The sequence below is a fragment of the Petaurus breviceps genome, unplaced genomic scaffold (assembly GCF_028583685.1).
Source record: "Petaurus breviceps papuanus isolate PSGF00001 unplaced genomic scaffold, PetGlider_PUasm1.0 224, whole genome shotgun sequence".
NCBI classification, from domain to species: domain Eukaryota; kingdom Metazoa; phylum Chordata; class Mammalia; order Diprotodontia; family Petauridae; genus Petaurus; species Petaurus breviceps.
In genome coordinates this window covers 12,420,711-12,564,889 of record NW_027185887.1, presented here as the reverse complement: position 1 = coordinate 12,564,889, position 144,179 = coordinate 12,420,711, and the positions used below count along the sequence as shown (strand labels likewise).

Below are 144,179 nucleotides of genomic sequence, written 5' to 3'. Positions count from 1 at the left end.
TTGACTTCCCGTTGCCTCAGTTTCTTCATATATAAAATGAGGCTAAAAATAGCACCTACCTCGCAGTGTTGCTGTGGGAACAAAATAAAATAATTACCGTACAAGTGCTAGGGACAGCATACAGCACATAGTAAGCACTATAGAAACATTAGCCATCATCATTATCACTATTATCAAAAACACAGGTAAATCTTTTTTTATTCCATTAGCATTTAGAAAAGAAAAGGGGAAATATACCTTTTCTAAAAAATGGATTATCATTTTGATGAAATCACAGCATACTCAAAACTTACCAATTTGCTTAATTTCTAACAAGGCTATGGTGGAGCAAAAGAAAAAAAAGGAAAAAAAGCTTCATTGAATTTTTAAAAATATAAATATTACTTTAAAAAAACCATTTTGGAGGGAAAATGAAATATTTCTGAATTATTTTCCCTCTTGAAGATGTGAAATACTCAGATGATTTTAATGGGATTTCATGACCTTGTCTAATAATAACAATGGCTAACATTTATGGAGTGTTTACTATGTGTCAGACACTGTGCTAAACACTTCACAATTAGTATCTCATTAGATCCCTACCATAACCCTGAGAGATAGGTTCTATTATTATTACCATTTTAGAAAAGAGGAAACTGAGGCAAACAGAGGTTAAGTGACTTGCCCAGGATCATAAGGCCAGTAAATGTGAGAGGTCAAATATGAACTCAGATCTTCCTGACCCCAGACCCAGAGCTCTCTCCAATGTAACACCTAGATGCAACAATACATATACATATACAACAACAATAAAAACAAATAATAGAAAAGCTCTATACTGGTGAATTGCACTAAGCATATTAAGATCACAATGCCTAAATTGAATAAATATCAGGTATTTTAGAACTAAAAGAATTAAAGAATACATGACCTAATTTTTAATAAGACACACACGAAGATGGCCTTGCAGAACCTCAAGAAGGGTAAGCAGGTGATGTCTCAAATATATGCAAGGTCTTACACCTGCCCATTAGACATGTGGTGTTTAATTAGTCATGAGCGATCATTTTGTGGTTGTTGTTGGGCTGTGACACAAATGGGAAAAAGTCTTTTTAGCCCCTTTTTATCAGTGGTGCCCCAAAGCCAAAGCAGGTGTCTGTGGGATTAGACATAATTACAAAGAGAAAGAGAGAGAGGAAGGAGAGAGAGAAGATAACAGTCCCCAGTGGAGCTGGAATTTGAGAGCTGGGAGCAGGTGCAGCAAGAAGCCCCATGTATCCAACTCATTTACTCTGAGATGTCATGCAAAGGCCCCAATATTAGTCTTTTCAAATGGGAGTGATGCTGGCAGCATGCAGCCCCTCAGCACAAAGAACAGCCCCATTTGTGCAATGCCAGGCTGGCAGCCCACAGCACCATGGTGACCAGGGCAACCTGGTCCTGCTGCCCTCCTCCATGCCTTTGTCAATTGGTAGTAATAGGCAACAGAGTGTTGCTTCTTACCATTGTGCTGACAAGCACATAACAACCCCCCTTTCAGCTTAGCCTCATGAATTAAAAATTACTGTATTACGTGGGAAGAGAGCCTTAGGAGAAAAAGGTACCACAACTAAAATTTTATATTTTAAAACTGTTCCCTCAGTTTTTTTTTTTTAAATTAAGATTGGCCTCCTTGGTTAATGTGTTTCCACAGCAAAAATAATAGTCATCAGACTTGGGGACAAATGTTATCATCTCTTATAAAAAACACTTTGTTTTCTATACATGAAAGGATTAATCCATGGTTGGACTAGGGATGGGTGGGGATACAGATTATTCTGACAGAAGTATAGACAGTGACACACACACACACACACACACACACACACACACACACATACCCCTGCCCCTCTCTCTCTCTCTCTGTCCCTGTCTGTCTCTCTGTCTCTGTCTCTCTCTGTGTGTCTCTGTCTGTCTGTCTCTCCCTCTTTGTCTATTTGCATCTGACTGCCTTTCTCCCTCTCTCCCATTTCTCCCTTTTCTCCATTCCCCTCCATCTTTCCCCTACTTCCAACAGCAAAGACACCTGGACTGTACAAAAGGTCCCTAGACTCTAGAAATCTCATCCATCCACTGAGTACATGAGATTTTGCCCTGTGCCAGTCAATCTGACATTGCCTTGATTCTGATTTCTGTTACTGCTACTTCCTGTAGCTTATAAAATCAAGCCATTGATTTATTTAGTGTTCTTATCATTGTCTAGTGGCTACAGAATTGGACAAAGAACTTAGAAGATAAGCCTAGATGTTCTATTAGGCCCCACCCAGCCCAAATACATTTTAAATCTATGATTTTGAGTTGAGGCGATGTCATTGACTTTGCCTTGTGACCTAGGGCTTTCTGGATTCAACAAATGAAATACCATAATGAGGTCTCCAAATAAGATTCTGATGAGTCTTAAATAAAAGTATCCCTAGAACTCAGGCAGAAAAAGGAAGCTGTTTTTTTAAAGAAAGCTAAGACATTCTTTCTGACCTTGAAGAAAAGTCCAAATGTCAAGATTTCAATTTAGGAAGCTAAAGAAGGAGAGTACAGATATCTAGCCCACCCCTACCACCAACATGTCCCAAAGTACCTTTGGTACTTATAACTGAATATCAAAGTGTGATAAGAATTTCTGAAAGGAGAAAAATGTCTTCCTACTCTTTTTTCTCTCCTAGCCTGTCAACCAGGATTCACAAAAAGTATGATCTGTTATTTTTGATGTGCTAGGTTATAGAATGACTTTTTTGAACTATGCCTCTCATCACAGATTTACATGGTGGTACAGAGGCACATATTGCCTTCCAACACAGAATACTAGAATGTATTAGCAAAATGAGGAGATGCTAAGTTTTCCTCCATATTGTATGGTCCCTCATTGCTCCTAAACCCAAGGATACTTCAGGAGCAATACCAAATGTTAATCTATTACTTTCTTTACAGGGTCAGGAGGTTCATTCTCTCAGAACATCTGATAAAGTCAATTCAGTGACCCACTTTCTTTTCATGTTTGTCTAAGGCATATACAACATTGTAGGAATAATTATATATATATATATATATGTGTGTGTGTGTGTGTGTGTATGTGTGTGTGTGTGTGTATGTGTGTGTTTGCTTTTTTGGAGGGGGGAAGGTAGGGCAATTGGGATTCAGTGAATTGCCCAACATCACACAGCTAGTTTTTCTGTTAAGTGTCTGAAGCCGGATTGTTTTCTATACATGAACCCAGGTCCTCCTGACTCCAGGGCCAGCACTCTAATCACTGCACCACCTAGCCACTACCTATTGCAGGAATAATAGTAATAATAATAATACCTAGTATTAAGATAATGCTTGAGGTTTGCAATGTGCTTCATCACTATTATTTCACTTTATCCTTATAAAAAGGTACTCTCGAGGTAAGTGGTGCAATCAACCTTTTACAAATGAAAAAGTGAGACTGAGAAAAGTTAAATAACTTAACAGGGGTCCCACAGCTAACAAGTATCTGAAGCAAGATTCAAAACGAAGTCTTCCTGACTCCAGATTTATCACTCTATCCACAGTACTATCTATCTGTCTCACTTTAAAGAAGAAAGTAACTATCATGGAAAGCCCTTCTCCAACTTCCTCTTGCTGAGAATTATGTTGTATCTCTTTATAATTTTGGTACAGACATGATTTAATTGGTATAGAAAAGACTAAGTGAGAGAACCCTCTCTACCAATGCTGATCAACAATTTCTCTATTATTTAGTCTTAGAGACTTTCTTAGAGACACTGAGAAATTATGGGATTTTACTGTGGTCAAACTGCCAGTATGTGTCAGCAGTAAGAATAAAAGTTGGGTCTTCCAAACTCCTGAGACCAGATCCCTATTCAGTAAGTTACACTTGCTGTCAGGGGAGAGCTATGCTATTTCATTTTCTCAAATACCCATGTGGCCACTAGAAAGACTAATCCTTAATAGTAGCTTTGACCAATAGGTGAACAAGCAGAGTTCCACAAGAAAAGGCAACGTCTTTAGCTGCTGGCTGACAATTCAAACAAGCTGAATAGGAGAGAAAGACGTGCCAGGGCATGAGGGGAAGACTTTCAGAGATCCAAAGGCATAGACACCTTTAGGAGGAGCAGAAGCTCAATAAAGATGTCCTGATATGCACAGAAGAAACATATGGGATCCAGAAAGAGAAGTAACTTTCTTGTCCAGAAGAGCAGTAGCTGAGCCAAGGCTAGAGGAGAGCTAATTACTGTAGGAACTATATGCTCCTGCTTAGGTTCTCTGGGTCCCAAATGAGTGAGTGTACTTCTCTAGAGTATAGCCCTCCAAGTATTTGGACATGGCTTTCATGGCCTCTCCTTAGTCTTTTATTGGTCAGGCACCCATCATATCCTGCTCTGACCCAGAGGCACCACAACTCCCTAGTCATTTCCATGCCATACCCAATGTCACCTTCCTTGTGACTTTCCTGACCAAAATATCTCTCCCTTTCTACCACCTTTTCATATGTGTTATCTTCCTGTATTAGAATGTAAGCTCCTAATCCCTAACCTTAACCTTAACCTTAACCCTAATCCTAACTCCGGCACTGACCCTAACCCGAACCCTATGGGTTGATAATTCTGGAAACCGCCACAGCTGCTGGTGATCTGAAGTCCCTCCAGTTGTGGCTGGTCAGGCCCTCCCTGAAGCTAAAACCTCCGTCTCTCTGGGCCGGGATCTGCTCCCAGGGCACTGCTCTGGCTGCTCCCTTCTGGCCTGCCAGGCTATCCTCAGCGGGAGGTTAACTTCTCTGTGTCATTTTGTAGGTTCTGTAGCTCCAAAGTTTGTTCAGAGTCACCTTTTACATGAATTGGAGGTGGTGGGAGCTGGAGCCCAGCGGAAGCCCTTTCTCCTCCTCCATCTTGACTCCTGTTTTTTTTTCTCTATGCTTCTCTTAATGCAATCTAAAGTCATGTTATCTCTTAAGCAGGCTGTATCATCATCAAAATAAAGAATCACAGAATCTGAGTCAGAATGGACCTCAGACATTATCTAGCCCAACCCATACCCCTTCTTCTATACAATATCCCCTAAAATGGTATCTTGCCATCAGTTTATGACTTCTAGTGAAGAGAAACCCATTACCTCCAGAGGCAACTCATTCTGCTTTCAGATAGTTTAAATTATTAGGAAGTCAATGAAAAATTCTCCTTCTTGGAGAACATAATGTTGAAATTGAGAGGCTCTGTTCTATGTTTTTCTTGTGACTTAATTTTCTTGGCGGGCTGCCATAGTAAACTTCTTCTTTGCTAGGCAAGGACACACCTGTTCCTGCAGGTTCAGTCACTTAAAGTAACTATTAATCATAGAAAGCATAGAACTACGGAATTCCTTTAGTATGCCTCCCTTATTTTATATATGGAAAAAAAAGGCCCAGAGGGGTTGTGACTTGTCATGGTCACCCACTTTATTAATGACTCCTGAATAATGGTTTATTTTTAGTGAGGATTTCATGTCTTGTCTCTCAATTTGACACGAGTATATTCAATCACCTTTGATCTGTAGCTGTTAGTTGTCCACCAAAATCCTAATGCAAAGAGAAGTTGCACTCAGCTATTGTGGTCTTAGATATCATAGAAATTAAATTTCCAGTCACTTTTTATCTCTTTCTTTCACTTCCCTTCTCTCCCTCCTGCCTCCCCAATCAGGTAATTAAATTTTAAACCACCTATTCCTTTTTGTTTTGCTAGTTCAGTGCTTTCTGTTGCTGGTGGGGTCCCTGGTATTCTCGAATATCACCCCTCTAGAACTATTTCCCTAATTGCTACTCACATTGAGGGATCAGGTCTCCAGATGCTAACTGACCACTCCTTCTCTCAAAGTTCTAGGGACAACCAAGGGACTGGAATTGTTTGTACAGCTGCCCGGTGTTTCCCAGCCAGTGTGCTCACCATTGATATCAATCAGCCATAGAGATTTAATTAGGTTTGTTTGTTTGTTTGAGGTTCAATCATTTTAGTTGTGTCTAACTCTTCATGACCCCATTTGGGATTTTCTTAGCAAAGACTCTGGAGCGGTTTGACATTTCCAACCCATCTTACAGATTAGGAACTGAGGTTAAGTGACTTACCCAGGGTCACATAACTGATAAGTTTCTGAGGCCATACTTAAAATCAAGAAGGTGAGTCTTCCTGACTGCAGGCTTGGCACTCTATCCATTTTTACTGAGATGGTATGGTAAGAGATCATACAAAGAATAAGAGCCTCACTATTACATAATGGGTCTATGATGAAAGGGAAATGAGACCTAAAGGACATATATAACAATGGGAGAGCCTAGCTCTTGATTATCACAAGTTCTTTTTTTTCTTTCTAGAGTTTTCACAAAGTTCTCCTTAGGTAGAGTTCTCTTCTGGCCTTCAAATCTTGGTGACCCTTTGGAATCCTGAAGGTGCTTTAACTCTGTGTGTCCAATTGACACTCAATGTGTCTCTCCGTTCTTAATGCAGATGAGGCCATAGGCCACCACTTCTCTGGGGTCACTTCTCCCTTCATCTGAACTTTCAAAGTTCACAAGGTCATGTTCAGTATGTGAAAAGAAGAGAGGAAACTCAATCCTCACCCTAAAAAGCAACAACCTCAACTTCCACCCGACAGCACAGGTGCTGGAATGCCAATCCTGAGAAATTTTATCTGATTCTTTCATTTTTTCTAATACATTTTCGGTTTGTCTTCATCTAATTTCATCCAATGATCAAATAACTACTTCATTTTTCCAATATTTATCAATGGTTTTGTTACACCTAATTTACACTTTTGATTGTGTAAATTGAGAAATCTTGGCCTTCAAGATTTAATTGGGGTGGGGTATACCACCAACCATACCTTCAAAGTGTGCCAGTCAATTTTCACAGAATGGAATCTTGAAGAATCAGGACATTGAAATATCATTATTTAAGGTGATCCAGAGGTTCTTACTTATTATATTTATGAAGTATGGCAGGGCTGACTCATTTCCATGTAATATATTATAACTTGTAGTAGTAGTTAGAGTGGGAGAAGGGAACTTTCAAGTCATTTAAGCCATACACATTATTAGAGAAATGAGAAAACTAAAGTCGAGGTAGTGTGTTTCCCAAGGTCACAAAGGTAGTGAGCATTAGAAATAGGACTTTATTCTAGGTCACCTTTCTCCAGAGCCATTATTCTTTTCATTGTACTATCCTTCCAGAAATATCCTCAGCTGAAGGTGATCTATTAATTACTTTGGAGCAGAGTATCCCGAAGTCATGAAAGAGCTTTTTAATTAAATCCACCTTAATTTCTCCGGAAGGGACCATAGAGACTGTCTAGTCCAACTCCATTTTACCAATAAGGAAGCTCAGGCCCAGAGAAGTTGTGTACCCAAGGTCACACAGTTAATTTGTAACAGTTAAGAATTGAACCCAATATAATACATCAATATGGGACCAGACTTCACTGGACCTCAGTTTCATAAAGGAAGCAGTTACACTAGATAGCTTCTTAGGATCCAACCTGTTCTAACATTTTAGAAGTCTATTTCTGGTTTCACATTCCACTTCCTAATTTCATTCCCTTTCCACTTGATGTTAATCCTGTATTTTTAACTCCTCCCTCTTCAAAGCTCCAAATGCAAGTCTATAAACTACTCTGCTAATTTTGTCTATCCTTTCACACCTCCTTCAGCAACAGCTCCTAGGCTTCTGAGATGGGCATCTTTAATGTCTACAGAAGCTATCTGCTCCTCAAATGACAAGCAGAGTGCTAATTGATTTTAGTCATAGGTGAGAAAGTTCTACAGGCCTGTCATGGATTTACAAACTAGAGATCAAATCAGACACTGGAAACTTAAAGTTGATGGTCCTGTGGACCCTGGCAGGAAAGAAGTTTAGATATTAGATAATCTAACAACTATCTCCTTTTCCCCAACCCCTTCTTTTTTCTTGATTTGCAGCTCTTGCTAGACATCATACTTCAAATCATGAAAGAAAAACTGTCCAAAAAAAAAGCTCAGTATGCTAGTGAAACTTTTCACCTTATGAGATGTGAGAGAAATAAACAGGTTACTTACTCTGCATGTGGATTTCCATGCTATTTCTAAAAAAATTTATTTATTTTATTTTTAATTTATGGAATAAAGCAAGCATTTCCATAACATATTAAAATAAAAAAGATGATTACAAGTGAAACTGCAAATCTATTATGTACAACTTGCTATTCCTTTAAAATATATAATATTTAAATATTATAATACCCATGCTACTTTAATCAGCAGGCATTCATTCCTAGTACTGACAACCACACAATGCCAAGAAACAGACAATGAAGGAGAGGGGAGTGAGCTTCAATGTCAGAGACAGATTTTAAACTAGTTCTCTTCTCCAGATTAACCATACAAAACTGCTCTTCTGTCCATTACTTCTTTCTCTGGACCCCTTGTTACTCCTTCAAAAGTCAAGCTAGGTAGAACTAACAGCAACAAAATGAAGACCATAATGGTAACTGACTGGCATATTGGGTAGAACACTGGGTCTGGAGTAAGAAAAACTTGGGTTCAAATCTCATCTCAGATATTGACTAGCTATGTGACCACAGGCAAATCACTTATATGCTGTCTCCCTCAGTTTCCTTACCTACAAAATGGAGAAACCTCCCAGGATTTTTGCAAGGATAAATGAGATAATATTTATAAAGTGCTTTGCAAACTTTAAAGTGATATATAAATGCTAGCTAGCATTATTACAATGAGGGAAGAGGTCCACACTAAAAGATATCATAAATATGTTTATTTCCCATTTGTCTCTACTGACAGAGATAAGTAATTAAACTAGCCTTTGAACTTTGGTTAATAAAAGTTAAAGGCTGGGGTGGCTAGGTGGCACAGTGAATAGAGCACCGGCCCTGGAGTCAGGAGGACCGGAGTTCAAATTTAGCCTCAGACACTTAACACAAAAACTAGCCATGTGACCTTGGGCAAGACACAACCCCAATTGCCCTCCAAAAAGCAAAACAAAAAAAAATTGGTAGGATTTCAACAGGCAAGAACAGAAGCATTGCAAGAATACAGTAAATGATAAAGAGATGGTGGAAAGTGAGGGGCATGCCTAAAAATAATGAGTAGCCAGTTTGTCTGAAATGGAGGTTGTCAAAAAGGGATCAATAAGAGATAAAATTGGAAATGTATATTTGAGTGAGACTTTGGAGGGCCTTGAATGCCAAGCTATAGTTTCAACTTTCTTATACAGTAATGGGAAACTATGGATGATTTAGGGGTAAGGAAATAGCATGTACAGATAATGCAGCAAGTAGTTTAGGGCAGATTGGAGGCAAGAGGAACTGACACTAGGAAGACGAGTTAAAGGTCTATTGTAATAGTCCAGGGAGGGGTAATGAAAGCTTGAAATATTTGGTGACAGAATGAATGAAAAGTGAAAGAAATATATAAAGCATATAGAACTTGGTAGATAGAAATGTTTGTATATAAAGGCTGGGGAATAGAAGTAAGAGAAATAAAAGATTAATGATGCTTCCAACCTGGTTGACTGGACCAATTAGTGTCATTACAAAAACAAAAAGGCAAATCGAGAAAAGAGGCAACTGGAAAAATGAGTAACCGAGTGCCATTAATTCATCCCAAACCCATCCTATAGTGCCATAAAAAAAGACCTAAATTCACTTGTTTTCCTAGATGAAAAAAAGTTTTAAATGAATTCAAAAAATTATTTGCCAGCAAGACCATCTACTTTTTTTTTAACAAAGAATAGTATATTTGTAGATTCTTTCTGTCTTTCATGCCTAATACAAATTTGTCAAAAATCTATCTAAAGGCTATACATACAAAACTAAAGAAGTGCCCTATCTTTAAAAGAGGAGTTTTGGATGAAGAAAAGGAAAAGGTACATTAAGAACAAAGAATAACAAGTGGACAAATTAAGAGGTACCCTCATACAGATGAATTATTAAAGGTCCTTAAAAAGGGCTCCAAACCTTTCAGTAGTGATCCTGAGAAAGATTCATAGAACATGAATAAGAGAATTATGGGCTGTGATTTCTTCTGATATTCATATATACCCATACTGATGAAATCTCAGATCTATGTGTGAGGTAAACCAATGACATTGTTTCCCACTCTTGGAAGAAAAATCAGATTCCCCAATCACAAGCAATTCTGCATTTCAAAAACAGCACTTAAAATAATTCAAACCAATTGATACTAATAAACAGAAAATTATTTAACTTAATACTTTCTGAATCTAGAGCCATATGATTGGACTGTATAGCTATCAACTGGCTAACTTTACCTTCATTGTAAGGCTTAATTTGTGAGGTGTTTGTTCTGATATACTTGAACAACGGTTGACAACCATGCTAGCTTTATCCTCCATCAATCACCTATCCCAAAATAAATTGATCTTATTTACATTTTTTAGAGATTAATAGTACAAAAGTGTTGATATTTGCCCATATCCTTACCTCATGTACCAATAGCCTTGTCAATTCTTTTTAGCTTTTCCTTCCTTCCTTCCTTCCTTCCTTCCTTCCTTCCTTCCTTCCTTCCTTCCTTCCTTCCTTCTTTCCTTCCTTCCTTTCTTCCTTCCCCCTCTCCTTCCTCCTTTCTCTTTTCTTCTCTGTCTTCTTTTTTTTATTACTTTGACTATATGAAGCTATTGTCTGCATGGTACAGAAAATAAATACTGTTGATTTAATGATTATATGAATCAAGGGGGAAAATGAAATTAATTAATGCTGGAAGATTTGTCACATACAGTTTTACTAAAGTTATCATATCTTTGAATAAATATTATTTATCCCAGCCTGTTTTATATGAAATAACCCCAAATAATATTTCATATTGATTCAATTCAACAAACATTCATTAAGTACTCCCTATATATGATACATTGCGCTGAGTATATAATGATGGTATAGTCCCTACCTGGGAAACTTACATTCTGCTTGGGCAGGAGTTGGGGTCAGATGAGTTATAACTTGTACTCAAATCAGTAGAAAGGTGAGAGAGAACACAAACAACTGGGAAAATCAGGAAACGTTTCACATGAGAGGTGAAGTGAGCTGAAATTTAAAGGAAGAGAATTATCAGCTGAACTCATATTTCCAAGTTATTAGTCATGACCCAATACCTCCTTAACAAACTGCCCACTGGATCCTCTTTCAAAATAATAGTTCTTTCCCTCCTCCCAATCTAACACTCCTTCCTGTCAAAAAAAATACCCAAAACTCAGTTAATATTTATTAACAACCAGTATTTACTCAGTAATAGCCTGACAAACTCAGCAAAACCTTAATAAACCAGAATTTTGATGAATGAGAACTCCTGGGAACTAAATTTTCTGGTTAACTAAGAGGTGAATAAAAACAATACTACCCGTCTTTCTTTTAACACCCACCTTTTTTAAAAAAGTACTTCATCTCTTATTTTGCCCAGGCTCAAGATGTAGGGTTTACTCATCTGTCTTATTTCACTACTCTTGGACACGGGTACTTTGACCCTGGGCTCCTGAAGGCTCACGATATTGAGGTTGAACTTGGTGTAGACACACAATCAATGTAGCCAATGTAGCTTAATACTTTTATGCTCAAAAGATCACCAGCATCAGCCTCCACAGAAGATAGAATTACAGACATAAACCATGGGGCCTTTTAAAACTTTATTGATGAAAATGTTTCTAAAATATACTAGCTCTCTTCCTGAACTTCTGAGTTCATCACAGTAGAGATAATTGAATCTTTCTTTGCATACTGGGGGTGAAAAGGAGGCCAGGATGTCTTATAAAACCTCAGGACTATCATTCTGAAAATAATTTCCCTTTAAAGGGTATTGTTGAAGTATAGAACCATGAATAAAATCATTAATTTCTTCCAGATAAGCACAGAGATCTGTGAAAAAATGCTACATAAGGATAGTTGGTACCATAGAAAATATGTGACAAATGAGTAATTGGCCAAATTATATTATATGGTGTTTGGTGCTTTGCAGTAGGGTTTCCTTACAGTTATTTAATAATACTATTGTAAAATGACAATGGTCAAGATTTCTTCTCCTCCACTTCCAATTGATACTGTTGAGAATGTATTTGCTGTCTTGGTGGAAACATTGTGTACAATTAAACTCCCATAAAAGACTTCCTGGTGGGTGAAAACAACTTAAATTCTGAAGAAACATAAATATTTGGCTTCAGAAACAAAACTTTCTTAGAGAAAAGATGTATATAGGTATTAAAGATTTTTATTTAAGAAGTCAAAATTCAACCCAAAGAGACTGAGTATACTCTAGTATAACAACTTTCTAAAACTATACATTTCTTAAGACATGATAAATTCTTCTGACATGATGACACCATGGACAATAGATGTGGTTTTTACTAAGGTAGGAATAAAATATTTACAGTTACTTATTTTAATATCTCTATTTCCATGGAAGGTGAGATGAGAGAAAAAAAGAAAGTATCCAGAAAAGAATTAAAAGATCAATAGATATCCAAAGCTTTCTTAAAAACACCTACCCCACCTTTAAATATATGATGGAGCTTTTCTGGTCTGGTATGCAGTTTGAATATTTCACACGTTGATGTTAGATAAAATAAATAAGAATTTAGCATATCCTAGAGGGAATTGGATGTAAATAAATCGCCTTAATTTTACAGAGCTATATTAGTTCAGAATCAGCTAAAAAGTTGCACAGTTTAGGCACTGAATTGGGAAGAGAAAGGTCTTAATTTCTTGCCCCCAATTTTAAAGCCTCAACAAAACAGAAATTTCAGTTGTATCCAATTAAAATTTGGTATATATTTAGATTTTCTTTCCCTATTCATCAGTTTTCAAAATAGACTGGAATCGAAATAACTACAATATCTTCTCAAATTTTCATGCAAACTTTGGTTCTTAGTTAATTTGAAATGAATCAAACAATCCATAAGGATTTATTGGCCTGCCCTCAAGGGACTTTTATTCTCTTAGGGGAGAAAACATACACATATATACATATATATGTATATAATATGTATGTATGTGTGTATGTTGTAATGGAAATGCAAATTTGGAAGATCTTCCCTGACCCTAGGCTAAAGTACACCTGAAGCCTGGGGTGGGAGGCCTGTTTTTCAGTAGATACTTTTTGATTGGCCAGTGGGTCAATAAGGTTGTTACATTCTCTGAGCCAGGAGAAGGCTATATAAGCCCTGATGTGAGGCTTTGTTTTGGGGGCTCACTTTGAGAAGTGTTCTGTGATTTGATATGGATTCTGGGAAGCCGTTGTCCTGAGACCCCCGGCTTTGAAAAAACCCAGATGTTGAAACCCAGATGTTGACTGGGTATGAATGTAATGGTTGGACAGTTTGAAATCTGTACTAGATCTGTTTCTGTCTTGATAATTCTGTCTGTGTACTTTGAAGTTCGGGGTGCTGACCTTTTCCCCTGAACAAGGTAAACAATATATGTCTGACTGATTAAAGTAAGCTTGTTAACCCATTTTGAGTTGCTTTCCTTTATCAAAGCAGATCCAAGAACCTGTACTGGCAGCAAACCCTGAGGATGCTTGGGGTGCTTGCTGCTACATATGTCTATAAAATAGAAGCAAGAGAATTGTTTGCAGAGGAATGCAAAAAAGAAGGCCATTAATAGTTGGGCATGGGGGGTAAAAAAAAAGACTTTCTGAAGGTGATACATCAGCTGACCTTTGAAGGAAACTACAGATTCTAAGAGTCAGAGAAGGTAGCATATACCAGGTAGAGGGATGGAACATAGAAGGCTTTGGTTGGAGAACAACAACGATGTCAGTCTGACTAAATTCTAGAGACTGTGATGGTCAATAATATATAATATGACTGCAAAGGTAGGTGGGATTTTTTAAATACCAACCAACATCAACTACCTCAAGTCAGGCTAATGAAATTAATTTCATTCACAGACTATTAGCTTCCCTTGGTACAGTAGGTTTCTTTCCTTCATTATCCATCTAGGGAAGATTCGGTTAAAATCTATTTTGAATAAACAACTCTTTAAGGCCTAATATTTTAATATAGCCAATACTCAGCTCCATTTTCATCATGAAATGACAGGTCCTCTCCTGGAGAGAACCATGGTAAATAGAACTAAATAACGATATTTAAAATGTCTCAATAAAGACAAGATCCCATACTAATGTAGTTCCTATACTGCTTCATTAAATAGTTTATTAATTAAAATCTCTCATTTTTTTGCTGTTATTTAGAAGAATTAAACCAGCTGATTTGCTTCCAGACATAGTCATAAACCATTCTACTTCATACTTCCTTAATAAAAAAATCACATGGAAGGTAAAGCATTTCAAAATTCAACCCCCTAATTTTACAGATGAAGAAAGCAAAGCCCAGCAAAGATTAAGTGGCTTGTCCAAGGTCATACAGGTAGTAAAGATGAGAGGTAAGATTTGAACACATGTCTTCTGATGCCATAGTCAGTGGCCTTTACCTCCTTTTCCCTCAGATGTGTTAAACTAAATAATACTTCATCCTTTGACAAATCTAGTTTGGGAGTTTTCAGAAGAGAAGAATTGATACATTTTTTTAAATGGAGGGCATCTGTTCACTCAGATAAGGCAATAAATAATGTTATTAGTCACTCTTTTCTTGCTCTCAACTGCATCTTTACTGACAACACCATGTCACATTTACTGCGTGACTCCATGTGCAGCTGGGAAATTGCTGCCCAAATGTTTAATAAATTTGATAAATGAGTTTATTTAATTCAGCAATCAGATATTGATGATTATCTAGAAACACCTGCCTTTTTGGCACTGAGATAATGTTTTCAGGCCATTGAACCATTCATTCCCTATCCCTCACTAGTGGACATTTAAATTTAGCTAATAGTTAACTTTAAATTTCTACCATGCTATTCCTTCTGTTTACTTAGCTAAACAGTGAAAGATGAGGAACACTACTTTAAGACACCTGTTTGCAGGACTATGCCAATATTTACTTATAGCTTGATACCCATTTTATATGTGTGTGTGTATATATATGTGTATATTCACACACATATGTGAATATATATACATACACACATATATGTATGTATATATGGAGAAGTAAATGGCAAACCACTCCAATATCATTGCCAAGGAACCCCAAATGGGATCATGACTGAAAAAATGTTTAACAAATGTGTGTATATGTATCTATGTATATACATAGACACATATAGACATATACATATATGCATGTGTGTGTATCATGCTTGCTGTAAAAATCTAGGCTCTGTGGGATGGACACACAACTAATTTGGAAAGTAGATTTTGTAACTTGACTTAGATACCAAAACATGAACATTAAACCTTTTTGTACTGACAGGAGGCATATGAAAACCTCAGTCATAACCATCACAATCAAATTTGCTGCCCTACTTTGCTAAAACTACAGCCAAAGGGACAATTATAGGATCAATGATGATTACTGTGTGACAGAGCACAGTTGCAGCCACATAAATAACTCAGAGGGAAGAGAAATTCAATTTAGGGATAGTCACAATTCCCCCAAAGCTAAATGACTTAACAAATACGATTTTCAACATCTCTCTTGCAAATGTCCAGACTATTTTATTCAGTTCCAATAGAGCGATGGTTATAAGAAAACAAACCCCAGGGTCTTGGAAGATAATTGTTTCTCGGTAGAACAAAATTAATTTTAAAAGGAAAAATGGACCCAGAACTCTTGTCAATACCAGAAGGAATATGATTCTTAGAATCCATATCCTTGTTAGCAATATCTGTTGTTTAACCACCCTGAGTAAAGCACATTATGAGTTCATTTAATTTGTAAGAGACAGCATCACTGTTGCCCTCAAGAAGCTTATATTCTGAGCAGGGATAAAAGTGGATCTTTTCCATGGTAGGCATATAACATTTAAATTCTATGCCAAATGCTTTAATATAAGATAAATGTGAAGTAGAAGTGAGACTTCATCAGAATAGGGCTATATTTTTTCAAGTAATTGTAGGATTTTATTTCTCTAAAGAAAGATTGAGTGTTGCTTTATACCCTGAGGAAATAGCACAAACAAGCCAAGCCAATCAGAGGAATATCTGTATTAAAACCATATCAGCTCACCCCAATGTGCCATGATAATATAGATGTAAAGGGTGGCATGATATTCTGCAGTGGAGGAGCATAGGGTTATAGAGGCAGTTAGTTTAAGGATGATTGACATTCAGCCTTCATGGAAAACCAGAGACAGCAGGCCATTGTTGAATCAAACATCCCAAGAACACCTTATGTGAAACAAGCTTTGAATGAGGGCATGTGTACTAGTTCATAACAAATGTTGTATTGTAGAGTTGTGCAAGGCATTCTTATTTGCTAAGAAACAGTGAAGGTTTTGTGTTTTTCATGCTTAAAACAAATCAGAAACATCAGAGGGTTTTAGGCAAAAAGGCAAGAGCATATGTCTGTAGTATCACTTTTATTTACCCTATAGCTTTTAGAAGAGACAGATTTAGCAAATTCTAGCTCTTACATCTTTATTATCTTTAAATTTAAAGTAACATTTTTTTAAAGCAATTGGGGTTAAGTAACTTGTTCAAGGTTACACAGCCAGTTATTTTTGTGTGGGTGCCGAGTATCTGAGGCCAGAACCGATCCCAGGTCTCCCGACTCTGGCGCCGGCGCTCTTACTCACTGCGCCACCTGGCCACCCCAACGATTATTCTTACATTAAAATAGATAAATAAGATACATCAATAGAAATGTGTTCTTACTTTGAAGGATTTTTTTTATTTAAACAAATTATAATAAAAAGAACTTAGATAAATAAGATACATAAATAGAAATGTCTTCTTATTTTAAAGGTTTTTCATTTAAACAAATAAACAATAATAATTAATATTTATGTATCATTTTAAAATTTACAGAACTCTTTATTTATATTATCTTATTTGATCCTCACAATATCCCTGTGAAATGCTGTAGGTGCTACATTATTCCCATTTTATGGGTGAATAAATGGAGGCTTAAAGAGATCAAGAGACTTGCCCAGGGTCACACAGATAATATATCTGAGCCAGAATTTGAACTTAAGTGCTCTTCCTGACTCCAGGTGCACTAGTTTATCTACGGTACCACCTACCTGCATAGATGTTAGTTTATGCCTAGTACATAGTAGGAGCTTTCTAAGTGCTTATTGACTGACTAGCTGAGTGGGAAAGTAGTAGCAGGCCAAATTAAAGAATACCCAAATGTTAGCTTGTCTGACCTAGGGCTCAAACAACCCTTCCTCCTAAGAAGCACTTTAGTTCAGTTAGATATATATGTTTAAAACCTTCATCTCCCTAGTCGTATTCATAGCAAAGCATGGAGATTCAAAGGAGTGTGCTGACAAACTCTGTAACCTAGAAGGTAGCAAAAGCAAAGACTGAGCAACTAGAAAACAATGGGGAAAACATATCACCCTCTTCATATGAAAGTATTTCTAAATACACTGTCATAAAGCCCCTTTGTCAAGAAGGCTAAGGGGACATTTTAGTGATTAATGATGTAACGATTCCTTGCAAAACAGTCATATTTCCCTGCATTATCCAAACATATGTAGTAAATTACCACATTCCATAAGAGACTCTTGGATAAGAAACACATCTATTCCTTTGACAATCTTTCTTTTTAAAAATGTACTTAGTAAATAAAATGGTTTTCAAGAGAAAATAATCCAAAACACACACAGAACTGTCAGAAATGTCAAGCAAACTTAGTAGCATTGTGAACTAATCCAAAGACAAAACTTCTAGCGACACAACTGTGAAAGAAAATATAAAAGAAAGTTGGCAAGTCAAAGAACAAAGTTGCTGAAACCTTTCCATGTGGTGGTCCCAAAGCCAGCTCACAAAGCATCATGAAGCTATTTCTATACATTTGAAACAATAACACCTCGGTTTAACAAAAGGACAGAGAGAGGGAGGAAGGGAAGGGAAAGGAAGGGGAGAGGGGGGAGGGGAGGGGAGGGAAAGGGAGGGAAGCGAAGGGGAGGGGACAACAACTCTCTAGAATACTTGGGGGTTTTACTAAATTGCTAGCACAATATGAGTTAACAATGTGTTATAGAAGCTGAAAAAAGCTAATGCATCCCTAGGATGCCATGTTAAAACTATATCCTATTCTGGACCCCCTAACAACTTTCCCCCTCCTCTGTCAATATAGTAAGTTTTATAGGTGGCCGATATAAATGTGTCAAAAGGAGAAAATAAAATTTCAACGGGAAATCTGGAAGTTTTGTACAAACTTTCCCAGAAATCAAAGGAGCATATTTTGAAAACACATAATACATTTACCAAAATTAATATCCCAGTAAATGTGCCTAATCAGGAAAAACCATCTAGGTAATGCTTGCCAGGGTTTTGGTACTCTGATATGTAAATTCCAAACAAAATCCACAGCCCCAGACCAATAGAACATCCAAAAGGTGGTGATAACTTTGGAATGATGACTTTGCAGTTTGATTTATAACTTAGATGATTTAGATATGTTAATGAACTAAATCCAAGGTGACAGATAGGAATTGAATTGGTTCCCTAAAAAATCTCTAACTCTTGGGGCAGCTAGATGGCACAATGAATAGAGTACTGGCCCTGGAATCAGGAGGACCTGAGTTCAAATCCAGTCTCAGACATTTAACACTTACTAGCCATGTGACCTTGGGCAAGTCATTAACCCCAATTGCCTTGATTTTGCCCATCCAAAAAGAAAAAAAAAAATCTCTAACTCCTTCCACTCCCCAGTCTTCTTCTATCTCCTAAGGATCCATGCTGCTCAACTCTTCCAACTCCACTACTTGATTACCTAAGTGGCTCATTCCTTTCCATTCCTCTTCCTCACTCTGCCTGGCCCCCCCCTTCACCATTCCATCCCCCTGTCCATGCATCATCTGCCTCTATATCACCACTTTTCATGATTTGTCTCTGAATTTCCTGTTCTGTTTGCCCTTATACCCATTGTGGTTATTAAAATAGGATCACTACCCCATTTCCCACTGCTGATCATGGTCTTTCTGGATGAGTACCCAAAGAACCAGATCTGCCAGTTCCCTTTTCCTATTTTCATAAGCTAGTTACCATGTCAGATGCATTGAGAAACATAGAGTCTCTAGCTCTTTTGGTTATAATCCGGGTGTGCCTCGCCTTAGTTAGGCCAAGACTGGAGGATTGTATTTGATTTTCTGTACCACATCATAGGAAAGGCATTTCAAACTAGAGCATATTCAGAGGAAAGTAACTTGAAAGGTGAAGGACTCTAAGATGAGAATCACTAAGAAATTGAATGAATTTGGAGTATTTAAACTGAAATAAAAACAAAACATTTAGGTGAAAAATTATAGCTACTATCAAATATTTGAAGGACTATCAGGTTGGATAAAGATCTGATTTGATCTGTTTGGCTCAAGGGCAGAACTAAGAACAATGGGTGGACATTAAAAAGAAGCAAATTGAGACTTGTTGACAGGAGAAATATTTCTCAGCAATTAGAGTTATTCAAAAGTAAAATGGGGGGGGGGTATCTAGGTGGCGCAGTGAGTAGAGCACCAGCCCTTTAGTCAGGAGGACCTAAGTTCAAATATGACCTCAGACCCTTAACACAAAAACTAGCAATGTAGCAATGTGACCTTGGGCAAGTCACTTAACCCCAACTGCCCTCCAAAAAGCAAAAAAAAAAAAATAGTAAAATGGGAAGCATTAGGAGATAGTTGATCTCCCCATCCCTGAAGAGCAATAAGTAAAGACTGGTTTACTCTTTGTCAGGTATGTTGTTAGAAAGAGTCTGTTTCAGTTCTAAGTTTGACCAAATGACCCCTGAGGGCCTGTCCAACCCAGAAATACTATGATCCTTTCCTTACCACCAAAGAAAACAATACTATTTCCACAACTATGTCCACAAATATGATTGTTAGCAACCCTCAGGCAGACAACATAGGACCTTTCCCATAGCATGCCCCTAAAATATATCTGATTAATATAATACCTAGTATATTGGTTTGGGATATATATTGTCAGTCTTGAACAAAGGGGTAAGCCATGATGTTAACTGTGTCACAGAAAAGTGCCTGAAACAATTATCCATCCACCTGTTGGAAAATGTAGGTACGAGAATCATCAGTACCTCCTAGCGCAGTCAGACTGCTTATTCTCCTGATTCTTTGGAACACCATGGGGAGAGCACACACACTCACGTTGTGAACAGCTGTCATGGATAAAGCTGGAAGCTGCTCAACAGATGTGTACAGCTATGTTTGCCCTGTTTCTATGAAATCCTCCATATCAATTGATTGAGCTTTTATTTCAAACTAGGTACCAAAAAGGCATTAATTAGAAAGAAAGCCAAAACAAAAATATCTTCCTTCCTCTATCCACCACTTCTCCTATGTACCCTCCTTCCCATTCCAGATTTGTTTGAATTAAATTTTTAAGCCTAGTAAAATTATTTTTTCCTGTATTCTTTTGTATTCAGGAGACAGAGAGAGAGAAATTTATTGCTCTCCTTTCACCCCATCCCCAATCTCCCTGCTATTATCACCTTCCTCCTATCTATATATTTCACATACATTTAAATCTCAGGGCTTTCTAACCGTTTTTGTGTCATTTATGCCTTTGTCATTTGGATAAAATCTATGCACTCCTTGTCATAATCATGTTTTTAAAGGCATAAATTTTTTTAATTGTTTTTTTTTTAATTTAGGATTGTAAAGGAAACTAAAGGTCAGTGAAAACAGAGATAGACATTTTCTCATTCAAGTTCATGGATTCCCTGAAAAAATTTGAGGACCCCGGGTTAAGAACCTTTGAATATATTTTTTCTTGTAAGCTTATAAACTCATTGAGGCCAGAGATTATATCAAGACAAGTTTACAAAAAAACTTAGTAAGTACCTACTATGTGCTAGAAACTGTATGAAGCACTAAGGGTAGAAAGAAAGGCAAAAATATTCCCTGTCCTCGATGGTATCATAATTTAATGAGGGAGACAATATGCAAACAACTATGTATAAACAAGATATAGATGTATGTAACAATATACACACATACATACATGTGTATTTGTATGTATGTATTCATTTATCTGATATACATGTGTACATGTATACACATATATGTATACACACATATATCAGGTAAATATGATATAAATATAAAAATAAATGTGTATATCATGTATACATAGACATATGTACACACACACACACATATATATATTGATATATACTGGATTAATTAGATGTAATCTGAGAGAGAAGGCACTAAGGCACTAATATTAAGAGAGACTCCAACTAGACTCTTGTAGATGGTACAAGTTTAACTGAGATATATTGGAAACCAGAGAAGCCAGGAGGCAGAGGTGATGAGGAAGAACATTGCAGGCATTGAGGACAGCCAATGAAAACTTGCAGAGTGTATAGACAGAGTGCCTCATTTGAAGAACAGCAATGAGGTTAGAGTCACTGTGTCATAGAGAATTTGAAAGGGAGTAGAAAGGTGTACAAAAACTGGAAAGGTAGGAAAAGGCTCTGTTCTAAAGGGCTTCAAAAGGCAAGGAAATTTTAATTTTTGATCCTGTCTGTACCAAACTGGGATTTGAATTCAGCTGTCCTGACTCTATCTCCAGTGCATCCCTGTCTACACACACACACACACACACACACACACACACACACACACACACACACGCACACCACATCACACCAGTCTCCAGGAGCTGCAAACGTTTTTCTAATTAATAAGCGACCCAGCTTCTGCTCTGCTTTTATGGTTGCCTTGGCAGCGAATTGAGAGACTTTGTTGGAACCTCGTTAATTCTCACTTCACTCATGTGTAAACCTGCTAAGCTTGGAAATGAAGCTGGTGGTCTCAAGCCACTCCTTCAGCAGAGATTTAACAGCAGAGACCCTTGCCAAAGGCTCCTATTAGTTAGGCTTCATTACCCTCTTCTCCCCCTCCTGCAAATGGACTCTGAGGCACTGACAGGCACGTCTATGTATTGTTAGGTAGTTTATGAGCAATAATGAAAATTAAGCCCTGTGGTCCCGTAAACAGACACAGTCTATTTTGTGGAGTTGATTTGATCATGCTCATTCACATAGAGTCAGAGGTCTAGAATGGAAAAAAAGATCATCTCATTTCCCCTTTTCTAGGGTGTCTCCCTCATTCCTGCTATACGCTGCTGCCTTGCAAGGCCCTTCGCTATCTGGCTTATCCTTTAAGGTGCCACCGTATGAACTCTGTGCTACAAGCAAACTTTGCTTCCTCTCACAGTACCTTACATACACCCTACCTTACATAAACCCTTAACACTCTTTCAACTAGCAAATGTTTTCACATATAATATGTCATTTGGTCTTCACACTAACCCCACAACATAGGAAGAATAAGTAGTGTTACTCCATTTTTTTAGGGACAACTAGGTGGTACAGTGAATAGAACACTGGGCTCAGACTCAAGAAAGCTCATCTTTGTGAGTTCAAATCTGGCCTCAGACCTTACTAGCTTTGTGACCCTAGATGAATAACCTAACTCTCTTTGCCTCAGTTTCTCATCTGCAAAATAAGCTAGAAATGGAAATGGCAAACCACTCTAGCATCTTTTGTTTGTTTGGTTGGTTAGTTGGTTGGGTTTTTTTTTTTTGCTTTTTGGAGAGGAGAGGGCAGGGCCATTGGGATTAACTGACTTGGGCAAGGTCACATGGCTAGTAAGTGTGTCAAGTGTCAGATGCCAGATTTGAACTCAGGTCCTCCTGACTCCAGAGTCAGTGCTCTGTTCACTGCACCACCTAGCCACCCCAACCACTCCAATACCTTTGCCAAGAAAATCCCACATAAGGTCATGAAGAGTTAGACATGGTTGAATAAAAACAAAATTCCTTTTTTTTGTACATGAGAAAACTGAAATTCAGAGAAAGACCACTCGGGAATTTATATTTGCGTTACCTGAGATCCTAGATCTTTGGACTCAGTTTCAGGGTCTTTCTACTAGAGCACATTATATCTTAAGGAGAAAACTAGGTGGTGGGTGCACAGGTCTAGAGCAGTGGACTTGGAGTCAGGAAGGTTACAACACTGAACATAGCACCTTGCACATGAGAAAACTCAATATTATCTAGTGACTAAAAAATATAAAAACAAACATCTGTCTCACTCTGAATGATTAGGGGAAAAAAGGAGTAGAGGTGACAATTCAAGAAACTTCATCATATAATGTTGAAAGTTTCCTGAGAATAGGCTCTATACTCTATTTTGGCAGATTTGGGCTCTAATTGTGCATATGGGAACAAAAGACAAATATGAACGAACATCTTCAGATTCCCAATAAGATGTAAAGATTTGGCCTGCAGGTCTATCCTCCTAGACACCACTGTTCTGTTGGCAATGAGGGGACAGAGAAAGAGATAATGATTTGATGGCAGTGGGGGAATTCCAGAGTGTGTGGGAAGCATCATTCATGTGTCTCTGCTGCCCTCCTCAGAGAAAAGGATGGCAGTGGGGCCCCAGGCATGTCAGTTTTAGGAAAGAGGCAGAAACTTATTATAGCCTAGATAACCCTGGCCCAGATTTTCTTGAGAAAATGGTTTACTACATGGTATGAAGGAATAATAACTTCTTTATTACCTGTTATATGTTGGGCACTGGGCTAAGCTCTTTTTACAGTTGTTATCTCACTTGATTCTCACAAATAAACCTAGAGGGAAGTGCTATTATTATCCCCATTTTACAGTTGACTAAACTGAGGCAAACAGAGATTAAGTGATTTGCACAGGATCACACAGTGTCTGAGGCTGGATTTGCATTCCAGTCTTCCTGATTCCAGAAATTGCTAGGGGATCAGCTGCCTACATATTGTGTGAAAGATACTTTTGCGTTTATCCAAAGTGATAATGGTGGGTGATATTTACGTAGTATTTTGCTTGCATTATATGTCACAGCATGGTCTTATTTGTTTTTTATGTTTGTTTTGGAGGACCAGTTAGGGTTGAGTGACTTGCCCAAGGTCACACAGCTAGTAAGTATTAAGTGTCTGAGGTCATATTTGAACTCAGGTCCTCCTGACTCCCGGGACCAATGCTCTATTCACTGCGCCACCTAGGCCTCCCTCCCCCCCACCCCGCGTATGATCTTATTTGATCCTCAAAACAACCCTGTGAAATAGGTGCTAAATTATTCCCATTTTACAGATGAAGAAACCCAGGCTTAGAGAGGTTTTGTGATTTACCCAAGTTCATACAACTAAGTTTTGGAGGCAGGATTCTAATACACACCTTCGTAGATCCAAGTCCAAAGCTTTCTCCTTTCCAAGAAGTTGATGCAATATTTCTGATGTTATAAAGCAATTACAGTTCCCCAACTGGTAGCAAAAGACCTGGGATTTTAGGGTACTAGGGAGGTCTATTCTCTCTTAAAAGCCCTTCTATGCCTGCTTTGTGATGCCTTCCATTCCTCAGTTAGCATTTCTTCATTTAAGCCTTTGTTCCTTCATTGAAATATGAGGCAAAGCTTCAATTTTATTTTTTCACTTAGCCTCCCCTAATTTAGTAAATCCCCCCTCCCCCATCCCTGTACCAGATACCTCTGGGTTCTCAAAGATTAGGAAAGGGTAATCTCTCACTGGTCCTCCCACTTTGGAAGAGCTCTGGCAGTGTAATTAATACTGTACTTTGTTTATTTTCGGAGAATAAGCTAGAATTGGTATAGAGATCAACACCAGAAGGGTGACCCCCCTGATGGTGAAGTGAGGAGCTGTCAGCGCAACTCATGAAATATTCTGAAGGGGGCTGTCACTTGAATTGGTGGGGGGAAATGACAACACCAATAAAACCATGTCTCTCTTTAAGTTGAAGAGATCAATGAGTTGAACAGGTTCTACCCTAAGATCAGGTTCTGATAAGGGAGAAGATAGTTGTAGTAACTAGTATTTATATAGTCTTGAAGGTTTGCAGAGCACTCTATAAATATTGTTTCATTTTATCCTCATAACAACCTGGGAATTCGGTGCTATTATTATCTCCCCAATTTACAGATGAAGAAACTGAGATTGAGAAAGATGACTTACCCAGTGTCACAACTAAAAAGTGTCCAAGGCAGGATTTAAACTCAGGTCTCCTTGACTCTAGAGTTCGGCCCTCCATTCCCTATGCCACCTAGTTGCCTGATACTGTGGACAACAGGAATTAGGGGAGTGCCATGGGGGGTAAAGTGTTAAGAAAATGGGTCAGAAGGAAGAGATTAAGACATTGAAGACAAATTTCACTCATTTCACAAGTTTTGTCTTTCCAGCAGTGTCTACTCCTTACTTGGCTCATCTCTATTTTTGTCAAGTTTGAAAACAGGTAGGGTTATAGTATTTGACTAATGACATCTTCCCCCAAATATGAATGTATCTGCAGCCTACTGAGCAGGACTCACATCCCCTTTAACAAGGGACAAATCCAAGCTTCTCATATTATCAACACCCTTGCTGAAGAAATCTAGAACTGATAAAGTGAGAAGAGCACCAGCTTTGTGGTCAGAGGAAATGAGTTTAATATCCCAACACTGACATTTACTATGGGTGTGACTTTCCACAAATCATTGAACCTCTCTGGGTTCAAATTTCCTCATTTGTAAAATGAGAAGGTTGAATTAGATGGACTCTGCAATCTCTTTTGGTTCTATATCTATGGTCCTATAAAATCCAACAAATCTATAGTTCTTTCTCTTTGAATCTCAAAACTCCTCACACCAGCACAGAGATCTTTCATTTGGGGCAAAAGAGATTATCTGTTCTGTCCTTCAGATAGGACAAATGGTGTCAGCCTTTAAAATCAGCTCCTGTGAATTCTGTACTTGAGTCTCTGACATTCATCCCCCTCCCCACCCTGCGCACTATAGCATACACCTGTTAAATATATAAGTGTAACTCAAATTGGATTCTGCTTTATCATTCATCATTCCCATGAAAATGTCTTTCCCTCCTTGGCAGGAATAATAAACATTCATATTGATATGATCCATTAAGATTTGCAAAGTGATTTCCTTATAGTAACTCAGTGAAGTAAGGAAAACACTATTATCTCCATTTTACAGATGAAATAACTGAGGTTCCCTTCCTTTCTAATGTACAGTGTCCTTGGACTATCTCCCTTATCACCCCATCCGACCTTGCTCCCAAGGAACATGCCATTTAGCTCTTTAACCTTTGATCATAATCCATCTGGGGTTTTCAAAGATGATGCTGTCATCAGCTTGGTAGCGCTAGTAATTTCACAGACAGTAAAATCACCAAGTGAAGGGAGACAGTTGGCCACATGCAGATGTGATCTTTTTCATCAATGTTAGGGGACTTAAAGGTTTGCTTCAATTAGAGAGTGGGGGGCGGGGTTGATTGTGTGACATGGGTCAGGTTTGTGCTGTTGATTTGATTCTCTTAGGCATTTTAGTCTCTTTAGGCATTCTCTTAGGTATCTTGAATGTCAGGGTTAGGGGTAGAAGAAATTATACTCAATGGTTTATTAAGTCAAGAAGGAATAGTACCGCTTTCAAGTAGTTTTCATTATTATTATCTTATTCTCAACTTTATTGTTATTACTATTAGCAACATCTCATCTTTTTCAATAAGATTCAGATAAAAATGGTCCTGGGACAAATCAGTGTCCTATTCTTATTCTTTTATGATTAATTTTCTATGGACTACTGAACAGGTGGATAAAATAATTAGTTGTTTTTTTAATAGTTGAATGAAAGCATTTAAAACTTTCACTCATCTTAATATTAGTAATGTTATATTGCAAATTATGAAGATGATGGTAATGGGACTTAAATCTAAAAGGATTAGATTTTATACCTTAAAAAAAACTTCAAATGGGTTTTTCTCTCTCTTCTTTTCCACATGTGCCTCTACTGGGCCTCCACATAATACACACAGAAACATAAATCAAAATATCCTTAAAAAGCTCACCTCACTCAAAGAGGGGCCCCAGTCTTTTCCTCTTGTGCTTGCATGAAGCATATGGGACCCTCTCTCATTGAATTGGCCTAAATATAAAACTATTGGAAATCCTGAGGCATCATCTCCTCTCCAGGCTCACGTACAATTCCCATTAATGTTAATACGAGCTATGTGGAAGGATTGAGGAGCAACCATTCCCCATTATGTTTTATTACATTTTTATTTTATGAACTGGTCTCTCAGATGATAAATCAGTGCTCCCGTGCAACCATAACTCTTTGGGGAAAACCTCCATGGAATTTTCCTTCTTTGTGCTCTTCTGACACTGTCAGAAAGAAAAATCCAGATGACTAAAACCATGCCTTGTGTTTATGACCTGTAACAACTATTGTACTGTGAATGACACCCCAAGAAATGTCTTTTAAAAAAATTTACACCCTCCCCAGTTTAGTAGCCATTGAGACTTCACTCAAAATTCCTGCCCTGGAGTAATTAACATTGTATTGTGCAAATACCCACTCAGCAGCTGGCAATTAGATAACCCAGAAATGAAGTGTTTCACTTCATCAAATCATGCTAACAATTTGATAAGTCTCTATGACCCAAAGGCTTCACAGTTAGCACTTACATATCTGATCAGGAAAATTGCCATTAGGGGTATTTGTTCCCTATGGCAGGCCACTCTTTGAGCTGCCCTTCCTTGACTTTGAGAGGTAGGGAAGGGACATGCAGATTCAAAATGCATTTTTCTCTATGTTCTAATCTTCCCACTCCTTCCTTACTCAGATTTTCCACTATAGGAAGATTAGACTTTTCATGTATTCTCATGAACTACACCTATGCTAATGTAACATACCTATCTCCACCTTCAAGTGTTTCTTCATCCTATTACCCAACCTATAAATGTTCTTCTTCAATTCTCTGCTGATCTAGCATATCAATGCCCACCCACACAACTCAAATCCTACTCCCTTTCTCTAAATATTCTTGCCCCTATAGTCATATCACTTTAATGGATTTTTGTTGCATTTATTGCCAATGAAGCAAAATTCAGTATAGCTTATTTGCTATACTTACTTATATGCTTCCTTCTCTGATTGTTCTCACATGTAAGAAGGTATGTGTTTGCATTAACCTCATGTCCTCATTTGAATTTTAAGCTTCTTGAGGGAAAACAATTACCTAAGAGCAGGATCATAGATTTGGAGCCAGAAGGTACTTATGTGGCCATTTAGTTCAAACCTGGCATTTTGCAGTCAGGTAAACTGAATCCCAGAGAATGACTTGAGTGATAGTAAATGACAAAGTTAGGATCTCAACGTAGGCCCTCTGACACCAAATCCATTACCCCTTCCTTGCTCTCTGTTGCACATAAGGAAAGGAGAAGATATTCAGAGGGAGAATATATATCTTATTTCATTTAAAATATGAGCTAAATGTTGAAGAAATGGGTTTTACCTCCATCCTCATGGGGCTTACTGTTCAATAACATTTCCTGGTCATAATCCATCCATAACGGACTGCTTCTAGGACAGAGAGGTCAAGGGCAAACTAGACAACTAACATCTACCCAATGGATCCTTTGGTCATAAATATTCATTGCAAGCCTCTGGATGGAATTCAAACTTCCAATTTGCTCACTGAAAATCAGGATCTTCATCTTTCCCAATATCAGTGGCTTATAGCAGGGGTATCAAACCAGATTAAAATGTAATTGGGAAATACTTAACAAAATAAATTTTAATATGTGGTTTTCTAAGTAAATATTTACTCATAATAATTCTTATGTAATTTTTTGTGGCCTCCTTTCTACTTGAGTTTGATACCACTGACACACTACAAATGAACAAGGACTTTTGAAGTGTCTTCATCACAGAACAAAAAGGGCTCTACATATAAAAGATATTATTATTTACTTGGATAAGCTATGCATCCCTGATTTCATTAGCATAGTTGTGACAACACTTGGGAAGTTTTATAATGAGAGGGTGTGGGGAAGAAACCATCCCCAGGAGGTCAAAATCTCTAGTAAAGAACTTCATCAATGGTAGCTAGAATGTCCCTGCATACACAGTCACCGAGTTTAGTACTCAGTTCACACCTAGAGGTTTATCAATTGTTAGGCCCTGTCCAAGCATTTGCTAGACTCTGAGAAGTCAAGATTAATTCCACACTATAAGGAGGTATCAGAATAGTTCTTAGTAAAGGAATAATATCAATATCATAGATTTAGAGATGGAAGAGGGTTTAGAAGTCACCTGGTTCAACCCCTTCATTGTAGAACAGAGGAAAACAAGGTACTGAATGTCTGGGTGTATTTTTTCTATACAAGCATTGCAATAATAACCTGGTTATACTGGGGAATGTTTTTATAGTCATGGTGATGCTACCATATCAAATCATCTAACCTTTTACCCTTTGTTGCCCACATTATTCATTTACAAGACAATTGCACAAGGTTATGGACTGTAATCCATGATTATAAAACAAGGAAAAAACAAAGGAAACCAAAGAGAAACCAAAGCTGTAACTTGGCATCATAAGCACTGTGGTCAAACCAACTGAGCGAGATTTACTACCAAGTAACTAGCTTAAGTTCTCTTTGACCTGATTTTTATACTGTGGCTAGATATTTGGGAATTTATTACTTCATGCTAAGTAATAGAATTCAACACCTGGCTACTTAAGTGATTTTCCATATTGCAATGTTATTACTTAAATATACTCTATAGTATGATTTTTTTTCAAATAACTTTTTGGTGATGGAGAAATAACTCTTTGCAGAACTAAAAAATGCTTGCAGGTGATGAAGAATTTACCACAACTTAGAGTTTGGAATGAAAAATTCTTATTTATCTATATCTTGTTTTAAATATGTAATGGAAGATGAAAATAATGATGGAAGAAATTAATTCAAAAGATTAAGTGTCCAGGGTCACTTGGAAAATTAGAGCTGGAATCCCAATCTAAATATATTACATGATTATAAAAGATTCATAACAGTGCAGCCATCCCTAGTTCATGTCAGTGGAATCCTAGTGGTCTTTGATACCATTGATAGGATTTTGTTATTTCCAAGGCAAGGTGGTATGGTAGACAGAGTATAGCCAGAACAGTAAATATGGTGTTGGACTTGGAATCAGGAACACTTGAGCTTGAATTCTATCTCAGACACTTGTTAGCTGTGTGGCCTGGGCAAGTCACTTCGCTTCTCTAAGAATGATTCCTCAATGATAAAATGGAAGTAATAATAGCACTAACCTTACAGGATTGTTGTGAAGATCAAACAAGATAACTTATAAATGAGATAACTTTGCAAACCCTAAGGAACTATAGAATTCAATTCCATTCAATAAACATTTATGAAGTATCTATTGTGTGTCAGGCCCTGAGCTAAACACTGAGGACACAAATAAGAAAAGAGAATTATAGTCCCTTCCTTCAAAGACTTGCAATCTAATTCAAGAAGACAAGATACAAAAAGGGGTGGGGAGACACCAGGAGATATCAACATGGTAGCATCATATCCTACAAAGTTCAAACCAAGCAGAGCTGTAAGTGCAAAGTGGGGAGTTAATTGGAAAATCCAGATTTTGACCTCTCTGTAAGGGAAAGTTTTGGGAGGAGCTTAGTGTGCCATCCTCCAGACCTTAAATCAGAGGGGAGAGGAAGCTGAGGGAGATGGTGTGATAAGAACGGGAATTTGAAGATCTTCCTTGCCCCTTAATAGACCTAGGGGGGAATTTGAAGACCTCCCCTTCTGTGAAGATAATCTCTGTCCCCTACCTAATAGGCTGAATGTAGTCATATGGAGCCTGTGGTGGGAGGGGTTTGCTGAGGAGATACAGAGCCAAAGAGAAGCTAGTAGAGAGCTAGCCAGACAGTTGGAGACAGTTGGGGACAGAGGAGCTTAGGCAAGGAGATAGAGAGTTTTGTGAGTAAATATTGACCTTTATTGGTTTGCAGGAAGGCTAAAGTATGCTGTGGTTCTCAGAATTATGAATTCTCTGAATATCTTTGGTTATTCATCTTACTGGATTTGGGATTCAGTTTTCTGGTGTCTAAATAAATCCTTCAACTTTATCCTCTATCTGGAGAGTTTGACATATTTTGCAATTGAATGTCATGCAATAATTATAGTCATGGTCTCTATTGTGATCATGGGCACTGTAAATATTGCATTGGAACTATAGATGGGAAAGTACAAAGTATCCAAAACTGAATAAAATGGAGTGATGATGAGATTTCATGTGATCAGCTTATCCTGGGAGAGCATAATGTTCCATAGAGTTCAAACCAACATATAAATCTTAGTTGTTATACTTTTTTTTGGAATTGTTAAATGTGTTCAATAAGATTTTATGTTTTTTTTAACTTATTTTTAATTTATGAAATAAAACAAGCATTTCCATAAAAATATAATAAAAAGGTGATTGCACATGAAATTGCTATTTCCAACTTGCTATTCCTTTCAAAAATATAATAAAATTATCTTGTAAATTTCTTTTTTTTTCCTTTTTTTCTTCCCCCTCAACCTAGAGATGGCTACCATTAGACACAAATACATACACAAATATATACATATATCTAAAATTATTCTATACATGTTTCTATTTATCAATTCTTTCTGTGGATGAAGATAGCATCTTTCTTCATGTCCTTTGTACTTAATCTGTATTGTTATAATAACCAAAATTATTTATTTGCTCAAAACTGTTCTTAAAACAATATTGCTGTTACTGTATACAACATTCTCTTGATTCTGCTCATTTCACTCTCCATTGTATTCTTGCTGGGCTTGAAATCAAGAAAACCTAGGATCAAGCCCTACCTCTGACAAAAGATTTGGGATTTTCATTGCATGACTTAACTTCTATATGCCTTAGATATTTCCCTAGTATTTATCTACTAAGGCACAGAACCATTACCAATTCTTCCCACCCTCTTGGGGCGGGGGAAAGGGGAGTGGGAGTCCTTCACTTTGCCTACAGTAAGAAAGTCAAAGTGTATTTTAGAATGTATTGCTTTTATAACATCAAATTACTAATTTCTGAAATTTTAAATTTATATAATAATACATTAAAGGAGGGCTTCCTATAGAAAGCAATATTTATGGGAATCAGTACACATGTATTTAACTAACCTAGCTACCTTTTATTTATTTAGTGCCCAGCTTAGGAAGAATGGTCTTTTGCTGAAATTAATTCAAACATAAATAGGCAACCATAATTATCCTTTTAAAACATGAGAATAAAGTATGACTATAAATATTTTAAAGTATTTTATAATCTGCCTAACTTTCCAGTATTCACTTGGTATTGTAAGACACACGGCATATTAGGTAGAGAAACCTTGATTCCTTTCTGTCCCTCCTTCATCAGAACAAAATATCCATTCTGGGGTGAATGAAAAGGCAAAATAATGAAAAAATAAGCTTCTCAGAAATATATCATAAATTACTTATTTCATTGAAATAATGGTGGGTTTTTTCCTTTAAATGTCCTTTCAAAATTTCAGCTGAATAATTTGACAATTTACTTCCATGTCTTTGCTGGAATCCAGAATTCTAATGGAATAAAGAACCTTTAGATTAAAACAGTGACAAACAGAATTGAAAATTTAGCTCCTCTCCTTCCCCACTAGCATCATCTCAAATTTAACCCTGACTCCATAGCACCCTAGAGGATGTATTAATGTAGTCAGGGGGAGATAAACTGTTAGATTCCTGATGTCTTATGCTATTAAGGTAGTTGTTGTTTTTCTAGAGCAGGTTCCCACCCCCGTTCTAGAATCTCCCATTGCAGACCATTTTTATTAGATTACTGGTTGCTTGTGCCATTAGTTGACTTCTCATTCATGATGCTTGCCTAGACTGATTTATTCAGTGATAGCAACTAATTCAATCAAGCAATCAACATTTATTCTGCCTTGATTTCCACAGAGCAATCCAATTCTTCCCATGGATAATGAATCGGGCAATCCCCTCTTCCCTCAGTTGTCTTATCTTGCTCTGGATCTATTGATAGCCCCTCTTTACTGAGGTCAATAGGATGCATGGCCATAGAGGCTGACAATCCCACAGAAAATATCTAACAACTGTGAATTGGGAGATTAGGATCCTTCCAGCAGACACTCATAGGACCTTTGGCACTTCCTTGACTTTTTACAATTCTAAGTTTCAGTCCAAAGTAAAGTTCTTTCTTGTCGCAGGATTCTACGTGTTAGAATCAAGGTATCTATTTATTCAGTGACATCTCTCTGGGATTGCTGATGATCAAAAATCAGGCAGTTTTCTCAATACTTGAGAACACTGTAGGCTTCTCATTTGTTACATATGATGACATCATTGCTTTTTGTTCTTCTACCAAACATTATTCAACTGAAACAAATGAGAGACTCACTGGGGGCAGATTACATGTGACAATAATTCATGCTTTGACTGAGTGAGGCTACGTTTAATAATTTAGCTTTCTGAGGTTTACAAAGGCATTTAAATACATTAGCATAAAAGATTTAAAACTGAAAGGGAATATAGTCTAATCACCCTTTTACTAGACTGGGTCTGACCAGATTGGGCTGGTACCACAGATTTAAGATTCTAATAAAATGAAACATTTTGTTCTTTTTCAGTCCTATCTGACTCTTCATGACCCCATTTGGGTTTTTCTTGGCAAAGATACTGGACTGGTTTGCCATTCCTTTCTCTAGCTCTTTTTACATATAAGGAAACTGAGGCAAATAGGGTTAGGTGACTTGCCCAGGGTCACACGGCTAGTAAATATCTGAGGCTGAATTTGCACTCAGGAGGATGAATCTTCCCAATTCCAAACCCAGTGCTCTAACCATTACACACCATCTGGCTACCCATTAAACAGTTGAGAAAAGATTTGCTTAGCCAGAGCAGAGAAAGGGCATTCAGAACAGATAAGGGACATTCAGTCAATAATGTTAGTGCTGACCCAGTTGAAGTTGAATATAGGTTCCCCACCTTTGTATCACCTGGAGTAACCAGTCTATCAAGATCCTGGGGAACTCCTCATGGTTTTTGTTTATTCAGGAAACAAAGGAGCCACATTAACTACCCTGGCCACATGGTAAGGAACACTGGTAGATAGTATACTACTACAGTTTCATTTAATAGATGAAGAAACAAAGGCTTGGTTAGGTTAAACGAATTGTTTAGGTCTCTCTGTTCTTATGCACAATGAATTTATGTGAGGTAAATAAGATGTTATTATTCCATTTTTATAGATAATAAAACTGAAGCTTAGAGAGGTTGAATGATTTGCTAAAGGTCAGACATCTATTAAGTAATAGAGTCTAAACTCAAACCCAGGCTTTCTGACTCCCTTATTCCATGCTGCTTCTCTCATATAGGAATTGCTCAGAAGAGGGATTTTTTAAAAAGAAAATTACTGGGATCATCTTATTTAAACTATCATTCTGCATAATGTACCACTAAATTATTTTGAGTTGAAAGTAAAACCCTTTTCTACAATGTAGATATTTGTAGCACAAACTCTCTATCACAGAGTAGATAGCATGCTCCAACCTCTAGTGATGCTAGGTGCTTGGAAATATATAAAATTAATGATTTGGAGATATATAAAATTAGTGATTAAGTAAAGCTGGGATTATTTCAAAAGTGATCCAAAAATAATGTTTTTAAATAGCTCCTTATATTTATTTCTTACCCTAAAACTTATGTTTCCTTTATTCTAACATCCTACATTCAAAGGCAAGGAAGGAAGTAGATGATGGTATTCATTCGCCTGTTTAGTAATGTATCAGTAAAGTATAGTGGAAAGTATCTGAGACATGATCTGAAATCTATGAGCCCTTATGCGAGTTATACAATCATAGATCTATAATGTGTGAGACCTTATTCAAGAAAACAGTCTTGATCTCAGTTTCCTCTTCTATAAAATGAAGGGATGGGATAAAGTGAACTTTCACAGGTTCTTTTAGCTCTTTACTTGTATGATCCTAAGATTTAAGTAGCCTGACAGAATTTGAAGATCAATCACTGGAATAATTTCTTTCAGATAATAAAGAGAAAGATCTGATTTTTTAAAAGTGGTTTCTTTTCAGGGGAAAAAAGAAACCTCCACAGTTCTCTAATCTTCCAGTGGCAACAAGCCCTCAACAACAAAAAGCAGAAATTAACCAAAAGATCTGTACCAACCAACCAGCCAGCACAGATGGCAAAGCCACATGAACCTAGCCTGACATGCCACGAGAATTCCAGATCCTAATGGTTTCCCTCAAGTTTTTCTTTCTCAACCAAATTGCAAGTTTGAATCCTGTGTCCTTTTGTTTTGTTTTAAAAGAAACCCAGGAATCTTAGAGCACCAATTTCTTTATTTTTTAAGTTACCTCATAGCAGTCTGAGTAGCTGAGACTATTCTAGCTGCAGTTGATTCTTCTGGGAGACACTATATATATAAAGGTATAAAAAGCACTAAACTTGGACCTGAGTTCAAATCTTTACTCTTCCATGTATTAAATATGTGACCAGGCAAAGGTGTAAATGTAAAATGAGGAGCTTAAAGTAAATGACCTCTGCAGGCCCTTCAAGTTCTAAATGTATGATCTTAGGTGAGAAGACAACTCCCTTACTTCAGGCTTCCTTGGTATCTGCGATCCCCAGGGAACAAGCTCACTTATACTATTTATTTCAATAATAGTGGCTATCAGAAGAAGACTTACTAGACAAAATACGTTTCTTTTTAGAATTCTACTCACCTCCCTATTTGGTACCACCAACATCTTTTCATCTCCTCCAATCCATCTAGACACTAAATAATGTCTCTCTCAAGTATGATATTATCATAGGATCATAGATTTAATAGTTGGAAAGGGTAGAGAGATTTTCTTGCTCAACACTGCTTTTGTTTGCTTGCTTGCTTGTTTTCCTAATAAAGAAACTGAGATTTAGTGATTTGACCAACAGGAATGTCTGGGATTTTAACCCCTGCCCTTCGATGGTCTATACCATATTTTTTCCACCAACTTCCTAATACTCTCCTGTTGCTAATATAGCCAAAACAGGGCCCATGGTACTGACTGTAATGCCATGGCAAATGGAAATGTGATTACTGGATTACAGGTGATTTGTGCATATTTCATATTTTCAAAAAGGAAAACTAAAAAGTAAAAATGTTTTTAGGAAAGATTTTAAAGGTGAATGCTTAATACCTGATTATTATTAGATAATCTTTTGACCATCTCTGAGAGTGCTTACAAATATGTATCATTAGTGAGATAACAGGACAGAGGCCAAGGTCAACCACCATTTTTCTTAGCATTTATAAGATACAAATTCAGATATATAAGATACATAACAGATACAAATTCAGTTCAATAACAAACAGTTCAAACATTATATTCAGAATTTATTGTGTACAGAGCACTATGTATTCATCCTTCAAAGAGAACCAATGATACCACCCCTCGAATTGGATTCAAGGAGGACAGAGTTGCACCAAGCCATCTGCCTCATTCTCTCTTTCAGACTCATCAAAGTCCAGTGGCAAGACAAAAGTCGAGACAACTGCAATAACTTGGGATAAAGTGGATGACATTGGTGTCTTAGATGTCTGACCAAACTCTAAGAGCTACACTGCACATGCTGCAGCTGCCTTCATGGCCTTTGGAACAACTTATTCCAAACCATTCTGCCAGGAGAAGTCTTCACATGCTTGCGGTAGACATTACCCTCACCCTGGTTTAGCCCATCTGCAGAGATGGCTTACTGGTGTGTAGCCACTACATATGCTGCAGTTTCTTGGAGCCACAGGTGAGAGATAGGAGAATCAGAAAAACCTGAAAAAAGGATGGCAAGCCTTCACACTAGAGGGGCTATTCCTCCCTGAACACCCCATATATTCCCAGTTGGATTGGTACCCTCCAAACTTGTTTGTATTCATAAGGTTTGGTTTCCTGCTATTTGCTAGTTATATCTCTGTGCTTTCACTACATCAAAATTCTACTCTCATCTCAATTTCTACATGGGTCTACTCTGGCTTATCAGCAGTCAATACTAGTGGAACAATTAATATAAGCATTTATTAAGTACCTGTTATGTATCACGAACTGTGAGAGGTGCTAGGATACAAAAACAAAAATAAAATGATCTCTGCCCTCAAGGAGCTTTTGCTCTATGGGACCTGGCATGAAATGTGGCCAGTTTTTGTGTTTCTTTTTTTTTCAATTTTAGTTTGAACCATGGAAAAATACTTAAATATATTGTTTATATTGATTATTGTTGCTCATATATTAGGCATCTGTCCATCTTCAATAATGTGTCAGATACTGATGAAGTCAAGATTTTCTTCTGTCCTCCATTCATTGACCTCAGAGACTAATTTACCCCCACTCCACTTTTTATGTCCATGTTTAAACTCAACAGAGTAGAAAGTTATTTTTTAGGCTCCAAACATTTGAAAACTAGGTCAACCTAAAGAAGAAGAGGAAAGGTGTATGACTGGTAATGGGGAAGGGTTTACTCATTGTAATTTGCCATATTAGGCAAAATTGGAATTTAAAAATAAACAAAAATGGGGACGATGGTGTTCTTCATTTTCTGTGAATATCCCCTTTTGAAGTTTGTTCAAGTAAATTTCAAAATTACAGGTCATTAGAACTGTGCAGAGAAAAATAGGTGTCTCTAAAAAGATGAGAAGGGTTGATGAAGGGATTATTATCCATTTCATTTCTATTTATAATTCTGCTAGCTTTGCCACAGATGCCCTCTTTCTTGGTCAAGTACCATGAGCCAAAAGGATTACTAGCTGTGGTCACCAAACCAAGCTGGAAGAGGACAAGGGGCAATTAAACCAAAGCAGTTTGTTAACATAAATGAGGTTGGAGGGATTTGGAGAGAGAGCCAGCAGCAGAGACCCAAAGTTATACCATGAGATTGCAGGGAAATAATCAGGCCAAACCCATTTCCCAGGTGATGCTTAGCTAATCAAGGGAAAAGCTTTCACGGTGAACAAAATGGACCCTATCTTGCTCTGTTCTGATTCTGAGAGATGAAAGGAAAGTGATGCTTTTGGCTAAAAGGGACTCAGCAATTAAATGTCATTTTTAAATGTCCAGACTTACTGGACCAGGAATAAAAGGGTTATAAGTATTCACATCAACAACAAAGTATATGGTGCTCTAGAATTAGCCATCTTCTATAAACACACCAGGGATGTGTATGTGGTACATGGAGGGAAAGGGGGAGCAGGAGGCAACCAGCTATAGTAAAAATCTTTGCTAGCTAGAGTCATCAGAAAATCAAAGCACCAAATGTCCATCACCAAACACAATACCAGCTATGAGTATCATGATGTTATTCTCATTATTAACACTATGAGAGCTCTCAAGAATCATTAAAGAGCCAAAGACAAGAGGTCAGGCATATTTCCAGGATGGAAACCATTCTGTTCCAGCTTGGAACAACAGATAAAAGGAAAGCAAGAGAAAGGATCTAAATGAGAAGGGAATAGGCAGAAAGTTCTGAAAGCTAAATGAATAAAATAGATTAAATACATTCATTTGGATTCAACTAATGTTTGAGTGCTTGCTGTGCTAATGGGTAACATTTACTTGACTCTTTTTAATTTAAAGAGCACTTCCTTCACACCAGTCTTGTGAAGTTGGTAGTGTAAATATGGCAATTCCCATTTTACAGAGAAGAAACTGAGGCTTAAGAGTACAGAGATTTGGGAGTGGCTAGGTGGTGCAGTGAATAGAGCACCAGACCTGGAGTCAGGAGGACCTGAGTTCAAATTTTTAACATTTAAAAATGTTAGACATTTAACACTTACTAACCGTGTGACCTTGGGCAAGTCACTTAACCCCAATTGGCTGCCTCCAAACCCTCCAAAAAGCAAAAAAAAAAAAGACTACAGAGATGTAGTCTAGAAATACCAGTTGTCAAATCTTACTTTGGACACCTGTTGTGGAGCCGAAGTCAAGTCATCTTAACTCTCTGAGCTTCAGTTTCTTCTTCAATAAAATGGCAATCATGACCTCTTGAGTTTGTTTTGAGATTCAAGACAGGGCAATTGGGGTTAAGTGACTTGCCCAAGGTCACATGGCTAGTAAAAGGTATGTAAAGCCAGTTGTCAATTTTGAAGTGTTACATAACAACAAAAATAAATAATAAATATTAAACAATTATATAAAGCTTTAAGGCTTGCAAATCACTATACAATTATATTAGTTGATCCTCATGATAGCCATATAGTCCCCATTTTACAAATAAGGGAACTGAGGCAAATAGAGGTTATATGACTTGCCTGGGGTTCTACACTTGATAAGTGTCAGAGGTAGGGTTCTAATTCATCTATTTCTGACTCCAAGTCCAGCCCTTGATCCACTATACTACCTAGTTACCTACATAAATGTAAGTTATTGTTATTGTTGTTATTATATTACTTGGGATTTGAAAAGTGATAAAACAAGGCAACTAGGTAGTGCAGTGGATAGAATACAGGGCTCAGAGTCAGGAAGACTCATCTTCCTGAGTTCAAATCTGGCCTCAGACACGTACTAGCTGTGTGACCCTGGGCAAATCACTTAACCCTGTTTGCCTAAGTTTCTTCATCTGTAAAATGAGTTGGAGAAAGAAACAGCAAATCAATTCAGTATCTCTGCCAAGAAAACTCCAAATGGGGTCACAAAGAGTCAGATGTGACTAAACAACAAGAGTTAAACATGTCTTTTGACTTCAGAGTTTCAAAGTTCTTTATCTTCAATGTCTCTTGATGAGACCTACAAGATAAAAGAAGGGCTATTTAAGTTAAGGAGTCTTCATTAACCACCTACGATAAGCAGACCCACGTGGCGTTACAGAAAGAGAGCTGGCCTACGAAAGAGAAAGACCTGTGTCCAACTAACCAATATTGTCTATAGGGCTTTCTTGGCAAAGATACTGGAGTGGCTTTCCTTTTCCTTCTCAAACTCATTTTACAGATAAGGAAATTAAGATAAACAGGGTTAAGTGACTTGCCCAGGGTCACACTGCTAGGAAGTGTCTGAGGTTAAATTTGAACTCAGGTCTTTCTGACTCCAGACCTAGTGCTCTATAGACTGTACCAGCTAGGTGCCCTAAGTTAAATTTTCCTACCAGAATAAAACCTTAGCAAAATTTTAAGACAGGAACAATTCTTTGTATCACTTCCCTTTTTCTCCCTTCATCAGTCTACCTTCTCTTTCACCCCAGCCTCCCACTCCCATCCTCAACCCTAGGAATCTAATACACTGTGTTTTCCAATCCCAGGCTGTCTGAGTAGTCACACTTCTCCTATCTCCCCTTTCGATTACATTTCAAACTCCTGTTTACCATTTCCTCAGGATCCTTGAGATGCCCTCTGGTAGCTGGAAAAACTCAGCACAATAAGTAAGTTAATGACTGTTAATGGCTTAATTTGTTTCACCAGTTGGAATGACAACATCTCCAGGTTCTACATTTCCTGCCCGCTGTATCCCATCCTCATCCATTCTGTAAGAGCTCAAGTTCAAGCAAATTAATCTTCTTAAAGCACCACTGTTATATTGCTTTTGGTTCCAGTTGTCTACAGGATAATCCGCTTAACACAACCCATATCTGAAGGCTCAGAAAGGCCTGAATTCAAATCACAGTCTCTGACCCTTATTAGTTTTATGACCATTAGATGACTTACCATCTATAAGACTGGTCTATGACATATTTAACTCAAATATGGACTGGTTATGATCTGTATTGGAGAAGAAGTTCCCAAAGTAACAAAATTATAGATTCTTGACATATTCCTTGTCTTTGGAGCAACATCCACTTATCAGGGATGTTGTACAAGGATTCCTGTTCAGATGAGGATTGAAGTATATAACATTATTAAAACTCTGATTTTCTATGATTCACTGCAATAAGGCCATAGTATTTGCACAGTTTAGATAAGACACAAATTCTGACCTCATACATCTTAAATCCTAGTATGTACAGATTATACATACATACTCACAGAACTATAGTATAAAGTACATCATGCTAAGTACATAAGAGAAATCTAAACAAAGCAGGAGAAAATGAGGCTGGGGACTTTACATAGTCCTCCCTCACTTAAATCCAACTCACTTGCATGTCATGGCATTCCTGATGCCAGGGTTGGTCTTCTTGAAGAATGAAGGACAAACAACAGGTAAGGATATGCTATTGCAATGACACAAATGAGTAGCAACAACAGTCTATATTGGGGTGGTGGCAATGAGAATAGAAAAGAGAGGATAGGGTTGAGAGGTGTTAAGGAGGTAAAATCAACTGTACTTGGTTGTTGATTGGATGTACAATGTGAGGAAGAGTGAAGAATCAAAGATAGTAACAAGGTTTTGAGATTGGTGACTGAGTATTTGGTGGTAGCATTGATAGAAACAGTGATAAAAAGTATGTTATATTTGGGATATGTTGCATTTGAAGTGGTGATTGGACATCAAGATCATTTAAAATCACTTAACTTTGCTGCCTCAGTTTCCTCATACCTAAAATGAGATTAATGATGTTTGTTTTCCCTAACTCAGAAAGATTTTGAGGAAAGCTTTTTGGATGTCACAAAGTACTATGTAAACACAAATTTTTATAACCACTGTTGTCTTTATTATTATTAATGTATAAATTTTGGTATATACCTCTGTTTAGGTATGATTAGACAGAAATAAAGTCAATATCTATTGAATAGTTTCAATAGATCTACTTCTCTCTAAAGCTTCAGAACCTGTGAGCCTTTCTTATTGCATTTTGCCCTTAAGGTTTTTGAGAACTGCCTAAATGGATAAGGGTCAAAGCAGACTTTGAAATCTGTTTTGCACATTGCTTTCTAGGTCATCTTCCTGCGTTAGTTTGTTGAATATCAGCAGATGCTCAGCCTTTCCTTGACACTTATACTTTGTCCTTTTCTTCCCAAATTATGAATTTAATCATTGCATAATGTTTTTAGGACCCCAGCTCCCAGCTCCCTGGGTATTCTAGCCCTTCCATGACGACCACTACACCAAATCCTGCTTATCCAAATGAGATTATTGCCACGTTATTGAACTATTCAGTTCAATATTCAGTTCAAATATTATGCAGGAGCACACAAGCTATTCTTCTTGAATTTTCCCCTCAAAATCACATTTTGCAAACAACTTCTTCACCTTTCAACTCAATTAATATATTTTTAATATTTCTGTGATCTGAGATTTTAAAGTGTTTACAGGAATTGGCACTTAATTATTTACCAACTTCCTCATTACTTCTTATACTATGTGTTAGTCTTGACTCCTTAACTTGAATATAAACTTAAGGTCAGGAGCCATGTCATACATCTCCATCTCTTGCAGTGCCAAGTTCAGGGATCTGCACATAGTCAGTATATGACAAACATTCATTGATTAACAGAATACTCCTATAATACTTAGCATCATAATTGAACCATAATAGGTGATCAATAATAATGCCTGTTTGATGAATTTGCATAGGGCCTCAGTGACTTATAACTTTCACTAACAAATATCTTCCTTATCTACACCCATCCATTATAGACTTATACTTATTTATTCTTAAATATTTAGTAATATGAAACTCATTAAAAAAATACTGTAACAAACAAATGACCCCTGCTTTTGTGCCTTTTTCCATACTACAAGAGTACTGTGATTGAACTGTCAGAGTTCCTCTCCCCAGGCATTTACTTCATAAATTCATTATACACCTACTTTCTGGATAGACAGGCTTAGACACTAAGAGCCTAGCTATATCTCCTTATTCTAGTCTCTGAGGCAAATCTTGGCTTTTATTCTTCCAGGTCCACTGAGCTCTGGGTAGCCAGTAACTTCTGCATCAGTAACCTTCTGCCTGATCTTGACAATCAAAGTTTGAATGGTTATAGTATATTTTATCCATAATCATAGTTTCTAAGTAATTGCTTCTTATCTACCATTGCCCACTTTCTCCATGATAAGTGGGATGACAGATACTACTTCAGCTAGGGAGGAATATTTGGGACTCCTATTGAGATTATCAGCATTTCTGATAAGAATACATTTGCATTCTCCCTATTTACTCCAAAGGGCATCCATGTGGCATAGTGGATAGAGCACTGGGCCTGGAGTCAGGAAGACCTGAGTTCAGATTTGGCCTCAGATACTGCCTAGCTGTGTGACCCTGGGCAAGTCACTTAATCTTTCTTGCCTCAATTTCCTCATCTGTAAAATGAGCTGGAGAAGGAAATGGCAAACTATTCCAGTATCTTTGCCAGGAAAACCCCAAATGAGGTCACAGAGTCTGAAACAGCTCAACAAGAACAAAACTTACTCCATGAAATAGTACTCTATGTATTCTGTGTTACCATAGAAATTGGTTTACAAAATAGCTTTCATACAGAAGGATACACTGACTTTTTTTGTACCAGATATGAAAGATTTTCAAATGCAACAGTTTGGTGGTACACTGAGCATGTTGAACTGAAAAGCAAATACAGCTATCTGATTAATTGATTCTGACCTCATAAATATTATACTTTGGGGGCTCTAATGGAACTTCCTGAGGGTAAATTGTATGGTTCACCTCATTCATTTATATCTCTGGCTGACAGATGTACATTATGAAATGTCACTGACTATGCTAGCAATAAATGAGCTATAGCATTAGCATCTTGATTCTGTGAGCTTGTGCGTGTGTGTGTGTGTGTGTGTGTGTGTGTGTGTGTGAGCCTGCGTGCATGTGTGTGTATGTTTAGGGAACATTTCTGTTAAATGATTCCAAGAGAAGTTTAAAAAATACTATAATATTCTTTACCATATATAGTCTGTTCTGTTTTAATCCATTCTTTAGCATTTCTCATTGATCTTCCTAAATCCTTGGATTCAATGAATTTATAAAGCTAGTTTCTCATTTGTTGACTGGTTCCTGCTCCTTCATAATTAATGACTGTTTCAGACCTTCGGTAACAAGGTGCTCTGGGCATCACAGTTGTTGTGCTATTAATATTCCTTATGTTTACAAAGCATTGCATCTAATATTTAATATTGGAGACCAGACTCAGGTTGCATATTATAAATTGGTGGTCCCTGCCAGGATTTCTTTTTTTTTTCCTCTTAATCATTTGGAGGCAGGTTTTGATTTCATTTAGGAATTTTATTTCTTACTATTTTTACAAATACATATTTGCTCAAACATCTAAAGAATCCAAATGGCTAACACATGCAAAGTGCAGGTTAACACAATAACATATGGTACTGTGTTATATTAACCCCCTTCAGAATATACTACACATTTCCTATGTTCCTGTAAGGTATGCAAATTTCAAGAAAGCATTAATCCTGCCACATGAAGGGATGATTGTTGTAAAGACAACTTAGCTTCTGGAGAAGACTAAAATGTAATCTAGTGTTCCTGTCAAATGGAACAATTCAGTAATGTACTTTGGGGACCATTATTCTTCCCTAGTATTGTGTTCATACAACTCAAGGAACTATAAAATATTCCACTTCCAAAAAGTTAATTTAAAAAATTATTCATTGCCATCCACAGTCACATAGAATGAAAGCTTTGAATAAGACTACAAATCAAATTTCATGTCATTTAAATAATTACCATTATCATCATGGTCAATCCTTGGTTTCCTTGTTTTATCATTTATCTTAGCATATTTATTCTCCCATTATCCTTAAAAGTTTGGGAGAAAGCAGTGATATAATCAAGTCAGAGATCAAGTCAGTCAATACTTAAAGAAATTAATTCAGACTATTTGAAAGGAGAAATGCTAAAGCTGAAGCATAAATACTTAGGCCTCATAATGTGAAAACAGGATTCATTGGGAAAGACCCTGATATTTGGAAAGATTAAAGGCAAAAGGAGAAGGGAACATCAGAACGTGAGACGGACAGATAGCGTCATGGAAGCAATGAACAAGATCTTGGACAGACTTTGGAAGACAGCGAATAGAAGGACTTGGTGTGCTATGCTATGGTCCATAAGGTCACTGAGAGTCAAACATGACTAGAAAAAAAAACAGAAGTCAGAAAAAATACTAAGTAATGTCACTAGGACTTGCCCACTCACCTCTGGTTTTAAATTTCTTATTTTTAATCATCCCATTCAATTTTTAAATTGAATTTTAAACTTTTTAATTAATTTAAAAAAATTTTTAATCATCCCATTTAATTTTTTTTTTAAATCATCCTATTCAATTTGTCTGTTGCTCATCCAAAGAAACCACTGGGTCCATAATCCTTTGAATTATCTATAAATTTCAATCCTCATCACTTCTAACAATACCACTGACATTTTAAGAAGCTGAGAAAAGGGAATGTATGGAACCTGCTTAGATGGTTTGATTTGAAAGGGTATGCTGGTAGGAATGAAAAAATAAAGCAAAATAAAATTGGCACCAATTCTCCTGTGCAGAGCTGGGTCACAAGTCCCTGGAGATATGTCAACCATTTTAGTTTTCTATGAAATTGACTGATAACTGCACTTTGCCCAGGTTGTGAAAAGTGTCTTAACCTCAATATGTTGGAGACTAAACTCATTATACTTTTCCCTACCCTCTTCCCACTTCCAAACTTCCCCATTTCTGTTGAAGGCACCATTCTCACCCCACATATCCAATCAGTTGCCAAATCTGGACATTTCTAACTTTATAATATTTTGTTGCAAATAATCCCTTCTCTCTGATCACACTTTATTTTGGGATCTCATTACCTCTTGCCTAGATTATTTCAATAACTGCCTAATTGATTTCCATGCTTCAAGTCTCCCCCCATTCTGGCCTTTTCTACATATTGCTTAAAAAGTAGTTTTCTTAAGCCCAGACCTATATAACTCCTCAGCCAACTCCAGTAGTTTTCAACCACCTTTAGAATAAAATGCAATCTCCTCTGTTTAGTTTTTAAAGCATTATGCAGGGATAGCTAGGTGGCATAGTAAATAGAGCACCCACCCTTGAGTCAGGAGGACCTGAGTTCAAATTTGGCCTCAGACACTTAACACTTACTAGCCATGTGACCTTGGGCAAGTCACTTAACCCCAATTGCTCTGCCTTCCCCCCTCCAAAAAAAAATATTCAACTTGAACCCAAATTACCCTTTCAGCCTTGGTAGACATTGTGTTCTCTTATCCTCCTCAATCCAGCCAGATTCTGTCCTCAGTCATAACACTCCATTTTACCTCTCAGTGGTTTGGTACTGGTCATCCCCAGTGTGTGGGATGTACTCCTTTCCTACCTCCACTTCACAGAGCTCCTCTCTTCTTTAAGATGCAATTCAGACACCCATTTTCTGCAGGATGTTTTTCCTAATTTGTCAAATGCTAGTGCTCTCATTCTAAAACGGCCTTGTATTTAGCATGTATGCATACACATATGTTTATATATATATATGCGTGTATAGGCACATGTGTGTCCCTATACACACATACATACTCATGGTCATCTCCATTAAACTAAAACTAGGGGTCATTTCATTCTTTCTACCTGTATCCCCAGTGCCTATCATAGAGCCCAGCACACAGTAGGTATTCAATAAATATTTGTTGATAGATCAGTGTACTGCCTAGGAGTGTGAAATGTAGAAAAGGAAACTGCATTACTCATTTGAAGCCTAGAAGCAAAGAATGTCAGAGAACAATGGTCCAGGTTTAAAAAGTTCAGTAATTCTAATCTTAATTCCACCAGATTTAACTGGTGCTGTGTTATCCAGTGGGGAAAAAGTCAATGATTAGTTATGAAAAATCAGTGATAAGATGTGTGTATATTTGTGTGTGTGTGCATGTGTTTAAGTAGTATCTCAAAAAATGCAGATGAACCCCAAGTGTTATATTGGATGAGACATTGCCTCCTTGTAAATTTTCTCCCACTGGAAATCTGAGTGTCCCCATACCCTCTCCAGAGCTCTAAAAACTCAGCAGAGGCAAGAGAGGCAGGGTAGCTGGGGAAAGGGGTGTGTGCAAGGTTGTAGTCATTTCACAGGTCTTCTCAGAGCATTTGTCCAATCTCCTGTTGAAGCACGTACACCCTCATTTCTTTTCCAGCACTCCTCCAGGTCTGCAAGCCATTGCTGGGTATGCATTGCAAATCAGGGCCAGCTGACACTGCTTGCACTCAGGAGGAATCAATTTGCCAAGCATTAGGGGAGTGGCAGGCGCCAAAGCGGCTGGAGAATCCAAAGGACATTTCTCAAGGAAAAAGAAAAAAGAAAAGGGTAAAAAATATGGCTTTACTTCTTCTTTTCCCTATTTTCTGCATTCCTTGAGTTAGATTTTATTTTAAATTGTAGCTAGGGATTTTGCTTCTGTAATTTTTTTTCTTTTTTCCCCCTAAAAAGCATACATTACCTTGCCTTGTAGTCCTTTTCAGGCCCCTAAACTTGCTTAAAGAGGTGGGCTCCCAAAGTTGGTTACTCATTATAAAATGTTATGGTACCTAAATCAGGAGTGGGGAACCTACAAGTGAAAACAAAAGATGTATTCTAACTCTGGAGTAGAGTGGATTGCCTTGGGTGGCCCAGTGTCACAATGATGTTTAAATGAATTGAATTCCTGTGCCACTACATATCTGCATTACACACACACATGCACACGCTCGCTCACACACACACACACACACAGTGTGCTTGCATATATATATATATAATATTTGCATATATGATATGTATGTAAACTATATATAAAATTTGTCTTACTTAAATTGTTAAACAGAAAACAAGTGGTAATCAGAATTTAAGCCCAGGTTTGCTGCTACAGGTCTGACTTTCTCTTCAATGTTCCCCACTTCCTCTTGGTTTCTAGGTAATTTGAGGTTCATGGATTCTTGCTATACTAAATATGTCAAAAGCTATGTAAGCTCTATTTTCAGGCATCTGATTATGAGGGGCCATTAAAGGAAGAATTAAGGTACACAATACAGAATATTCTACATATTCAGGGTAATACTATATTTCTTATATTTAACATAGTTTGAGGTTTCAGTATGTTTTAATCTGGCCTGGAGTTTGCACATTGCTTTTATGGAGTTTTATAATTCTTTTCTTCTCCCCCCCCTCCCAAAATGCTTCACCCTTCCCCCGTGTTTCAGTGGAATTTGGGTAGAAAACAGTGCAAAATTCAACAGGTCAATGTATATGATTTTCAACCTAGCACACAGCCCATTAATGCTCGACTATTTTACAAATGCATATACTCACATATAATCAACATCCTAAAGTCAGTTTCTTTTATTTTGGCCTAGATCTTCCAAGAAAGAGAATTAACACATACATAAACACACAATGTATGTATGTTTATATTCATATAGACATGTTTGTATAAATATATTACTATGTTTGTATAGTGTGGGTGTGACCAATACACTGAAACCTGTAAGTAAAAAGAAGTTTGGTGGAAGAGAAAGAAAATAATTTTTAAAACTCCCTGAAGAAGTATAAACACTCAAGGCCAGATTAAGACTCACTGAGGCCTAAAATTAAATTTCAGCAAAGACATAGCATTATCTTGAAAATGTGTGGTATTCTGAAATATCTTAATTCTGTATTTAATAGTATCTTATAATCAGAGGCCCTGAATTGGAGCTTACATAGCTTGGAGACATATTAAACACTGCACACTTCTATGAAATCCAAATTACCTTGAAATTCAAAGGGAATGTGGTACATTGAAGAAGATTCTGGGTTTGGAACCAGAGGACCTGCATTCTAATGCCATCATCTTTGACATTTACATCCGGTGTGACCTTTAGCAAATAATTTAACCTCATTAGGCCTCAGCTTCCCCAGGTGTAAAATGAAGGAGTCCTACTAGATTTCCTACAAGTTCCTTCTAAGCTCCTAATCTATGAAACATTCATGAGATTTCTTTCCCAATTTGATTATAATCTCCTAGATTATAGATTTTAGACTTTTCTGTATTCCCAGCACCCAGATCAATGCTGTGTTTATAGTAGACTTTATGATGAAAGAAAAAAGCCCAACTTTAAGATGCAATACAAAGCTTTACCTTTTAGGTTCTAATCAAAAGACAAAAAAAAAAAGATTCTCTCAAAACAAATTTCAACAGCAAAAGTCACTGGAGAGAGATTCAGGCAGGAGATAGTTCCTGCTTCAAGTTCTGATTTTCGCTCCTACACACTATTTCTTGATAAGGAAAGAGCTAGAAAGGAAAAAAAAAAGTTTTTCTGTCCCAGTGGTTAGGCAGCTTCTAATGACCTCAGCCATGCACAAGCACCTGAGGAAAGTCCAGAACTTTCCTCCTTTCTAGACCTACTCAACGCTGATGATAACCAATCCTTAGTATTTCCCAAACTAAGGAAATACCCTGCTTACCCAAACAAAAGGAAACAATAGGAAAGAAGAGTTTAAAAAATATGAATGCCATCAAAGATGAAGCAGAAAGAAAAAGCTATATTATTTATTGTTCTATACAACTTAACGTGGAAGGGAGAATTGGAAGGAATTCTGAAACTGTAAGGACCAGGCAAGGATAAGGAAAGAGATAATCCAAAATGGAGGGAAAATGAGAAGACATTTCTATCATTTACTATCTGTGTGACCTTGGAAAAGTCACTGAGGAAGAAGACAGCATATCAAAGCTAAAATCAATAAGATAAAATTTAATAGGAATTAATGTGAAGTCTGAAAGGAAGCTTTAACATAATGGATAGAGAGCCAGCCCTAGCATCAGGAAGAGCTAGGTTCCAAACTTGCGTCTGATATATGCAGGCTATGTCACCCTAGATTAGTTACTTATATTCTCAGTGACCAAAACCACTTGATAAGATTCTAAATTGCAGAGCAGGTGCTGTTGATAGTGTGCTGAACCTATAGTCAGAAAGACATGAGTTCAAATCAAGTATCAGACAATTACTAGCTGTGTGTCCTTGAGCAATTCTGTTTTCTCAGTTTCCTCAGTTGTAAAATAGAGATTGTAATAATGCTTACCACTAAGGGTAATGGTGAGGATCAAATGAGACAGTATTTGTAAATCACTTAACATATTGCCTGTATTGAAATAAAAACACCCATGAACTGTTAAAATGGAAGAAACCCCAGGTCCAAAAAGGTGGACTTGGAATGAACCAAAGTCCTATCACAGTTTATAAAGATTACATCTGTTTGAAGGGTGTAACAGCAAGCACACTAGCATACTCAAGATGTCTGCTATCACAGGTTCTTTGATCTGATTTTCTAAAGGAAAGCAACTCAAAACGGGCTAACAATCTTACTTTAGTCAAACATATATAAATCATTCACTTAGTTCGGGGGAAAAAGTCAGCAACCTGAACTTCAAAAAATACAAACAGAAATTATAAGCAGACAAAACATACAGACAGAGAAAATAACACAATTCAACAGACCAACAGACAGAGCTTCTAGCTGTCTGACAATTACACACATGCATAGTTAGCTGCCAGAGAGAGAAGCACCACCATATGGGTTTTCAAAGCCAGGGGCTCAATGGTTACCTAGAATATCATCTGGCTAAATCACATAACTCTTCCCATAAGTGAATCCCAAAGCAAAACCTGACTTTAGGGTAGATATATAGCCTTCTCCAGAGTCAGAGAACATCACAACCTTCATGACCCACTGCCTAACTACAAAGTAACAAAACGTATGGGCCTTCGTGAAAAACAAGCCTCCCCTAAGCAAACTTCTCCTGTTGGGCTCCAAGTGTGGCCCATAAAGGTTCAGGGAAGATCTTCAAATTCCCTTATCATTACAAAGGAGAATTGGAAAGGGTGAGGTATTTTTACCTTTTAAACAAAGGAAAGCAGGGAATTTGAAAAGGTGGGAATTGGGTAGGTCCTAGAAAGGAATGAGGAAGGGAGCCCCATTCCCAAGGGGTGAGGGAGATCCAGGAAAGAAGGGGAAAGAGGAATTCTAGGTTTTAAGAGCTGTGGCCCTTTGAAACAAATCAGAATGCATACCTGGAGATAAGCAGTGTTGGGAGTTCATAGCTTGAGCACATACAATAAAATAAGGAGAAAACCAAAAACCACAAAACAGAATATGTCCAAGAGCCCCATAACCATCAATTAGGGGAATCTCTGAAGATAAGGATATCTCCTGAAGGTCCATAAATCACCAGAGCCTCAAGGTCTGCTTCAAAGGTGGTATGAGCTTAATTGACTTCAGAGTTGCTGGCTTTCTACACATTCAAGTGAGTTTGTTCTTGGTCACCATAAAGCATTGTTGGTATGTCAGTCAGCCCTGGACATCAGTATCCCTGATTGGCTACTTGTTGTGCTATTCCACTGTCTAGTTCCCATGTGAAAAAAAAAGTAGCTCTATGGGATACAGTAGTAGAAGTGGTATTGCTGGGTCAAAAGGTATGCACATTTTTAAAGCCCTTTGGATATAGTTCCAAATTGTTCTCCAGAATGATTAGATCAGCTCATGACTCCACCAACAATGAATTAGTGTTCCAATATTCCCATATTTTCTCCAACATTTATTATTTTCCTGTTTTGCCATGTCAGCCAATCTAATAGGTATGATCTGGTACCTCAGAGTTGTTTTGATTTGAATCTCTCTAATCAATAGTGATCTAGAGCATTTTTTCATATGACAATAGATATCTTTAATTTCTTCCTCTGAAAACTGCCGGTTCAAATCCTTTGACTATTTATCAATTGGGGAATGACTTGTAGTCTTGTAAATTTGACTCAGTTATCTATATAGTTTGATGAGACCTTCATCAGAGACACTAGTTGTAAAAATTCTTCCCCAGTTTTCTGCTTTCCTCCTAATCTTGGTTAAATTGGTTTTGTTTGTGCAAAATTTTTTCAATTTAATGTAATAAAATTATTCATTTTGTATTTCATAATGTTTTCCTCATAAATTCCTCCATTCTCCATAAATCTTACAGACAAACTATTCCTTGCTCCCCTAATTTGTTTATAGTATCAGACTTTATACCCAGATTGTGTACCCATTTGGACTTTGTTCTGGTATACAGTGCCAGGTGTTGTTCTATACCCAGTTTCTGGTATACAAAGGGACCATAAAAATGGGAAAAGTTCCCTCATGTACAAAAATATTTATAGCAGCTCTTTTTGTGGTGGCCAAGAACTGGAAATCTAGGGGATGCCCATCAATTGGGGAATGGCTAAACAAGTTGTGGTATATGACTGTAATGGAATACTATTGTGCTATAAGAAATGATGAACAGGCAGACTTCAGGGAAACTTGGAAAGATTTATATGAACTGATGCTGAGTGAGTGGAGAAGAACTATGAGAACATTGTATACAGTAGCAGTCACAGTGTAAGAGGACTGATTTTGATAGACTTAGCCCTTCTCAGCAATGCAAGGACCTAAAACAAGACCTAAGGACACATGATGGAAAATGCCAGCCATATCCAGAGAAAGAATTTATGGAATTGGAGTGCAGAATGAAGCAAGCTATTTTCTTTTCTGTTTTGTTTTATTTTGTTTTTTTTTCTTTTTCATGGTTTTTCCCAAGCATTATAATTCTTCTATGCAACATGACTAATGTGAAAATATGTTTAATAGGAGTGTATGTGAAAAGCCCATATCAGATTGCAAGCCATCTGGGGTAGGGGGGGAGGGGAGAGACGGGGAAGAGAGGGAGAGGATAGTGATGGGAGAAGGAGAAAATTCAAAATTTATGTAAGTGAACTTGGAAGTTGAAAACTAAAATTAAATACTTTAATAAATTTTTTAAAAAGATAAAACAAAAAAAGAAAAAGGGAATCTCTACCATATTTAATGGTTAGTACAAGTATTACAGGGCCCATGTTCACACCTGGCATAAATTAGGTGTTATATAAATGTTTCCTAGCTATTAAGACTTGAATTGGTAGAAGCAGTTTCCTCAATGAAAATTCCCTCTACCTAAGAAATCACAGATCCCCATCCCCACATCTTCCCTGAAAAAAAAAAGTAAAGTGTTGTCTTAGATTTTAAAAAAGAGTCTACTTTTCAAAAACAGAATGAAGAGGAGATAGTTAAATTGTAGTTTATCTGAAAAAGAGAGTGGAGGTTTTAGTGGAATGCAACCTCATATGCATAAACAGCTTGATATGAGAGCTACAAAAAAAAAACAATGTTATCTTAGATTATAGTAAGAGACACATTGGTCCAATATTATGGAGGTGGTACCCTTGCTTTAGTTTGCTCTGATCAGACCTCACATCCAGAGTACTGTGTACCATTGGAATATCAGGGAGGGGATTGGAAATATTTGCCCTGGAGAAGAGAAGATGCATAAACTGTCCTCAAGAAGTATTTGAATAAGTGTCCCGTGGAAAACAGATTAGACTTATTTTGCTTTGATCCTTTATGGATATGTTAACATCAATGGGTAAAAATTATGGAGGTAGATTTATTCTTCATATAAAGGGAAAATTCTTAAGTTATATGTTTAGTAGTTTTCAGTCATTTATGATTTTATGAACCTATTTGGGGTTTTCTTGACAGAACCCCATTTCCAGCTCATTTTGCAGCTAAGGAAACTGAGGTAAACAAAGTAAAGTGACTTGCCCAGGGTCACACATCTAATAAGTGTCTGAGGTCAGATTTGAACTCAAGAAGATGAGTCCTCCTGAATCCAGGTCTAGTATTCTATCCACTGTGCCAACCTAGGAACTATACAAAAGCAGACTGGGCCACCTTTGGAGGTTGAAGTTTCTCTGGTCCTGGTGATCTCCATGCAAAGATTGGATAACTATTGTTAGGTAGGAAAGAGGAGTGATTCTTCTTCAAGAAAAATTGGACTAGATATGATCTGTAGTCTCTTCACATTATAAACAAAGTGGATAATCTATTCACGGACAATCAAGAACATGTATATGTGTGAATATGTTTAAGTACTCTCATTCCTCTATCTCATATTTTTAGGGGAGCAAGGGTCAAAAATTAACATTTCTTTCTGGCTCATCAAAAAGTGAATCATCCCTCAACCATCCTGCTGTTCCCATTATTGAATTACTTCCTGAGTATCTCCAACACCATCCACCAACCTTGAAGGAAAGAGTGTCAAGGGGGATGTTGGGACCTTGCCAGTCTCAGCATGTTCTAACAGTAGTGACTAAAGCCCCAGCAACTGATTCTTTGGTTTTCAGGAAGCAGCCAAGGGAGAGACTTTTGCAGTGGTATAGTATACAGCATAATGTGCTCACACTGCCATTTGACACAGTAGAAGGAAAGATTCAGTTTATAGAATGTTTCACTTTTAAGAATTTTGTCTGCAGTACAGTAGTTATAGTACTATAGATTTTATGTGTTATAAAAAGTGAATATCATCTGAAATCAATTTTTATGAAGATGTTAGCACAAAAGGTCAAAGAATTCTAGGGAATTACTGGAGAGAAAAATGTTTTACATGTTACCAATTTTATTTTGTGTATTGAATTTTATGGATTATTTCATGGTTACTGTGTTAGGAAAAGTGCATATTATCAGAATTAATGTTTTGTTAAGAAGAATTGTATGTGGAAAAGCAAAATTTTAACAGTTTCTAGTGACAGATTACAGTTTGGGGTAGTTGCAAGAACTCCCAATTTCCAATAGGTTCAAAATATTAACATTGAGATTTTTTACTTTCATGTAATTTTCAAGGAATATTATTCCCATGAAAGTTGAGGATCCATTTTCTAATCCTGTAAAGGAAAAGTGGGTATTCATGAAATAGAGGACTTTCAAATATTCCTGATGAAAAGAACAGAATTGAATAAAAAATTTGATGTTCAAACACAAGACTCAAGAAGCATAAAAAGGTAAACATGAAAGAGAAATTGATAAGAGGCATAACAAAGCTAAACTATTCACATTCCTACATGGGAAGAAGATACATGGAATTATTAAGAACATCATCATTATTAGGGCAGCTAGAAATAGTCTACGCAGAGAGAAGGCACAGATGTGAGTTTATTTTGTTGGGATGATCTACTAGATCTGTATCTCAAAGAGATCAAAGCAAAAGGGAAAGGATCTAATAAATGAAAATATTTATAGCAGCTCTTTTGTGACAGCAAAGGATTAGAAATTGAGGGAATGTCCATAAATTGGGGAATGGCTGAACAAGTTTTATCATGAGTGTGATAAAATATTATTATGACACAAGAAATGATGAGGGGGATGGTTTTAGAAAACTATGAAAAGATCTATATGAACTGATGCAAAGTGAAGTAATCAAAACCAGGAGAATTTTCTACACAGTAACAGTAGAAATAATAATTTAATTAATGGAAGAGGGCAAAGACAGAGGGTGATGACAAATAAGACACTGATCACCTTAAGAGAGAATAAGAGAAAATATCTAAGGTGCGGAGTAGCAGAGGGAGTTGATTAATTAAATTAAATAATAAATTTCTTTCTACACAATAGTAATTGTATAATTTTTATATTATATATGTATATATTATATAATATAATTTAAGCAAATAATGGAACAATGTGGAAAATTTAACTATTCTTATCAAGACAATCATCCAAGAAAATTCCAAAGGATGCTAGATGAAAAATGCTGTCAACATCCAAAGAAAAAGAACTGATGAACTCTGAGTTCAAATTAAAGTCTAATTTTCTCATTTAGAAATTTTTTCTTGCATTTTTGCAATATAGCTAATATGGAAATGTATTTTGCATGATTTTATATGTACAATTGATGAACTTGCTTTCTCAGTGGGTGGCAAAGGATCAGGCAGGAGGAAGAGAATTTAAAACTCAAAAACTTTCCCTTTTCTGGTGGTAGTTGCTAAATGTTGCATGAACTTGCCTGTGGCTTCTCAGTACTTAAAATCTTCCTGGCTGCTTGTAGTATTTTTTTAATTTACCTGAATGATCTGTATATAGACTATAATGTTCCTGGGATTTTTCATTTTGGAATTTCATTTTAGGAGATGACCAGAAGATTATTTGTATTTCCACATTGATCTCTGTTTCTAAGAAATATGGGCAATTCTCTTTCGTGCTTTTTAGAAATATGATTTCTAGAATCTTTTCCTTTGGCCATGGCTTTCAAATAGTTCAATCATTTGCAAATTATCTCTCCTAAATTTGGATTCCAGGTAACTTCTTGTTGTTTTTTAAATGCTATAACAAAATTTCTTACATTTATCCAGTCTTTTGATTTGTCTTATTACTTCTTCTTGTCTCATAGAAACAATGACTTTTATATGGTCCATTCTAATTTTCTGAGAATATGTTGGTTGGGTAAGATTTTGTACCATTTGAACCAACCTGTTCATTCCCTTTTTAATTCTTTTGTCTATGGATCTCATTTCTTTTCCATTTTTTTTCCTTTAGCAGTCTCATTTCCTTTATAAAAACATTCTCATTCTTTAAAAAAAAACTGTTGCTTCATTTATCTCTTCCAGGAATTCTAATTGACTTTGTAACCAAACTTTGTTTTACTTCAAAGCTTTATTTATAGATATTTTGAAATCACTCTTTTCTTCTTTGTTTCTGAGAATCCCATCGCCATAATTTCTAGTTATAGTAGGATTCTTTTTTTTATTTACTAATTCCCTTCAATCAACTTCTTGACTTCAAACTTTTTATTAGGGTCAGACTCTGAATACTGTTGGAGGGAAATCTGAGATTCTGAGATGGTCCTGCTGCTTCTTTTTTTGGTGTATTGAATATAATATTATTCCAGGATCTCATAAAAAGCTCATGCTGGGTATCTGAAAGCTTTCAGTAATCCCAAAGAGTTCTAACCAGGGAAAAGTCTGGTTGTTGCCCTCCTGATCTGAGCTTTACATATGCCTGACCTGTGTTTGGGTATGAGCAATATGCCTGCTGTCATTCTCTATTTAGAATTCTAGTAGACTGCTGCTGGATTTATCCTCTATCAGACAGCTAGAAAAATCTACTGGTTCAAAGGGACACAATTGCAGGCTCCCCTTATTTCTAAGATTCATACTCTGCCTATTCCATTACAGGCTTCAAACTAGACTGGGGACTGGAACTGAGACCCATTTTATTCCTAGGTTCAGAACCATAAATCTGATGATTGCTTCTTAACTTCCTCTTGTATAGGTGTAAGACCTAGACCACTCACCCTAGAATGTTGCCCCTAAGTGTAGAACCCCCTCCTCAGTCCATCATGCATTTGCAACCCATAATTGAGCAAAGCACCTGCCAGTCGGCATCTACCCCTGAAACGTGTAGGCAGGTCCTTCTTTGCTATATATTGGATCTCTTCTTGCCCTGATACACAAATTCTCCCTGCTCTGGAATGTTCTTCATAGATTTTCCTGGCCAGTCTCTATCCACAGCATCTGCAGACCATCCTCTCTATTTCCCTGTGGCAATCAAGGCTGAAAAAAATGACTATCTATGCTTTCACTTTCTTGTTTTTCCCAATCAAGACTAATCCTAGCTCATTTTCTGGATCGATTTGGAGGAAATTGTAAAGGAAGACTCAGCTGTACTTCTTCCTGCTACTCTGCATCTTAGATATATTCTCTTATTCTCTCTTAAGGTGATTAGTGTCTTATTTGTCATCACCCTCTGTTTTTGCCCTCTTCCATTATTTTTTCTAGTCTACCCTTTTTCCCCTCATACCTACCATTAGCACAATGCTTTGCATCTATCATATACAAAGGTCATAGAGTCCTTGACTTAGTCTTGAAAAGACTTCAGAAGCTATCTAGTTTACCCCCCTTCGTTTGACAGATGAAGAAATTGAGCTCCAAGGAGGATGAGTGACTTGCTCATGATCACACAGATAACTACGCATCAGAGGCAGGATTATTGAGCTCCCAGTAGGTACTTAATAAATGTTTGTTGACTGACTGACTGAACCTAGGTTCTCTGACATTTGAATCAGTGTTCTTTCTGCTGTATCATGCCAGAAGAAATGACCTCAGCAGCAGGTGTTTTATCAATTCCTTCAGAGCACATAATCCTGAGCAAAGTTATGAATGAGCTCTTACCACATTCATAATTATGCTTGATCTATATTTGTTTAATTGAACTTTAAGATAATAATCCACTGCTTTTCACAAAAGTAACTATTACTATGTGTCATTATATATAGTCACCAGAAACCCCTACTACTTTTGTCTGGCCTTTATGAAAGAGAGTTAGTCATGTCCTTATGAATCCTGGCCTTTTCCCAAATAGAAAGTTTGAGATTGATCTGTCTTCTTGGCCTCCCCCATCTTCTTTTACTTGTGGTCATCAATTTATGAATGACATTCCTGGCACAAGTCCTAGAAAGGAAACCCCAGATTCAAAAAGTTAACTTACCCCACTAGTAGACAAACACCCTTCTCTTAAAAAATATTTAGAAAAAAATCATTTAGAGATAGGAGCCTGGTTCAAACAACATAAAGCCAATCCTAGGAGAGGTTTATGAAAGGGTATTCTTCATGCCAAGACAGATCAATTCACTCAACAGGCAAGGAGCCAACACCCCAGCTTCAACTTTAATTGTATGACAACTGGTCAGTTTGTACTATGACTATTCAGAGAAGGGAGTCAGCCAGAGAAGAACATGTAAGTCCTCTCCCACATGGTCCCATCATGAGCAAACTTAGAGGACTTTATTTATTTAAGCAATGTGACACAGACAAGAATGATGCAATGTTTTCTGCCACTCCACAATCCCTCCCTATGCCTCCAAAAACGAAAAATTCTCAATTTGTGGCACCATCTCACCAGTATGAATATGAATTTTTAAATAATTTCAACTCTCAATCTAGAACAAAGGCTATTTTCTTTGTTGTTGTTTTTGTTATTGTTGTTTTTCCTTTCTTTTAAAAGGGGAGGCAGGTGAGGGAATGGCGGCAGGAAAGGAGGAAAAAACATGATTTTGGTGTTTGGGGTTTTTTTTGTGCTTTATCAATGTAATTCTACTGCTTAGTATAACACATCTAAAACAGAAGTTGAGAAATCTAAGGCATATGAATACAGAGGACTCTTGAAGAAACCACAGTGTTTGATACTCATATTCTCTCTGTCTTACTCAAGCTGCGCTCACACTGCCCACAGTATTCCAAATTGGTGCCTGGAAAAGAAAGTCATCCAGGGACTGTTATATTTTGAAGTTTCAGCCACAATCTAGTGACAATTACCACCATGGATGACTTTCTTCTTCCCTTTTGTCTCCCTCCTTCCATAATAACTATCTTGGTTCAGTCATTGAATTTTCCACATTTCCCTTCTGCTCCCAGGAGCTACTTGGGGAGAGGCTGCCCTCCTGTGGAATCCTGAAAAGCAAAAGAATAGCATCATGAGAGAGGAAAGCTTTTATTCTGAGCAGAGCAACCTAAAGGGTCATAGTCACTGTATGGAGTGGTGAGAAGGGCCACTCAATTTCCCCCTTCACCACTCTATCCTCACCTTCAGGAAATGAATTCAGTATTCACAGCAGCAGCATCCTCCAGATCCAAGGATATATAAAAACCTATAGCTGTGTAAAAGTTTTCAGCATAAACATTCTACAGAGCAAGAGTATTTTCAGTAGTAGTCTATGCAATAGAGATCCAGATAATACAGTCCACAGTAATTTTGTTTTTTTTAATAATCATAATTGGTTTTTTAATTAAAATTTTAAATTAAAATAAAATAAAATTGCAGTTAATGTCAAGCTTACTGGCATGGCACCTTGCAACCTACTTGTTCTTCAGAAATATCTAATTGAATATATTTTTTAAAGCAAAAAATTCAAAATTCTTCTTAGATCAACCTAGTAAGCAGAATTTCTGGATTGCTCAGGGGACTGGCTAGCCATTTGTATCCTTATTCCTACAGTATAAAAACATGTTACTTCAATTCAAGACAATTATTAAGTTCCTAGCATGTATAAGACCCTGTGTTTGTCTTGAAGTAAAGATGGAAAATGTTGCTGCTTAGTTTCCCCATCTGTAAAATTAGAGGATTTAATTAAGATCACTTTCAATTCTTTGTCAATAATCCTATGGAATAGACCTTGCCTTCAAGAAGCTTGAATTTTAATGGGATCAATAGATACATATACAGGGGCATACAAACCAGATACAAAGTTATCTTGGAAGGGATAAGGCAACGGAAGCTGGGGGCTCATGAAAAAAGGTATAACAAGCTGAGTGTTGAAGGTAAAAAAAGGGTTCCATAAAACAGAAGTGGAAAGGGAGTGCATTCTAGGCATAGAGAGCAGACAAAGCAAAACAAAAGGAGATGGGAGAGGTATGTTCTGTGTGGGGATACAAAAACAAAAACAAAAAAGGTCTCAACTGCAAAAAGCTTTCATTCTTACATACAAATAAATATCATCTCATTTCATGTAGGAGGGAAGGACTGGTCTTAATATGATTGCTGTGTGCTTAAGAAGCTAAAATGAAATATCATTTTTAAACCTCAAGGGAGCCTGCTCCTGCCACAGCATGTGCTCCAGTAAAAGAGCAAAAAAGAACTAAACTTGGCTCAAGACATGTAGCATTTGTGTGTTCTTTGGAAAGCTTGTATTCAATATTGTCATGGTTCTCAATGCTGGTCTTAAAAGCTGTTACTTTAGGTCTGGGGGGACTTGAGCAGTTCAGAACACGGATGCCCTATGTATTCTCCCCAGAGTCCTTTCATATTGGGCAAATTGTGGCCCACAAGTTTCTTGACTTGCTTGAGGTAAGATCATAAATCAATGTCAGCTCGAGGGAAATAGAACCAAGGATCTATCTTGACTACTACTCCCCTGTCTATTTTCTAAATAGTTCTACATTCATTGATGCTTTAACCTAAGCTAACTGCTGAAGGCAACAGAGTAAAAACTCTATGATGAAGAGAAAGAGTAGGGAGAAGTGTGAGCATCAGCCAAAAGAATGGGGATATTTAATCTGAAAAAGGGAGACTCAGGGAAAACATAATTTCTGTCTCAAGTAGTTGAAAGCCTGTCATGTGGAAGAAGGGGGAGAGAATCACATCAACTTCCACCAGCTGTTGAATCTGACTTACCTCTGAGACAAGAGACATCCAACACACAGCCCCTGGACCCCATGCAGCCTGCAACACACCCAAATGTGGCTCAAATCACATTAAAATGTAATGGGGAAATATTTAACAAAATAAATAAAAATGCAGTAAAAATAGAAAATGTTGTCGTGTGGTTTTCTAAAGTAATGTGGCTCCCACAGTGATTTTTACTTAGGTGTTTTAGAGATGATGCATTTCTATTTGAGCTTAACATCCCCATTCTTGAATACCAGGATTCTTCTTACTTTTTTTTATCTTGAATTTAGTATCCTTGCAAAGTCAAACCACTCAAAATCACTACACAATTGTGTTCTAGAGAGAGGTATTTAGAGGGGATCATAAAGATACAGAACAGGGAAATTTTCAGCGAAATCAAGCAATCACTTATTAAGCACCTACTGTGTGCCAGGCATTGTGCTATGCATTGGAGGACACTTTACTAGCCTTTCCTCAATCTTCATTCTTGCTGACCTCTCTGCAACAGTCTTAGACGTTGCTAATCACTCTCTCTTCCTTGATCTTCTCTTCTCTCTAGGTTTTTAAAATACTACTCTCTCCTGATTCATGGTCCACTTCTCTGAATGCCCCTTCTCTCTCTCCTTCCTCCGGATCATGCCCTCTAACCTTATATGTGTCTCTGTCCTGGGTCTTCTCTTCTAATTCTATGGTAACCTCATCAGATCTCATGGATTTAATTACCATTTTTATGCTGATGATTCTCAATTCTGCCTTTCCTGCCTCAATCTCTACTGACCTTCAATCTCCCTTTTCCAACTACCTTTTAGATTTCTAAATCTCAACTTAGATGACAAGCAGACATCTTCAACTCAGTATGTCGAAATAAAAACTTATTTATCCTTCCCCCCCAACATGCACACACACATTTCTTGTTTCTTTGTGTAGAAAGTGACATAATCCTCCCTGGCCCGCCCTCAGCCTCACAACAACCTTGGAGTCTTCCTGGATTCCTCAGTATCTCTCACCCCCTATATCCGAGCTGCTGCCAACGCCTGTTGATTTCATCTTTGTAAGATCTTTAAAATACACCCCCTTCTCTCCTCTGACACTGCCACCATTCTTATACAGAGACTTACAACCTCATACCAGGTTTATTGCAAGACTCTGCTGGTGGATCTGCCTGCCTCAGTCTCCCTCACCACACACACACACACACACACACACACACACACACTTCAATCTATCCTCCATTCGACCACTAAAATGATTTTCCTAAAGCACAGGTCTAAGGCTGTTGCCCCCATACTCAATAAACTCCAGCTTAATAAATGGGTATTGAATGAATGAATGAGAGCTATGTAAAGACATGATAGATAACAAATAAATGTACACGTACTAGTTATGGTCACTTCTGAGTTTTGCTGCATGCCACTCCTAGTTCCCTTTTAGGTTCAGCTCAACTTCAAAAAGCCTTTCCTGATTTGACCACATGTTAGTGTCCTCTCCTAAATTGTTTCTAGTTTATTTAATATATTATCATTATTCATCTTGTATTTAAATATCTGTGAACATGTATACATACATTCTAGAAGAATGTGAACTCCCTGAGGGCAGGAAGTGTTTCACTTTTGTCTTTGTAACACCATTGACTGGACATGTGTCCAGTACATAGTAGGTACTTTAAAAATGATTAATTGATTTAAAAATTCTCCTATATTTTTGTATTCTAACAATCTCTATTAAAAATGTAGGGTCTATCTAACTATATGTGTTTATCTTTCCAGCATATACACACACATTTAAATGCATACTTTAAATATATAATGAAAATGAAATCCTTAACAATAATCCTAAACCTAATTATCCCTTTAATAAGGATTATAATGGATTACAATTGATACCTATCTTAAACCCAGAGGGTCCTGCCTGGACATAATCGTGTAAACCTTTCAACTCCCATGAGAGACAAAGAACGAGGGGAAAAAAGACTACAAATTCAGGCTTCTGCTATTCGACCTAGCTTTACGTCAGCACATTCAGGATAGATAACGAGAGCATGAGGATTGGAACCCTACATCTCTCCTGGGCCACTGGACTTCATGGGTAGAGAAGCTCAGTTCACATTTGACAATCTCACCCTCTAGCCAGAAAAGAATTAGAAAAAATAGAAACAGACCTATAAGGTTCCTACTCCCGTAATAGCTAGCAGGCAATAGAGAAAGTACTAAAGCAAAGCCAGGCTTTGTTCTCCTTCATGGCTGCCAAGAGGGAAAATGCTCTGAGTACATCCTCCATATTGTACCCTTATTACCAGTCAGCAGGGAAGAAGGGGTAAAAGTTAGAACTGAGTCTTCTAGACTCGGAATACCTTCAGAGGTCAGCCACATTGCCTAGTGTCCAGGGCATTGGAATTAAGTCACTAAGACTCCAATCTTGCGTTCAAATTTGCCTCAGACATGGACTGAGTGATCTTGGACAAATCATTTAACTTGTCAGCTTTGGTTTCTTCATCTGTAAAATGGGGTTAGTCTTGATGGCTGCTGAGATTCCCTTTTGGCTCTAGGTCTGTGGTATTATGATTGGGATAACAGGGAAGAAGAAACAAGATCAAGAACCATGCTCCAGAAGTGCTGCCTATCACTTTGGATCAAACTAGGTGCATAGTACTGGTTGTAATTCCTCATTTTGAGGACATCCTCTAGGCAAAACAAGGAGTAATGAAAGCAGATAGAAGCAGATATTACTTTGGTATAAGGAATGAGCTCCTGACAATTAGTTGTCAAAAAAGGGAAATCAACTGCCTTTGGAAGTACTTGGTGTCTCCTCACTGGAGGGCTTCGTGGGATGGATAGATGATCTCTTGCTGTGGATAGTGTGAAGAGGATTTTCAATTAGCTTGCACTAGATGACCTCTAAGGACCATTCTAACTCTGAGAATCTGTGATTCTGTGAATGTAGCTTACTGTTTTGGAATTAAGTATACGAAAGTGTACCCAATCAAATGAATTCTTAGAGAACCTACTTCAAAGACCTACGTTCAAACCCTGCATTTAGTATATCCTAGATATGTGATCCTAGGAAAATTGCTTAACCAGACAGCTCGCTAAGACTATCAATTTGCAAGGTAGCTGCAGATCTATATTATATAAAGAGTTTTCTCACTGGAAGTTCCATACACCAACAAAATCACAGATTACCCCAACTCTCATTACCCTCTACAAAAAAAAAACAAAAAATATAAAACACACCAAAAAAACCCCCACAACACATAACAATAACCTTATATAGTGTAAGAATCTTTCCCTGATATATTTCCTCATTATGAGTCAATTGGAGATGCAGTAGAGACATGGCTCATGGTCACCATGTCTTCTATACAGACTACCTATCCTCATTATAAATGTTATTATTAACTCTTCTGCTGTGCATTGCGACAATATGAAGCCAGAGATGGCTTCTGATGGCACCTCTGATTAGGGCTGCCAACTGACTTGAGTAGCCCAGTGTTCCTCAGGATTTGCATATTTAGGGGTACATGAGGTACTCAGGTGCATTATACCAATGCACCAAAGGTAGGAAGTTCCATACACACATGATGATGTCGATTATATGTAAATCAGACAAGAATGAACACCTGCATCAGCACAATTTCTTTATTGATTTAAGGTTGAATTTGATGCTTCTGTAAATGTGATGTCTTCTCCTTGGGAGGGGTTGTAGGATTGGGATGGGATGGGGGAAGATATTTAAGAGGAGAGTCAGGCCTGACTAACATGTATCATATCAGTGCTATTGAATCGTTCACTGAATCTTGTGAATTTTACCTCCATGCCATCACTAGTATCTGTCTCCTTTCCAACCATAGACCCACAATCCTAGTTCATGTCTTCATCATCTCCTTCCTGGACTATTGCATTAACCTCCAACTTATCCTCCCTAATTCAAGTGTCTTTCCAATCCAATCCACCCTCACCATAGCTCCTGACCATTTCACTTCCATTCCCATTATAATTCAGTGGCTCCCTATTACTTCTTGGATCAAGTATAAACTCCTCTTTTGGGAGCTTTGCAACTTTGTCCCAACAAATTTCTCAAGCCTTAATATATAGTATTCTATTGACAATTCCTATAGGTGAGTCAAACTGCTTCCCTTCCTGTTTGTTGGTATATGATACACCATTTGCCACTTCCATGTCTTTGCCCTTATTCCTTAGATGTTCTCCTTCCTCAATACCACATCTTAGAATCTGTAGTGTCTTTTAAGACTCTACCCAAGCACTACCTTCTACAAGAGATCTTTCCTGATCCCTTAAATGTTAGTGCCTTTCCTCAAAAAATACATCTCACATTTATTATATATATATGTATGTATGTGTATGTATATGCACATATATACATATAAATATGTACATGTTAAATTCTCTCCTTCTTGAGGTTAGAGATTATTTCACTCATGTCTTTCTGTGTCCAGTGTTTAGTATAGTCTCTGATACATACATAGTAGGTGTATAACAAATGCTTATTTGATATATAATCTACCACCAGAGTGGCTTGGCTTTACTTTGTGTTTTGACCATATATGGTACATTATTGTATGTTCTATGAATAATGATTTTATGTGATATTTGGATAGTGTGCTGTTGAGCACATTGATATAACCAAAGCTACCATTTTGGCTCAAGGCATCAGTGTTATCCTGATTCTTGTGGGACTCTTAGCAAGAAAAGGTCCTATGTAAGATCAATACCAGCTGCTGTAGTGAATACCAGCATCCATTCCTGTGCACAATTTTACTTCAGTGAATTATTAATGAAGTGAGAACCAGAGTATTTGGTGCTAGAAAAAAGCCTTAGAAATTCATTTAGTGTAAGACTTTGTTTTTTTTTTTTCACCAAAACCCAAAGAGATGAATTCATTTGTTCAGGGCCCTATGCTACTTAACTTACCAGAGGGAGAACTTACTTCTCCTGACTCAAAAACTAGCCCCCTTTCAGCTATACCACATTATTTTTCACTCTTGGTGTAGAACAAGATATAACCTTGGTTTTAAGTGAAAGATGTTAATAAGTCATGTTAGTGGTGCTGATAAACATGAGATCATATTTGGTCCCAATCTCTGAAAAGGAATTTTTGTTACTGTCCAAAGGTCCTGTCAGATGCCTGGCATATCAACCTAAATTTAATCTCAAGTTCTTTTTTCTTGAAAATGTATAAGGTGAATTAGGAGGAAAATATTTCAAGGAGCTTATCATGTTGATAAATGCATTTTTCCACTGACCTTTTAGTACTTAGATGACATGCACTGAAGTTTGATGTGAAGTTACTTTAACCTACTGTCTTACATCATAACAAAACCATGCCATGCATCATCCATCTTATATGCTCAAAGAAGCTTCCTGTTCTCTGAAAAAAAATGCATTTATGCATTACATATGTCTTAATCTTTTCTGTGATCTATTAGATTTGTGCAATTTTTTTTAATCTTTCAGTCCAGAGTTCCTTTAAAACTTTTCCCTGCTTCCTTATAAAATTAAAAAGACCTTTTTTCCCAATATCCTTTCTTATTCAAGGTCATTATAAATATATTTGTGAAAGACTACACAGGGCAATTCAGAGAAATTAAATTAGAGATAGTAGCTTGGCTCATGCTTGCCTGTGAACAGGAGAAACTGATTAATCTTTATGGGGTCAATGTTACATGGTGATTTAATGTTGCCCCAGTAGAATGTGAGTTCCTGGAGGGCAAGGCCACTTTTATTTTTCATTTTGTCTTTGTTTCCTCCAGTGTCTCTTACTGTGCCTTTGGACTTAGTAGATCATTAATATTTACTTGTTGGATTGGACTAGATTAGAATCAAAGTTGTGTGAAGGCAATGATAATCTATTCTCTAGATTAAAAAAAGTTCATAGAATCTTATCATGTCATGTATTACTTAAGAGGCAAACATGATTGCATATTTGGACCATAGATGCTCCTTGATATTTAAACAGAATTAAATTTTGGAACACTTTGCCATCAAGGCAGGAAAGTTGAGTGAATTCATTTAAGGTTTAGACAAGTAAAAATAAGACCTAAAAGGGAAAGAATAAGCATTTATATCTTGCCTAATGTCTGCCAGATGCTTTCCAAATGGTATCTCATTTTATCCTCACAACAACCCTGTGAAGTAGATATGGTTATTGTCTCCATTATACAGTTTCAGACACAAAGGCAAGCAGAAGTTAAGTGACTTACCCTGAGTCACACAGCTAGTAAGAATCTGAAGATAATTTTGAACTCAGGTCTTGCTGGATCTATTCCCAGCAGGCTATCCACTGTGCTGCCTAACTGCTATGATCAAATACTGAGAAAAGCTGACATAGTGTTGACTTCTAATGTTAATTGATGGCAAGTGATAGGCAGCACTTATGAAGCATGGTCCTTGACCTTGTTTCCTCTTCCCTGTTATCCCAATCATAATACCAAATCATAATTGCCAAAGATTAAGGCCACAAGGGTGGCAGATTCTGGGGTCTATAATTTGGGACAAAGAGGTCTTTCTTCACCTTTGCTAACCAGTAAGGTGGATCTTGCACATCTACTTCCAATTCTTATTTACTTACCATGGAACTAGAAACTAAATTGATGCTGATTATTCAAGATATAATTTTGTGAATATTGATAAAAAGCTCTTCAAGAAAACAGTAATCGGGGATGCCAGGTAGCACAGTGAGTAAGAGCACCGGCCCCAGTTTCAGGATGACCTGGGGATCAAATCCGGGCTCAGATACTTAGCACCACACCCAGAAATAACTGGCCGTGTAACTCTGAGCAAGTTACTTAACCCCAATTGCTTTACAAAAGAAAGAAAGAAAACAGTAATCATAAACTTCTAGTCATATAAAAGTATTAGTCATTCAAATTACGGAAATGTGTTATATTGTCATGGATTGCTCTTAAAATGATTGAGGGACAAAAATTAAATGGGACCAGAGCAATGGAAAGACTTAGGAAGTCCACTCTATTGAATAAGATACAAGTGCCTTAAGGAATTGGCTCCCATGTTTGTTAGACCTTATGGGTATGTTATTATAACTCAATTTTCAGTATTGTCATAATTACACCAAGTGAGCCAGATAAGTTTAGATTTTGCATTGAACCTGAGAGATTCCAGTGATCAAACCACCAGAGCATTTCCTTGGGACAAAACCCAGAATGATAGAATGGTTTTGTTCTTGTAAGTGAGGCATCATATGTATCCCATAAAAGGCAGAATGGAATGAAGTCTTGAGTGCCAGATTTAGAGTTAATTGAAATTATACCTCTAAAACTACTAATTGCATGACAATGTGCAAATCATTTCATTTCTATGAGCCTTAGGCAACCGAAAGTGTATGAGGTATATAAACTTGTCACCCATGTCAGTGATTCTCTTGCCAATATAAACATAATATAATGTATTGACACTAACATTACTATTTTAGGACCCTTTCCAAATGTTTAAAGTAGGGATTGTTCCTCCTATCTGCTAGTGCCTTCTACCTATTCTGTATGTATTTCGTACATATAAAGCAACTTACATATTCACTCTTCCATTACAGCACCTTGAGGGCAAGTACAAAGTTTTGAAATTTCTTTGTATCCCCAGTGTTTCGCATAGTGCCTGACATGCTAAATGTTTAAAAATTGCACTGTGATTAATTGATTAACTGATTGATGGAAAGATCTCTAGACTAGGAATCAGAAAACTTTGGCTTTAGTCTTTAGTGTGCCATTGGTGACACAATCTTGGATAAGACACTTAATATCTGTAAGCCTCAGTTTCCTCATCAATAAAATGTATATAATATCTGATCTACCTACTATCTATAATCCATGACTTCCAAACACATACTTTTCCATTCAAGCAGATAAAACTCCTGAATTTTCTAGTTATATGTCATATGCAGTCTTGAGTATGTAACATTACTCATCCATGTCCCTTGCCTGTAATTCTCTTTCTTTTTCTTTTTGTTTTTCTAAATCATACCAGTCCATCAAGGCCTTATTCAATGTCCATTTCTTCCATGAAACCTTTAATTTAAAATAGCCTTAATCTCTACATAGAAATGATAATTAAAACAATGAGAGCTGACAAGATCACCAAATGAGAGAATAAAGAGGAAGACTAGAAGAGGGGCTACACTTCCTTGTGGGAGGGAATTATTAGGGATTATCTGAAAGAAGGTCTATCTAATGAATGGAGTCTGAAGGAAAAAAGTGGCCAGGTAGGTATAAGGAGGACCAGAAGAGAAATTATAGCAATAAGAGATTGTTTAGGAAGAGAGAATGATCAACAATGTCCAAATAAATCCAGAAAAGTGAAGTTTGAGAAACAACCATTAGATTTGACAATTAAGAGATTATTCAATCCAGTTACAGGATGAAGGTCTCATTATTTAACAAAAACTTTTTGGAAATAGCCAGGTATTTTGGGTGTACACTCATAATTCCTGCTACTAGAAATACTGAGACTGGTGAATCACTTGACTGCAGAATTTCAGAGCTGCAGGAAACTAAAAGTTGATTGTGTGTCTACACTAAGTCTGGCATCAATATGGGTAACATAATGAGATCAAGTAGGGAAAAGTAAGAGACTCCTCGGAGCAAGGACTTGGGGGGTAGACAAGAAACAACAATAAGGATTAAAAATACACAGAGGAAAACAAAAAAGAAGTTCAGAAGGGGGAAACTGTGTTACAATCACATTGTACTTCATATAATTGTTTTGAAAATATGAATCACATAACAAGTTCATGGTTTAATATAGCACTTTTTAATTCTTTATACATTGAAATATTCATGTTTGTTCAATTCATAATAAAAATATTTTAAGAAGATACTACTGGAAAAAAGAAAACTTTTTTTAAAGTATAATTTCCTTGAGCGCATTAGCTATTTTTTTAATATCCTTTGTGCCTAGTATAGTACTTTGCATATTTTTGTTGTTGTTAAGTCCTTTCAGTAGTGTTTGACTCTTCATTGGGGTTTTCTTGGCAAAATACTAGAGTAGTTTGCCTTTTCCTTCTCCAATTCTTTTACAGATGAGGAAATTGAAGCAAACAGGGTGAAGTGACTTTCCCAGTATCATACACCTAGTGAATATCTGAGGCCAGATTTGAATTCTTGAAGATAAATCTTCCTGATTCCAGGCAGGGTACTCTATTCACTGCTCCATCTAGCTGACCCCTATTTCATATAGCAGGAATTAATAAGTACTTGAACAATGAAAAAGAAGGTTAATAAATAGTAAAGTCTTTGTCTTAAACTTCCTCTGTATGTCCCACAGTTGCTAACACAGTGCTAAACACTTTTTTTTAAATCAATAAAAATCTGTTAAAGGATTGATTACCTTCTTGTTGAAGCTCATTTACTTACATATTATTTCCAAAATTCATGCAACAGTGTACTAATAATTCATTGCAGAGGTTTTGTAAAAGATGGAATCACAGCAGTTATGATCTTTAAAATTCAATCTCTCACCATTATTTGCCCATTTTTTAAAAGCTTCATTATCAAAGGAAATGAAAACTGTAATAATCATGGAATGACAAACTGGGCAAAACCATGGATCCCTCAAATAAATAATCTGCTTTTAAGGATAACACTTTCACTACTTTTTATAGCCCACAGCACCTAATTCAAAATGTTACCAAGTTACATTCTAATTTTTAGGTGATCATATATTAAAAGCTCTTTTTTTTCCTTTCTATTTCTTCATTTCTGAATTCTTACCAGTACCATACATGTATCACATGAACACCATGCCAATAATACTGGAAAGGAAAAAAGAAATACATCTATGGTTAAAAGGTAAAGGCAGATAGGGAGTAGAAATTAGTTTAAATTAAATTAAATTCAGTTTAACTTTTACCACAAGAAAAAGATCTCTGCACATTTCAAGAAGCTCTATTTAGCCTTTTCTCCATGTAAAGCACATGCTCTAAATATAATGAACATATTGATCCTAACCTGAGTGACCAAAACTGTTCCTAATTTGTTTTAGAGTGTTTTCTAGATGCACTGCTAATATAAAATGTCCAATGAATGAGATCAGGTAAAGCTGGAGTAATAAACTAAAGGCATGATAATTGATGGGAATGTCTGAAATAACCTCCATCAGGATATGGTGAGATCCAACTCTAAGAGCATTGCCATAGCCAGGTTTTTATTCCTGACTCTGCCAATTCTTTCTGAAATAATGAGGGCAAGTCTTAAGTTTAATGGTAACCACACAAGGTTTAGAAAGTACAGAAATAATTCAAGTATTAAAAGCTTACTTTCTAATATGTGCTTTTTAAAGAGAGTATTTGTCAAGGTCAATTTCACTCAGTGAGGGGGTAGACCTCTAAAACCTATTAGTAGGTTTAATGAGTAAAACATATCTTAGAACCCTAAACCACAGGGTAACTTTAATTGTTTATAGTCTAATAACTAAAAGATAAGGATTACTGAAAGGAAAATTATTTGGAAAATTCTATATTCTCCATGGCTCACAATGCACACAATACAGGTTTAATAAAGATTCAGATGATTGAATTCTATCTTGGGATATATTGAATTAAGGGATGTAGCTGGACATGAAAGGGGGGCTGTTATTTTTGAGATAACATGCAAGATGGATTTATAAAAATTTGGTTCAGCTATTTAAAGATGTAGGATTAGCTTTGTTAATGGGCTTGTTTGAAGCTCACCATATGGTGTATAATGGTTTGTATTAGCCCTGTGTGAGGTGTGAATACTCATGTTACAATAAAGAAATGTTTCATTGTTGTCCATAGTTGAAAAATATATATGCCTTTTAGAGAGAATCCTTCACAGCAGAGTAAGTAAAGCTTTTGTTAGATTATAATGCAATTTAAATATTAGTTTTTAAGGGGGGTACACTTTTGAAATATTGAAATAAAACATTGTAAATGCAGAAAAAGAGTTCCAAGTCTGCTTCCCCTGCCATTAATCCCCAAAGTGATTCAAGATCCCAATAAAAACTAATGGTATTTCTGTCAAAGATTCCCGTGTATTGAGAGGGAAATGCTATGTAATAACTAGTCACTACAGAAAAGGCCAAAGTGTACACATATATATGTTCTGTAAAAGGGCTTATTTGTTGGGACAGGAGTAGAGGGGAAGAGCATGATTCATATCTGTGATTTCATCAACGTAGGAAATTCCTAATGTGAAAACTTACCATACCCATGAAGATCAACAACTCATCCATAACGTATAGTCTTAGAAAGTTGCCTAGAATATTAATGGATTAAACTATTTTTCTGTGATTCTACAGCTAGTGCAGTCAGACTCAGGACTTACATTCCAGTCCTCTTAACTCCAGAGTCAACCTTCTCATCCACTTCACTACCATACATTTCAAAAAATGTGGGGGGAGGGGCAGCTAGGTGGTACAGTCAATAGAGCACTGGCCCTGGAGTCAGGAGCACCTGAGTTCAAATTCAGCCTCAGATACTTGACATACTTACTAGCCATGTGACCTTGGGCAAGTCACTTAACCCCAATTGCCTTCCAAAAAGCAAAAAAAAAAAGTGGGGGGATAGATATTAAACCTAAAATCATAGAGTACAAAAAATGTTAACCTTAGGGGCATATGGTTTTCTTTTGCATTAAGCCTTAAAGTAAGTTACCAGAATGAATATACTATATACATACATATGCAAGTGTACATATGTATGTGTATGTATATATCTATATATATATACATATACATATACACACAGACACTGACACACTCACACACATATGTAAAGTGTAATATGACTTTTAGACATTTATCCATTCTGATAATCAGCTACATGTTACAAGATAATTTAAAACCTAGTTTAGGGCATAGTAGGTATAAATTCATGATAAGTATAAATTGGTTTCAGCATATTCTGAGAGCTGACTTTAGTAAATTATAAAAGATATAATGATTTGTTCAAACAGACAAGGAAGTAGAATATCTGTTCACATAGCAAGAAAGAGAAATAATAGATAATAGACCAAGAGCCTGTAGATATTCAGAAAATCCAAGGAAATCCTACAAAATATTGAGTGAAGCTTTTCCAAATGATTTAAAGAACATGAAAGAGAATTGCAAATGGTAATAAAGTATGGATGAATTGTCATTTGAATCAGTAGAGGGATCATCAACAGGGAAACCTCAGGTTCTTCATATTTATCTATCTGTATGTATGTGTATGTAGATATATGTTATAAAATAACTATGCATCATGTAAACATCTCAATTTTTAGATGCTCATCAGATAATCTGAGATTACAAACATTTTTTGACATACAACAGCTACACCTAAATATATAGAGATGCTTTGAAATTCTCTGCACAAAAGTGAGGTTATTTTTTTTGCTTGTTTATTTTCCTATAGATAAACTTCATTAAAATGATCAACTTGTGCCATGTCTGTAAATCCAAGTGTATGATCGATTGACTTTAATAATAAAGTTTATTCTGGTCCAATGTGACCAGTATTGCTTCATTTAAGTCTCCCTAAAGTGTTATGTAATACCTTAATTTATATAATGTCATAAGTGATGCAAAAACTATAATTTTTTATCCTCAGACAAAACAATAATAATAATATCATAGGACTTTTCATAGTGCGTCAATTAAGTTTGCTTCTTGGAATCTTATTCACATATTGGGAGCAGAGGTAAAAGAGGTGAAGGGGTAGAGCTTTTTAAAAAATGTTTTCTATTTACATTTGACATACCACAGTAAGGAGTCTATTCAGAGGATGATGAAGAAGGAACACCATTGTATGAAAGAAGCCTCCTGGATCTATTTTGCTATAAGTTCAATATTATTTGACATGATTGGCAATACACATGAAATGAAATTTGGCAGATGAAAATAAAAGATACAGAGTGATAGTGAAATAGCTAGTGATAGACGATAGACAGATATAGATAAATTGATTGAATTATAGTTCAATAAATAATAAAGGAATAAAATGATATATGACTGACAAATATAGATAAATCAGTTAGATAATAGATGGATAGATAGATAATAGATCATAGATGATAAAAAGATTAATTAACTAGTATAGAGGTAGATCAATTAGATGATAAAAGATAGATTGAGATAGAGACTGGATCTGTGATTTTATTTTAGCAAACTCCCAGATGAGGAAATCCTTCCAGGAATATAAGTCTTCACCTCTCTGCAGCCTATAATATTACATTTGCATAGAGAACCAAGAAGTTATATGACATATATTCAGGGAATCAGGATAAAGGAAGTAAGGAAAATATAGATAAAGAAGCAAAACAACATGATATTTTTGAAAGATGAAGAAATCCTACTGCTTTTGAATTTGATATCTATTTTCCAGTTTTGTTTTCTTTTTATTTTAAATGCATTTGGGAACAGACAAAGCCCAAGAGGTGTTTATACTAAAGTCTTCCCTTTTCTTTAGTTGGTGTAGAAATGTCCCTGAGGAAATTTAATCTGTGTATTTCTGATTCTTTTGCATATAACATCAAAGCATTGTTTTGTAAGAGTTCCTTGATATATTAAAAGCCATTCAGATCTTTTTTCTTGGTTTTTCAGAATTGTTTTCCTTGGGGGAGAACCATGGAGTCGCATTTAGGCAAGAGGAAACAAATTCAAAATATATAGAGTTGAAATTCAGTTCAAATACTTCACCATCAATCCTCCAGCCAAGTAGGGGCCATACCTGGTTTAAAAAAAAAACTGTCTCTATACCTATATTTTACCTCTGTCATCACTACTGAGGCACACATATACACCATTTTGTATATTAGTCTAATATTTTCCTGTAAATTCCAGTAAGGAGAGAAAGCTAACACCTACCCACCATATGACAGAAGGAAGGAAATCACACCTTCTGGAGCACTTTTTGCAACTTAAAGAGGGAGCAGTGACTATTCTCCATAGACATAATTAGTCCAAAGGGTGAGGAGAAGAAAATGGGAATTGCACTTGCCCCAGCTGGCTAAAACTGTGAAAAGCACTGAAGCTCTTTTCACTGTGAACACAGAGAATAATCTTAGTAAACTTTTGTCCCCATTACTGGCATTTGTGGCTTCTGGTCATTAGTCACAAGGAGGCTAGCTCACAGAAGAATCATGTTTAATACTGTGGAATATTTGGGAATCTTGTTTTAATACACAGTAGATATCTAGGTTCTGTGGGTTCTCTCCCAGAATTCCAGGGTCATAGATTCTGAGCCAGGAAGCACCTCAAAGGTTATCCAGTCATATTTGGTCATTTTACAGAACAGACAAATAGAGACCCTGAGAGATTCAATTATGAACTCATGGTCATGCTTGCTACATGCAACATAAGAGAATACAGATATAGATATATAAGGGGAAACTGCAGAAACAAACTTCCTGGAGATTCCCTGCTCTGTCTTAAGTACTTAAGCTCTTATCCTCTACTTGTGTATGCACAATATATACACATATATGCATGTATGTATATATGCATACATATATACACATATATTCATGCCTATAGATACACAGACAAATACAGATAAATCAGTTAGATAATGGATGGATACAGATAGGGTGATATATGATAGATGATAAAAAGATTAATTAGCTAGTATAGAGGTAGATCAAATATATGATAAAAAAATTGAGATGGGGACTGGATCTGTGATTTTGTTTTAGCATACTCCCAGATAAGGAAATCCTATGAATATAAGTCTTCACCTTCTCTGCAGCCTACAATACTATATTTGCATAGAGAACCAAGAAGTTATATGACATATATTCAGGGAATAAGGGTAAAGAAAGTGAGGAAAATATAGATAAAGCTCGTTTGTGTCTGTGTGTCTGTATGGGTGGGTGTGTAAAAGCTCCACAGTACATAGTTCAGTTTAAAAAACCTGGATCAGAAACCCAAGCTAGTCTGCTTTATATAAGCCAACTACAAACAATTTCTGAGGGAAAAGGGAGCCAGGTGTCCTATTGACATTATTACCACCTTCCACCCCTGCAGATTACTTGGTCTAGTCAAACCTGATTACAGAAGCTAGTAAGCATTCGCCTCTATTTACTATTTTTTTATTTTCACAATTTATGAATTTACCTGGTTCTTTGCCTTCTAGGACCTTAATATTTAAGTCAGAAAGCACAGAATTTTCAGAGGGCAAACAGACACCTAAATAACATCATCTGGTGACAGAACAGAGGAGATGATCATTATACTTGCAGATGAAAGATAGCAGGGAATGAAGAGGGAGATTAGCACAATAGAAAATAAATCTGTAATAGAAAGTGACCTATAACCAGTTCTGAAATAGTTTAAGATTTTTGATAGTAACTGGATGACCTCCCAAAGTCCTTTCTGTTACTCTGATTTGGAAATTCTCTGTGTGAGTTGTTGCTCAACCCAGAAAGAGGCTACTTGAGGGAACAGCATGAGATTAAATTATACTCAGATACACTGACTCTGTGTTGGCCAAGTTAACTTCAGATTTGCTGGGGGAGCACCTCTGAGGACAATCTGGTTTTAAAAAAAAGAAAGAAAGAAAAGTAAAGCTCATTGAGATGCATGCATAGCAACACATCCAATTACACTTAATTAGCTCCTCAAATTAATTTTGAACGATTTCCCAGGCTTCTACCCTTCCCACATCTCCCTTTATTTCTTCTAACATCAACCCCTGGAGATATAGGCCTTACCCTATGCTGGTTGAAATTTCAGTTGCTTATCACTAAGATCTCAAAGTTTCTGTATCCTTAAGAAATGATGTCCTCTTTTGTCCCAGTCAAAGAGAAAAAATAAGTCATTCGGATACCTATTGCACACAGCATTAGTGCCCACACCAGATACTATGTCCTGGAAGTTTTAACCTTTTCATTTGAGGAAGTTCTTCCCTGTATCACCACTGCCCTCAATCATGGCATGCCTCTCTCAAATAGTATTTTTATGGAAGCCTCAGACATGCTTTGTTTGCTATTCTGCTTTCCGGTCCTCTCCTCTAAAGTCTTAACAACTTTACCAAAAGCCTTGCTATCAAGATTGTACTTTTTCTAACCTTCACTCACTTCCCCACCTCCAAACCCCAGCTCCAGCCCTTGGTCCTGTTTTCGAACCATGAGACATGATTTTAAATCAACTAAGTCATTTTTTTCCTGGGTGGGGTAGTGTTGCTATATGCCTCTCATTCAGACCTCTGCAGTAGACCCACTTATCCTTGTGATTATCTGAACTCTCTGTCCTTCTCTGGCCACCGTGTGTGTGTGTGTGTGTGTGTGTGCGCGCGCGCACGCGCGCGTGCGTGCACATGTTCCTGTGTGTCCATGTCTGTGTGCGCGTGTGCATGCATGCCTGAGTGTGTGCACGTGCCTGTGCACGTGTGCGTGTACATTTGTGTACTTAGAATGTAAGTTCCTTAAGTTTGGGGACTGTCACTCCTTTTGTATTTGTAAATCCAGTTCTTATAGGCAGTGTGACATAATGGATACAGTCAACCTTGAATCTTAGAAGACCTAGATTAAAGCCTTACTTCTGACATATGCATGACTGTGGGATCCTTTGCAAATCACTTACCCGTCAATCGACTAAGTTCATCTTAAGACTATAAGTTACAGAGAAGGTAGGAGAAGTTTCCTTACCCTCATATCCCCTACTGTAATGAAAACATTTATCTTCTTCCTATTTCTGTTCCCAGCATTTAACATGGTGCTTACTCATACCAAATGTTACATCAATTTTTCATTGATTCATTCACTCAAATAGTAACAAAGCAATATTTGTACAACTTTGTACACTGACAAACATGGATATGCCTGAGAAGGAGCAGACAGAATGTTTTCATATTTCCCAGTTAAAGATTACTAAAACCAATATCAATTATCAAGTAAATGCATTCTTTTAATTGTTTATGAACAGCTATTACCATGACCAGAAAGCACCACCTCCAAGGTATACCAAATCACCAACTACTTAGAGACCAAGATCTCCTCTTCACCACTTTTCTGAAACCTGGGTCATTCATTTGTGACTACCACTAAGTTCTCAGTCAACTAACTGAATAAAAATGGAAACATGTTTTCCTATTAAATACAAATACTGACTTTTGAACTCTGTGGGATCCAGGGAAATTGGACTCATTTGGGGAGAAAATGAAAAAAAAGGTAAAATCATTGACTTCATACTTTAATGTTTAAAGTTAATGTGTTCCAGTACTATGGTTCTTCAAAGAGAGCACCAGAGCCTTAGAAGGATCCAATTGTTATAGTATAGGTAGGACACAGAAGACTAGTAGCTGGTGCCCTCCTGCTTCTCTTTTCAGGGTCTCTCCCACTCTCATGACTTGGCCCTGGTCACCTTCAGGGCAAGTAGTACCAACATGTTCTCTGGCTCATTGGGGTCCTTTCTTGTGTCCCATCTACCCCCAGGCAATATCCCATGATATACAGCCTCCTATCATAATTTACCTAGGTTAATATTTCATCTCTAGTCAACTCTGAATTTATGATAAAATTAAAAAGTGATCTAATAAAAACACATACATGAAAAGTTATTAGTAGCTAACTCTCCCAGATGCATTTGCATCTTCACAAAGAATTTTTAAGAACTTAGAAATTCTTGTCCCAGAAGAACACATTCTGAATGTTGATATTTATCACCAGAAGAGTCAGATAAGCACACATATTTTGGGAAAAGGCAACCTCTCCAGTGTTACTCAAGTTATGCCATGTAGAGTCCTATCCTTTATATTGGGCTACTGGATTTGGTATCATTCCAAGGTGAATGGCCATCTGTTATCCACCAAAAAGCTTCCCAACCAAGCTCCACTTTGCTCTCATAACCAGAATAGCTTCCAGAATTGAGGAAATTGCTTCTTGAAAAGACCCTAAATACTCATCTTGAATTAAACTTCAGAAGATCATATTAATGAATATAATTTATTTGATATCCTTGGAGTTTGATATTGATGGGCATTTACATGCATAAGTATGTAAATAGCATGCAAAAAAACAGTCCCAGATTAAGTGGAAAAGTAAATGTGGTGACCTTAAAAGATGGACTCTAAAGAGACATTAGTCATCTCCATCTAATTCTCCCAAGCCACCAGAACAGAGTCCTAATTTGTCCATTCAATATTTGGGTGAAGCAATATGGATCAAAGCCAACAAGCTCACTGAAAGCAACATAGCATTGTTTGTGCTCTTCTCTCCTATGAAGAAATAAAGAATTCTTGGCATATTAGTGTTACATATACTAAATGTATACATACTAAAAATTAATCTGAAAAATAAAATAAATGAAGAGTCTCACATTGTGATTGTGTAGCCATTCATTTGAACACAAAACTGAGTAAGATATTCAATCAAATTTCCTCAAGGGGATTTTTTTCTAAACCCAGTTGAGCTTGTCATATGTTTACAAGTAACCCACCTTACTTTGCAGATTGTGTATACACCAGCATTAATCTCTAGGTACCTTTTAAGACCTATGTTTATTGGTGTTGGTCCTTCATCCCTGAATGAACTGGGTACAATGGCTGCTCATATATAAGAGCAATTAGCAGGATTCATGATACAAGCTGTGGAGTTGATGAGTAGAAAGAACTGCATTGAATCAAATGAGAGCTTTCCATATTCAAAGGTGAGTGCTGGAAGGAGTTTTTAACAATGCTCAAAATTAAAGAGGTCAGCACTGATCAGGTTAGTATCACATTATGGCAGCTAACTGATCTTTATCATGTAGCTTCTCTGATGGAGACAATGTTCTTTTATGTTTCTTTCCCAACTGAATCTAGTTTATTTCTGGACAAGCAAGCAAGACCTGGGCATCTATACATGTTGATTTCAAGTGTCCATGGTCTCTTTGTAGTCCTGTGACCCAGACCCTTAACTAGGAATGGATGTGTCTCTATCACCTTTCTGCATATAGTATATTCTATACTCTGTATTTGTCTTGCCCATTCATGATTAGTGGAGGGTGAAAAATCCAAGGATGTCATTTGTAGCCAAAGTGAATCTGTCAAAACAACCAATATAAGGTGAATGGTCAATGAGGAATGTAATCTTAGTTATGATAAGGCTTAATGTCTGAATGATGGAAAAGTCTATCACACTACTCCAGAGAAGTCAAAAGATATTCTTAAGGTTCCATTGGTAGTAAGTGAAAGAGACAGGATTTGACCCCAGTTCTTCTAACTCCAAAGTCCTTTCCAGGATACCATGATGCTTCGGAAGGTTGGCACTGCCTTTTCTAAAATGTGGAATAGGAAACTAAATGCAATAATCCAGATGTGGAATGTCAAGGGCTGAGTACATTAGGATAAGAAAATCCCTGGTCTTTGATTTTTTGTTTTGTTTTGCCTTTATTAACACTTCTAAGTATTGTATTAGATTTCATGGTTGCCATGTCATACTGATGTCTCATTGAAATCATAGTTCATTGAAATCCCTGGACAGTTATGTTTTGTTTTGTTTTGTTTTTTAATGTTTTCGATTAATGTTTTCTCCGTCCTGGTGAAATTGATTATTTGAGCACAAATGTTTAATTTTACATATTTCTCTAGTCAAATTTATCTTATTATATTTGACCCTATTTTTTAGCCTGTTGAAATATTTTTGGATGTAGATACCTTTTTATGGCAGTGTTAACTGTCATTGCCAGTTATATGTCATCTATAATATCAATGTGGCCAGCATTTTATGGAGTCATGCAAGTAATTAAGAAAAAAATTAGCAATGCTGAGCCAAGGACAGACACCTGAAGCATTCTACTAGCAACATTCTATGAAACAAAGATACATTATTCCTTGAGATCAATTATTCAACCACTTTTAAACACACTTAACCATACTACCATCCAATCTACATCACAACATTTGTTTACAAATATAGCATAAGTTATTTATTAAATGTTTTATACATTTAAATCTAGGTTTATTATGTCTGCAATTTTTCTCTTGTATACTACTCTAGGTACAAATAATCTGGAAATTTTGTCAAGCTGGATCTTAGTGATTGCTACTTTCCTTTTTAAATGCTTAATAACTATATCTTTTAATAATATATTATGCTGGGGCGGAGTCAAGATGGTGGAGGAGAAGCAGGACCTCTCCACTGCTCTGGCTTCCACCTTCCCCAATCCATGTAAAAGGGGATTCTAAACAAACTTTGGAGGTGCAGAACCCACAAAATGACACAGAGAAGCTAACCTCCCACTGAGAACAGCCTGGCAGGCCAGCAGGAATCAGCCAGCGCTGCACTCCGGGAGCCAAGCCCAGACCCACACAGAGGCTTTAGCCCCAGGGTGGGCCTGACCAGCCGCCAGCATGAGGGACTCCAGATCAGCAGCAGCTGTGGCCTTTACCAGATTTATCAACATATAACATATAGATGCGAAGGACAAAGGGAGAGGTCAGTGCAGTCTGGACTTTGGGACCCAGTAAGTGGGAGTGCATGGCTTTTGCCCCCAGGGCAAGAAGCCGCTGAGATGCCAGCACAGAGAGCCAGTGCCATGTAACAGCTTCAGCTCCTGGCCTGCAGAGTGTAGGAGGAGCAAGACCAATTCAGTCTGAGGGGTAATTGCTCTTGCTTTAACCTTCTTAGATCTGGATTGCAGTCTAGGGTGGAGGTACCGGGGTGTGTGTCCAGTTTGCCAGAGCATGTGGAGGCCTCAGAGAGGGCACCCATCTAATATCTCCAGCAGCTGAGAAAATCCCAGCATTTGGGATGAAAGCTCCCCTGTCTGGTGGCAGAGTCCTACTGTGGCAAAAAGCCCAGGGGTCAAGTGACTGAGGGGCGACATGACCAGGCAAAGGAAACACAGCAGACAGAAGATTCCAAAATTACACTCCTATTTGGGGGACAAAAAGGAGCAAAGCATAGAACAGGAGGAAGACAGTGAAGTCAGAACTCCTGTACCAAAAGCTTCAAAGGAAAATACGAGCTATTTACAGGCCATAGCATACCTTAAGAAGCAGATAAGAGAAATGGAGGAATAATTGGAAAGAGAAATGAGAACAATGCAAGAAAATTATGAAAAGAGAGTCAACAGCCTGACTGAGGAAAACCACACCTTAAAAAAATAGACTAACTCAAATGGCAAAAGAGGCTCAAAAAGGCAACGAGGAGAAGAATGACTTAAAAAGCCAAATTTGCCAGATGGAAAAAGAATCTCAAAAGCTCAATGAGGAGAATTATTGCTTCTGAATTAGAATTAGCAAATAGAAGCTAATGGCTTTATGAGAAATCAAGATGTTGTTAAACAGATCCAAACAAATGAAAGAATAGAAGGCAATGTGAAATATCTCACTGGAAAAACCACTGACCTGGAAAATAGATCCAGGAGATATAATTTAAAAATTATTGGACTACCTGAAAGCCATGATCAAAGTAACAACCTAGAAATCATCCTCCAGGAAGTTCTAAAGGAAAACTGCCCGGATGTTGTAGAACAAGAGGGCAAAATTAAGGTTGAAAGAATCCACCGATCACCTCCTGAAAAAGATCCCAAAAAGAAAACTCCTAGGAATATTATAGCCAGGTTCCAAAATTCCCAGATTAAGGAGAGAATATTACAAGCAGCCAGGAAGAAACAATTTGAATATTGTGGAAACACAATCAGGATAACCCAGGATCTGGCAGCTTCTATACTAAGAGATCGAAGGGCTTAGAATATGATATTCCAGAGGTCAAAGGAGCTGGGATTAAAACCAAGAATCACCTACCCAGCAAAACTGAGTATCATGTTTCAAGGGAAAATATGGTCATTCAGTGGCATAGAGGACTTTCAAGCATTCTTGCTGAAAAAACCAGAGTTGAATAGAAAATTTAACATTCAGATACAAGAAGCAAGAGAAGCATGAGAAGGTAAACAGGGAAAAGAAATCATAAGGAACTTATCAAAGTTGAACTATTAACATTCCTACATGGAAAAACAATAATTGTAACTTATGAAACTTTTCTCAGTAGTTGAAGGAAATATATATGTGTGTGTGTGTGTGTGTGTGTGTGTGTGTGTGTGTGTGTGTTAGGGTATATGGGCATATGAATATATGTGAATGTGTGTATATATGTTTACAGGTATACATAGATAGAGGGCACAGGACCAATTTAACAGGTATGATACTTAAAAGGTAAAATTAATAGATGAGAGGAATATAATGAGAGGAGATGGGGAGAGAAAGAATGGGGTAAACCATCTCATATAGAAGTGGCAAGGAAAAATGGTTACAATGGAGGGGAAGAAAAGGAAGGCAAAAAGGAATGGGTCAACCTTATTCCCATTGCATATGGCTTGAGGAAGAAATGAAATACTCACTAAATAGGGTATCTCACCCTCCAGGAGAGTAGGGGGGAAGGGGATGAGAGGGGAGATGATGGAAGGGGATGAGAGGGGAGATGATGGAAGGGAGGGCAGGCTGAGGGGGGAGGGAAGTTGGAAGCACCTACTTTTGAAAAGGGACGGGATCAAAGTAGAGAATAGAAGAAGTGGGAGGTGGGATAGGAGGGAGGGAAATATAGTCAGTCTTTTACAATATATCTACTATGTTATTGTTTTGCATTAGCCACACATGTACAACCTATACTGAACTGCTTATCTTCACAGCAAGGGTGGGTGACAAAGGAGGAAGGGAATGAATCTGGAATTCAAAGTGTTAAAATCAAATATTAAATATACATATATATATACTATTATTAATACTATTTTACATGTAATTGGGAAATAAGATATACAGGTACTGGGGCATAGAGATCCACTGGAAAAGTCAAAAGGGCTATGGGAGAAAATATGGGAGAGAGTAGATTAGAGGAGGGGATATCCTGTGGGACTGCTATTTTGCGGCAATGGGTAGGGGGAAAACAGGGAGAAAATTTGTAACTCAAAATGTGGTAGAAATGAATGATATAAATAAGAAGTTAATAAAGCATTTGAAAAATAAAATAAATTTAAAAAGAATAATACATTATGCAATTTTATAAGAATTAAAGTCCAACTCACTGTCCTATAGTTTGAAGACTCCATATCTCTCTCCCTCCCTCCCCCATACCTTCTTCCTCCTTTCTTTTGTTTTTTTTCTTCTTTCTTGCTTTCCTTCCTTCTTCCCTTATTCCTTCCTTCTTTCCTTCCTTCTTTCCTTTCTTTCTTTCTTCCATAACCAGGACAACACTTATACATTTCCAGTTAAGCATACTTTGTTATTTTAAATGATTTTTCAAAAGGAACCAAAATGAAATTAATAATCACATTTGCTGAAAATGCTTTATTACTATAGAATGTGGTACCTTCAGACTTAGTGACTTATTCCTGCAAATTCTTTTGTATTTGTATTCTATTATACACCTTTTTTACATTTTCTACATGTTTAAGAATGGTATATGTTTATGAACTCCTTCAAGAGTCATATGTCTTTAAACAACTTCCCTTCTTCCTCATTGGAAGCATTTTTGTTTATATCTTCATAATTTCATTTTCCAGACTTTCCAATAATTCTTGGCTTGGCTTTCCCTGTCCAGTTTTATAAGATAAGACCTCATCTATTCTTTCTCTGAACCCATCTAAATCTGCTTTTCTGAAATTCAGGGCAACTATCAAAAAAAGATCAATTTCCTTCTTCTTTTAAGTAATTAGAGAAATTAAAATTAAAATGACTCTGAGATTCCACCTCATACCCATTAGATCAGCAAAGTATACAAAAGATAAAAAAGACAAATGACCAGGGATCTGCCCGACAACCTGCAAATTCGTGCCCTATGTGAAATTATGAATTAGTCCAGCCAATCTGTAAAGAAATATGGAACTATGCCCAGAAAATTACTAAAATCTTTTAGATAATTTTTGTCCTAACTTACCACTGTTATACTCCAAAGAGATGAAAGAAAGAGAAAAAGGATTTGGAATGTTCAAAAGTATTTATAGCAGTTCTGTTCAAAATACTCCAGAACTGAATCCTAAGGAAATGTCATTCTCATAGGAAATGGATGAAAAAATTATCATGTGTGAATTTAATAGAATATTATTTTAATGAGAAATAGTGAAATGGACAATTTCAGAGAGAACTGGGAAGAACTTTATAAACTGATGTAACTTGAGCAGAAATCAAATGACTTGCATGATGACAACAATATCATATAACTTTGAAAGATTTTAAATCTCTGATGATGTGATAATAAACCATGAGCTCATAAGAAAGATGAAACAGACAACTCATCTCCTTCCATAGAAGTGATTTATTTAAAGTACAGAATGAGAGAGAAATGCATTTTGAGAAATGTGGGAATTTTACATTTTGCCAGACTATACATGTTTATGATAAGCTTTTCCTTTGTTGTTGTTGCTACTGCTGCTGCTATTGTTGTTGAGTGGGGGATGGGAATGGGTAGAGACAATGTATAAATTCATGTAAAATAGAAATGAAGAAATAAAGATTCCCATTGATGGAGAAGTCATTACCTTTTTAAATTAGCCATTTTAATTTTTAGATAGGTTTAATTTTTATATTTTTTTATTCCTTTCATGGCAAAAGTATTCTCTCTGCAAAATATGTCCATTACTCCTATGTTTTACTAGTCTCTAGGTCACTCTCTATCCTGGTGGTCCTCTCCTTTGAACTTCATACAAATAAACCAAAAAGTAGAGTGATGGAAGACAATGATTTCTTTCACTCTACTCACATGAACATCACTTCCATTAACATGCTGAAGCCTGTTCCAACAGCCAGCCACCTTTCAATTGCTTATATCTAGTTAAACTATTCAAATATATATTTACCAGAAAAGCAAAAAAAGGACAATTTCTCTAATAATCTATTATAAATTAATTTCTTTTTCTCAATATTGATGAGATATGAAACATATCAATGTTTTACTTTTCCTTTTTATTATTAAATTGGCACCAAAATAATGAAAATGACTAAAAAAGTCTCACAAGTGTCATTCGATTCCTTCTTATAAGCTGTTCATTTCTATATTGTAAATGTCTACTAAAATAACATTATATAAAATATACTTTTACAGTGTTACAAAAGCAAATTGAAATAAATGTATAAATCTTGCTTATTTCAAGATCCTAAAATGACAGACTTTTATAAATTTATCAGGCATTGGAATGTTAGAGAAATATACTCCCAAGTTACAATAATATAGTAGTAAAATTATTACTAAGCAGCTATACTGAAGCCCAAAAAAGTGTCATTTGCAATAAAGAGAATGTAATAAAGGTATCATTACCACTAAGCTATGGAAGTGCAAAGGAAAAGTAGCAATATTAAAATTGAAGACAAGTTTGAAGCTGCTTAAGTCTGATTTCTAGAGTATCACTTGGATGCCCCTTACCTAAATCTTTATTCATTTTAAAATGTTTTATTGATATTTTTGTGTTTATATTGCAGTCATTGCTCACGTGTTCCCTTATTGGGCACTGCTTTGTGAAGAAAAAACATTTAAGAAATTTAGGAAAAGAATCCAGCACAGAATCCATGACTTAAAATGTGTATGTCTGCCCTGGTATGGCTCCAACTTTCTGTAATAAGAGATGATGTATGTTTTGTGATTTTTGCTTCAGAGCATTCATTCAGGTTTTTCCATAAATAAGAATTCAACTTTCTGTTAGTGATCTATACATTTAAATTGTTGTAGTCATTGTGGTGATCATTCCCTTGCTTCTACTTATTTGGTTGTGGATGACTTCATAAAGTTATTTACATTTTTTTCTCTGAATTCCTTACACTCATTTTTTGTACCACAGTATTCCATCACATTTACATGGCCAAGTCTATGGTACCCACTTTCTTTCCAGTTCTTTAATAATGTAAAGAAAACTGCTACATGTTGAGATATATATATATACATATTGCACTTTTGTTTCTGTCTTTGACTTCCTGATGTATATACCCATTAGTGAGATTTCTGGTTCAAAGTATATGGATAATTAATTTGCTTACATAACACCAAATTGAAATCCAGGATGGGTCAACCTATTCACAGCTCCAGTAACATTGCTTTAATGAGTTTGTCTTCCCACTGCTTCTATAATAGCTTTGGTGGGCCTTTCTTCTCAATGCTTCTATAATAGCAAATGTTCACAGCTTTTTTTCAGTTTTGCCTATTTGCACGATTTAACATCAGAGTTGCTTTAATTCATTTTTCTCTTACAACTAGAGATTTGGAGCCTGTTTTCATGTGATCATCCATACTTTGCAAATTCTTGGGAAAATTATTCACATACTTTTACCACTTATTCTACTGGGGAACAGCTCTAGATGTTTTTTTTTGTTTGTTTAAGACTTTAATAAGTGACAGTTGACATAACTTTTCCCATTCTATGATTTTTCATCTAATTATATCTTTAATAATTTAATTTTGAAAAAAAATATTTTGGAATCAAGATTGGCCATTTTATCTTATGTAATCTCCTCTGTCCTTTATTTGTATTCATCCCCTAGCTATAGTTGTAAAATGTGCCTTATAACATTTTCTTTTCTTTTAATGGAATCACCTTTTATTTTCAATCGTCAGATTGTTGTATGTGGTGTAAGTGTTGATTTAATCTTAATTTCTGCTAAACTTGTTATTCAGTCATATTTCAGTTCAGTCCAAGTTTTTGTGACCCCTTTTGGGGTTTTATTGGTAAATATGTTACAATACCCCACTTCATGTTGCAGATGAAAGCTGGTATAAACAAACAGGGTTAAGTGTCTATGGTCATGTGTTAGTAAGTGTCTGAAGCCTTATTTGAACTTATCAAGATGATTTCTTTATTCTAAGCCTAGTGCTCTATCTACTGCTGAACTGCCTAGCTGCCCAACACTAGTATCTACTTTTCCCAGAAGTTTCCAAAAAGGGATTTTTTCTGCCCCATTCCTCATTGCACCCTAGTGTAAAGTCAAGTACGAGCAACTTTCCAGAAAAATGCTACTGTGTATAGCTTTTAAGGTTCTGATTACATAGTATAGTGAACAATCTATTCAGTTACAAATCAGAGCAAAACATTCACAGTATATCAAGGTACATCATTCACGATGTTACAACTTATCACAGAAAATCAAAATACAGCATTCACAACAACTTATCACTAAGATGGCCATGTAGTTTTCACCACAGTGGTCACACAGTTTTGAACAAGGTATATTCATTTAGTCAATCATTTAGTAATAATTTAATCACCCTTAAGGAGGCTTTCCTCCTTAAGGGTCACAAAATACAATAGTCAAAGTTCTTCACTCATGTGGCACACTAAGTTACAATGTCAGTTACTACTCAGCACTCTCTTAAGGGGTAGTGTAAAATACACAAGCCCTCTACCCCTAGGTCACTAGTAAATTACAATTTCTCAGTCAGTACACAGTATTCAAGTAAAGTCTTCTTTCAGTTTAACTCTGGGTAATCTCTCAGATTCCCTGGATCTCCTTCTATGGTCCCAGCTCCTACCTGGATTTACCAAACTGTCACCTGGGTTCAAAGGCAGACAGCTCCCCGCTCCTTGTCCAGCTCTCCACACACTTCCTGTTCCACTCTGAAGCTCACAGCATCCAGTCCACCTTAAATCCTTCACAGTCTCTATTCCCAGGAAGTTAAGGCTTAACAAAGGCACAAACAGGCTCATTAAAAATACCAGCATCACAGTCATGCTTCCTCAGTCTGTGGCAACTCCAGCTGGCCTTTGAACATCTTCAGCAGCTCCCAGAAGCTCCAACTGGCCCTCAGACTCAGAAGCTCCTCTGAAGAAGCTCCAGCTGGTTCCCAGAATCAAAGTCACTTCACCCAGGTTCCCAAAATCAAAATCATTCTCTCCAACCTGGGGGGGCCTTTCCTCTTCAGCCTCCCAGGCAACCTCCCAAGAAGCTTGCTCCAAGAAAATCTGTGTGTCCCAGCACGGGCTTCTCCTTATATACACACATGGCATTAGCTGCTTCCTGTTTCAGCCATTTCCTGTTTCAACCCCTTCCTGTTACATCAGCAATAGGGGTTCCTACCTTCTGTTTCTTTAATATTCTTTATTAATTACTAAGTGCTAAGTACCTGTTAGCTTTGCCAATAGAAAGGGATCAAATTACATTAATATTACACCTAGCTATATATGTTCTTGGGTTTACCAAACATTGGACTCTGGATTTTATTTACTTCTCTTTCTTGCTTATCTAATCTGTTCTTTGTTATGATTTTTTTCTTTTTAATTAGCTTGAAGTAGTTTGATTCATACTGCTTTATAATGTAGTTTGAAGTCTAATAATGCTATCTTCTCTTCATAGGTACTTTTTCTCATTATTTTCCTTGTGATTGTAGACCTATTGTTCTTCTGATGAATTTTCTTATTAGTTTGTCTAGTTTTAATAAGTATTCCCTAGGGGTGGATAGGTGGAGCAGTGAATAGAGCATCAGCCCTGGAGTCAGGAGGACCTGAGTTAAAATCCAACCTGAGACACTTGACACACTTAATAGCTTTGTGACTTTGAGCAAGCCGCTTAACCCCAATTGCCCTCCAAAAAGAAAAAAAAAAAAGTATTCCCTGCAGAATTTGTTTTGAAAAATACTAAATCTGTAAATCAATTTAGGTAATATTACCATCATATTATATTGACATGGTTCAGCCCTGAGCACTGAATATCTCTCCAATTGTTTGTTTCCCTTTATTTCTACAGAGAATTAGTTACTGTAATTATATAAATCTTCTGTGCCTTTATATGTTAATTTCTCATAATTTTATGATTATTTTCTATGGAATTTCTCTTCTTTCTTCCTAGGTTTGCTACTACTATGTATAAATGGTCATGATTTTGTGCATTTGTTATATTTCTCAAATATTTTAAATTACAAAAGACTATATTTGGATGGATGAGTGAGGTCTGCAAATTGCCTGGGCTCACTAGCTTTCACCCATAGGCTTTTTTTTACAACTCAGTAGAATTTGTTACAGAATGATATTTTAATCTAACATATATACCCAATGTTCCATTTACTTAATCAACTCCCTATTTCTTTCCAAATAACTCTCATTCTTGCCTCTCCTATCTAGGTGATGAAGATATACTTTGGCTATCAAATCAGAAAGAGAAGAGGATAAGAATTTAACCAGCATCTTCTGTGTATGAAGTACTGTGCTAAGTCTTTTGCAAAGTCACCTCATTTGATCTGCTTTAAAAACTGCAGGAAAACACATGTGTACCTTTTCTCTTATGCATGTGCTTAACTTTTTTATTATTTTATTTTCCCTAAATATCCATATCTGTTCTCAGTTCAGTTAAAATATCCGCAACCCTTATCTGCTATAGAAAATAAGTGGGGTGGGTATGACACTGGTTAGTTATTTATTTGAAAATGAAGATTGAAATGAATAAAATGAAAAGGGCTATTCAGAGCTCTCTATAAATTGAGAAGAAAACAAGCATATTTCTTCTCATAGCATAAAATTAAAAGTTTTTTCATTTTATTTTTTGCTACTATCCCATCTACATTGCCTAGTTAATTGTTTAAATCATTTAATCATATTACTTCCTACACTCATCTAAATGCAAAATTTTCTATTTTTCTATATATTATCTCATAGCTTCCAAAAGTTCTCCTTTTCAAAATGTTTTTACTGTAAAATACAAAGAAATATCATATGAAATTTTAAAAAATCTACTTAGGCTCTGATTCAACTTCAAAATCTAAGATGTTCATTGCTGAATTTTAACTATGATTTTTCATTGTACTTATTTGTAATGTTAAAATTCTTATTCACTCATCCAGATTCTTCATGTTTATTTAACCTAAAAATATCATCAATTTTTTGCATGCTTATCCTTTTGTCCATCTTCCTAAGATGAGCTAAAAATAATCTTTTTGTATATCATTGTGTAAGATGACATGCCACTAAAGCAGTTTTTTTTACTTATTTGTGTGTGGAGATGACTAATAGCTAATAATCTATCTTTCATTACTAATAACAATGAGAAAACAATGAATTTAAATTTAGTGCTCATATCATGTCCTAAAGAAAATGTTACTTAATACAGAGAAATATTTAAATAGGATAAAGATATGGTGCCCCATAAGTAAATGAAATGGGGATATGTGTTGGGGGGGAAAATAAAACTCCTTCTCCAAAAAAAAAAGTCTAGAATACTCTTAGAGTAAAATCTTCTTCTGATATAACCCTTAAACCACAATTATATGCCTACTATTATCCTTTCAGACAAAGAAGCAAAGCAAACTTTACCACCCAGACTCTCAGTTAAGGTCAGAAGGGGTGGAGCTGTCACACTTGTACAACCCATCTCAAAGAGCCCACAATCTGTTTGATTCTTTCACTCAATAATTTTTTGTAGTTCTCTAACTTCTTATCTATCTTTACTATAATTCTGACCTGTTGCTTTCAGTTCCCAGTTTTCATTTTTGTTCATCATTCAGTTAGGTTATCTTTTCTCAGTATCCTATTTATTGTTGAATTATCCTTGACTTTAATGTTTTATTTCATTTATTATCAACCTTCTTCAAGTGTGAATCCTGAAGCCCTGATTCTCTCACCTTCCTAACCTAACCACTGAAAAAACTCTAAGAACCTTGGTTCAGCCCCTCCAAATTCAGCATGATGCCAGTTGTCTATGGTATTTTCTTAGCTCATAACAATGTCATTATTATTTCTTGTGAAGCACTCAATCTATATTTTGAGAACCTACCAGTCAGTGTATTTGTTCCATTATGAACCAAGCACTTCATACATCTGCATTGGAAAACTGAATATTAGATGATGGTACACAAGACAATCAATACTTCCAGTTTGATGACTTGTGGTCTTATCATTGTATATACTTTCTCCAGTCATGTAAATTACAAGTCATCCATGACACTGATCCCTGGTGATTCTCCTTGTTTTGCAAATTATCCAAAGGGAAAAAGCTGATTTCATTCAATATACTGAGAGCTTAATTTATATCTTTTTTTTATTTTATAGACACCAAAGGAGTTCTTGAGCTGACCATCATTCTGACAGACTCTCATTAGCTCACCTTTTTTCCCCAGTATGCATCTTTCTGATGACCTCCTTTATTATGCTTTTCCCACACAATTCTTCATTGAAAATATGCTGCAAAATAAGCTTATATTATAGAAAAAGAAAATAATAGTTACTGGAGAAGATGTGGGAAAATTGGAATACTAAGGCATTGTTGATGAAGTTGTGAACTGATCTAACCATTCTGGAGAGCTATTTGGAACTATGCCCAAAGGACAACATCACTACTAGGCTATGTCCCAAGGAGATAATAAAAAGGGAAAAGGACTCACGTGTACAAAAATATTTATAGTAGCTCTTTTTGTGATGGCAAAGAATTGGAAATTAGGTGGGTGCCCATCAATTTGGGAATGGCTGAAACAAGTTGAGTTATATGAATGTAATGGAAATAATATTGTGCTATAAGAAAGGATGAGCAGGCAGATTTCAGAAAAAAAAAATAACCCTGGAAAGGCTTACATGCTGAGGCAATATGATGCTGAGGGAAGTGAGCAAAACCAGAAGAACATTGTACACAGTAACAACAACTTTGGTTGATGATCACCTTTGGTTAACACGGCTCTTCTTATCAGTACAATGATCTAATTACAAAAGACTCATGATGGAAAACATTATCCACATCCAGAAAAAGTACTATGAAGTCTGAATGCAAATTGAAGCAAGCCATTTTCATATTTTTTATTTTCTTTTTGCTTTCTCTTGGTTTTTTTCCTTTGGTTCTGATTTTTCCTTCACAACATGACTAATGGGAAAATGTTTAATATGTTTATACATGTACAACCTATATCATATTGAATTCCATCTCAGGAAGGGGGGAACAGAGGGAGGGAGAAAAAGATTTGGAATTCAAAATCTTTTTTTTTTGCTTTTCTTTTTTGGAGGGCAATTGGGTTTCAGTAACTTGCCCAAGGTCACATAGCTAGGTTTTTTGTTTGTGTGTGTTAAGTGTCTGAGGCTGGATCTGAACTCAGGCCTCCTGACTCGAGGGCCAGCATTCTACTCACTGCACCACCTAGCCGCCCCCCAAAGTCTTTTAGAAGTGAAAGTTGAAAATTGTCTTTACATGTAATTTGAAAAAATGAAATACTATTTAAAAAAGAAAATATGCTACAGATGAGTCATTCCCATTCTGCTCCCCTTCATTGCCCTTTGGGTGACCTACAACTTTAATTCTTTGAACAATAAAGTATTTCATGACCTGTAACCATATAGAAATCCTGGAAGGTGGTGTTAATAAATTGTCTTTTGTTTAAGATATGGAATTTTTAAAAGCATTTTCCATATATATAATGAGACCTTGGGGCAGTTGGGTAACACAGTGGATATAGCTCCAGGCCTGGAGTCAGGAAGATCTGAGTTCAAGTCCAGCCCCAGACACTTAATAGCTATGTGATCTGGGAAAATCACTTAACCCCATGTGTCTCAGTTTTCTCATCTGTAAAAATAAAAAAAAGAGAAGGAAATGACAAACAACTCCAGTATCTTTGCCAATAAAATCTTAAATGAGGTCATGTAGAGGCAGAAACAACTGAAACAACTAAACAACAAATACTGCCTGCTGTCATGAATCTATTTAATTCTAGACCCAATTCATTTTCTATTGGCACCATCAGTCTGAAATATGAAACAGTTTTATGTTGTTGTTGTTTTCTAACAGCATATACTGTTCTGAACAACAGGCATCTTTGCTTACTTGACTCTTCCAGTATGAGTATTTTGGTCAAAGTATTTTGAGTTATTTTACTCATGTGAAAATAAAGGCTGGGGTCTCAACTTTTCCACTTACCACTTGTGTGATCTTGAACCTTATTTCTTTAGGGTTACTTTTCTTCATCTTTAAAACAAGATATTGAAATAAATAATCTCCAACACCCTTTTCACCTCTAAATATATAAAGCTAAATTAGAATTTAATTTAGGAGGTCTATTTAGTGTTTCAGGGCTTGCAAATCATTTTAATCATGTTATCTTAATTTATCCTCATAATAATGCTTTGAGATATATATGCATGTGCATACATATATACATAAACATTACATATACAAACATAATATATTTTACATATATACACATAACTAATGGAATAGAATATATATTTGTGTCTGTGTTTGTGTATGTATGTGTGTATTCCATCATTGAATCCTTTCTTAAAACCTTTTCAAAATGAGAAGAATGAACAGAGTAAATATTCCATTGTCATAGGCTTTGAGAAAATAGGTTCATCTTTATGCCATGGTGGAGCATAAGAGAAGGACTTTTGTGGAGACTGTTAATTTAATATTGTTATTATTTTTGCATATATATTTAGGGAAAGATATAATTTAGAGTACAATTTAAAGGAATATAAACACCTAGGTACAAAACCAGTATTTTTCTCATTAAACTCCAACAGTAAATAGTAACTGCTTAATTTAACTCTATTATAGAGTTTAAGGAACAAAAACATCATAAAATCTTTTATAGAATCAAAACACTCCAAGTCATTATATGCAATTAGAATTCTGACATACTTTGGAGATTTGGGCACCAGAAACAGGTGACTTTAGCTTTTAACTATTTAATTCAAATTTAAAAGAAAGAAGTATTATTTTGAGCTCTTATGCCTTTTTATTATAGAGAGGCACTGTTTTCTACTGTACATATATTTTTATTCCATACAGTTTCATTTCACTCAGAAGAAAGAGGTTAGAGACATACCATTTTTGTGTCTTCCCACAAGATGATGTTTTTTTCCCCAATCATAAGAAGGTTTCCCAGGCAACCAACCTTACTAGCTCATTCTAACTTCCCCTCCCTACCAATGAATGCTTAACCTTTATAGAATCTTTTTTTTTTTAACTCAGTGCTATGACTTCTAGAAAATTTTGCAATTTCACATCTGTCAGATGTTTGCTTTTACTTTTTAAAGGGACCATGTTTCCCCCATTTGAGAATCTAAAAATATGTTTGAATTTTGAATTTGAGTTTTCAGATGAAGGTTGTACTGTAGTTTCTTCCTATCCCCTTAATTATACTTAGTGACTGCTTAAACTTAACAGGACAAAGATCAATATATATATTTTAAACTAGAAAGTCACATTTTCCTACATATCCTTTTTTATCTTAGTAGGGATAAGAAAGGATGGGAAGCATAACTGAAAAAAAAATGTAGAGGTTTTAAACATTTGGAGGGAGGCACTGAGTCTGAAATACAAATGCAAATCTGAGATTTTTGTTGGTCTTGGAAATCTACAATTCTAATAAACTTCCCAATACTTTAATCATACAGTGTGAGTATGTAAGAGCAAAAAAGAAGATGCTTTTCATTCAAATTTTGAACTACTACTAGAACCTATATAGTTCTTGCTTGTGGTCAAACTGAAAATCTTATTTTCTGAAATGGGATGATGAAAGCTCAAGCACTTCAAAATCCATACTGGTGGTCAAAAGAGAAAGGGAGGAATACTACCCAGAATTCTTTTATTGGCTACAGTGCTAATCCCTCAATTCCTCAGACTATTAGAGATCTTTACTTCAGGAAGTACTCAATAAATGCATCACCCAGGTAATGTCCTGCAATTCAAAGAGTGCGCCCCCTCCCCCCAAAGAAAAGCTATCCCAGACTCAAGGTAACCTATTATTTTGTTACCACTCCAAAAACATAATTCATCATCAATGTATTTAACTTCGATGTTTAGTCTTAGGGAACACAGGTCAAAGCAATTCACTTAATGAAATGGTACTGTAAGAAAAAAAGTTCCCCATTAACTGGGGAATAAATTCCCACAAGCATATATGGGCATAGTAGCTATATGTGTGTGTATGTATGTATAAAATTTAAACATATTATACATATGTGTATGTATGTATGAATGTATGTATGCATGTGTGTATATATGTGTATACACACAGTTATCCCTTCCACATCAGGGGGTTGGGGGTATGGCACCCCATGATTTGGAAAATCCACATAAAATTTTTTGACCCTCTGTACCAGAGAGGTCCAATTTTTTTTCTTTTGCTTTTATGAGGTGTTTACAGCACCTTATTGATCTTATTACCTAGTGTTTTGAGTTTACAAAATGTCTTATGTATATCTCATTTGATCCTCACAATGACTTTGAAGTAGGTACAATAAGTGACTTGCCCAAGAAGCAAATGTGTCTTACTGTGTCCTAGACAGAATTCACTCAGGTGTTCCTGAGTGTGTGTCCCTCACCCTATCCACTATGATACTTGGCTGTCTCAGATAAGTTGGTGGGGGAGGCACAAAGACAAATATAATCTTAGGGACCAAAGTCATTTGTTGACTCTTCTAGGATCATAGCCATATCCCTATCTTATATATGAAGATGATTTGAACTCCCCCTTAAAAGAATAAGCTATCATCATTTCTATTTCAGTTGTTGCTGTTGTTATTTACCCTTCTGTAATGGGAATGCAAATTTGGAAGATTTTCCCTGCCCCTAGGCTAAAATGCACCTGAAGCCTGGAGAGGGAGGCTTGTTTTTCAGTAAATACTTTTTGATTGGCCAGTGGGTCAATAAGGTTGTTACATTCTCTGAGCCTGGAGAAGGCTATATAAGCCCTGGTGTGTAGCTTTGTTTTGGGACTCACTTTGAGAAGTGTTCTGTGATTTGATCTGAATTCTGGGAAGCCGTTGTTGAGGGTACCCCGGCTTTGAAAAACCCAGATGTGGAAACCCAGATGTTGACTGGGTATAGATGTAATGGTTGGACAGTTTGGAAAGCTGTCTACTTGATCTGTTAATGTCTTGATAATTCTGTCTGTATATTTTGAAGTTTGGGGTGCTGACCTTTTTCCCCTGAACAAGGTAAACGATATATGTCTGACTGATTAAAGTAAGCTTGTTAATCCATTTTGAGTTGCTTTCCTTTAACAAAGCAGATCCAAGAACCTGTATGGGCAGCAAACCCTGAGGACATGCTTGGGGTGCTTGCTGCTACACCTTCTTGAAATATCAATTATACTAAGGTTGATGGCTTAGAAAGTTTAGGGGAAATGTGATCAAATGTGGTGAGGAAGGAAAAAAAAACTGAGAACCCATCTTTATTCTAAATTTCAAAGCCTGGTCCAAAATATAAAATGTTTTCTGTAGGTATGGGATGCTGTTCGATATCCTAATTTATTTAAACCATTCTTCTGAAAATGAACCAACTGGAAGTAAAGTGAACTTGCCTCCCTTAACCATATGTGATCAAATCATGAGAAATCACAGGATCAAAATAAAGTAAACAACAGAAAGTAAGAAACAAACCATATTTGTAGTGTAGCATATACAAAACACTAAAAGAAAAATGATTCACATATTATATATTTTATTTTGGGTATTAAAATAGGAAGAGTAAAAGAAATGAAACCAAACTTAAGGAATAGGCTGAGTTCCTTAGCCTTGTGTCAAGTATCTCTCAGTGTTCACTGACCAACATGTCTGGAAATATGTGGTCAATAAAGGAGTTTGAGTCAACTTACCATCCACATGGAGTTATATGAAGTGGCAAGGGCCCCTTCACTACATTATCTGTAGCAATATTTTATGATTAATGGCTACCCCCAAATGAAATGACTCACAAAATTGTCATTGATTTACCAGCATTGACTTCAGTAACCTTTCTTTGGAGTTGGTTTTGAATGTTAGTCAAAGGACTAGTACAATCAGAAGGGAGTTCAACATGCTCTAAGCAAAATTAGAGTTCAAGGACTAGACAAAATCTAAGGTAATGCTGGCAAATAACTAGACTTCTGTGTGTAAAAAGAGAATCATTCTTTTTCTGTTTTCCACACATTCAAATACACAGACCTGGAAAATATTTTATTTAAAGATATACAATGATGACAAAGAGAGCTGGTTTCTAAACCTGTGACTTGTACAGTAAGTAAAATTTAATTGAAAGCAACATTTCTGAAAAGGAAAGAAGGAATTTGAAAAGGCTTGTCTAAAAATAAAGCAAGAAAGAAAACAAAAGAGAAAATGGAAAATGTTAGATGGTCCTTCAGCTGAAATAATGCTGACCGAGTACAAAGAGGAGATTTGAGAGATATGTTCTAGTGGCAATCCCAGAGGAATTGTGGGGTTTTTCTCCATCTACCACAAAATTTTAAGAAAATAAACTTATGACTTCAAAGGAAGAGAGGAGGGATACATCTAAAGAAAGTGAGTTATGAAGGCAGATTAAGGCAAAAACCAATACAGATTAAAGAAAAAGACAAAAAGAAATATTTAATTGTATGATAAAAAAAATCATAAATAGAATAGATAATGTCATTCTAGGTCAGGCTGAACATCTGAGAGAGTATATAAGAAATGGAAACAAACTGAAGCATATTGAAAACAGATGTCAAAAAATACTCTTTCAAAGAGAGAATAATCATTGTTTGGAGTTGACAGCAGGACAAAATTAAGTAGGGCTTCACACACTGTCTCATCCAAGAAAGGCTAACAAAGGAAATATCTGAGAAAAGAAGTTATGAGGGCTATTTCTTTAGCCTAAACATTGTACATCATATTCTTAGACTTCATACCGAAATGTGCATGAATTTTAAGAGGTTATCTGGTATTCAATTCCTTGTCTCTGGAAAGACGGATCCATTTTTGTTGTTGTTTTTTTTAATGTGAATACACTATAACATTAAATACTCCTTTTGTGAATAAAAATTGAATTCTGATTAGTACAGACCACCATGTTTAACATGTCACCTTTTTTTTTCTTCTAACACATGAACAACAAACATTATCAACCCAATTTTGGAACGGAGAAAAGAGAGATGTGGAGTTATTTCTTAAGGAGCGTTGACTTTGGGAGCTGGAAATGGACACTGCTTCTTTCTCTTTGTACTGTGATCTGCATTTCAAAACTGATTCTTGAAACATACTGTAATCTTTTGAAGGAACTCCAGCGAGAACATGAATAAACAGCAAACTCTAATGTCCTAGCAACCATAGTCCTATAACTCTAGCTAATACTCAGAAGCAGTTTGCATCATAGGAACTGATCCATTATGAAGAAAGCTCATAATCAGTTATTATACAGTTAGGCTATGAAGACACCAAATGTTGTACTGATATCAAACATCACTTTTATTTTGGATTGTGATAGCCTATTGTGACTAGATTTTGTAATGACCTACCATCTAGATGTCTTATATAGATTTATGTATGCATTGTTCATGTGTATTTTGAAATGCAGCAGAGCTATAACTGGTACAGAGAGCCCCCAGAAAATAAATTCCCTCTAGTAATGCACATCCAGCATTTTTTCAGACATATAAAACCTTAGAGACTTAACTAGGGTCACACATGCAATAAGTGTCAGAGGCAGAACTCCAAACCAGTTCTTCCTAACTCCAAGACTGGTCTTCTATCCAATATGACATGCTGCCCCTCATATGTGCATATCAATATAGATATTACTGTATGTGACTAGAAATTAATTTTATTCGATAAATTTTAACATAATAGAAGTGGCCATATGTCTTTAAATAATTGTAACCATGCTAGAAGGTTGGAAAAGCAGAATTGTACATCTTTGACCAACAAAACATTATAGGAAAATAAAAACACAAATGCATTACATTTGTATAGAACATGGCAGTTTTCAGAGTGCTTTATTAGACCTTATTTCATTTGAGATATCTAACAATGCCACCACAGATGCATGTATTATTATGACTACTTTTTAGTTGTAAGACTTGAGCCACAAGAATAAGACCTATTTCAGAAGCTAGATGTCACAACTAATAGACCACTTGCCCTAGAGTCAGGAGGACCTGAGCTCAAAGTAGGCCTCAGACACTTACTAGTTGTGTGACCCTGAGAAAGTCATTTAACCCTATTTGCTTCAATTCATCATCTGTAAAATGAGTTGGAGAAGAAAATGGCAAAATACTCTAGTATCTTTGTCATGAAAGCCCCAAATAGGGTCACAGAGAATCAGATGTGATGGAAACAACTCCACAGCAACAACAATGCACATAGTGAGTAGTGAAACTTGCTCTCAAGACCAGGTGTCTGCATGTCTAGTGCCCTTCCCATTGTACCATGAGCACAGGATCAATATGTTACCATAGGAGGAGTCAATGATTCAGTATCTCAATGTATCTACAATCTCATCAATGTGGAAATCCCTCCATCAGTGCAGATCTCACCCCATCTATCCCTCCTCATTGTCTTGATTATTGTACATATTCTTTTATAAATCTTCTACAGAGTATTTGCCCAATATGCTGAAGGCCTTCCTTTAGTTCTGTCTACATTTCAAATGAAAACAACAGAAAGTCATTCACAATTCACAATATTGATAACATTCTGGGCTATAAACTGTGAATCCTGAATTTATGATTTACAAGCAACCATTACAACCTTAAAGACCTATGAGAGTATCAGCTGCTATTTTGTGAAGCAACAACATAGAGCTGTTCCTTCCATCTATATGGAATCTTTCCTCTTTTAAGACTTTTTGGTATTGGTAAACAACTTAACCAAGCATGAAATCTCCCTGCTCTATTTCTCATTTGACATTGACATTCAGATTATCATCAAATAAAGTTGTTTCTCTGGTTGCATCTATCAAGAAATATTACATTCGCTTCTCGTATACTGGTACCCCATGTAGGAAAGCCTTTGAGGCTATATTTTATTCTAGTAAATCAAAAACTACTTTGTAATCAATGCAACAGTAAACACAATAGCCCTTTGTATTCTCTATATCTCTCACATGATTATGTTACTATGAAGATGTGAGAAATAGAAAATCATTTTTGAAAGATTGAGTAATGTTGTTGATGACAGCTCATGTTGTTATCCGTGATATCCTTGATATGCCCATAAATAATTCTTATAAAGATTTTATAAGGATGAAAAAGGAGAAATGTAGAGATTTAGTTAATGATGTTTGCTCAGCCACCTTTTCTTGGTAGTAACACTTTTGTGAAGCCTTCCATTCTTTTGGAATCTTTCCTTTTTGTGATATATTGGAAAAACTGAATAGAAATCATGATGCACTGAAATGAAGAGTGAATAATAACAACAGTCTGTATAAAATAAACACGCATAAATCATCAGCATTCCTATATGTTTCTAACGAAATCCAACAGAAAGAGATAGAAAGAGAAATTCCAATTAAAGTTACTATAGACATATAAAATATTTGGGAATCTACCTGCCAAAACAAACCCAGGACCTATATGAACACAATCACAAAACACTTCTCACACAAATAAAGTCACATCTAAATAGTTAGAAAAACATCAGTTACTCATGGCTAGGTCTAGCTAATATAATAAAAATGACAATTTTAGCCTAAGTTAATTTACATATTTAGTGCCAAACCAATCTACCAAAAAAATTATTTTATACAGCTAGAAAAAGTAGTAAGAAAATTCATTTGGAAGAACAAAAGGTTGAGACTATCAAGGAAATTAATGAAAAGAAATGATAGGGAAGGTGGCTTAGCCATACCAGATTTTAATCTGTATTATAAAGCAGCAGTCATCAAAACTACTTGGTACTGGATGAGGAATAGAGTAGTGTATCAGTGGAAAAGATTAGATAAATGGGAGACACCAGCAATCAATGACTATAATAATTTACTCTTTGATAAACCAAAAGATCCCAGGTTTTGGGATAAGAACTCACTATTTGACAAAAACTTCTGGAAAAACTGGTATATAGCATGGCAGAAACTGAGCATAGATCGATATTTAACATTATATACCAAAATCAAGTCTAAATGGGTACACAACCTAGGTATAAAGGCTAATTCTGTAAGCACTCTGGGAGAGCAAGGAATAGTTTACTTGTCAGATTTATGGAGAAGGGAAGATTTTGTGACCAAAGAAGAATTAGGGAATATTATGAAATGCAAAAATGGATAATTTTAATTACATTAAATTGAAAAATTTCTATACAAATAAAGCCAACATAACCAAGATTAAGAGGGAAGTGGAAAAATGGGAAAGAATTTTTATAACCAGTATCTCTGAAAAAAGCCTCATTTCTAAAGCATACAGAGAACTGAGTCAAATCTAAAAAAATACAAGTCATTCCCCAATTGATAAATGGTCCAGGGATATGAACAGGTGGTTTCCAGAGGAAGAAATTAAAGATATCTATAAGCATTTGAAAACTGCTCTAAATCACTATTGATTAGAGAAATGCAAATCAAAACAACTCTGAGGTACCACATCTCACCAGTCAGCTTGGCTAAGATGACAAAAAAGGAAAATGATAAATACTGGAAAGGATGTGGAAAAGTTGAAATACTAATGCATTGTTGGTGGGATTGTGAACTGATTCAGCCATTCTGGAGAGCCATACCCTTGAACACAGCAATGCCACTTCTAGGGCTTTATCCCAAAGAGATCATAGAAGTGGGAAAAGGAGCCATATTTACAACAATATTTATAGCAGCACTTTTTGTAGTGGCAAAGAATTGGAAATCAGTTGGGGAATGGCTAAACAAGTTATGGTATATGAATGTAATGGAATACTATTGTGCTATAAGAAAGGAGGAGCAGATGGCCTTCATAATAGCCTGTGAGACTCATATAAACTGATGCTGAGTGAGGAGAGCAGAACCAGGAGAACTTTGTATACAATGACAGACACATCATATCTGTGACAACTAACTTTGATAGACTGGGCTCCTATTAGCCATGCAAGATTAGAAGATAACTCCAAAAGACTCATGATGGAAAGGGATATCCACATCCAGAGAAAGAACTACAGAGTCTGAATGCAGATTGAAGCAAACCTCTTGCTCTCTCTCTTTTTTTTGTTTTGTTTTAATTTCTTCTTTCTCATTGTTTGCTCCATTGGTTATAATCCTTCACAACCTGACAAATGTTTAATGTGAAGGTATTTGTAGATGCTATATTTGATTGAATGCCCCAATGGGGGGAGAAGGGAGGAGAGGGAGTGGGAGATAATTTGAAACTCAAGGGATTGAGGAACAATAGTCTGTGAAAATTAGATATCTATAAAAACATTGTTAGATCTAGTATCTTCTAAATCTTTTTAGTGCCCTTCTAGTTTTATCCACTAATACTAATAGTATGACCTATCTGAAGTTTCATGGGAAACTTTCTGAGCACTTATTTTCTCTTCTTTATTTCCCTGGTTATGCTGCTTATATAATATTTCATCACTCAAGCCAAATTGAGAGCACAGTGGATAGAGCACAAGGTATGGAATCAGAAAGACTTGAAATCAAGTCTGGCCTTGGACTCTTACTAGTTATGTGACTCTCTCCTGAAGTCCACACCAGCCACTGGTGGTCAGGGCCACCCTAGGGCTAAAACCACGGGCTCGGGGGGGGGGGGGGCCTGGGCTGGGCTCCCAGCACACTGTGATGGACCCTTCCTGTCTGCCAGCCAGGCTGCCTTCAGCAGGATAGTTGTTTCTCTCTGTCATTTTGTGGGTTTTGTAGTTCTAAAGTTTGTTTAGAGGTTTTTGTTTATAGGTATTTGAGGTGGTCATGGGTGGAGCTCATGGAGTTTTCTTGCTTTTATGCCACCATATTGGCTCTGCCTCCATGAGTAGCTTTCCAGAGGACTGCTGCTGTGAACAGCTTTCAAGATTCTGATTACACAGTATAGTGAATTCTCTATTTATTCAGTAACAAAGACAAAACATTCACAGAAATCAAAGTACAGCATTCACAATGTTATGGCATAACAACTTATCACTAAAATTGCCACGTAGTTTTCATCAAAGTGGTCACAGTTTTAAACAAAGTACATTCATTTATTAACTCAATATTTTAGTAAGTCCTTAATTCAATCACAAAGTACAAAGGTTCTCCACCACTAGGTCACATTGCCTTAATATCTTCAATCAAAAGCGTTCTTTCTTCTTAAGTGAAGAAGTCCATAACTCAATCATCCAAATATAAAGGTCAAAGATCTCCAACCCTAGGCCACAGTAAATCACGATCTTCTCAGTTTGCATTAAATACCTAAGGAGAGGTCTTCTCATCTTGACTTGATTTCAGATCCCAGCTTCCATGGTTCCTCTTATATGGTCCCAGTTCCTGCCAGTTTCTTTTTGCCCAGCTCCTTGTCCAGTTCCTGTTCCATACTGAATCTCATAGTGCCTAGTCCACCTCAAGTCCTTCACAGTTTCTGTTCTGGGGAAGACAAAACTTAACAAAGCCACAATAACATTCATAAACATTGCTGACACCCTCATTAATTCACTTTCTGCCTATGATATCAACAGAGACCCAACAACAAGGTCTGAGGAATCAGTACAAATCATCAGTATAGTCCCAGGACCTCTGAAAATGTCAGAAAGACCCTCCTCCAGTATTTCTGTAAACATACAACAAGAAATTCCTCTTTCAGGGGAATTTCTTTCTGAACCTACAACAAAATCCCAGAGCTTCTATAACAACAACATCATCCTCTATAAGCAGATGAATCTGACAAAGTAACATCAAAACAGACAAAGTAATGGCACCACAGTCATGCTTCTTCCCAGTTCTCCTCTCTTCTCCTTTCTCAGTTCTTCTCAATTCTCTTCTCTCTCCAGAAGTAGTGGCTCAGCTTCCAGATGCTTGCTCCCAGCCATTCTGGCCTCTCTCAGCTTGGGCTTTTCCTTATATATGGTATTAGTTCCTCTCTGTTCTGCCTCTTCCTCTTACATCAACAAGTTCATCCCACTGTGGGATTCACAAGTTTTGAGTCATAATACTTGACATAATCATGAACTTGAGACAAGGTGCTAAGTACCTATTTGCTTGCCAGCAGAAGGGGCATGGAAGAACTTCAAATTCCATTACTATTACATTGAGTCAAAATTCTTTGGTCTTTTTCATCTGTATGTCTTAACTCATGCAATATAGCTTTGCTGTACTCCCCTATACCTATCTTTTCACTGAAGGTTCCAGGTATGTAAGGAATAGTTTGATTTATCTTCCCTCTCTAGCCTCACATCAACTACAAAAGAAAATCTTTGAAGACCTTACTGACTGTAGCCAGACAGCACATAAGAGAGCAACTTTGGTTTGTGAAATTAGTAATTGTTGCTTGAATATACTGTAATGTGGAACATGCTGTGGGAATACTTGCAGGAGGTAAAAACGGGTTGGGTACAAGACTAGAAGACCTAGGCATTAGAAAATGAGGGTGTAAATGATGCTAGTCTGGGTTAGGTTCCATCAATTACAGAAAAAGCTAACCACAGAGTGCACAAATGTGGCTGGTGAGAGGAATAATAGAAGTAGAGTGTTATGTAACATTCCCTCTATGTTGAACATCTTTTGTGTTAAACTGCATAGCAAATACTCTTGCCTAGAACTTTTATTTGTATGTTTTGCTAGACTAAGATATTTTAACAAAACCTTTATTCCTGTATCAGGGCACAATGATTTATTGGAAATTCTCCCTCTATTGTACTGAACAAAATTTTGAAATGTAAACAGAAAGCTATATATGCCTTGGGTTACCTGTTTTCTGTTTTGTAATTCACAAATCATGCCATAATATTTAAAATAAGTGCACTATAATGGTTGTATCTATATTGTCAACTGGTTTGATCTTGAAGATGTTTTAGTCATCAAAAATCAGTCAACTATGAAAGAGAACTCAGCCCTCAGCTCTTTATATAGAAAAGGACAAATCACATGACATAATTCAGAAGTCAGTTTGTAATAAACAGATGGACAAAGTAGAATTATGGTGTGTGCTGCGACTTATGCTTAAATATCTAGTTTTAATTGATAGTTTCAACAAGGGCACAAACTATCTTGACTATCCTAAAAAAATCTAGTGCTATGCCGTACAAAAAAATTGTATGTTGTTCAAAGAGTGCCACAGTGGAGCATTGGTCTGGGGTCAGGAAGATCTGAGTTCAAATATGACCTCAGACACTTATTAGCAGTGTGACCATGGCCAAGTCACTTAATTCTTTCTTTCTATGTTCCTCAGCTGTAAAATTAACTGAAGAAGGAAATGGCAAACCAGTCCAGTACCTTTGCCAAGAAAACACCAAAGGGAGTCACGAAGAGTCAGACATGACTAAGCAACCAAAAACAATATTTTATATAAAATCTCTGTGGAAATACAAATAAGTGCCTTGTAATGATAAGACTATTAAAAATTTCAAAGATAGTATCTTTTTTTATATGAAAAAAAGATTATCAGTTTAAATTGAACAACCTGGTAACATTCATCCATCCGTTCATTCAACACATTTATGAAGTACTCACAACATTCAGTGCTCTTTGCCAGGTGAGGGAGCAAAGATGTAAAAGACATGGCCTCTGCTTTCAACTTATTATTTACCCTCCCATACCAGTAGAGGAGATGAGACATATACATAAATGAACAGTATAAATTAGAACATGATAAAATCACAATTACCAAAAAACTTATGGGTTCAGATGAGAAAGAGCCCACACACAGGGATTAAGTAACTAAATAGTGTGTGGCCTCAGGGCATCATTGAATTACTCCTTGAGAAAATTCCAGAAACCCTCATTGTTAATTAGAAGTGTTCATCTGGACTTCAGTAAACATAGAAAACTCAGACCTATACTGTCAGGAGTAATTGTAAGCATGTTGTAGTAGAAAGAATACTGAATATGGATTAAAATGCAATTTAAGGAGGTAAAGTTTAATAAATGTATCTGTTCATTATAAATATATCAATAAATTAATTACATGTGTATATATGTGTATGTATACACACATGTACTCATTGTATATGAAGACAAAAAAGGAAACAGTCCCTGCCTTCAAGGTGCCATTTTTCCAGGAGGATTCAATACATACACACTTAAATAAATGCAAGTAATTTGAAGGAGAGATTTTTCCTATCTAAGAGGCTCTGTCAAGACTTCATGGGGGAAAGATTCATGATGGAAAACGCTATCTACATCCAGAGAAAGAATTACATAGTCTGATTGCAGATTGAAGCAAATTATTCACTCCTTTTCTGTTTTGTTTTGTTTCTCTTTTTGTGGTTCATTCCATTGATTATAATTCTTTCTTACAAAATGACTTTTGTGAAAATATGTTTCATGTGAAGGTATATAGAGAACCTATATCAGATTACATGTTGTCTTGGGGGAGAAGGAAGGAGGAAAGGGAGTGGAGGGAAAATTTGGAACTCAAAAACTTGTGGAACTGAATGTTGTAAATTAAAAATAAATAAATTTAAAAGGGAAAAAAAAGATTTTATAGGAGAAATGACTGCAAACTGATGAAGGAAATGAGGATTTTGAGAGATGGAAAAGATCAAAGTCATTCCAATGAAAGACAACAGTTTGTGAAAATACTCAGAAACAAGAAATGAAATAGTCCAGAAAATAACCCAAAACCTGGGTTTAGGTCCTATCTCATATTTATTAACTTTTGACATTTGAGGGGCCTTTAGTGTCTCTGAAGCATTTTTTCTTATCTGCAAAGTGTCAAGAACAATAATGGCTCACATTTACATAGTGGTTTAAAATTTACAGAGTACTATTCTCACAACTTTGGGAGTTGGGTAATAAATAATAAAAATGATAATAATTCATATTTTATATCACTTCTTTTGAAACAACCCTATGAGGCAGGTCACATAGTATTTCTATCCCTATATTTTTGGATTAGGGAACAAAGGCCATTGAGGTTAAATAACTTTCTTTGGCTAGTAAAGGGTCTTCTGAGTTTTTCCCACTATTTTGTAGGATACATTTCATCAACTATAAATACTATACTAATGTGAGATATTTTTGTTATCAGGAAAAAAAATTACATGGATCTAATGTAACCACAGTCTTTGTTATCATTACGAGGGGGACTTAATGCAAGTATAGGATTCGTGCTATGAATACTACATGTCAGGAATCATGCTAAGTGTGGGGCATAAGAAGAAAAACAAGGGACAGTTGCTGCCCTTGAGAACCTCAATATCTATTGGGGAGACAACATGCAAATAACTATGTGGAAACAAGCTAAATAGGATAAATAGGAACAGAATGAATGCACTACATTTTAGAGGGATTGTGAAAGAATTCTGTAGGATTTGAGCTGGGACATGAAGGAAGCCAGGAGGCAGAGATGAGGAGGGAGAGCATTTCTAGCTTGGGGTACAGTCAGTGAAAATGCTCAGAGTTGAGAAATGGAGTGTCTGGTTTTAAGAATAGTGAGAGAAATTATTATTTATTGCTTATATTAATAATCAATTGTTAATTGAGATTAAGGTCTGCCCTTTCTATTTCCCCATTCAGAAAAAAAAATCCCTGTAAGTTATTTAGTCAGTCCCTGATAGATGAGATTGCCCAAATCCTTGTAGTACATGCTTGTCTATTTTTGATGGGATCCCAACCAACTAGAAAACCCTGCAAAGAGAATCAAATCTAGGTGAATTCCTGCCCATTGTGTTCTACTCAGGCAGGCTTGGGTGAAGGTACATACCTTTGTGTAGATTGTCCAAGGGGTTGTCTGGGTAGAGGTAAGTAAGCATGGCATAGTCAAAGTCATGTCCTCTAGTTCCTCATTACAACAGGTCCACTTCTCATTGTAATATTCATTCTCTCCTCAATTGTTAACCAATCAGAATTGATTTCTACCTTTCATGAGTATTTACTCATTCGTGTGTATATAAACTTTGATTGACCTCCATGACTGGGCTTTAGTTTACCAGAGAAAGCCAAATGACCATCATTTTATTAAATATTTGCTAAACATATCTAAAAAAAATTGATTATTAATTACCCAGAAATTATGTCTCTCAGACTTTTTTTTGCTTTTTTTTTTTGGAGGGGGGAAGTAGGGCAATTGGGGTTAAGTGACTTGCCCAAGGTCACATAGCTAGTAAGCGTTAAGTGTCTGAGGCCAGATTTGAACCCATGTCCTTCTGACTCCAGGGCTGGTACTCTATTCCCTGCATCACCTAGCTGCCCCTAACTCTCAGACTTTTTATACATCACAATAGCAAGGATGCCAGTATCACTGGGTAAAAGAGTTATGTGGGGCAGTTCATGGGGGGTGGAGCAATGAAGCGTAAGAAGACTGGATATAATTAACAACAGAACTAAGGGTACACTGAAATTCCATCTATGCCGATGATTCTAAGAATGACCTCTCTATTTCTGGTGAGATAAAACACATGAGAACATCCCATGGGTGTCCATTCAGAATGGTGACTTGGGATTGAGTCAGAAGCTCAGCTTTATGACTATATCAAGTCATATACTCTTGTAAGCCTTTGACATGAATTGTTTGAGTCTCTGTATCACATCTTTTTGATTAGTCCTACCCGTGTGTATCCTGAGAAGACTAAGGATTTCTAAGGATTTAGTCACACTACTCTTCTCTGTCTATGAATTGTGAGAACAATAGCTGAGACACTTGATTAGGTTAAAGTTACTCAAGGTAATGACTATGTTGAGTAGTGGCGCTTTGGCTAGCTTAGTTGCTGGTACCTTAGAAATCTCTACTGAGAGTTTTCCATCTCTCACAAATTAGGATATAATAGTGGTCAAGAAATGCCTGGAACCTGACCCCAACACATTCCACCTTGTGATCTATTGATGCTGTGTTGCTTTTAGATCTAAATGTGAATGTTTCACAACTAGGACCTTCCTAGTAACACCAATTGTGTGGCTTAACAACCAATTTGGGGCATTTCAAAGACCTAAATTCCTTTTGCATTTATAACTGGATTTCTTCTACATCTCCCCACTCCCATACTTTAGACTTAAAACTGCTTCCAGGCCTGCAGGCACACTTTATAAATAAATCCTTGAATTAAAGAATCTATGTAAAAACTAATTATTATCATACTTGTAAAACTCATCATTAACATTATAGAGTTACATTCTCCCAATGTGCAAAAGAGTGCTAGGATTAAGTTAGGACCCTTGGAGATTACAAGAAGTCCTTAAACTCACTAGAGAATAACTATTGTATGAAATAAAAACTTATAGAACAGTTTGTGTCCTAAAGGACTGAAGGCTGTTCCACAAAGATGGGATTTATCCCCTGATTTCAGCTAATACAATGGGAGATGCTGGCTCCACATTTACCTGCTTCTCTTTAATTTGTTATCCTTTCTCATAATCTCATACTCTTCAGTTCTGTTTTATAAACAAAACTCTCTATTCTATATCTCAGGTAGATGTGGTCATCCTGGTGTAACCCTTGGATTCAGAATTGCCTAAAGTCACTTACGTGGCACAATGGATAAAGTACAGGACTGAAGTAAGGAAGACCTGAGTACAAATCCTGCCATAAACATTAACTGTATGACTCCTTTTTTTGTCATTTTTCAAATGCTTTATTAACTTCTGATTTACATCACTAATTTCTGCCAGATTTTGAGTTACAAATTTTCTCCCCATTCCCCCCCTACCTATCACCCCAGAATAGCAGTCCCACAGGATATCCCCTCTTCCAAACTGCTCTCTCCCATATGTTCTCCCACATCCCCTTAGACTTTTCCAGTAGGGCGTGGTGGATCTCTATGCCCCAGTGCCTGTATATCTTCTTTCCCAATTACATGTAAGATAGTGTTAATAATAGTATATATATATATATATATATATATATATATAATTTTAAACATTTGATTTTAAAACCTTGAATTCCAGATTCATTCCCTTCCTCCCTTGTCACCCACTCTTACGAGAAGATAAGCAGTTCAGTATAGACTGTACATGTGTAGCTAATGCAAAACATTAACATAGTAGATATATTGTAAAAGACCGACCATATTTCCCTCCTTCCCATCCTACCACCCACTTGTTCTATTCTCTACTTTGATCCCGTCCCTTTCCTAAAGGGAGTGCTTCCAACTTCCCTTCCCCCCCCAGCCTGCCCTCCCTTCCATCATCTCCCCTCTCATCCCCTTCCCCCTACTCTCCTGTAGGGTGAGATACCCTGGTTAGTGTGTATTTCTTTCCCTACCCAAGCCAAATTCAGTGAGAATTAGGTTGACCCATTCCCTTTTGCTTTCCTATTCTTCCCTTCCATTTAACCCTTTTCCCTTGCCTCTTTTATATGAGATAGTTCACCCCATTCTGTCTCCTCTATTACCTCTCATTACATTCCTGTCTCACTTCTTAATTTCTCGTTGTAAGTATCATCCCTTCTGTAATTTAAAGATCCCCCTGTATTGGCTTGGTTTTTGGTTTGATTGTGTTAAAACCCAAAGCTTGTGAATCCCACTTGTGGGATGGACTTGTTGACGTGAAAAGAGAGGGCTGAACTGGGAGGAGACACAAGAAAAGAGAGAGACAGAAGAACTTTTTGGAAGCAGCACCTTGGAGGCAGAGAGAGATGGAGAGGATTGCTGATGGCCAGTTTGAATTGCCCAGGACTTTTGAGAGCTGCCAAGGACTGAGGAAACATGGCTGTTATGCTGGTACTTTGTCTGTTTTGGTGTTGTTTTTCCAGATCTGTCCACTTGTGAAGGACAGTCCTGTTGGTGAAGAGGTCTTGGAACCTTGCTGTTGGTTCAGAGCTCCTGAGACTGTTCTGCAGACAGAGTGAATTCTTGAAGACACTGGCAATGTATCTTGTGGCCTTGCTAGGCTTTGTCTCCCCAGGAACGAAGATTTCTGAGAACTTGCCTCATGTTAAGATGAAGGAAAGACCTCTCTTTGGGTATTAAATGCTGTGCTTAAACTTGTTGTAACTCTGGCATAGATTCAATTGTGATCCAAGGTGGGGGGGAACTTTTGAGCTCTTTGTGCTCTGTGATTAAACAAATGAATGTACTTTACTTATGATTGGAAACTAATCTCCATTTGAGAAGAGGGGCTTTGTGATGGACTAAATGAATGTACAGCCTAGGGGTGGAGTAGTATTTAGAAGAGGGACTTTGTGATTGATTAAATGAATGTAATGTCCAGGGGTAGAGTAGTACTTGAATATTATTGAATTACACTTGGTAAATGCTGTATTTTGAATGATGTCATATTTTGATTCTCTGTGTTCTTAATTTGTCACTGAATATAATGGAGAGCATTTATGCTGGTATTTTGAACCTTGGGAAGTTGCCTTTGCTTGGCATTACACCTTCCTATTAACTTAGTCCTGTGCCCTCTATCTCTGTATACCTGTAAACATATGTATACACATTCACATATGTATTCATTTGCCCATATACCCTCTGATATAGACATGTAGAAAAAATTCATCAATTACAATTATAATTTTTCCATGTAGGAATCTTAATAGTTCAACTTTGATAAGTTCCTTATGATTTCTTTTCCCTATTTACCTTTTTGGGCTTCTCTTGCTTCTTGTATTTGGATGTCAACTTTTCTATTTAAGTCCATTTTTTTTTTATTTAAGAATGCTTGAAAGTCCTCTTTTCCAATGAATAACCATATTTTCCCCTGAAAGATGATACTCAGTTTTGCTGGGTGGGTGATTCTTGGTTTTAATCTCAGCTCCTCTGCTCTCCAGAATATCCTATTCCAGGCCCTTCAATCACTCAGTGTAGAAGCTGCCAGATCCTGGGTTATCCTGATTGTGTTTCCACAAAATTCAAATTGTTTCTTCCTGGCTGCTTGTAATATTCTCTCCTTGATCTGGTAATTCTGGAACCTGACTATAATATTCCTAGGAGTTTTCTTTTTGGGATCTTTTTCAGGAGGTGATCTGTGGATTCTTTCAACCTCTATTTTGCCTTCTGGTTCTAAAACATTAGGGCAATTTTCCTTGAGAATTTCTTGAAGGATGATTCTTAGGTTCTTTCCCTGATCATGACTTTCAGGTAGTCCAATAATTTTTAAATTCTCTCCTGGATCTATGTAGTGGCAAGCACCCCAAGCGTCCTCAGGGTGGCTGCCAGCACAGGTTCTTGGATCAAATCAACATCTGGGTTTCAACATCTGGGGTTTTCAAAGCCAGGGGGCTCTGGACAATGGCTTTCTAGAATCCATATCAAATCTCAGAACACTTCTCAAAGTGAGCCCCAAAACAAAACTACACATCAGGACTTATATAGCCTTCTCCTGGCTCAGAGAATGTAACAAACTTATTGACCCATGGCCAATCAAAAAGTATCTACTGCAAAACAAGCCTCCCACCCCAGGCTCCAGGTGCACTTTAGCCTGGGGGCAGGGAAGATCTTTAAAATTTACATTCCCATTACAATCTATTTTCCAGGTCAGTGGTTTTTCCTATGAGATATTTCACATTGCCTTCTGTTCTTTCATTTCTTTGGATCTGTTTAACAGCATCTTGATTTCTCTTAGAGTCATTAGCTTCTATCTGCTCCAATCTAAATCTGAGGGAACGATTCTCCTCATTGAGCTTTTGAGATTCTTTTTCCATCTGGCAAATTCGGTTTTTTAAGGCATTTATCACCTCATTGCTTTTTTGAGCCTCTTTTGCCAATTGAGTCAGTCTGGTTGTTAAGGTATGATTTTCCTCAGTCAGGCTGTTGACTCTCATTTTGTAATTTTCTTGCATTCATTGTTCTCATTTCTCTTCCCAATTATTCCTCCACTTCTCTTATCTGCTTCTTAAGGTCTTCTATGGCCTGTAACCAGCTCGTATTTTCCTTTGAAACTTTTGGTGCAGGAGTTCTGACTTCACTGTCTTCCTCCTGTTCCATGCTTTGATCCTTTTTGTCCCCCAAATAGGAGCCTAGTGCTGGATTCTTCTGTTTGTTTTGCTTCCCTTGTCTGGTCATGTCACCCCTCAGTCACTTGACCCCTGGGCTTTTTGCCACAGTAGGACTCTGCCACCAGACAGGGGAGCTTTCGTCCCAAACACTGGGGTTTTCTCAGCTGCCAGAGGCATTAGTTGGGTGCCCTCTCTGAGGCCTCCACAAGCTCTGGCAAGCTGGTCACACTCCCCAGGACCTCCACCCTAGACTGCAATCCAGATCCAAGAAGGTTAAAGTAAGAGCGATTACCCCTCAGACTGGTCGCTTGGTCCTCCTACACTCTGCAGGCCAGGAGCTGAAGCTGCCACATGGTGCTGGCTGTGCCAGGCATCTCAGTGGCTTCTTGCCCTGGGGGAAAAAGTCATTGCTCTCCCAACTACTGGTCCCAAAGTCCAGACTGCACTGACCTCTCACTTTGTCCTTCGCATCTACATGTTGATGAATCTGGAAACGGCCACAGCTGCTGGTGATCTGGAGTCCCTCCAGCAGGCAGCTGCTCAGGCCCACCCTGGGGCTAAAACCTCAGGCTCCTGGGGGCCTGGGCTTGGCTCCCAGAGCACTGCGCTGGCTGATTCCTGCCATCCTTCCAGGGTGTCCTCAGTGGGAGGTTAGCTTCTCTGTGTCATTTGTGGGTTCTGTAGCTCCAAATTTTGTTTAGAGCCTCATTTTACATGGATTGGGGAAATTGGAAGCTGGAGCCGCAGGGAGGCCCTGCTTCTACTCTGCCATCTTGACTCCAACTGTATGACTCTTGGCAAGTGAGTTTATGACTATGTAGCAGCAAGCACCCTAGCATACCCAGGATGACTGTTATCACAGGTTCTTAGATCTACTTTTCTAAAGGAAAGCAACTCAAAGTGGTTTAACAATCTTGCTTTAATCAAACATATATCATTTACCTAGTTCAAGGGGAAAAGGTCAGCACCCCAAACTTCAGAGAATACAAACAAGAATTCCAAGCAGACAAAAAATGCAGACAGAGAAGCAGATCAGCAGATACGGCTTCCAGCTGCCTTACCATTACATCCATTCCTAGTCAATTACCAGAGAGGGAAGCACCAACATCTGGGTTTTCAAAGCCAGGGGGCTCAGTGGTTGCCTAGAGTCTCATCTGGCCAATCACACAACTCTTACCAAAGTGAGTCCCAAAGCAAAACTTCACATCAGGGTATATATAGCCTTCTCCTGGGTCAGAGAATGTCACAACACTCTTGACCCACTGCCCAATCACAAAGTAACAAGGTGTGGGCATTCCTGAAAAACAAGCCTCTCCCACAGGCTCCATGTGACCACATTCAGCTTATTAGGGGGCAGAGTATATTTTCAAATCAGGGAAGGTTCTCAGAGTCACTTAAGCCTATCAAGGGACCAAGAGGCAGGGAAGATCTTCAGATTTCCATTACAGACTATATCAAGTCATATCCTCTTGTAAGCCTTTGACATGAATTGTATGAGTCTCTGTATTATATCTTTTCAATTAAAATACGAGTTAAATCCAATCCATGTGTATCCTGATTAGGGATTTCTAGAGATTTAGTCCTACTACATAGTCACAATATAGTCATGAACTTCTCTGTGCCTCAGTTCTCCCATTTTTAAATGGCAATACTAATAGTGTCTACTGAGATAATATGTACAAAATTATTTTCAAAACTTAAAGCACTATATATACATATGTGTATAAGTGTGCATATATGTATATATACATATACACACATATGTTTGATATTATTATGACACAAAGGTCCAAGATTATTTCTGAGAAGGCAAAATTCTTCTCTTTGACTCAAGGACTAAACCAAGAAACTCATGAAATACACTCTATTGGGCAGTCTTATAGATCTTCATTTGGCAAAAGAAATCAAAATCAAATTTTAATAGTGGGCAACCCTTGGAAGATAGGATAATAGGGTCAAAATGGCACTGGACAATAATTCAGAAGATGTTTCAGGCTGCAATTAGCTGTGTAAGCTTTACTCGAGTGGTTTTTCATTTAAAATTTTTCACAACTGTTTTTCAACTTAACTTTGTACATCTTTCACTTCACATTACTCTTCCCTCATAGACTCCTTGGTCAGGCAAACTTGCCTTCTCCACACTTTATTCCACATTTAACTCCATGCCCATGTCCAGGTCTTCCTCCTAACCTCGAATCTTCTCTCTCTTCATCTCCATCTCTCAGAATCCCTTCTTATCTTCAAGGCTCAGTTCATATTCCAACTCCTCAAGGACTTTCTTCATGCCCCTAGTTCTGGGTGCTTTCTTGTTGCAGAATTACTCTGTGTGATTTTGCATTTAGAAATGTTCACATATTCTTTTCCCTAATCAGAATGTAAACTCTTAACAACAGGGACTGTTTTATTTTTATCTTTACATCTCCATCACCCAGCATGGCATCTGGAACATAGCATGTATGCACTTAGACAATTTCCCTAGTGTTTTCCTTTAGGCAAACTCTAAAGATTTCTGCACTAATATTTATATAGCACTTAGTAGGTGCCAGGAACTGTTCTAAGCACTCCACAAATATTTCATTTAATCCTTACAATGACCCTGGGACGTAAGTCTTATTATTATTCTCATGTTACAGATAAAGAAACTGAGGCAGAAAGAGGTGTAAATAACTTGCTTAAAGCAACAGCTAGTTTCTGAGATCATATGGAGTTTTGGACTCTTGTGTTGGGGTGATTTCAATGAGGTCTACTGATTTATGCAGCTTGGGTCAGATGCCTTCTGACCCAGCAGCTGTCCATGTTTTCTAGAAGTCCAGATGTCATCAGAAAAGAGCTAGGCACCTCCATTTTGTTTGAGATGGTACTAGCTTTTTCAGTAACATGTATTACCCACAATAAGCAGAAAAGGATACATCTTTTCTAGTACTTACCTAGCACCTATTTACCACCTGGGTAAGATTTTAATTCAACCATGACTTTCTGTTAGGAGCACGCACTAAAATTATTATACTGAGTATCGCTTGATTTTCTCCCTCCCTCTATATTCCCATGACAGCATCCAGGGGTTGATGGGCCACTGAGTCAGTTAAAGGAATAAAAAGCTTCCTGATGGACTATTTGATTTTGAATCTTCTCCATGGCAAGTAGTATACTATGTCCCAAGATTATAGCAAAGAGGGGATGAGGAATTGGTGGCAATAATTTTCTGCCACTCCTCTCCATGTCCATTTGGGTCCCTCACTATCTTTTCAATTTCATGTTTCCTTGCCAGATTAGGCAATGAAACATTCATCAAGGATGTACCCAGGTTTGGAAGTGAATATGTCAGTTCAAGAGATCCAAAAGTCCTGAGTTCAAGAAGTTTGCTTGGTTCTGGGTGTGGCAAAAGTGGGCTGGAAGCAAGGAGATCTTCTGAATCAGAGAGATAGCCATGACAGTAAAATTAGTACAAGCCACAGATGTTTTACCAAAAGACATTACCATGAATTGTCTGGACATGGCAATACCTACGTGATTATTTAGCAGTCCTGCAAACTGCTTTGCACTCCAAATATTAACCTCCTTCAAAACTGCAGCAGTAGTTCTAAGTTAACTTACTGAATTTTCCTCCCTTACTGCATGCGTGTGAGTCCTTTGTGTTTAGCATTTCTTATGAGTATAGGAATAAATTCCCTCTCCCACACTCATTTATATTGTACTTTGAATACCTTAAAAAAACTCTTCAATCTGAGGAGAGTCTCTCAATGTGAACCAATAAGTAAAATTATCTCTGGGGATTTAGTGGGGACTTAATAAACCAACAAATGTAAGAACAAGGAAATTAGTCCCTTCTCATATGAGGTAAGCTCCCCCAGGACTGCACCCAATATAAAGCACACACCTGAGTCACTTTTGTGTATAGGGGAGTAGAATTGAAAACTTTAGACCTTCTGTCCCCAGCACCAAGTCCTGAAGACAGAAAAAGTAAATGCAGAAATGGTTCATGCTAGAGGCAACACAATTTTTGAGAGCATTGAGGGATTAATTCTCAAAATCAGGGAGGATACTAAATGCTTGGAACAATATTGACTAAGAAAATATCAATAAATATCGATTCCTAAAATTACATTCCAATCTGCACAAAAGTTTCATGAGAAAAAAAACACAAAATCATGAAGACAATCTTTGAAGAATATAAATATAAAGGAACTTGCAGGTTTTAACGTATAGAGAAATGTATTTGCTTTTTATTGTTAAGTATTCACTTTTTGAATCATGTTCATTTTTGGACATATGTATTCCTTTTCCCCTCAAACTCAACCCACATTCAGTGACCATTCCTTTAGAACAAATATTTTTAAACAAAAGGTTTAGAAAAACCAAAGAATAAGTAATACAATGCTTAAAAGAACATCACTCTGTTAAGGCCAGAATCTGCTGTTCCCATTGTCTCAGGAGGATTCAATATCAGCGTCAGTGTGATCTGTCCTAGTCCTACAATACAAGGCATTATATTGGTGGATAATGTGAAAATACACGGCATTTTATCATATCCACTTCTAATGTCAGTTTAATTTGGTGTCACTCAGAGTCAATAAACATTATTAAGCACCTATTGTATGATAGGCACTGTGCTAAATACTGAATATATAAAGAAAGGCACTAGAAATAAAAGATAGTCCCTGTTCTCAAGGATCTTATTAGTCTAAGGAATGAGACAACAAGCAAACAACTATGCACAACCTATAGAGAGGATAAATTGGAAAGAAGCAACGGAAGAAGAGCATTAGCATTAAGAGGGATTGTGAAAGGTTTCCTATAGTAAGTAGTATTTTAACTAGAACTTAACGGAATCCAAGGAAGACAGTAGGCAAAGAGGAAGAACATTCCAGGCATGGGTGATAGCCAGTGCAAATGACTGGTGTTAGGAAATGGATTACATTATACAAGAAATTGCAAGAAGAATAGTATTACCAATCATGGGGTATATGGGAGGAGTGTAAGGTCTGAGAAGATTGGATAAGTGAGGAGGTGTTGCAGCAAGCACCCCTGTGCCCCCAGGGTGCCTGCTCACACAGGTTCTTGGATCTGCTTTGTTAAAGGAAAGCAACTCAAAATGGGTTAACAAGCTTACTTTAATCAGTCAGACATATATCGTTTACCTTGTTCAGGAGAAAAGGTCAGCACCCTGAACCTCAAAGTATACAGGCATAATTATCAAGACAGAAACATCAAGTAGACAGATTTCCAAACTGTCCAACCATTACATCCATACCCAGTCAACATCTGGGTTTCCACATTCTGGGTTTTTCAAAGCCGGGGGACTCTCAACAACGGCTTCCCAGAATTCAGATCAAATTACAGAACACTCCTCAAAGTGAGTCCCAAAAACAAAGCCACACATCAGGGCTTATATAGCCTTCTCCTGGCTCAGAGAATGTAACAACCTTATTGACTCACTGGCCAACCAAGAAGTATCTACTGAAAAACAAGCCTCCCCCACCCCAGGCTTCAGGTGCACATTAGCCTAGGGGCAGGGAAGATCTTTAAAATTTACATTCTTATTACAGGAGGCAGGTTAGAAAGGTCTTTGAATGTCAAACAAAGGATGTTATATTTGATCCTAGAGTTGAGAGGGGGTCTCTGGTCTTTATTGAATAGAGAAGTGATGTGTTCAGGTTTCAGCTTAAGGACAATTCCTTTGACAGCTAAGTAAAGGATGACATAGAGGGGACCAAGTTGTGGCATGAAGACAAAATATCAGTCCATTGCAATAGACCAGGTGGGAGGTAATAATAGTCTGCAACAAGGTGGTAGAAGTATGATAAAAGATAATGTGGCATTTACAAAAGATATTCCAAAGGTAAATTCGCCAGACCTTGGCAACAGATTGCAGATGGTGGTTGAGGGAGAGTGAAGAGTCCAGGGTAACTTCTGGTTTAAAAGCCTGAGTGACTGGGAAGGTGGTGATTCCCTCAGTCTATAGGAATAGGAAAGTAAAGAAGACAGGATTATTTGAGGTTAAATATGAGTTGAGTTTTAGACAAGTACAGTTTAAAATTGTCGATACAACATCAAGTTCCAGGTACTCAATAGGCATTTGGAAATGTGAGACTCGATGCCACCAGAAAGTTTAGAATTGAAAAAGTAGATATGAGAATCATCCACATAGGGAACTGGATCAATGAAAATTGATGAGACCATAAAATAAAATAATGTATAAAGAGAGAAAAGAGAAGACAGCCTAGGACAGGTACTTGGGTGGAAGGGCTCCCAATTATTAGAAGTGACTTAGATGGATGAAGATCCAAAAAAGGAGACTGAGAAGGAGCAGACAGATAAGTAATACAAGAATCAAGAAACAGTTGTATCACAAAAACCTAGAGAGAAGAGAATATCAAGGATGAGACAGTGATCAACAGTGTCAAAGGTTGCAGGGAGGTTAAGAAGGAAGAGTGAGAAAAGGCCATTAGATTTGACAATTAAGAGATGATTGGTAACTTAGGAGAGAACAGCTTTGGTTGAATGATGACATCAGAAACCATTCCGTGGAAAGTTATTGTTCTTTTTAAAGATAACCAATGACATCAGAGGGGAATGTCTTGACTTCCACTTAAACTCGATTTAAGTAGGCAGAGTTGGGCAAAGGCATCAGTCTCACTCTCTTTCAGAGCCATCAAAGTCCAGCAGCAAGACAAAAGTCAAAAGAACTGTCAATGGCCCAGATTCCAGTGAATGACTTTGGGATCTTCTATGTCTGACGAAGTTCTAAGTACTCCATAGCACCTTATTCAGATACCTTCATGGCCATTGGAACAAATTTTTCTCATCCACTCATTCTGTTGGGGGCAATCTTCACTTGCTTGGGGCAGACATCCCACTATCTCACTGAAGGGTTTGAGGTCTGTCAGGTAACCCTCAACCTGGTTTAGGCCATCTGCCAAGACAGTTTTACCTAGGCATGGATGCTGTACACATTACAGTTTCTTGGAGGCACAGGCAATAGTTGAAAGAGGTGGACACCAAAAATGGATGACTGATGAGCAGCCCTGAAAAGGTCTTGGCAAGCCCTCACACCAGAGATGCTAGTCCTCCTAATCACCCCATACACACCTGCAGATAGTTAAGAAGAGACTAATAGGTTGGTTGGTTTATGTCCTTCATTCTTGAAAAGGACCAAAATGACATAACTATGCTAGAATCAAATTACCATGTGTCTGACTATGGCTGATCATACCAATATGAGCTCAGAATGTTCTACCACAGGTTGGGTACAAATAGTCCATGTGAACATTTGGGGTGAATTCTCTAAATTTGTGCATCTCACATTTCTTTGAGCTACTTCAATTCTGCTTTGCTCTTAAAGCACAGTAACGTCTCTGATGAGGGCATCTCATAATGAGTGGTCCTATCTGTGCCAGTGCCTCCCAAGTCACACAATCAATCCAAAGTTATTTTTATTTTGCTTTTTTGGAGGGGGGAATGCAGGGCAATTGGGGTTAAGTGACTTGCCCAAGGTTAGAGATAGTAAGTGTTAAGTGTCTGAAGCTGGATTTAATCTCCAGGGCTGGTACTCTATTCACTGTGCCACCTAGCTTCCCCAATTCCAAAGCTCTTAAGAGAGACCTTCAGAATGTTCTTGTATCCTTCAGAACCTCCCAAACACGGAGCTAGCTCTGGCAATGTATGTGTCAGCCTCATTATCAATGTGTACCATGTAAAGTACACTGCCAAGGTAAGTGAACTGATCCACAGTATTTAAAACTTCTCCATTTGCTGTAACCAATGGTTCCACATATGGATGGTATGGTGGTAGCTGATGGAGCATCTGTGTTTTCTTGGTGTTAACTGTTAGGCCAAAATTAGTACAAGCAACAGAGAATTGATCCATACTTTGTTGAATCTCAGCTTCAGAGGCTGCACTGAGTGCACATTCATCTGCAAACAGAAAATCATGCACCAACACTCCCTCCATTTTTGTCTTGGCTTGTAGCCTTTTCAAATAGAAGAATTTATCATCAGTGTGGTAGCTGACCTTGATTTGTTCTTATTGAAAAGTTGACTAAAAATGATACTAAAAAGCACGGGAGCAAGCACACAGCTTTGTTTCGCTCCATTGGTGTCTGGGAAAATGAGAGCATTGTCTATTATCCAGAAGTCAGGTAAATGTGTGACATCATGAAATTGACATACAATGCTGATGAACTTCTCCAGGCAACCAAATTTTGACACAGTTTTCCATAAGCCCTCATAACTGACAGTATCAAAGTCCTTAGTCAGATCTACAAACATTGTGTACAAACCTCTATTCTGCTCCTGGAATTTCTCCTGAAGTTGTCAGGCAGCAAACATCATATCAGCTGTTCCTCTGCCCTTTCTGAAGCCACACTTGTTCTCAGGTAGATGACAATATTCCAGGTGAAGAATCGGCCTATTACACAGGATTCTGGCAAGAATCTTTCCAGTAATAAAAAAAGACCTCCCCTTTGATAACTTCCTTTTGCCATGTAACCTGGAAAATTTCAGTCAGATTTTGTATGAGCAATGGACCCCCTACCTTGTAAATCTCAGCTGGAACAGAATCAGCACCAGGTGCTCTGCCACACAAAAGGAACCTAATGAAATTCAAAATCTCTTCTTCAATTAGAACTTTAGTTAGGGAGCTGAACCTGAGGTAAAGTGTCAATGACTTCACCACTGATTGCCGACAGTCTGTTAAGAACACTGGAAATGTTCAGCCTTTCTCTCTAGGATCATGTCCTTATCACTAATCAATGTAGCTCTCTCAGTACTGAGTAGTTGAGATGCATTATGGGTCTTTGATCCATAAATAACCTTCACAGCATCATAAAAGAACTTTTGATTGTTACTTTCAGCATAAAACTGAATTTCATCTGCCTTCTTACTGAGCCAAGAATCCTAATCCTCTAAGCTTCACTTCTACTTTACTTTGATGGAATCAAATACTATTCTAGTCTATTGACATTAACTCTTCTGGTATTCATTCATTCATTCATTCATTATTCACCACTTTTGTTGAATGTGAATATTTAGCTTGGAGAAGATAAGTCTAATATCAGTCTAGCACTCTGTGCTACACATTGCCTTCATCACTCCTATATTCTGTCTCTTCTAACAATCACAGAGTCTATTAAATGCCAATATTTGCTGCAAGGGCACATCCATGAAGTTTTATTGCATTTAGGTAAATGGAAGATAGTGTTGGTGATGAAAAGGTCATGAGATAAGTAAGTCTTCAGTAGTGACTATTGCTGTTGCTGTTTCCTACTCCATTTCTCCTTACCACCACCTGCCATATTTGACAGTCTGAGCCTACTGTAGCACTAATGTCACCCAGAATTATGACCTTGTCCTCTTTTGGCACATTGATGATAAGGGTCTCTTAAGTCTTCATTAAATTTTTCTTTGATCTCATCAGGCTTTGTCATGGTGGGAGCATGGGCATTGATGATGGTAGCATGATGCATTCATGCAAGTGACAATCTCATTATCATAAGCCTGTTATTCACTTCTTTTGGAAGGCATACAAGTTTGCTGACTAGATTAGTTCTGATTGCAAAACCCACACCAGCTTCACAGAACTCCCCTTCACTGTGGCCACACCAGAAAAACCAAGTATCTGGTTCCAACTTAAGTTTGTTGGCCCTCATTTGCCAGTCTTGTTTCACAGAGGGTACTATTTGAATGTGATACCTGCAGAGTTCTCTTGCAAAAAGAGGTCTTTGTCTTTTGGGTCTACTGAATTTTGTGTTTGTGATATGAAAATGCTGGAAAGAGGAGTCAGAAAAGTTATCTCATCATGAGGGAACCAAGTCTCAGTAACACAGCCAGAAAAGAAAAGAGTAGAAAAGGAAAAGAATGAAAGTGAAAACCTTTTTTTTCACCAGTATTACCAGCAAGTATTCCAGAATGCATAGTGGAAGAGGTGCATAGCTTCAGAGTATGATATTGGGGTCTCTTGGGAGAAAGGGAAGAAGTTGAGCAAGATTGGCAATTGAGAATCTCATGATGGTGGGTGGAAAACAGGTTTTAATAATGACAGCTAGGGAAGTTTGAGGATGGAGAAGGTATGAGTAGTAAAAGTTTGTTGATCATTGCTAAATAGGTCCAGGAGGGTTGTTAACATAACTGGGCATTTAGTCTTAGAGTGAAGTCCTCTCAGTGTGTTCAGCAGCTTAGGCAAGGGGAAGAATGCCAGGAGCTGATGGAATGTTGTTTATCTCCTATCCTATCCCTGCAGGAAGGCCAGGTCTGTGGATACACAGAAAGACAGAAAGGAATGGCGTTTTTCTGTCTCCTGAAGGCAGGGAGAGTCACCTACAGAAAGGAAGAGTCTAGCTCAGGGTATCTCCCTGATCCCCTAATGGCAGGTAAAGACCACATCAGGAGATTGGCAAATGATGGAATGGCATCTCTTTAGAGTTAGTCATTTCATAGTAGAAAAAGTACTGCACTTAAGGATTTCTTCTGAAGTATACCACTATATACCAAACTAGGATTAAATAAGTTCCAAATTTGTTGATCACAGAGGAAGGCAACCAGCATGTAAGCTGGATATCTTGTGACAGATTTATGCAAAGAAATGAAAAGTTGTAACAGGTTGAGCAAGTATAGAAGGGTTGAATTCTGTGTTATCAGGAGTACTATACTGGTGAAATTATAAATACAGTATATTGAAATAAAATCTTCAGCAAAGAAAGATTTTACTAACAAGGAGTGAATTAAGCCATAAGGAGAATAAAAAGTATTCTTGTTGTCCCCATATCCCCTCAGTAGCAGTATTCAATATCACCTTGGCATGTGTGTGTATGTAGGGGAGTTGTTTTGGGGTTTGTTTTTGCCCTCCTCCCTTTAAAAATCAAGAGAACCTTAGATAAACTTCCATTAAAAGAAAAAAAGTGAGAGAGAAGGCACTCAGGGCTGCTTGAAACTGAAAACTCTGTCATTTTACTTGTCACTGGATCTCTAATTAAGAGTGCATTAAGGCATGCAGGCCTTGAAATGAATAAATATATTCACCACATCTACCACAAACTCCCCAGGTTGGGAGACCAAATTATCAACTTCAGATTCACAGATAAGTTATCGTTGGCTATAGCAGTGGGCTTGAAATGAAGGCATTCTCTTCCTTTGGTTCTTCGGAGAGAAAACTGGTTTACAAGGCATACAAAAATGTGTCTTTGTGGTCTTCCACTGGCTATTCTCAAAAATTCTTCTTTAAAAAAAAAATAGGTCCTCTATTTTGACATGTTAATTTACAAACATATCCCTCCTCTAATTAGCAAGCCTTTCCTAAATAAAATAAAACAGAAAAAATCACCCAAAGCTAAGCAATTCATTAATTAAATTTGATATGATATATACAATGCTCCATATTCATAACACCTCCCATTTCTGCAAAGAGGGAAGGGAGGTGTGTTTGTTCATCTTTAGGAAGCTAATCTTGGTCATTATAGTTAAACAGCATGAAGCTTCCTTTTTGCTATTATGGTTTTTCTTCTTTCCATTTATGTTGTTGTCATTGAGTATGCTATGGTCTGGGTTTTGCTTACTTTACTTTGTATTAGTTCATATATGTCTTCATATCTTTCTCTGCATTCTTCATATTCATCTTTTTCTTTGAAAAAGTAATATTTCATTACATCCATGTACCATAATTTGTTTATTCATTCATCAATAAATATACATCTATTTTAATCCCAGTTCTTTGCTAATACAAAAAAAATCATGACATTGATATTTTATGAGTTTATTTTATTTACTCTTTTTGGTGGGGCACAAAAATAAGATTTGTCATAAACTTTTTGTCTGAAAATTCAGTAATGCAGATGTTTTTAAAAGTTCCACTTCTCTTTTTTTCTTTGATTCAGGATTTTTCTCTCCATGGTGGTAAAAGCTTTCTTTTTTTAACTTTTGGTCACAATCAGAGTGGTTTGCAGGCAAGAAAGTTTGGTATGCAGTTTGTGACCCATTAACATTCCCTTAGAGGCCAATATGGTGTCTAATGGAGTTGTTAGATACATTTTAAAAGTCAGCAACATCCCTAAATTACTGTTGTTTCACTCTTCAGCAGCCATCTGACACTCTCCTTTTCCATTTGGATGTACTGGATGAGTGGTGACACATTTATTCACCCAGGTTGATCTAATGTGGTTGGTTCCTTTCCAGGTGTCGGGTTTACTACTAATCATTCTCCATAAAAAACAATTACACAGATTCTATTTCTCATCACTATGAATGGAAGGCACAAAATGTTTCTTATACATGACCGGGTCTGGATAGGAGGGCTATAAAACTATAATATTTTATTCCTTTGTAATTAGTTCCTGGCCCAGAGCTAGTAATTATTAATCCAAAACAAGTGGTAAAGGCTACTTGTTTCATTGATTTTATTATATGTGTACTTCCTAGGGAAAGGTAGGCTATAGAAAGGAATGTTAGCTGGTAAAGCCTTAGGTATTCATTTGCAAGTCTGTATAAGGACAAGCTATGATTGGGTAGATACAAATGGTCTTTCAATGCATACCTAAAAGCAAGGTCTTAAACAACAATAGTATTTTTATTGGAGTGAGAGCCCAAGAATAATGCTGAAGGGTTACAATATTGGTGTCTCTTTAAATTAGGAAGATTTCTTTATTGTGGTTGTCATCAACACATTTCTGCATTTTGTACATCTACTTCAGTCACCAGGGTAATTCAGTAATGTGTATGCATATGTAATAACAGTAAACTCTCAATGACCTGCATGAAATGTTTCTGCTTTAAGAATTATTGACTGTTAATTATAAGTCCTGGACTGACTGCCATCTGTCACAAAGTATTTTTCTTAATAACCATATTTCAGAATGTCTGTTCAGTCAAAATAAAGTAATTTTAACTTAATTATAAGCAAAGTCGAATTGCACTATACAAGTAACAGGGCAGCTAGATGGCACAGTACATAGATACTGGGCCTAGAGGCAGGAAGATTCATCTTTCTGAATTCGAATCTGATCTCACACTCTTGCTAGTTGTATGACCATAGACAAATCACTTAACTCTGCCTGCCTCAGCTTCCTCATCTGTAAAATGAGTTGCAGAAGCAAGTGGCAACCCACTCCAGTATCTTTGTCAAGAAAACCACAAATGGGGTCACAAATAGTAGGACACAATTGAACAACTAAACAGCTATACACACACACAGCAATATTTATGCATAGTATAAATTTGAGGCTGTGTGGCATACAGGACAGAGTGCTAGGCTTTGAGACAAGAAGGCCTGGTTCAAATCCTGCCTCTTGGTATTTATTGCCTATATGAGCTTGAGCAAGTCATTTAATCAGCCTAGATAATGTCCTAGGAATTATCTAACAAGTCATAGATGGACTGGAACCTGGGATGGTTCAGGAAGTTCCCAAGCTAGGAATTTCACACATGAATGAAATCACAGATCCTTCCCACATCTTGCATAAAACATATTAAAAAGAACTTTTTTTTAAAAATGTTTACAAAGACATCATAAAATTAATTTTAAAGCTTTCTATAAATGTCTAGAAGGGTGGGGAACCTGGGACCTTGAGGACACAGGTGGACCTCTAGGTCCTCAGTATGACCCTTTGAGTGAATACAAACTTCACAGAACAAGTTCTGGGACTCTCCTATACCTCAAATTGTCAAGAGCTAGTTAGAGGCACCATGCAATAAGTTGGCCAGAGTAGTGATGGGAGTTAGGGGAAGGAGACTAAGAGAGCTTGAGGTCACTTTCCCCTCCTCTAAAGCCCCATGGCCCCAAGAAATAGGATTGTGGTTTGGGTCTGTTTCATTTTCCCTTCTAGATCTAGGTACATATTGTGGAGCCCTAGACTCAGGAGACTGAACCATGGGGCTCTTGGTGTCCAGGATTCCAAGCCATATGTTGTAGTATTTTCCCATAGAAGCCTTAAGAAGGTAAAGTTCTGGGACTCTATCCTAGGGAAGACTTTGGACTTAGAATTTGGCAGAACTAATGCTATGCAGGAACTGAGCTAAGCTGTGGACCTAATCACACTTTCTGTTCAAGGACCCAGGTGATTTAGGGGGTATTATGCTTCCCTACTTCCCCACTCTAGTTAGGGAAGGAGTATTTCTGTGTTTGTTTTTGCTGTTCCTTTGAAGCAAATATTTCTTTCAAGAAACCAATCTTACAACTAAATAGTAAAATGGAAACAGGGTACTTGAACCCCCAAATTTGGGAGGAAAACTATTGGCAGGACTTGAGCTGATAGGACATATTAGGGGACTCTCAAACTCCTAAGGCACCAGGAATTCTATGTAGGGGTGGAAATGTAATATATCTGGCCTTTATACAGTTAGGGACAGAGTAGTCATTACACAAAAATGCACACATGTGCACATTCACAGTTATACACAAATATATGTATGTATACATATTTATATGTATGTTTGTGCTGTATGTGTATACATACATACATATTTCAGCTCTTTTAGTGTTCTCAAAGAAATGAAATGAAAGGAGTACCCATTATATGGAAAATCCCTGGACAAATTATGGTAAATCAATGCACTACTCATGCTCTAAGAAATGATAACAGGCATTTTTTCAGAGAAAACCTTACTTATATAAACTGATATAGAATGAAATGAACAGGTCTAGGAGAATAATGTGTGCAATTACAACATTGTAAATTAAAACAATTTTTACATACTTAAGAACTCTGATTAATGCAATGGCCAGTTAGGATTCCAGATGACCTACACATGCTTTCCCTCTGGACAGAGAGGTGATGCACTCAGGACGCAAATTCTGCCACATATTCTTTTGGAACTGGCCAATGGATAATTACTTTTATTTGGCTACCTATATTTCTTATAAAATGGGTTTTTTCCCCAATAATAAAGGGAGAATAAATTTTTGTAAATTAAAAATATATTTTCTTTAAAAACAAAACACTAATAATATTTGACTTCATTTTTCTTTTAACAGTTACTTTATTGATACTTCAAAAACATCAATAAATATTAATATTTTCAATAACTATCAACAAAATGCCATAGATGTTTATTAAAATGCCTTAATTTTAACAAGAACTTGAAGAAGTCTTTCCTGCTATTCTTATGAACAAGAAGATGAGATGTCAGCTAGAGGACCACATATTTAGGTGGATTTTACAATTGGTTCAACATCTGTTCTCAAACTTCAGTGATTAACAGTTTGATGGTAAATATGATCTGAATTACAATATTCATGGTACCTGTACTTGGTCCAATACTGTCTGGTACTTTTGTCATTGACTTGGATAAAATAATATTTGACACAAAACTAGGAAGGTTAACTAACCCATCGAATGACCAATTCAGGATCTAAAGGGTTGTTGATAGGTTAAAACTTCTTTAGAATTCTAATAAGGTGAATTCTAATGTGGAAAATATAAAACTTTACACTAGGTCCTGAAAATTAAATTAACAAGCACTGGGGATATGAAACTTGGTAGCAATTTGTTGGAAAAAAAAATTATCCAGAAGGTAAAGTGAACTTCAACCAAAGTATGTCCATCCAAACAATATGTCCATCCAAAAAAACTAATAATGCCCTAGTGTCTTATATGAGGCTATAATTTTATATTCTGCCCTAGGAAGACCACCTGTGGAGTTTTGCATTTATGTAATAATAACAGCTAATATATGTATAACAAATACATAAAATATATTATAAAATATAATAACTATGTTATATATAAAATATAATAGCCAATTATAAAATATAATATATAAATGTATAAAATATAATAATAGCTATATAATTTATATAGTGCTTACTATGTGCCAAGTTCTTTACCATTCTTATCTCATTTGATCCTGGGAGGTAGGTGCAATTATAATCCCTGTTTGACAGATGAGGAAACTGAGGCAAATAGAGGTTAAGTGATTTGCCCAGGGTCACACAGCTAGTAAATGTCTGAGTTTGGATTTGAACTCAAGTCACACTGACTTTAGGTCCAGTGCCACCTAACTTCTTCTAATATTGGGTCTTATCAAATGTCAATGCTGGCCTCATCCAGCTTCCTCCAAAAAATCAATTCATCACTCAAGCAACATCTTTTCTTCTTTGTGCTATTGGTTTTATCATAGCTGATCAATTGCAATAATCCAGTACCCTTTTCTTTCAGGTTATAAAGAAGGATTGTATCAGATGGGAAAGAGGAAACAAACCCAAACAAGAAAAAGAGAGTGGGTAATTTGTTTCAAACCCTTCTTTCTAGTTCTTTCTCTGAATGTAGACAAATCTCTCCATCATGAGGCTTTTGAGTTTATTTATAGCCCTGCATTTATGAAAAGAGTCAGGTCTATCAAAGTTGGTCATCGCACATATGGTGTATTTGTAATTGTATACAAATTTTTCCTGGTTCTGCTCTTCTCATTCAGCATCAATTCATATAAGCCTTGCCAGGTATATATGAAGTCCATCTGCTCTTTGTTTCTTATGGTGCAATAATATTCCATTACATTCATAACTTGTTTAGCCATTCCCCAATTGATGGGCTTCCCCTTAATTTCTAAATCTTTGCCACCACAAAAAGAACTTCTATAAATATTTTTGTACATATAGGTCTTCCTTCCGCTTCTATGATCTCTTTGGGATACAACCCTAGAAGTGGTATTGCTGGTCCAAAGGATAAAAAATTACTTATAGCCCTTTGAGCACAGTTCCAGATTGCTCTCCAGAATGGTTGGATCAGTTTACAATTCTACCAGCAATGTATTAGTGTTCCAATTTTTCCATATCTGCTCCAGCATTTATTATTTTCCTATTTTGTCATCTTAGCCAATCTGACTGGTGAGATGTGGTACCTCAGAGTTGTTTTGATTTTCATTTCTCTAATCAATAGTGATTTAGAGCATTTTTACATATGCTTATAGATATCTTTAACTTCTTCCTCTGAGAACTGCCTGTTCATATCCTTTGACCGTGGATCAATTGCGGACTTCCTTGTATTCTTGTAGATTTGGCTCAACTCTCTGAATATTTTAGAAATGAGGCCTTCATCAGAGACATTGGTTGTAAAAATGCTTTCCCACTTCCCTCTTAATCTTGGTTACATTGGCTTTGTTTGTACAGAAACTTTTCAATTTCATGTAATCGAAGTTATCCATTTTGCATTTTATAATGGTCTCTAATTCTTGTTTGGTCATGAAGCCTTCCCCTCTCCATAAATCTGACAGGTAAACTATTCCTTGTTTTCCCCTATTGCTTACAGTATCATCATTTATACCTAGATCATGCACCCATTTAGACTTGATTTTGGTATATGGTGTTAGACAATGGTCAATGCCCAATTTCTGCCATACTATATTTCAGTTTTCCCAGAAGGTTTTGTCAAATAGTGAGTTCTTGTTCCAAAAACTGGGGTCTTTGGGTTTATAAAAGAGTAGATTATTATACTCATCGAATGCTGAGTCTTGTGTACCCAATCTATTACATTGATCCACTGCTCTATTCCTTAGCCAGTACCAAGTAGTTTTGATGACTGCTGCTTTATAATACAGATTAAAATCTGGTATAGCTAGGCCACCTTCCCTAGCATTTCTTTTCATTAATTCCCTTGATATTGTGAACCTTTTGTTCTTCCAAATAAATTTTGTTACTATTTTTTCTAGTTCTATAAAGTAATTTTTGGGTAAATTGATTGGTATGGCACTAAATATGTAATTTAATTTAGGTAAAATTGCCATTTTTATTATATTATCTTGACCCAGCCATGAGCAATTGATAGTTTTCCAATTAATTAGATCTGACTTTATTTGTGAGAAAAGTGTTTTGTAGTAGTGCCAATACCGGTCCTGGGTTTGTTTTGGCAGGTAGATTCCCAAATATTTTATAATGTCTATATTAAGTTTGAATGGGATTTCTCTTTCTATCTCTTGCTGCTGGATGTCATTAGAAATATACAGGAATGCTGAAGATTTATGTGGGTTTATTTTATATCCTGCAACTTTGCCAAATTTATTTATTGTCTCAGTAGTTTTTTACTTGATTCTTTAGTATTCTCTATGTATATCATCATATCATATGCAAAGAGTGATAACTTGGTCTCTTCTTTGCCTGATTTGATTCCTTTGATTTCATTTTCTACTTTAATTGTTCCTGCTAACATTTGTAGTATCAGATTGAATAAGATTGGTGATAGTGGACATCCTTGTTTCACACCAATCTTATTGTAAATGCTTCTAGCTTAGCCCCATTACATATAATACTTGCTGATGGCTTTTAATTGATGCTACTTATTATTTTAAGGAAGGCTCCATTTATTCCTATACTTTCTAGTGTTTTTAATAGGAATGGATGTTGTACTTTGTCAAAAGACTTTTCTGCATCTATTGAGATAATCATGTGGTTTCTGCTAGTTTATTGTTGATATGATCAATTACAGTGGTGGTTTTCCTAATACTGAACCATCCTTGCATTCCTGGATTAAATCCTACCTAATCAAAGTATATTTTTCTTGTGATAAGTTGTTGTAGTCTTTTTGCTAATTTTATTTAAAATTTTTGCATCTATATTCATCAGGGAAATTGGTCTATAATTTTCTTTTTCTGTTTTATATTTTCCTGATTTAGGTATCAGTACCATGTTTGTGTCATAAAAAGAATTTGGTAGGATTCCTTCTTCACTAATTTTCCCAAATAATTTGTAGAGTATTGGAGCAAATTGTTCTTTAAATGTTTGATAGAATTCACTAGTAAATCTGTCTGGCCCTAGAGATTTTTTTCCTAGGGAGTACACTGATGGCTTGTTTAATTTGTTTTTCTGAGATGGGTTTATTTAAGTAATTTACTTCCTCTTCAGTTAATCTGGGAAGCTTATATTTTTGTAAATATTCATCAATTTCACTAAGATTGTCAAATTTATGTGCATATAATTTGGCAAAATAATTCCTAATTATTGTTTTAATTTCCTCTTCATTGGAGGTAGATTCACCCTTTTCATTTTTGATATTCATAATTTGGTTTTCTTCTTCCTTTTTTATTACATTGGCTAAGGGTCTATGAATTTTATTTTTTTCCCATAAAACCAGCTCTTAGTTTTATTTATTAATTTGATAGTTTTCTTAATTTCAATGTTATTAATCTTTCCTTTGGTTTTCATTATTTCTAATTTAGTAATTAATTGCAGATTTTCACTTTGTTATTTTTTGAGTTTTTCCAATTGCTTTCCCAATTCATTAACCTCCCTTTTCTCTAATTTATTCATGTATGCACTCAGGGATATAAAACTTCCCCTAAGAACTGCCTTTGATGCATCCCACAAATTTTGGTATGTTGTCTCTTTATTGTCATTCTCTTGAATGAAGTTACTGATTGTTTCTATAATTTCTTTTTTGACCCACTCATTCTTTAGAATTAAATTGTTTAGTTTCCAATTAGTTTTTAGTCTATCTTTCCATGGCCCTTTATTTCATATAATTTTTATTGTGTCATGATCTGAGAATGATGCATTTAATATTGTTGCCTTTATGCACTGAAATGTGAGGTTTTTATGTCCTAGTACATGGTCAGTTTTTGAGTATGTGCCATGCACCACTGAGAAGAATGTATATTCCTTTTTATTCCCATTTAGTTTTCCCCAGAGATCTATCATACCTACCCTCTCTAAAATTCTATTCACCTCCTTAATTTCTTTCTTGTTTATATTAAGGTTGGTTTTATCAAGTTCATAGAGGGGAAGATTAATGTCCCCCACTTGTATAGTTTTGCTATCTATTTCTTCCTCTAATTCCCTTACCTTCTCCTCTAGGAATCTGCATACTATACCACTTGGTGCATATATGTTAAGTAATGATATTGCTTCCTTCTCAATGGTGCCTTTTAGCAGGATGTAGTTTCCTTCCTTATCTCTTTTAATTAGATCAATTTTTGCTTTTGCTTTATCTGACATAAGGATTTCTACCCCTGCTTTTTTGCTTTAGCTGAGGAATGGTATACTTTACTCCAGCCATTTACCTTTACCCTGTGTGTATCCCTGTTTCAAATGTGTTTCTTGTAAAGAGCATACTGTAGGATTATGGTTTTCAATCCATTCTGCTTTCCAGCCCCATTTTATGGGAGAGTTCACCCCATTCACGTTCATAGTTAAGATTACTATTTGTCTCTTTCCCTCTATCCTATTCCCTCCCCTGTTTATGCTCTTATTTTTTTCCCTTCTTTCTTCCCCTTCTTAGGAGTTTTCCTTTTGACCACCACCTCCCTCAGTATTCCCTTCTTATCAGCCCCCCTCCCTTTTCCTCCCCTTCCCCCTTACTTCTTCCCTCCCTTTTAGCCACTCCCCCTTTCATAACCCATCCCCCCTCCTACTGCCTGTAGGATATGATAGATTTTTATACTTAATGTAGTATGTTATTTCTTCTTCAAACCAAGATTGACAGGAACCTATCTCATGCAAAGCTCCTCTCCCTCCCCTCTTTCCCTCTATTATGATATGTTTTGTGTCTCTTCTCCATAGAGTCCTATGCTTAACTGGTTGTGTTATTCCTTCCTTGCACCAGAACCAATGAGGGAAAAGTTAATATAATGCTCGTGTCCCTCCCTTATTTCCCTCTACTATATTGTTTTTATGCCTCTTTGTGTGGCATAATTTACCCTTTTCTGCTTCATTCTTTCCTCTTCTTCTATTGCAGTCCCTTTGTAGGCCTTACTAAGATTTTTTTTAATTGTCATTTTGTGTAATTTTACCCATACCCTCTTCTTGTCTATAAATGTTCTGCTCTTATTAAATAACAGGGTGTGTGTGTGTGTGTGTGTGTGTGTGTGTATGTGTTATATAGTTGAATGACCATCTGCTTGCCTTGAAGAATATGTTCAGTTTCACTGGGTAGGTGATCCTTGGTTGTAACCCGAGCTCTTTTGCCTTGCAAAAAATTGTATTCCACTTCCTCCTATCTTTCAGGGTAGAGGCTGCCAAATCCTGTGTGATCCTCACTGTGGTTCTGCGATATTTGAATTGTTTCTTTCTGGCTGCTTGTAGCATTTTCTCCTTTACCTGGTAGTTCTGGAGTTTGGCCACAACATTTCGAGGACTTTGCAATTTGGGATCTCTTTCAGGAAGTCACCGGTGGATTCTCTCGATTTCTATTTCACCCTCTGATTCTAGTATCTCAGGAAAGTTTTCCTTGATGAGCTCTTGGAAGATGCTGTCCAGGATCATTTTTTCATCATGATTTTCTGGTAGGCCTATGATTCTCACATTATCTCTCCTGAATCTATTTTCCAGGTCATTTATTTTTCCATTGAGATATTTTACCTCTTTTTCTAATTTTTCATTCTTGATGTTTTGTTTGACTAATTCTTGGTTCCTCATAGAGTTATTTGCTTCAATTTGGTTGATTCTAGTTTTTAGCGAATTATTTTCCGCAGTTAGTTTTTGGAGCTCCTTTTCCAAATCACACATTTTTCTTTTTGACGAGCTGTTTTCTTCATTGTAATGTTTTTTTCTAATTTCGCAATTTTGATTTTAAAAGAATTATTCATTTTATCTTATATCTCTCTAATTTGGTTTTCAAAGTTCCTGTTGAGCTCATCTAAGAATGTTTTCTGTGCTTGAGACCAGTTCCCTGTGGAGGCTTCAACTGTGGGTGTGGAGTCAACACTTCCTCCCTCTGAATTTGGTTCCTCCCTCTCATGATAGTAGGACTCCAGAGTCTTTGTCTTTGTAGTCTGCTTTCTACCCATTTTGAGGCAGGGTCCTAGCCACGCACTTCCTCTAGGGTTCCCAAGCCTTTACTGTTTAAGCTTTTGCCCTGGGGCAATAATTACTATATTTTCAGGGTCAGGGAGACGGGGATTGGAGCAGGCAGGGTTCACTCTGCCATCCTGGTCCCTGGAAGTCCAGATAGGGGCTTTTTAAATTTCTGGGCTGTGGAATTTCAGGGGCCCTGCATTTGACTCTTACCCTGCTTTGTGCAGTCCCAGCCCTGCGGTAATAGGCCTGGCAGTGGCCCTTGTCATTGGTGGGTCAACTTACCACCACATTGATCAGGCCTCATCCGGGCCTCTGCGTACCATGGCATCCAGGCCTCTGTCTGTGCTCCACAATGTTTCCAGTATGCTTTTTGTAAGGAAATTCTGAGCCAATGGCATACTGAGAAGTATTTGTGAGAGAACCTTATGCTTTTTGTTTGGAAGCAATGGGGTTTATAATTTTACAGTTTTAGTCAGTGAATAAAAGCTAACACTTTCTGCTTTGATGAAACACTCAGATTTCTTACATTACCACCTGTCCTAGGCACTGTCCTCTCCTCCAACAGAAGAGCACCAACTGGCTAGTGTAATCAATTATATACCACATTTACTGTGGATCTTACCTTGTGGTTCTGCATATATTTTCATGGGCTCCCATTTTTTAAAATATAGTTTGTCTCTGAAATATCACTGTGTTTAGAGAACTTGGCAGCTTCTCCTGCAAAGTTTCTGTACATATTGAGAAGTTCTTAAAACTATCTTATAATGCAGAAGAAATACACTAGATTTTCAGTTGGCGGATATAGATTCAAATTTCAGCTCTGTTGCTTACTTGCTATATGATCTTGGGCAATTATTTTTAAACTTGACTAGATAAAAATTCTATTATTTTAGAATATGAAGGATTTATAGTCAATAACATCTAAAGACCCATCTAGCTCCAAATGCATTGGCCTTATGACCCCATGAAACAACAAACAACCTCTCCTCAGTGAATATTACTATATTCAAGGGATTTCCTAAGTTTTTCAGAAGTATATCCTAAAACAAATCATGCTGTTCATTTAAACGATATAAACAGCTCAACTGGATAATTATGCTTTAGTACTTCTTTCAAAATGAAAGTCCTGATCATAAACATATAGGTGTAATCCCCAATCTAAGTATCTTTTTTTAGGGTTTTTTTTTGTTTTGTTTTATATGCTAATGTCATTTTTTAATTTATTTTTAGTTTGCAACATTCATTTCCACAAGGTTTTCAGTTACAAATTTTCTCCCCATCTTTCCCCTACCCACCACCCCACAACAGCAATCCCACTGAATACCCCCTCCCCCAATCTGCTATCTCCTATATCATCCCCCATAGCCCCTCCAACTGTCCAGTAGGACAAGATGGATATCCATACCCCAGGACCTGTATATCTTATTTCCCAGTTGCATAAAAAAATAATAATAATAATAATTTTTTAAACATTTGATTTTAAAACTTTGAATGTCAGATTCTTTCCCTTCTACCCTCATCACCCACTCTTACTGGGGAGATAAGCAATTCATTATAGGTTGTACATGTGTAGTTATGCAAAACATTTTCATGGTGGATATATTGTGAGAGACAGACTATTTTTCCCTCTATCCTATCCCACCCCCCACTTATTCTATTTTCTACTTTGACACTGTCCCTTTTCAAAATTGTGAGCTTCTCTCCTTCCCCCAATCTGCCCACCCATTTGTCATCCCCCCCTCTTATTTACTTCCCCTCTGCTTTCCTGTAGGGTTAAGATACTGTAATGGGAATGTAAATTTTAAAGATCTTCCCTGCCCCTAGGCTAAAGTGCACCTGGAGCCTGGGGTGGGAGGCTTGTTTTTCAGTAGATACTTCTTGATTGGCCAGTGGGTCCAGAAGGTTGTTACATTCTCTGAGCCAGGAGAAGGCTATATAAGTACTGATGTGTAACTTTGTTTTGGGGCTCCTTTGAGAAGTGTTCTGTGATTTGATGAAAGTCTGGGCTAGCCGTTGTCCAGAGCCCCCCGGTTTTGAAACCCAGATGTTGTTTGGTATGGATGTAATGGTTGGACAGTTTGGAAATCTGTCCACTTGATCTGTTTCTGTCTTGATAATTCTGTCTGTATATTCTGAAGTTCAGGGTGCTGACCTTTTTCCCCTGAACTAGGTAAACGATACATATGTTTGACTGATTGAAGTAAGCTTGTTAACCCATTTTGAGTTGCTTTTCTTTATCAAAGCAGATCTAAGAACCTGTGGTGGCATCAACCCTGGAGACACTAGGGTGCTTGCCTCTACAGATATCCAATTAAATGTGCATGTATTCCCTCCTTAAGGCATATTCAATGAGAGTGATTGAGCCATTCCCTTTTACATTACTGTTCTTCCCCCAAATTGTAACAGTTTCCCCTTGCCTCTTTTATATGAGAAAATTTACCCTATTCTGTCTCTCCCTATCTCCTCTCATTATATTCCTTTATCACCTCTTAATTTTTTTAGATATTATCCCTTCCTATTCAATTGATCCTGTTCCTTCTGTCTATGTATACATGTACATATATATACACACACTCACATATGTATTCATATGCACATGTAACCCTCCTATGTATACATATATTTGTATGTATACACACAAACACACACACATATATACACATATACACAATTATGTTCCCTTCAACTATCATCATACTGAAAAAAAGTTTCATAAATTACAATTATCATTTTTCCATGTAGGAAGGTAAAGAGTTCAACTTTGATAAATTCCTTATGATTTCTTTTCCCTGTTTATCTTCTCATGCTTCTCTTGCTTCTTGTATTTGAATGTCAAATTTTCTATTCAACTCTTGATTTTTTTTCATAAAGAATGCTTGAAAGTTCTCTATTTCATTGAATTACCATATTTTCCCCTGAAACATTATACTCAGTTTTGCTAGGTAGGTGATTCTTGGTTTTAATCCTAGCTCCTTTGACCTCTGGAACATCATATTCAAAGGCCTTTGATCCCTTAATGTAGAAGCTGCTAGATCCTGTATTATCCTGATTGTGTTTCCACAATATTCAAATTATTTGTTCTTGGCTGCTTGCAATATTTTCTCCTTGATCTGGGAGCTCCAGAACTTGGCTATAATATTCCTGTGAGTTTTCTTTTGGGGATCTTTTTCAAGAAGATATTGGTGAATTCTTTCGATTTCTATTTTGCCCTCTGGTTCTAAAATATCAGGCAATTTTCCTTTAGAATTTTTTGAAGGATGAATTCTAAGTTCTTTTTTTGATCATGGCTTTCAAGTAGCCCAATAATTTTTAAATTATCTCTCTTGGATCCATTTTCTAGGTCACTGATTTTTCCAATGAGATATTTCACATTGCCTTCTATTTTTTCATTTGTTTGGATCTGTTTAATAGTTTCTTGATTTCTCATAAAGTCATTAGCTTCCATTTGCTCCAATCTACTTCTGAAGGAATTATTCTCTTCAGTGAGATTTTGAAATTCCTTTTCCATCTGGAAAATTTGGCTTTTTAAGGCATTCTTCTCCTCATTGGCTTTTTGGGCCTCTTTTGCCTTTTGAGTTAGTTTATTTTTAAGGTGTTCTTTTCTTCAGTCAGATTGTTGACTTTCTTTTCATGTTTTTGTTGCATCATTCTCATTACTTTTCCTAATGTTTCCCCCATTTCTCTTACTTGATTTTATTTTTTTTAAAGCAATTGGGGTTAAGTAATTTTCTCAAGGTTACATGGCCAGTTATTTCTGGGTGGGTACCAAGTGTCTGAGCCAGGATTCGATCCCCAGGTCGTCCCGACACTGGAGCCGGTGCTCTTACTCACTGTGCTACCTGGCTGCCCCTCTCTTACTTGATTTTCAAAATATTTCTTGAGCTCCTCCATGGTCTGTAACCAATTCATATTTTTATTGGAAACTTTTGATGCAGGAGTTCTGACTGCATTGTCTTCCTCATATTCCATCATTTGATCCTTTTTGTCCCCAAAAACCGAATCTAAGCTTTGATTGCTGTGCTTGCTTTGCTTCCTCTGCTTGCTCATGTTTCCTATCAATTGCTTGACTTTTGAGCTCTTTGCTGCAGTCGAACTCCAGAGAGGAGAGCTTTGTCCCAAATTGCTGGAGTTTTCGCAGATGCCGGAACTATTAGTTGCATGCCCTTTCTACAGCCCACACAAGCTCTGGCCCACTGGCCACATACCCCAGGACCTCCCCCAAGACAGCACTACAGATTGAAGCAGGTTAAAGCAAAAATGATTACCCTCTGAATGGTTGCTTGGTCCACCTACAATCTACATGGCAGGAGCTCTGAAGCAGCCATGTGGCAGGGCTGCACAGCCACTGTGCCTCTGCTGCTTCTCACCCCATGGGGCAGGGGCTGGAACTTGTTCCTCCCCAGTTCCAACACAGTTCCACACTGACCTTTTACTTACTCTTTGCCATTTATGGGTTAATAAGTCTGGAAACCACCACAGCTGCTTGTTCACTCTCCTGAAGTGTGCTCTAGCTTCTGCTGGTCAGGGCCATCCTGGGGCTAAAACCATGGGCTCAGGTGGGGCTGGGCTCAGCTCTCAGCATGCCTGAATGGACCCTTCCTGTAGGCCTGCCAGGATGTCTTCAGCAGGAGATTTGTTTCTCTCTGTCACTTTGTGGATTCTGTAGATCTAAAATGTGTTTGGAGTCATATTTTATAGCTATTTGAGGTGATTATGGGGGGAGCTCACAGAGTTTTACTGCTTCTACACTTCCATCTTGCCTCCACCTTCTCCCCAAACTCAATATCTTGAAGGTAAATTGATGGACAAGATTTGGAGAGTTCTTATGATGATTATGAGCATACAAATACAAACAACATCAATGAGGGAGAAATTTAGAGGCTATGTAAAAGAATTGATGTGAATGAACAGGGATAGATATGGACATGGACATGGACATTTTATAAAGGCATTTCTAGAATTTAGAAACAACAGCAGAAAAGAGAGGATATGTATAAAAGAATGCCATGGTACCGTGAGAGTATTAAGAGCACTACAACTCATAATAAACCATGCTTCTAAGGACAATGACTACTAAGGACAAGAAAAATGTTTTTAAGCAATGTTTGGGGCAGGAAGGAAGACCAAAGAAAAGTATAGTATCATTAAAAATTGTACTATTAGAAGAAAACAGTCAAATCATATTTTTGTTTTATTTTCTTTTGCTTGATAGAATTTTCCTGAGGCCTAGGTCTGAAAAAACACTATTCTTCTATTCAACTACTTCCAGTTATTCCCCATTACTTATAATTTCCTCTGTCTAATATTTATAACTCATCATGACCTGGCACCATCCTGATTTTCCAACCTTATGGTTTCATCTTTCCTCTCATGGACATAGTGGTCCAGGCATATTGACCTTCTTACAGTTCCTCAGACATGGCTTTCCATTACCCATCTTGTATCTATTTTGTATGCATTTACATATATAAAAATCATTTCTGCTTGCTAGGCTGTAAGACTCTCAGGAGCAGGGAAAGCTTCACTTTTGTGTTTGTATGCTCATTACCTAGCACAGTTCCCGGGACAAAGTAGGAACATAATAGATGTACTTTTATTGTTTGAATCTGAAGATTAGGAATATTGGGAGAAAAATAGTTGATAAGCAATCAAAATCCAAGATAAAAGAGAAGATAGTAATAAAGAACACAGTTACTCTAAAATAGTTCAAAACACAATGGCTGAACAAACCATAAGTCAAGGTTGAGCTGCTAGTAGTGATTCTGAAAAATCACAGAGAGGCCAGCTCAGTGTTATATGCCTACAATCCCTGATACTGGAAGTGGGAATGGGCAGGGCAGTGGGCTAAAGTTGTTGAGTCACTTGAATTTGAGAGCTTTGACCCAAAGTGGGCTAAATGAATCAGGGTCCTCTGGGAAGCAGGGTCCCCTAAAGCAGGGCAGACCATTCCGGGTTGGAAATGAAGCAGGTTAAAGCCTAGGTGAGATTAGAAAGGAAAGAAAGATCATAATTTAACTCTTCCAGCCTCCTCCCCCACCACATACTCATGCCTTTGACCGAGGGGGCGGGCAGGGAGGAGGAGGGGAATGTTACTGACTGCTAAGAAGCCCCCTGATTTCCTTTTTTTCTGAGGTGTCATATTTCCCAGAAATAATGGACATAAAGTATGCTGTAGACTCTGAATAGGTTGAGGACAACACTCTCCCCCCGAAGCTGACATAATCTGTTGTTTGCATCCCAAATGGGACTCCTTCTGTGTCCTTGGTAGTCAAGACAGGCACCAGTCAGTCTGGGCTAGGATAAGAAATTGCTTGTGGGCAGAGGCAGGCCCAGAAGACATGGCCAGTAGACACAGAGGCAGGCCCGGAAGTCGCGGCCAGCAGAGGCAGGCCTGGAAGGGGCCTGATCAACTTGGAGGGCAAGTAGTCCCACCAACCACAAGGGCCACTACCAGGCCTATCACCAAAGGGCTGGGACTGGAAAGAGACATGTAAGAAGAAAATACAGGGAACCCTGTCCTGGACAGCAAATACTCCTGGGGCTACCACTTCATAGCCCAGAAATTTAAAAAAAAAAAAAAAAAGCCCCTATCAGGACCTGCAAAGACCAGGATGACAGAGTGAACCTCACCTGCTCCAAAACCCCCCTCTGACCCTGAAAACATAGTAACTTTTGCCCCAGGGCAAAATCCTCTACAGTAAAGGCTTGGGATCCCTAGAGGAAGGGAATGGCTAAGGCCCTGCCTCAAAATATGTAGAAAGCAGACTACAAAAACAAATACTCTGGAGTCCTACTATCCTCAGAGGGAGGAACCAAACTCAGAGGGAGACAATGTGGACTCCTCACCCACATCTGAAACATCAACAGGGAATGGGTCCCAACCACAGAAGGCTCTCCTAGATGAGATCAAAAGGACCTTTGAAAACCGAATGAGAGAGATAGAAGACAAAATGAATAGTTCTTTCAAAACCAAAATAGAATTAGAAAAACATTATAATGAGGAAAACATCTCTCTAAAAAGAAAAGTGTATGATGTGAAAAAGGAGCTCCAAAAATTAATCAAGGAAAATGATTTGCTAAAAACTAGCATCAACCAAATTGAAACAAATAATTATATGAGGAACCAAGAATTAGTCAAACAAAACAACAAGAATGAAAAATTAGAAAAAGAGGTAAATATGTCAAAGAAAAAATAACTGACCTGGAAAACAGATCCAAGAGAGATAATCTGAGAATCATAGGCCTACCAGAAAATCATCATGAAAAAATGAGCTTGGACAACATTCTCCAAGAGCTCGTTAAGGAAAACTGCCCTGAGATACTAGAACCTGAAGGTAATATAGAAATCAAGAGAATCCATTGGACACCTGCTGAAAGAGATCCCAAACTGAAAAGTCCTCGAAATGTTGTGGCCAAACTCCAGAACTACCAGATAAAAGGGAAAATACTTCAAGCAGCCAGAAAGAAACAATTCAAATATCAAGGGTCCACAGTGAGGATCGCACAGGATTTGGCAGCCTCTACACTGAAAGATCAGAGATAGTGGAATACAATTTTTTGCAAGGAAAAAGAGCTCGGGTTACAACCAAGGATCACATAACCAGCGAGACTGAGCATATTCTTCCAGGCAAAGAGATGGTCATTCAACAATATAACAGAGTCCAGACCTTTTTAATAAAAAAGCCAGAACTCAATGGAAAATTAAACCTCCAATTACGAGATGCAACAGTGACATAGAAAGGTAAACAAGGAAAAAACACACACATACACCCTGCTATTTGATAAGAGCAAACTGGTTATAGACAAGTAGAGGGTATGAGTATAAAATATACAAAATGATGATTTAAAAAATCTTATTAAGGCCTACAAAGGAACTGCAATGGAAGAAAGGGAATGAATGAAGTGGAAAAAGGTAAATTATGCCACACAAAGAGGCATAAAAACTGTATAGCAGAGGAAAAGAAGTGAGGGAGATGGGAATCATATAAGCTTTTCCATCATTGGTTCTGGTGCAAGGAGGGAATAACAACCAGTTAAGCATAGGACTCTATGAAGAAAAAATGCAAAAAGTATCATTTTAGAGGGAAAGAAGGTAGGGAGAGGAGCTTCGCATGAGATTTGTTCCTGTCACTCTTGGTGTGAAGAAATAACATACTTCATTAAGTATAAAAATATCTTACAGGTAGTAGGAGGGGGAAAGGGTGATGAAAGGGGGGGATGGTTAGTAGGGAGGGAAGAAGTAAGGGGAAAGGGGAGGAAAAGGGAGGGGGGCTGATAAGGGAATACTGAGGGAGGCAGTGGTCAAAAGGAAAACTATTAAGAGGGGGAAAGAAAAAGGGGGAAAATATGAATAATAACAGGGATGTAAATAGGATGGAGGGAAAGAAACAGATAACAATCATACCTGTAAATGTGAATGGAATGAACTCTCCCATAAAATGGAGATGGATAGCAGAATGGATTAGAAATCACAATCCTATTATATGCTGTTTACAAGAAACACATCTGAAACAGAGGGATATACACAGGGTAAAGGTAAAAGGCTGGAGTAAAATATATCATGCCTCAGCTAAAGTAAAAAAAACAGGGGTAGCAATCCTTATCTCAGATAAAGTAAAAGCAAAAATTGACCTAATTAAAAGAGATAAGGAAGGAAACTATATCCTGGTAAAAGGCACATCGAAAATGAAGCAATATCATTACTTAACATATATGCACCAAGTGGAATAGCATCCAAATTCCTAGAGGAGAAGGTAAAGGTATTACAGGAAGAAATAGATAGAAAAATTATACTAGTGGGAGACCTTAATCTCCCACTCTCTGAGTTTGATAAATTTAACCTCAAAATAAACAAGAAAGAAGTTAAGGAGGTAAACAGGATTTTAGAGAGGATAGGTATGATAGATCTCTAGAGAAAACTTAATGGGGATAAAAAGGAATATACTTTCTTCTCAGTGGTTCATGGCACATACTCAAAAATTGACCACGTTCTAGGGCATAAAAACTTCACAATTCTAGGCAGAAATATTAAATGCATACTTCTCAGATCATGATGCAATAAAAGTTATATGCAATGAAGGGCCTTGGAAAGACAGACTAAAAGCTAATTGGAAATTA

General features: G+C 36.9%; 1 long non-coding RNA gene across 1 annotated transcript; it reads left to right on the top strand.

Moving 5' to 3' along the window:
• Positions 1–40,937: 40,937 nt before the first annotated feature.
• LOC138166557 (uncharacterized) lies at positions 40,938–98,410 on the top strand. Its single transcript, XR_011169620.1, has 4 exons — positions 40,938–41,102; positions 46,970–47,139; positions 89,808–89,884; positions 91,728–98,410. It is a non-coding gene; the product is annotated as an uncharacterized lncRNA (long non-coding RNA).
• The last annotated feature ends 45,769 nt before the right edge of the window (positions 98,411–144,179 follow it).